This window comes from Sturnira hondurensis, unplaced genomic scaffold (genome assembly GCF_014824575.4).
Source record: "Sturnira hondurensis isolate 20B ecotype Veracruz unplaced genomic scaffold, ASM1482457v3 Scaffold0018728, whole genome shotgun sequence".
NCBI lineage: Eukaryota > Metazoa > Chordata > Mammalia > Chiroptera > Phyllostomidae > Sturnira > Sturnira hondurensis.
This window is the reverse complement of record NW_028091359.1, coordinates 9,574,950-9,719,128: the sequence shown is the minus strand read 5'-3', so window position 1 is coordinate 9,719,128 and position 144,179 is coordinate 9,574,950. Positions and strand designations below refer to the sequence as shown.

The window sequence follows — 144,179 nt, the reverse complement described above, 5'->3', positions numbered from 1 at the left end:
AGAAAAAAAAGATCAAAACTATGAACAATAAAATATCAATAAATACATATCTACCACCAATTTAATCTATAAAACAAACTAAGAAAACAAGAACTGGGATAGAATCATGGACATGGAGGGAGAGGGTTTTGATGATTGCCAGATGAGAGGGTGTATGGGGGAGAATGGATGAAGAGATAGGGGATTAAGAAGTACAAATAGGTAGTTCCAGAACAGCCATGGGGATGTAAAGTACAGTACAGGAAACGGAGCAGCCAAAGAACCTATGTGCATGACCCATGGACATGAACAATGGTGTGGGGCTTGCCTGAGGGAGTGGGGGTACTGGGTGGAGGGGCGGCCAAGGGGGGAAAATTGGGACAACCATAATATCACAATCAATAAAATATAATTTAAAATATAATAAAAAAACAAAATCAGGAATCACAAGAGGCTGATAGATACAGCTACTTTGTTTTTTTATTTAAATTACATTTTATTAGTTATACTATTATAGTTGTCCCAATTTTTGCCCCTTGCCCTTCTCCTCATAGCCACTGTCCCCACACACTTCCTCAGGCCACCACACATGTCCATGGGTCATGCACATATGTTCTTTGGTTAATCCCTTCACCTTCTTTCAACCAGTCCGCCCTACCCCCCACTTCTCTTACAGTTAGTTACCAGTCTGTTCCAGGTGTCCATGCCTCTGTCTCTACTTTTCTCATTAGTTTATGTTGTTCATTAGATTCTACACCTAAGTGAGATGATATATTTGTCTTTCATTGACTGGCTTACTTCACTTAGCATAGTGCTCTATTGGTCCATCCATGCTGTTGCAAAGGGTAAGAGTTCTTTCATTTTTATTGCTGTGTGGCATTTTGTTGTGTAAATGTACCACAGATTTTTTATAAACTCATCTGCCAATGGGCACTTAGACTGTTTCCAGATCTTGACGACTGTAAATAACACTGCAATGAAAATAGGGGTGCGTATGTTCTTTTGGGTTGGTGTTTCGAGATCACTAGTATATACTCCCAGAAGTGGAATCACTGGGTCAAAAGGCAGTTCCATTTTTAATTTTTTTGAGGAAACCCCGTATGTTTTCCACAGTGGCTGCACCAGTCTGCATTCCCACCTAACAGTGCATGAGGGTTCCCTTTTCTCTACATCCTCGCCAGCACTGTTATTCACTGATTTACTAATGATACACAGCCATTCTGACAGGTGTGAGATGATATCTCATTGGGGTTTTACTTTGCATCTCTCTGATGATCAGTGATGTTGAATATTTTTTCATCTCTCTGGGCCATCTGTATGTCCTCCTTGGAGAAGTGTCTATTCAGGTCCTTTGCCCATTTTTTAATTGGACTGTTTGTCTTCCCTGTGTTGAGTAGTATAAATTTTTATATATTTTGGAAAATTATAGAAAAGTTCACTGAAATAAAGGTACAAGCAAATAAATTACAGTAATATTGGTAAGAGCCCCCCCCCAAGAAAATTCATCAAAAAGCAACTGTTTGAATTAAAATAGTCCTCTAATAGATTCTAGTATCAAAAAAGATGGAGGCTCCTGCATTTTTCTCTCATTTTTATCTTTCCATTTTATTTAAATTATCTGTACACATATATTCACTTCAAAATCAGAGACAACAAACTATAAATTTCAAGCCCTTTAATATACCTCATACTCTACAATTTACAAAGCACCTTTCCATGCTTTATTCCATAAAAACAAGGTCTCCAGTCCAATAAACTAGTTTCACGTGGTTTCATTCTGAAAGCAGTCATTTTTCTCTTTGCCTATGAAATTCTACTCATTACTTCAAAAACAGTAGACAGGCCACTCAAATTTGCCCAGAGATCTGAGTTCAGTAACCAAGAACAAAAGGAGAGGAGAAGTGTGGTTTGCTCTTCTGTATTCCTCTTGAGCAACTTCAAGGCCACCTGAAAGGACAGCTGCCTATTGCAGGCAGCTGCTCTGCTGAGTGGGCAGGGGAGAGACGAGACGTGCCCCTGGAGCATGGGAGTTTTCTGGACCCAGGGCACTGACACGTTCAGCATCTTCCAGGCTCTGCTGGGCAGGCCTTTCATGTGTGCAGGAAGGAAATGGCTGACAACTTTCTCGTCCTTAAGGAAGGCGGGCTTTATTTCCAGCTCTCAGGTCAAAAGGTGGCGGAAAGAAAACAAAACCACAGAGAGATAAAGACTAAATATAACGTCCTGTGGGGTGAATCAACACAGTTTGGGACCCTAAAGACAGCAACAAGGCGAGGATGTGCGTAGGGCTAAATGTGCGTCATCCTTAACAGGTGGTCGTGACAGAACCAAAATGCCTGGACAAGAGAGGAAGGGGCTCGGCAAACAGGTGTGCTGGGGGGGAGGCGCAGGGAGGGGAGAGGAAAAGCCCTCTAAACCAGCCTGGGCGCAGAGCCCAGACACTTTCCCAGCAGTTTACCTCTGGGAGAGCCCGAGGGCTGGGCCTGGGCTAGGAAGGAGCTAAATTTGATTTGGGGTTTTGTGGTTTGGGTGATGCATTTTGAGTTTAAAATAGAAATAGATGTGTTTATGCAGTTGGGCTTTCTTTCTCTTTGTTTTCTAATTGTCACTTTAGAAGAAATAAATCTATGATTCACAGACTAATGACAAATAAAAGGAGTTCTCATTTGGTGATTTCCTATTTTATAGGAAGCAATGGGGGAGTGGGTTTAAAAATCACACTAAAGGCATCCATTATGGACTCCCAATGATGAGAACAAGGATGATTTATTTTATTCACATAGCACTTTGTGATTTTAGCAACATTCTAATTTGAACATAAAACCATCCTAGGAAATAGATAGCTGACTATTATTATCCATATTTTACAGGTTAGGAGGTCAGATGAATGAAAGGATGTATGTGTTCTGACAGACCAAATTATAATGACCACACACAGGCTGGTCAGGATCATTGTATCTCTAGCTGTAACACTGGACAGACCTCCAAATGGGAAAGCTGATGTGCGATATTAAGAAGCACAGTGCAAAAAGCAACACTGAATACAAGAAGCATGAGAAAAAAATCTAGCCTGCATAGATTTTGTAACAGACTAGATTCCACAGGGAAGGATCCAAGCAATTCTGCCTTACTAGGCTTTTCCAACTATGAGTTCGGCACCTCCACCAGGGTGTCCCCCTGGTACCATGCATCCTGCCTACACGTACAAAATGGGACTGGCCATTTTTTCTTTGTCCTTCATACTCCCTCCTCCTCCTTCCTTCCCTTTCTATGTTAACAACATCACCATTTTCCCAGATTCCCAGAAACAAATGAGTTTCCAATTTCTCCATCTTCCTTGTCTTCCACATTCAATCAGACCTCATGCTTCAACCACGGAAGGGCCTCCTGTATGTACTCTCCAGACAAATGCAGTAATTCCTTCCTTCTTCTCATTCCCTGCAAGTCTATTCCATCCACCTGTCTCATGCACTAGTCCAGACAACCTCCCCTTAAATGTGACTGGATTATGAACCACCCTGATCAATACCCTTCATTTGCCATAAAATAAAATTTAAACTTGTGACCCAGGACATTTGAGGACATCCACAGTCTCCAGCTATTTAAGAAAGATCCCAAAGTTACATAACAGACCACTTCCCCCCATATATCCATTCTTAACTCAGTGACTATACACAAATTCCTACAGTTCCCTTCATCCCCTACAGAAATACCAGCACCCTCCAATGTTCAGTTCAGACGCCTGTTCCTTAATGAAGCCTTCCCCAACACGCTGAGCCACCAAACATCCCACTGGTCTTCCTCTCCCCCACTGGATAGCAGCTCCTTTGCATCATTTGCCACGTTTGACCCTTTAAAAACACTGTTTTGTGTATTTCTTAATAGATCATAATAAACTCCTTCAGGAGAAATCATATCCTCTTCATCTTCATATCCTGGGGATCATTTAACATGACCCTTTGCTCAAAGAGGACAGCTAATTTTTGCTTGTTTGTTTGTTTTGTTGTTTAGGTTCCTCTTAAAAATGAGATCATATGGTATTTGTCTTTCACTGCCTGGCTTATTTCACTCAGCATAATGCTTTCCAGCTCCATCCATGCTGTCGCACAGGGTAGGAGCTCCTTCCTTTCTCTCTGCTGCATAGAATTCCTAAAAAAGCAAAATATAACCAAAGACACTGAAACAGAGAACAGACTGATAGTGACCAGAGAAGAGAGGGGAGGGAACTTCAGGGGAAAAGGGGAAGGGCTTGTAGGAACAAGTATAAAGGACACATGAAAAACAACAAGGTGGGGGGAAATGGGAGGGAGGTGAGGAGGGTGGGAGGTGGGCTGGGGTGGGAGTAAAAGGCAGAAAACTACACTTGAACAACAATTAAAATTTTAAAAAAGAGGGCAGCTAACAAATATCAGTTGTAAAGATTACGATTAACTGAAGCTTGTATGGTAATTTGTTAAAGCTTGCAATGATAAAACCCAGCCTTTCCTAACTTCCAAGGTGATGATGAAAGCGACAGCATTTACCCAGTGTTTACTGCTAAGGGAATTGTATACACTTGCTAGCTCACAACAATCCTGTGAGATTTATTTGTCACATTGACATTTTACATATAGGAAACAGGATTAATAACCTCCTGAAACCTAAACAGATGAGAAGCAAGAACAGATTGAGGGCTACCAATTTCCAGAGCATGGTCTTAACTACCATGGTATCATCACAACAGACATTACTGATGTGTTTTCACAGGTACCCTGGAGAGTACAACCAGGTTCCCTAAAGTGGTAGTAACTTTTCACCAAGACATGCGTGCCATCTTGCCCAGCCTCCCCTTGCAAACAGCCAGATTATGCCAGGACAGGTATAAACCATGGCTCAGGATCTGGCTCTAGGCTGAAAGGCAGGCAGAATTTAGGGCACAAAACCAGATGTGGAGTCACCAAGGTGAGGTCAACACAGGGGCAGATTCAGGAGCTGACGGGAGCTGAATCCAACAGACTGCAAAGCTGGGAGTCCAACTTGGAACCTGTACAACAGACACACGGATGAGCACAGCGTCTGGAGAGACCAGCAGCAGGCTCAGGGACAACACAAAACCTGGCCAGCAAGGGGTCTGGGACACAGACCAGAAGAGGGGCCAAGGAGTCCAGTCCAAGCAGCCCCAAGGCCGGAGCTCCAGAACATGCTAGCCTCTGTGCTCCCTCTCAATGTGGCCGAAGTTTCTGAAAAGGCAGGCTGCAACTCCCAGGGTTCTCTGACTCAGGATGTTAGGTAGAGGTAAGTGGAAGACCCTGCCTAAAGAAGAGGGCACTGAGGTGGGGAAGGGGGAGGGGCTCAGAAACTACTGCTAATTTATTTTCATACTGGCACTACTGAGAGTACACAGTAGGTATTCTGTGGCCACTTATTGGTTACCTGACAGATGACAGAGAATTGTTTGTTTTCCTCTTATGAACAAAAATAAATCAAGCCTATTTATACGCCCCTTGATCAAATTGGCACAACAAATCAAAAAGTCCTTGAAAGGAGATGAGTCCTTTGCCTAGTGTGGCAGCGTTGATCCCCAAGGGAGGAAGAGCACGCCGCTTCCCAAGCCTGGGTAACTGGAAACGCCATACCTCTCTGCCATGAGTAAGCAAAGATTCCTGCCTATTTTAAGAGCAACACAAGAATTCTCCAAGAAGTTATGATTTCAAGTAACAGTCAGGAAGCTAGCATGATTATAATCAAAACTAAATAGTTCCAGCCCTGGTTGGTGCGGCTTACTTCACTGGAGCATTGTTCTACAGCAAAAGGGTTGCAGGTTCAATTCCCAGTTAAGACATGTACCTGGATTGAGTTCAATCTCTGGTCCGGGAAAGTAAGGGAGGCAACCAATTGTTGCATCTCTTTTGCACAGATGTTTCTCTCTCTTTCTTTCTCTCTCCCTTCCTCTCTTTCTACAAGCAATTAAAAAAAAATGTCCTTGGGTGTGAATTTAAAAAAAAAACCTAGATACTTCCAGAAAGATTCACCCTATTCCATAACGACATTTCAAAAGCACACCTTCTTTGCTAGATAAGAAAAGTCATCATCAGATTCCCCCCAAAACACCAAGTTATCTCTGTTATGTCAAAATTGAAAGTCAGTTGCTTGCTCCAATCAGGGCCCTTTCAGATACCTGAAATTCCCAAATGCAGCAGGTCAGACAAGACACGCTGTGCTCCAGAGACCTCAGGAGGGCGGGGCTTCCCCTCCACTGGTGCCCTCACACGCCCACCCAGTACATCACACTCCTGTTTCCCATGGCAGCCAGGAACCAAAGTCATCAGGGCAAAGCTGATTTTTCATTGTGTTTGAAAACCCCTAATGTTTACTTTATGATACAGAAGTCTTAGAACCTTAAATGATACATCCCCCCGGCATGGGTCGCTCTAAAATAGCACTGCCTGCAATACCTTCCACTGGATGTTCGATGAATATCCCCTTTCTGCTAAACTAGAATGTCCATGGTTATTCCATGGTTGTATCCATGGTTCTGTTCATGTTTAAAAATCATGAACCAAATAAGTGCTTTTAAACTAGGTCATTTTAATTAGCCAGCTCTCTATTTTTCACAGATGTTGTAACCAAATCATTATTCTCTTAACAGAATTTATTTTAATGACTTTAAGGAGTAAAAGATAACCTTTTTATGCCCACTCAAATGATATACATGGATTGTAACCACATATCAGTCAAGTGTCAGCCACAGAATAAGAGGGCAACACAGTCACTAAAATCAGAAATTAATATCAGTATCTTTGGCCATAAAGAATGCAATCTAAGCTTTGCCATAAACTAATGCTTAAATGTTACATTTCCATAGTTGTTTCTATTAATCGACTGAAAACTTAAAATAATGAAAGGGTGTGTTTAGAAGTAGTTTCTAACTAAGGTCCAACAGGTAGCCAGCCTTTTTTGGGCCTCTCTGGGAGAGGAAGAAGAGATGTCTTAGGCCACACGTTAAATACACAAATGCTAACAAAAAGTGATGAGCAAAAATAAGTTCTGAGTGAGTTTAAAATTTTGTGCTGGGCTACATTCATAGCTCTCCTGGGCTGTAGGCTGGACACCCCTATTATTGGTATAAATACAACGGCCCCCTGATTGGTCACATGTATCCATCAATGACCAAGTGGACACACTGGCCTCTCGGGATAAGTAAAAGGAATAATGTGGGTCTATTAAAGCAATGCACATCCAAAAAATGCTTCTGGCAGCCCTCCATCTACTGGCTAGCCATCCAATCTTAGACATTCCTAGAAGACCTTCTTTCCCTTCCTAGGTGGAACATAACTGGCAAGAACACCTGAAATCTACACCATTGTTCTTGTCAGACAGGCAGCCTCACTATCCATTTACAGAGGGACTGTATATATGAGGGGGGACTGCATACAAACTGGAATTATCTTCAGGAGGGCAGGCCCAGAAGATAATTCCCCCACTAGGTGGAATTCCCCAACTAGGTAAGTGTTCTAGGAACCCATCTGCAGTAGTGTACCAGCTGGTGTTATTGTGAGAGGCTGTGTTCGGCCTCAGTGAATTTTTTTTAAGACTCTTTCAATGTGTTTGACCACTTCACAATGGGTGATTTATGACTGCACCTGCCTACACTGGGCTGAGTGTTCCACCATTTTTGACCGAAAATGACATGACCCCTATGCCCCACACTCCCTATTCACCTACTCTCACCCTGAATGACTTTTTTGTTGTTGCTGTTATATGGGATGAAAAAAATTCCTCAAAGGGAAACATTTTGCCAACATGGAAGAGGTGCAACAAAAAAATGGCAGAAGCACTAAAAGGCATCAAAATCATCAGTGAGTTCAAAAACTGTTTTGAGCAGTGGGAAAAAAAGTCTCAATAGAAATAGAGTATTCTGAAAGTGACTCGTTTAAACATGTAAGAATAAGTACACAGTTTTATAAATCAATTCTGGTTTTGGGGGTTTCCCCACTAGTTCCCACTTAATGTCATCAATAAGTTCTTGTTCTGTGAACTGAAGCAAAATAACATATAACAAACCAAGGCTAACAGATAAAAACAAGAGTTTACTTCCTGTTGCATATGTCTGGTCACAATAACATCATCAAACTTCTAAATAAAAACACCAAACACTTCTAATAGTAAAGACTGAAATAAATGTGAGCTACATGAACATTTAAGAAAGATTAATAAACAAATAAGATCATTATTCTCCAATCCACTTATTCCAGTTCAGGGTAGTGAGTGGCTGGGCCTCTATTAGCAGCTCAGGGGGCAAGACAGGACTTCCTCTGGACAGGACACCCTTCCACCGGAGGGCCACTCATACCCACTCCCTCCTAGACTGGGAGAGTGTAGACAGGCCATTAACACCTAACAGGCACACCGCTGGGGTGTGGGAGGTAACCAGAAGCCATGGAGAAAACTCCACACAGTGGCCCAAGCCAGGAATCAATATTTTTCTTTCATTAACATTGTAACAAAATGACTCTGAACAAAATGACATTATTCAAGGACCTGCTGTGTAGACTACTATGTCAGGAGATGCAAGCTGGCAGTTTAAAACGAAAAGTGTTTCTATGTATACCGACATGGGAGGAGCTTCAAAAGACAGTTGACAAGCTGCAAGCAAGTTCTGAGTCATCTGTACAATAGGGTAATACTCACAGAGAGCCAGAATCACAGAAGAGCATGCAGACCCCATGGAAGGAGCAGCAGATCAGGCAAGAATGCTGGGGCTTGGGGAAGCCATCAGCAGGGGCTTTGGGTTTGTTTAGTAAGTCTTTACAATGAGAAAGTACTGATGCTTATGTAAAGTGCCTTTGTTCCCTCCCCTTCCCCTAAAAGTGGTTTCTGCCCACCTCTCATCAGGAACAGAGCAACCTCTTGTGATGACACCCACCAAGAGCCCCCGATGGGCCAGGCAGCCCATGTGCAACATACCACATGTGTTTATCTTCTTGGGGGACTTCTCTTAGCTATGGCTTTTTAAAAGCTACAAGTAGCCACCCTGGCTGGTGTGGCTCCGTACATTGAGTGCAGGCTGCAAACCAAAGGTTCTCCAGTTTGATTCCCAGTCAGGACACATGCTTGGGTTGTGGGCCAGGTCCCCAGTGGAGGCCACATGAGAGGCAAGCACACATTGATGTTTCTCTCTCTATCTTTCTCCCTCCCTTCCCTTCTCTCTAAATAAATAAATATTTTTTTAAAAAGCTACTAGTGCCCTGGCTAGTGTAGCTTGAATGTGGGCTGTGAACCAAAGGGTCGCTGGTTTGATTCCCAGTCAGGGCACATATCTGGGTTGCAGGCCAGGTCCCCAGTGGGGAACACATAAGAAGCAACCACACACTGATGTTTCTCTCCCTTTCTTACTCCCTCCCTTCCTCTCTCTCTAAAAGTAAATAAATAAAAAAGGCTACTAGTAACCTGCAGAGTCTAATGGCTTTCAGTTTTACCTTTCTAACCCATTGCCCCCCCTTTTGTGAAAATCCTCCCTTTCAATCATTCTGGTGCCCATGTTACTATTTTGCTGCTCACAGATCCCCCAGGACTTTTCTGCTCCCTGAGGCTTCCTCTGCTAGTCCTCTGCGCCGACATCTCTTTTCGGGCGGAACAACTGTATTTGTAGATTGCCCACGCACTCAGAGCAGGGCTGCTCACAAACCAGGATTAAAAACAACACCACGTATGCCTTTCTATTTCCTCCAGTTTACCAGGCTTCCCTGGAGTGGAATGACACCATCAATAATTCATAATGAGCCTCCAAATAAACTAATAATGTAAACCACACTAATAAAACACTGTAAGTCTAGAACAGCGCTAATGACCGCAAAGTGGTTACAAAATTAATGATCTCCCTGAACTCTTCATCCAAAAACATCCCACAGCACTTTACGGTTTTAAGATAATCAAGAAGCCTTTGCCCTCTTCACAACCAATTTGCTGGCTGCTCCCAGAAAGCACAAGTGGCCAGAATAGGAAGTGTGTGTCTCAAACTGGAAAATTACAAATATGTGAACCAGCTCTTGAAATTCCCCTTTGCACTGGACGAGAGCCAGGACACCAAGTTTTATACTTCCAGCCGTGCATGAAAGATGTGTGGGGATTTTTCTAATCCAAGACCCACAGGCCTCTTTCACGTTGACTTCCAGGGGACAAGGCACTGAGTGAAAGCCCACTTGCCACAGTTTGACTTTTATATCTTCTTATTTATTTAAGGTTTCATAATAGCCACATTTGCTATTTGCCTGCACCCAGTTAAGAAACAGGATAAAAGATTTGAGCTCGTCATTGTTTTTTAAGTAGGGATTTAAATTGTAAACCTGACAAAAGGAATCTAGAGAAGGTCTGACATTGAATGCTAATCTAAGACAGGTAAAAGCATTAAGTCCCATCAGATCTGACATCTCACTACACATGAGCTTAATACAAAAAACTCCGTTAAGTCTAAAGAGCTTTGCAAATGTAAGACATTATTTTCAAGGCTATTATGAAAGGTGTAACAAGGACTTTGACCTAAGCACACTGTGGAGCAGTAAATGTAGTGTTGGCAAGCATGCACAATTTTTTAAAATTATTACTCATTGTTATCAATACAAACAATTCATGCAACAGCTGTTCATGAGTCAAACACTAATGTTTGATATGGCCTTACCAGGAAGAACCTCCAATTTTCTCAGCCTGTTTCCTCTCCCCCTCCCCTTAGGCCCCGAAGTGAAACAGGATGACTAAGTAGATCGTGAGTCTGTCACACCACGTGTGTGTGTGTGCACGCGCAAACCAGCATGTGCAGCCATCACCCGCTTCTTCAAGGAACCTGCACCAAAAACACCATACGGAAGGAGCAAAGCTGAGAGTCAGAGGTGACTTCCAATCAGGATATCCCACCTGGAAGCAAGCCAGCTTCCGCTCCTTTGAATTAAGCAAGAAAGACACGACCTTTCTTATAAATGAACATACAATACCGCTGGCACGACCACTGCTGTTGGCTTCTGCCTTCAACACGACTCCTAAGACACCTGGTAACAAGTGAGTTCCTGAAAAAGACCTTGGTTCCGCAGTAAAGTCTGACTATTCCAAACAGTGGAATTAAGCTGTGTAGCCATTCTCCTTTTTAAAAAATCAAGTTTTAAATATTTTTTAATGATCACGCTCAGAGAGCTTGGGCAGTCTAATGAGAAAACATGTCAGTAAGGCCTTCCTAAAAAGTAGCTTGGTGTTATCTAACAACAAATGCTAAATATTGAAATGCTATATAAAATGTCCTTACCCTTTAACACAGAAATCCTGCTTCCAAAACTTTATCCCAAGAAAGCATTTGTAAGGTCACAAAGATTTGGCTGCAAGAATAATTTGTATAAAATAATAAGAAGGGAAAAATTGAAAAGCACCTTACAGACCCAATAATGGCCAGTTACATTAAGTAGAATATATTCATACCATCTTAAATTTTGCAGTTATTAAAGGGTGGGTATGCGTATTAAGAGAAATAAAGCAAAAATGTTTCTAAATTTATAAATTTATATATTTTGTAAATTTTCTATATTAATGTAAGTTTGTATGTTGGGTGTATTGAGTATGTACAGGAGAGAAAGACAAACAATCACAAGCTGAAAGTATATACCTCAAAATGTTAACAATATATGTTATCTCTGAATGCTGGGATTGGAGGAGATTTCAATTTTCTTCTTCTTGTGTATCTGCATTTCCTACAGGAAAATGTCTTATTTTTATGAGACACTTTTTAAACTGTGTTAAAAATTAGCAAACCCAGAGAAGCAGAGAACAACTTTTGCTTTGGTTTGGTTATTGATATTACTCATTTTTTGTTTCTGGTTTTTGTTTATTGTTCATTTGCTGGTTGTTTTGCAGGTCAGGTTACTGAGACACATGTATCTTCACAGACAAAGGGATCTCTCCCCAGTCAGTTTGCAGGTTTACCCTTTTGCGTGTTCTTCTGCTGACCTGGTGAAGCAGTTCTCCCATGCATCGGGGAAGGGAAACACCAGGTCGGAAAAGCAAAATGGCGCAGCCGAGCTCTGCAGCCCGGGCAAGGACTAGGGTATGGGAAGGACCACCGTCACCTACTGTTTCAGACGGACTGGTGGTCACTGCGTATCTCTCAGGCTCCATATGTACACTTCCTTCTACCTCTGGGATGAGATCCTTACTCTGTCACTCCCGTGGGGTCGTGGGGGTAACTCTGTTCACACTACACACACTAACACATATGCACAACTAAATAATCTTTTCATTTTCCAAACGAGCACGAACACCCCCTGACAATGATCAGATTGTCTCCAGCTGCCACCCTATTATGGTACCTCAGACCAATCTTACTACTAGAAAAAATTCCTTCTCATGAAGAGAAGGATGAACTATTCTAACCTGTCGTTTTCTTCCTTTACATCATTTTTTCCTTTTAAGTCATTTCCAAAATAAGAAGGTAAATATATGTTTTCAATCACCTGTGGTGGCATCTCAAATTATGTCATTTCTTAAAGAAGAAGGAGGAGGAGGAGGAAGAAATGAAGGGCAAGGAGGGGTACCAGAGAGGAAAGAAAAGGAAAAGACAAAGAACCTCAGTGATTATCTTTCCGGCTTCTTTTCTACAGAAGCTCCACCTGTGAAGGCACCTCCCCAGTGCGGACAGACTGCAGACAGTCTGGCGGTTTGGGGAAGAGCTGCACGGACACATCTGCACCCCAATAAAATAACGTCCATTTTTGATTTACTCCTTTAGCAAGAGCATGCTCCCATGTTGAAGACTGACTGTGTTGAAAATCTCCTTTATAAAAACTTAGAAAGTATATTATTGCATGCTTAAAATTAAACCCCAATATGAGAAGTGGTATTCTACGGTTCATCAGGACGTGATGGAAAGGAAGGAGTAAAGCTGTCATTATTTGCAGGTGAAATGACACTGTACATAAAGAGCCCTAAAGATTTCACCAAAAACTACTAGTACTGATAAATGAACTCAGTAAAGTGTCAGCACTCAAAATAAATATCCAGAAGTCACTTGCATTTTTATACACCTATAAGGAACTATCACAAAGGGAAACTAAGAAAACAATCCCATTTACAATTGCATCAAAAAAATAAAATATCTAGGAATATATTTTCTTAATTGTATTTATTTATCTTTAGAAGGGAAGGGAAGGGAAGGAAAGGAGAGAGGGAGAGAAATATCAATGTATGATTGCTTCTCATGCATGCCCTGCTGGGAACTGGCCCCTGCTGGGAACTGGCCTGCAACCCAGGCATGTGCCCTGACTGGGAATCAAACCTCGATCTTTTGGTTCACTGGCCCATGCTCAATCCACTGAGCTATACCAGCCAGGGCTATCTAGGAATATTTTTAACCAAGAAAGTAAATACCTAGACTCAGTAAATTGTAAGAAGGAAAGAAATTCATGGACAGAAAAAATTGAGATCATTACAATGTCCACACTACCCAAAGCAATCTATAGATTCAATGCAATTCTATCAAGATACCAATGGCACATTTCACAGAACTAGAACAAATATTACAAATACTTATGTGGAACCAAAACAACCACAAATAGGAACAGCAATCTTGTTTTGTAAATTTATTTATTTTTCAAGTACAGTTTTCTGTCTATTACTCCCATCCAAACCCACCCTCCATGCTCCCCCCCTCCTTCCCATTTCCACCCTTCTTAGTTGTTGCCCATGTATCTTTTGTATTTGTTCCTCTAAATCCCTCCCCTAGTTCCCCTGAAATTCCCTCCCCTCTCCCCTCTGGTCGCTGTCCCCCATTCTCTATTTCAGTGTCTTTGGTTATATTTTGCTTGCTTGTTTGTTTTGTTGTTTAGCTTCCTATTAAAGGTGAGATCATATGGTATTTGTCCTTCAACACCTGGCTTATTTCATTCAGGCACAGCAATCTTAAGAGAGAAGAACAAGTTGGAGGAATCACAATACCTGCTGTCAAACTACACTACAAGGCCACAGTAATCAAAACAGCATGGTGCTGGCATAAAAAACAAACATATAGACCAATGGAACAGAATAGAGAGCCAGAAATAAACCCACACCTTTCTGGGCAATTAGTATTTGACAAAGGAGGCAAGAACATACGATGGTGTAAAGATACTCTATTCAATAAATGACGTTGTAAAAGTGGAACAGTTACATGCAAAGAAAGAAAAAAAGAAACTGGACTACCTTCTTAGAGCATATACAAGAATAAATTCAAAATGGATTAAAGACTTAAATGTAACACTAGAAACTATAAAAATCCTAGAAAAAATATAGGCAATAAAATCTCTGACATTTCTCTTAGCTATATTTTATTCTGAAATATATCCTCAAAGAGAAAAAAAATAAACAAATGGGACTACATCAAACTAGAAAGATTTTTCAAACCAAAGAAAACCATCAATGAAATGAAAAGGCAACCCACTGAATGGGAGAACCTTTTTGCCAATGATACATCTGATATCCAAAGAATAATATCCAAAATTTCTAAAGAACTCAAACACCACCAAAAAAACATCCAATTAAAAAATGGGCAAAGGACTTCAATACACACTTCTCCAAAGAGGACATACAGGTGGCCAACAGACATGTGAAAAGATGCTCAACATCACTAATCATCAGAGAAATGCAAGTTAAAACCGCAATGAGCTATCACCTCACACCCGTCAGAATGGCTATCATCAATAAATGAAAAGACAAGTGTTAGCCAAAGAGGTGGAGGAAAGGGAACTTTCATACACAGTTGGCGGGGAGGCAGACTGGTGCAGCCACTGTAGAAAACAGTATGGCGTTTCCTCAAGAAAATTAAAACTCTAACTGCCTTACGGCCTAGAAATACCACTTCTGGAAATATATCCAAAGAAACCCGAGACACTAATTCAAAAAAATATATACACTCCTAAGTAAAATGTAAATATAAAATAACATTTACAAATCAGCTCAAATGTCCATCAGTAGATAAGTGGGTAAAAAAGCGTAATACTACTCAGATGGAAATAACAAGGAAAGTTTACCCTTTGCAAAAGACAGCATGGATGGACCTGGAGTCTATTATGCTGAATGAAGTAAGCCAGTCAGTGAAAGACAAGTACCATATGATTTCACTTATATGTGGAATCTAATGAACAAAAATAAACTAACAAACAAAATAGAAACAGACTCATAGATGCAGAGAACAGACTGGCAGGTGTCAAAAGGAAGAGAGGGTGGGCAGCTGGATTATAAAGGTTAAGGGATTAATCAAAAAACAAACAACTCATAGACACAGGCAACAGTATGGCGATTACCAAAGGGAAAGAGGGGTTATGGGGAAGTTATTAAATGGGGCACAAATGCTAATGGAAGGAGACTTGACTTGGGGTGGTGAACAGACCATACAATACACAGAGGATGTGTTATAGAATTGTATGCCTGAAATCTCTGTAATTTTGAGAAAATTGCAGACACAATGTGAGGTATTTCCTTTAGTACATATTTATGTTCCAAGAAATGATTTGAGCAAAACTCTGTTGTTTCCCAAACAAATAAAAGCAGTCTGAGAACCAGATTTCTTCATGTTACCACAAGAGTATCTGCCAGATAAATGTATTGAATTGACAGTAACATTGATTACTGTCACCCCAATTTAATACAATTTTTAAAATACAGGAAATAATAAAGGAAGTCAAACTAAAAAGAACTGAGTAGAAAAACCTTTATCAAAGTGTAATTACGTATCTTCCCATTTGTGTACTGTGCAGAATTTCTTCCCATATGCTTCAATAATTACAAGTGATGTAAATCCTACCAAGCATATGATATCTCACAGTAGTTTCATTCGCAGGCATTTGAGATGAAAAGGAATACTTCAAAGCTATTTTTCATAGTGTACAGGTAATACTCATCGGAGGACATGCCTGGCTCTTGAATGAACTAAAGAAGGGAGGCCAGAGAAAGCAGAGGCCGATACCCCCGGACACACCCCCTACACATTCGGACACGGTCACCAGGAAACCCTCCCTCTGCAGACACACAAACGCGCAGGAAGCCGAGGTGCCTCTCAGGGTCCATGATCCCTACAAACCAATGGAGTCCACTGAGAATTCTCCCCAAACCACAGCAAGCCATGGTCAAGGGCCCTGAAGAGTAAAATAAGGTCATTTACATTTAGGATAGAAATAAGTACTAATTTTAAATACGATGGTTAAAGTCAAAGGCGTAAAACTTCCGAAGCTATTTAAACGGCATTGTTGAATGAGCCCTAAGCTTTTCTGACCAATGTCATGGTGGCCAAATGCCATCTGGACGCTCTGGCACTGGTGACGCTAACGGTTCTAAATCTAGGGGGGCGGGAAGGGGGCGGAGGGCTGCCCAGTGACATCAGAGACCGCAATCGGTGGGTGGCAGGTTTTAAGAGAACTTACGAGGCTTGTCTTGGACGCCATAAGCCGAGTAGACATCTGCACCTGCCTGGCAGACAATTAAATGTTTATAGTGAGGCCCTAACGGAGTTCAATCACAATACACGGTCCCAGCGGACGCCCACTGCTGTAGCGTTCTCGAAAACTCGGCGCCCACTGAAGGTACGACGGCCGGAAGGCACATTTCCGGGACCGGAAGGGGCGGGGACCCCAGTTGCAGGGCATTTGCTCGTGGGGCGGCCTGTATACGCATGCGCATGGTCTCGCGTGACCTCTTCCAGTGGATGTTCTTGCGAGGGTGTGAAGGATTCTGACTCTCGAGGCCGCTGTTAGTCGTTCGGGAAACGCCAGAGTTTTGATCAAATCATCTTTTTGGAACATAAATAGGCACTAAAGGAAATATCTCATATCGTGTCCATGATTTTCACAAAGAATAATTGTTTCGTAGGTTAGCGGCCTTTTGGTTTGTAGCTTTGTGCTGTTCATCTTTTTTATGGGAAGAAAGTTCCGGTCTAAAATAAAGAATTTGAGGGTTATCGAACTGCTTTAACCTGAGGATATTTGCCTTGTTTTTGTTGTTTGTGTAATTTTATTTCTTAATTCAAAACATACCCTCTGTGTGGTTGTCCACTGCATACAGTGAGGGACCTGCCTCTACGTGCAGGCGGCATCTCCAGTGAAAAACTGGAAAGTGGGCTCTTGCCTCTTTTAATGAGAAGAGAGGGACCAGATGGACCACATTTTATGAATGTACTTGTAATTTCCTGCAAAGACTTAGAGACCTCAGGCACCTCTGCTGATCCCAGGCATCTGGGTATCTTTTCACTGTAGGTGAGTCCACTCATTTCTACCTGTTCCTACAGACAAATTACACTGGATAAGGTGGGAGATGCCCACATGCGTGCCTATATGCACGGATTTGAGGAATGTGTCCTTAGACTGATTCCCTAGTTGAGGCTGCTCTGGCTTTGAGACCTTGGCAGAGCCATTCCATCCTCCCTGATTGCAAGGAAGCCCTCCCCAGCCCTCCTTCCCCGAATCAGTGGGTCCAGTCAGTGCTGGGAAGACGACGCCGCCAGTGCCCGAGCGCTGCGTCATCTCCAAGAGCTGCTGGGTGACCGACAGCAGGGGAATAACGTTGGGAGTCTTCCTACCCAAGTGTGGAGGAAAGCATGTGGGCTCGGAATCGGAAAGGCCAAGGTTCAAATTCCAGCTCTTCTGCGTAATTTATGATGGAACCTCAACGGTCTCCTCTATAAAAATGAAGACCAAAACCTTGTTCTCACACTAATGGCACACGTTATCAAGATATAATTACTGAGCTCTCCCACGTGTCACTGATCTATTGTAATTATTTTGTAACTGCTAACTTAATCGAATTCTTACCATATGCCAGGCACTGAGCTAGGGGGGTGGCATGCCTTTTTTTTTTTTTTTTTATTGGATCTTTGAAACAAGCTCTTGTATTACCCTCATTTCACTAATAAATCAAGACACCTAAAGGTTAAGAAATCTGCGCAGGGTAACAACACTCGGGAATTCTGACAACAATCAGGTTTTCCTGGCATTCTGAACTCAAACTGCATTTTATAAGGCTCCCTGCTCAATGGTGGCTGGCAGTTAGTGTGATTCGTAAGTACTTACCGCTTCTTCTGAAGAGAGCCTCTTTCCCAAGTTAAAAAAAAATTAAGTCTTACTAAAACTTTACCCTATTGTTATTCTCCCCTTAAATCCAGAAAAATCTTAATAGAGGAGGGGGGAGAAGAATTCACACTCTGCTCCACTAGGAAGTACCATGAGCAACGGCCAGGTGTTAGCCCTCCATGTGCCAATCACCAAGGACTCTTCATAAGAAACACTTAGAACGTCCATCTATTCAGGGATCCTAGGAACAACAGTTTCACGTACTCGTACTAGAAATGCTGTGCTTGAGGGTGGCTCAAATCCCTGCTACTTCCATCAGTATTTGCCTTCATCATCCTGCCCGAGGCCCTGAGCAGAAAGCCACTGCTTCACAGCTTAAGGAAATCCAGTGTATTTTGCTGCCCCCTTGTGGCCGTCCTAAATTTCTCGCTTCTGAGTGGATAAAAATTCTCCAATTAACACTACTCCCTTCAGAGGACTAAGTGTGTATTCTTTGTACCATTATATTCAATGTAAAACAAAAAAATGTGTATACACTAGCACGTTGAATTTGAATTGATCTATGACTGATACAGTGATGACAGTATTGGAGTATGGTCACTTACCAAAATTGACATAAATAAAACATCACATTGAAAGGGACAAAAGGAAAAATACAAATTTATCCTTGTGTTATCTGTTTTGTATAAAAATGTTAAACAATTTCAAGATTTTAAATTGAAAGACAGAAGGCACTACAGAGAAACTGTGACGGGTTTTAATATATTTCGTCCATCAATGCTGTAGAACCCTGTGGGGCTCGAGCATGGCTGAGAGACTGGGAGAGACAGAAAAATGGAACAATAAAATACTACTGAACAAGTGAACTGATCGAAATACTCCTGGAAATTCTCTGTGGATTAGTTTAAAATCAAGCTGGTTAATTTAAACATTTATCAACCTCTTCTCTACAACTTTTTAATGCTTATTCATATTCATACAATTCCTAAAACATGCCTTAACATTAAAAGGCTTTTTTTCCCAGGAACAGCAAATACATTAAAAACAAGTATTTTAAGTACTACAATTGTGCCCCCCAAGTGCTCACTTAATGTCGTCAGTCAGGTTCTGCAGTGTTAATTGAAACAGTGCATAACGAAACCAGCTTTACCATAGGCTAATCCGTATAAACTAAAGTCAAGTCCCCATGGCATCTCATCATTAGAACAGAACTAGGTCTCCAAGGACCAGCTGTACTATGAAATGTCCATAGTCAAACACTGAAGATTTTTCAGATAAATTATTTTTTTTTCTCTTTGGTTGATCTCTTTATGTCAAAATTCACTCTCTCGCAACCTTGCTTATATTAAAAGTTGGCAAACTCTTAAAGTTTGGGGATAAATTGCCTTTGGATCTGCAAAAATATCGTAAGGAATATTTACTATAAACCCTACGTGTAGCACACAGGGAGACCTTGTTTCGCTCTGTGGAAGCGTTGATGTGGGTATTTGGGTGTTGAAGGGTTAGAATCATTTAGTTACCCGGTCTGGATGTGAGACTGGTCAGATGACTAAAATTTATGATAAATATTGTACTTTCTATAAAAATAGAAGCAAGAAATTATATCTTCCCCTTTTTTTCATTGCAAAGGTTCACTGCTGTGGATTCTCTCAGAAAAATGCACACACACTCATGTGTACAATTTTGTGTTGAATTTTGTGACATTCACATCCTCTTTGCCAACACCTGTGAGTACCAAAGCACCCACAATGGCTTGATCCGACTGCACCCAGAGCTGTCCATTCAGCACCAGTGAGACCCCTCACATTGAGGGAAACACACAAGCCCACCCAAGCTGAAGAAACAACAGATTTCTGTTAAATGGAAATAGAGATGTACGCACAAAGCTGAGAAATGAGATTCGTTGGATGGCATATTTAAATTTCATTAAGCATTCTTTGGTGTTAAAACAGTCTTATTCTCCTATTCATAGGTCCACGAAAATGCTGCATAGAGATTTTGCTAAATGGATGTAATTGTTGGCAATGCTGCTGATACACCATTATGAACTCATTTTTTAAGAGAATGCCCTACACACACAATGGATTATTGAAATCAGATGCTTTCCAACGGTACCTTTACAATTTGAAATGGATGCAGTCCTCTGATTTAAAAAAACAAAATAACTGACATGACTATTCCATTTCCTGCTGGCTTGATCATTTTTTTGCCTCCAAAGATCAAATTCTTTAGAGGAAAAAAAGAAATGTGCTCCATTTGCTGAATTCTTGTCACAGGTTAGGATTATCGACTATCTGGCATAACGCTGCCCGTCGACCTTGGTCATGATCTGGGGGAAATCGAAACACTGCCTTTGTGCTGTTCGCTGCTGGTGAATATGACGGTTGTTTCTAAACCGCCTGGAAGCTATAGCCTCAAATAGTATTTCCCCTTTGCAATTTTGCTGACTTCCCAAGGGAGAATGGAAATTCATGTTACAGGTCCATGTGTCTTACACATCTCCACCTATTTCCATTTCTTTCTGCAGTTTCCATCAGACAATGCCAAAAAGTCTTTCACAGATTTACAAGAGGGTCAATGGAGAGTTTCGGCGGAGCTTTTCCCAACCACACCTTCCCACCGCTTCCTGCCGGCCACCCAGCACACACTTCGTAAATGCTTTGTACCCTTTAGCTCCCGGGGAGCTCTCCAGTCACGTGCAAAAGATATTAACTTTGCATTTTCCGTAACTTACTCCGACCACCAGAGACACTCATTCACTCAATGTCAGGCTGCACAGGACATGGAAGAGTTTTCATCGGGACAGGACTGTGGGTTGGGGGCAGCTGAAACCCCACCCACACACCCTCCCTTCTCACCTCTTCCAATCTGACTTTAGAAAACGTCACCATTTCATGGCCATCACTCCAACAGTTTAAAGGTGCAAACGGGGTGTGTGTTCGGTTGTGAAGCATGCCTGCATTTCTGAATGGTGGCGGAATCTGTCACGGACGTGGCTCTTAAAGACTGGCTGTCTTCCTCTTTCTCCTGTGAATCTGAGAATGAAAGCAAACAGTTCACAGTCTCGGTTGCCACTGGTTTCAACAAGCGGGCCTGGTTTTGTGACGGCCCCCCGCTGTGTGGCCTGGAGGGGGGTCATCTGCTAACAAACCCTAAGTTCTGAAAGCCACCTTTCAAGGTCCTGGCTCCCACCTTAGCCATTTCTTAAGGGCTCCCTGGAGGTGAAGAACAAATGATCTGAGGTTTGTCCTGCCAAGCACCTTAACCTACACATTGCATGTGATGGCTGTGGGGGTCACCAATCACCTCCGGCTGGAAAACAGAAATTTTGCTGTCGCTATTGCTGCAAGCCCGAGACTGTAAGTCTGGTTCTTAGCCCCTTACTCTCTTATTTTTTTCTTAGCTAAATCCACCAACCCCTGTCCCCTCAAGCCTGCCAATTATAGGAGCAGAATAACTATGCGGGTAGCTCCTGCTGTGTCTGGTCTCTTTGAGTCCCTTCATGCTGGGATGTGGGGTTGCAGCCCTGCTCCCAGACCTGGAGGCCCTGCCATCAAAGCTGCTGGGTGACTGGGTTGCCTCTCCCTGAGCCTGGGCCCCGTTGTCTCCTTCACTGCAATCCTCACCTGTGGTCAAGCATCCAGGGTCAAGTTCAGTTCACCTGAGCTGACTACTGCTCTCCTCTGTCTCTTTCTGATCAACTCACCAGTCTAGGTTCCTACTGACATTCCCTTGCCTCTGCCCTGACCAGAACTCCACTCCAACAAAACAAGGCACCACCTGAAAGCCAACCCCACTGCAAAGTCCTGGGGATCTGTCCTCATGCCCACTGGGGTAACATCTGCCCATCCCCTGGCTCCCATCATCCGCCCCCCACCCTTTGCAGAGACCCTGCAGTTTGATTGGCTAGGCAGGTCCTGGACCATCTGGAGTTTTTTCCACAACTATTTCTTCTCTCCTCTTGGTACCACACAGGTACCACCCAGCTCCCCAGATTGGCCCATTTAAAACATTGGTTTCCTTGGCCAAAGGGGAAGACTTCAAAATTATTCTCAGGGTCAAGAAAGTTAGAAAACAGTGTCTTTGTTTTCATGCAAATTTAAACGATACACAGTAGAGGCTGGCCCCTTTGTAAGGAGTCAGGTGGCTAGTACCTGCCCTTGGTTGTGTACACTTGGTTGCCTTACCGAACTTCCAGATCTCTGTTTGTTGGCTCCACACCTCCACAGCGTCCCAGGTGAAATCTGAAACTGACCTCCATCCACAGAGGGCAAGGAGAGACTAAAGGAAGATGGTCTAGTCCGGGGGGTCTGGTTTAATCAGCACAACAACTCAGGAGGCCCATCCTGCGCACCATAAAACACATAGATCTCCGCACCCACAGCCAGGACGTCAGTTTATATATAGTGGTCTCAATAGGGTTCAGCCTCATACCACCCAGATGGTCCCAGTGCCGCATTTGTCTCTCAAGGCCACGTCCTTGACAATAGCTCCCACTCGTGGGAAATGCAGGTGGAACCTACATTCCAAGGACACGGAGCGAGGAGGGGCCTCTGACTGCCTCGACCCAGCTCTTGGGTCAACCTGGGGTCACCCGGTGGTCACGGCCTCTTGGTGACCTCCTCCAACCACTTCCCCAACTATAAAATGGAAGCAACACCGGTGCGCACCTGCTTAGCCCTTCATAAGGACCAAACGAGAGATTTCCGACATCGTCAACATCACCGCTGTTTCAGATATCTCCTTTTAAAGAGAAATATGAAGGTTCCTTCCTGACATTTTTTATATAGTCAAAGTTACACAGAATGGTCATATTGAAAACTCACCACGGACAGTCCTCATGGGGCATGTTGCCGTGTTAGCTGACAGGCACGCCTGTGGGACTGTGTCCTCACTTGGCTCTGTTCCACGATTACTGAGGTCACCACATGCCAAGCAAGGCTGCCTGTGTGCCAGGCACGGTACTAGACTCTGTTTTTCTTAACCTTACAATTCCTGCTCACCGCCCCCGCCCCATACAGTTCTTGTTGTGTTCTCTTTTTAAAGTAGGAAACCAAGCTATAGAATGTTTAAGAGATTTTTCCCTAGACCCCCAAAGCTAGCAGTTAGCAGCGCTGAGATTCAGCCCCCGGTCTAGACCGCATCTGAAACCACTTACACTTTCGACGTATGCTCGGTGCCATCTTCAAAAATTAAGTAGAACAGCAAGGCATACATGTTCTTTTTTAAGTTCTCAACCTGCAAGAAATGCTTTCTCGGGTATTTCATAAATTGCAAAAAACCTTTTATTTAAAATTATTTTTGTGTTCAGTATTTAAAGTACATTCCAGGAGTCCATAGTATTTTATTATTTGTGAGCTAATCTTTGCACACACAAAAAATCCACTATGTATTGAGTCTGCCCTTTTCTTGACGTATCTTATTTCAGTCTTCATTGAATGCCCTGAAAATTTCTTCTGTGTTGGATATGCCACTTCAAAGGGGTTTATGTCACTGTTTTCATCGTATAAAGCGGGGTCTGTGGGAGTAAAAATGTTGGTTTTTATTGCTTAGGCGAGAAGGAAGTTTTTAATCTGCTATACCGGCTGAAATACATGAATACATGAATTCAGTCACCAAGGAATATTGGTGTATCCAGTGCATACACGCCTGCATTTTCAGACAAAAGCCAAGTATTAAATATTGTGATGTGTTGGGCTGTGATCTCAAATACCTTCATACTTGAAATTGCCTGCTGATCTTTCATTGACATGTTTTTTGTTTAATTGTGCTCTTTGAAAAAGGACTTGGCAGAGGACCATATTAAGGAAAACCTACTGAATGATAATAATGTGGCAGACACTGGGCTGAGTGCTTTACAAGCAACATTTAATTCTCACAAGTGCGCTCTAAAGTAGGTTCTATTACTCTTTCCATTTTAAGAAGGAGTAAATTGACAGACAGGGAGCTTGAGACATGCGTCCAAGGTCACATAGCTAGTAAGCAGTGGAGCCAGGATTTCAAACAGCCTACGTGGCTCTAGACCGGAGGCTTCCTCCTCGTTTCAATACCAACTCAAGTGCCGCCTCTTGCTCGGTTTCTTTAAAACCACTTTCACTATTTTTAAATAACTCTTCGCCCATTTTATTAGCATTACCAAATCATAGTTCAACTCATACTCTCCCTGCAACAGGATGTCATGAATCATGGTGCTGTTGCATACAAACACAATTTTCACAAAAACTCACTGGCTCCTTAATTTCGCAAAAAAAAAAAAATAATAAGTAAACAGAATTCATGTTCTTTGCTCTTGGCAAAGAGACGCCACCACTTGCCCTAGGTTTGTGGCTTGAAACAGATTAAATCTACTCTTCTTTATGAGCTACAGTTTAGGGAATTGGAGTCTCTGGCAAGTTGGTATTTATGTTTATCTCCAGCGGTGACTCATTTGATTCCAGCAAACTCGCCTCAAAAGCCGACCAGCCTGAAGAGAAAACGGCCCATCCAAAGATCACTATCGGACGAGTGAGACCAATTTAGACACTTAACGGTGGAAGCTGTGAATTGTTCGGGAGTTTTCGAAAGCACACAATGTCACTGGCTAGACTTTCCTGGCTGCCAAATTGGAGGAGCCAAGGGAGATGGCATGCTCTCCATAAACAGTTCTGCAGCTGTTGAAAATGTCGAGTGGTTTAGCAAGTTCTCGTCTAAAAACAACTCTTTGCCTCCCAGTCCACAGGGTCACGTAAGATCAGAGGAGAACTGACGGCTATGGGGTGAGCACCCTATTCTTAGGCAAGTCCCATGAAGTTCTGAGTCTGCCTCTCGCCCTTCTCTTGGGGACGGAGAACCACCATTTGCCCGGGGAATTTCTGGCTAGACTGGCAGGGCAGGGAAATCCAAGGTGAGGTGCGTGAAGGCCCGGATAATGACAGGAAGTCACTGGACATGGAAACAGTAGAAGCAGCATTCTTTTTTTTTTTTTTTACTGTTGATTTGAGAGACATTGATTTGTTGTTCCATGCATTTATGCATTCATTGGTTGCTTCTTGTAAGTGTCCTCACTGGGGATCGAACCTGCAAAGTTGGCACATCGGGAAGATGGTCCAACTGTGGCAGGGGCTCCGCTCCCAGAGCCCCCAAATAAGTCTATCAAGACAGGATCTGCTTGGGGAGGAAAGGTGGCCAGTCTCTCAAAGGAGAAGGGCCTTGAGCCCATTTCTCAGTGGGCTTTTATTGGGTTGATTTGTGTAAGTAAAGCTCATCAGTCATTGTCAGGCAGATCAAACAATAGATAACAGTCAAAGAACTATGAGGGCTTATTCTAAGTCAGGGTCAGATAACCAAACCACCATAAAACTTAGGGAACAAACTCATTTTATGCTTGGACCCTCAGCATTTAAATTGAGAGTATTCTTAGCAAAGCAGGTTTGACAGGATTTTTTGCATTCTTTCTTAGGCCTGATCGCCCTAAGGAATCTGCCCTTTCCAGCACAGGGCTGCACCCACCTCCAGCATTGTTTCAGGCTTAAGTCAGGTAGGGGGAGTAAAGCAGCCAAGAGATTAGGAGACTTTTTACAGATAGAATGAGGATTCAGGCTATGAGAAAGCTGAGGAGTGAGGGTCCATCACCCCTTTTCTCTAGTTCCCTAAGTCCTTCCCTGAGGGCCCCTTCATGACTGTGCCTGTCTCAGGTTGTCCCTCCCCAGAAGAATCTTACCCATCATCAGCTAACCAGTCATCTGCCCGGGGCAGGCTGGGTGAAATAGGCTGCACCCCTACCGGGAAGATAAGTTTTGTCTCCTTAGTGGCTTATGGTCCCAAAGTCATTTTCCTCAGCCTTAGCCATGGGCGGGGCAGGGGGGGCGGGGTTACAGCTTCTGAAAGGAAGCAGGGCAGTTCCCAACATTCAACCCCCTGAGCTACCCAGCTAGGGTGGGTAGCAGCGTTCTTTCAGGCCATTCTCCACACTTCCAGGTCCCCATCTCCTACACCTCTTTGACTGTGACGCTTACAGTGCTCTGCATTCCTGGAGCAGCATTGGAATCCAAAAACCACTTTTATCTATTACTGATATAAAGGTGTTCAAGCAAAAGGGCCATTTTTTTCCCTTTGTGATACTACTTTTCAATAATGCTGCAATTAGTAGCAAATAAAAAGGAAACTGCATTTAACCAAACATCAGTGCCAATATATTTAAATATTCTTCAATGCATGTATCGCTCCATCCAACGTAGGATACACTGCTTTGTACATCTGATTATCAGTGGCAGAGTCATCATTTATCAGTAACACGGGCTAAATGTTGAAAGATTTGCAACGGCATTTGAGATTTGAGAATTGAAACTTGAATGTCAGATGAGATGGATGGACCACTGCTTCTCAAGACTCTTGACAGGACTGCAATCCACCTGTGGATAGTGTTGCCCTCCAGCTTCTGGTCTGCACTGCTACTGAGCTCCCGACGGATGGAAGTGATACTATGGCTCTGGAGGGCAAGAGCACAGAAGGTGAATCCCAGGGCCGTGCACCAGCTCCTCCTGGTGTCGCTACAGCGTGTCTGAAAATGGTGGTCAGGGCCAATGCCCACCAGGTGAGTGACGATTAGTCACGTTCACAGAATCCAAGCTCTGGCTTCATGAAGACTTACCTGGTCTTAAATGGGCAGGGTGCCACCAGACCAACTGGGAATTCTGCTCTTGTCTATCATTGGTATTGCATAATCATGATACCAACTGGAAGAGGTTGAAAAGAAAAAAAAAATCTTTTGCTTCTTAGATGCACATTCTCTTTCCCTGTTCCTATGTTCCATACTTTTCCTTCATGGGCTTCCTCCAGATAATGCCTTCTTCTGTGGATCTTTCTGAAAGACATCCCTAGTGTTTCAATTTGCTCAAGAAATATACATTTACAATAATCAGGACAGCATTGTATGGGCCGGTCCCAGTGCCACAAATTCCTAATTGTGGTTGCCAGACAAATCTCATCGCTTAGTTTATGGCTGGCCTGGAGAGGGCAGGGCACCACGTGACGAAAGGAGAAAGCCACATTCAACTAGCAAGACCACTGCTGATGTCCAGGCCTGGGGGAAAATATGTGAGAATGGTCAGCTCTTTAATACTTCTCCAAGACAATAAGACTTGTCTAACTAACTCCAAATTTCAGATAAGGTTTATTTTCCTGCATGGAGGCTCTATATTTTCTCAAAATGTAATATCTTTTAAAATAATAACGATAGAAAAAGCTGTTTCCACTTGAAGGGAAAACACCTACTCAGCAAGAATTTACAAACCATGACCACCTCGGGTGGTGGGGAAGTAATAACAGGAGTTTTGTGAGTCGTTAGTGTCAATGTTTAGTTCGCTCCCGCGTCGTTTTCATTCCAACTCTGGCTCAAGACTTCCAGCCCAAGATGGCTAACTCACCTTCTGCATCATTTTGACCAAAGTGCTTTCTTTGACAAAACTGTGGGTGATAAAAAAATGGAAACTAATTTCATCACTAACTTGAGTGCATGTTTTGCCTACTGCCCCTTGATCACCAATTTAGGAAAGAAGGAACAAGACCCTTTTTTAAAATGACAAGTATGTTTTAAATGGCCTGGCTCCACCAAGCATAGTGGCTGGTCTTTAGCAAGGCCTCCCCACCTAGAAACACATGTGCTAAGACTCACAGTGGAGACGACCCTGTGTGATGTCCTTGCCACTTCGGCCTGGGGCTTTTGGAAAACTGCTTCTGGAAAAACCCAAGGGCCAGGGAGGAACTCCCACTGCTCTGAGACCATCAGGCTGTGAGGAACCCAAGCTAACCACTGAGAGCGGCCACCTGAAGAAAACAAATGCCTTATTTCTCTCAGATCCACCCCCACTCAGCCTCTGCAGCCCAGGCACCAGACCTGTGAGTGAAGCAGCTCTCGGTGACTTTTGTTCCAAGGACCAGACTGCCACTGTGTGACAAGGGACAAGCAGAAATGCCCCGCTGCTGAGTCCAGTCAGCTCCCAGGCCCCACAGAAATGGAAATGAGCTGTTGCTTTAAGCCACTAGGGCCTGGGGTTTGCTCTGCTACAGGAGATGACCTAGACAACAAGAAACCACCACAAAAAGCTTTTACGAGTCCAATTGCCTCTCTCCAGTTTCTACTTGCAAAGTTTCCTACAAAATCTTGAGTCAGCCAAGAATCATTGCGGTGGTGTACAAAGGAAGAAAGCATTATACCCATCAAAAGAAAAATACTTAAATTAACCGATATTATAAATATGGAAGTAAAGAATGGTGTTGGATTCCCTTCCTGTGGAAACTAAATGACTGTGAGGTGGATAAAATAACCTTCCAATGTGAGGCCTGAGAATCTTGTTTAATTATGTCTCCGCCCCCACATACCTCCACCTCTTACAGAAACTTGCAACAAAATTCGTAATGGCAAGGGAGACCTGTCACTTAAGAAAAGTGAAGGATTGCAGGAATCCCCTTACAGTGAAGGACAGATCTCCAAAATCAACATAACAAGGACCATTGCTGGAAAGTCACACAAGTGATGATGTGTGCGGAAGTAAGGGGAGCCCTCCTCTTTGTCGTCTGACCCCTGACTTAACGTCTATCTGAAGTAAAATACTAGAGCCTTTTCAAGGGGCTCCCGACTCAGCCACCTCAACCTGGTTAGGCAATAAACCAGACAGAGGTGAATGTATGCCTCTGGGTACAACTGGTGATCCACTCAAACTGTCAGGACTGAAGTCTGGTCATTCTTCTCTAAACCAGAGCAATGTGGATACACGTCAAAATGGTCTAGTCACTCCACTTACAGGAGAAATCAAAGACCTTAGCAGACCTAACCATACTTCCTTGTACTATGATTTTCTTCCTTTCTTTCCCAGACTATCGGCATCATGCCACTGCCTGATAATATAAAGCAAATTTCCTAATATTATGTGGGTTACCCACAGGATCAAAAGGAAAATCGAATGACTAGTTGACCTGGTAGTTCCGTGATGGGAACACAGGAAGGCCAAAAAGTCTTGGTCTTAATCTTTTCATTTAAGCTGTCTGGGCTATCCCCACCACCAGCCATCTGACGCCGATAATGAAGTATCAGCCTACACTTCTAGCCTAGAAACACTGACTCTAAGATTCGTCTGAAATCCACTGCACATGAAATGGCTTTCTAATGAGTCCTCAAGACCGCGACACTGTTGTTCTGTTCTGTTGTCTTCCATTATGTTTTGGAACTGCAGTAATAGAGATGGAGCAACAAAAGAATAAGCAGTTCAGGCAACACTTTTACCTGTAGGGCTGCACGGCTTACAAGCAGCATTTCTGAAACAAAGGGTTTCCACAAGCAACTCAATGAATAGACAGACTCACGGCACTTTTCGAATATCTTTTATTGGTTGTACATCTTTTAATGAGACGAACACCCCATTTCTTTGAAGGACACCTTGCTCCTGAATAATTCTGTTCCTTGTCCTAGCTCTGAAAGTCACCGTGAGCACTTGGACAGAAAGAGGTGGTTGGGTGTCTTTTGCCATGGTCACCATCTTCTCAATCTTTGAATTGTTTTGAGTCCATTTACAGACTGACACAACACTGAACACGACACACACAGTGCGAAGTTCTACACACACACACACACACACGCACGCACACCCGGAGACCCATTACAGTGTCTGGGGCTGTTCCTTCCTCCTCAGCAGCAGTGTGAAACTGAAGCACGTCCTGGGGTGGGAGATCCAAGTGTAAGCTCCTTCTCCACAGAGGAGCCTAAGTCTGACTCGATCTCTCAGTTTCATTTTCCCGGTGAGGTGGTGAGAGCAGAGCCAGAGCGGCCCCCGTAAGAGCTGGGCAACAATCACTCAGTTCCACAAACATCTCAGCCATTTCCTTTGTCAAAGACACAGATTCAAAGAACTATTTCGTAGCACATCCTCGATTCCTCCTATGCTCTTAGATCAGAAAAGAGGAAGGAAATGATAAAGTTATGCTTCGCACAAGATGCTCTGATTGGAAATCTCATCATAGAATATAAAAGGCAAAATTACCCCCACCTTTGGCAATTAGTATAATCCCTTGGTTATTGAGCGTTAATTCCTTGTTCATGAGCAGATGAATTTCTCAACAATAAGGATGCAGGACAGGTGGCCTCTCCCAAGGTTAAAAGCAAACCTGGTTCCTTTAAAGCCACATGATCCTTCAATTCAATATATTTCAGGTAACTCTATAAAAATTTAACCTACAACAATACAAACACTTGCATCTACCCCAAGTCCCGTGCATTAGCTACTTCATCGGTTTCAAATTTTTGAGATAACATCAACAATGATAATAAGCAGTGGTTCAAAAGAAAAACAACCCCCAAAAATGTACACAACCTTGATAACGGGAGAGCTAGGCTAACATGAAAATGCATGGAACCCCCAAAGCCAACACAGCGAGGACATAAAGGCACACCTGCCCACCAAAAAAAAAAAAAGGCATTTTTTAAATACAACCCTGCAGCTCGACTGAAGTTCTCAGTTGATATCCGTAAGTTCCCTTTCCCCATACAATGTTCAGAAATGTTCTCTCCTTAAGAAAGTTGTCCCACGCATTTCCATATAGGAAAGAACATAGTTGAGTAAATCCCACTCCCACCCCACGCCCCCTCCGCCACCAGTTCCTTCTTTGCTTCGGCAACTCCCAAGCAACAAGTTCCCAGGGCCAGCACGGAAATGTAACAGTCACCTCAAAGGCATGGACACATCCTACCCACATCCTTCAGAGGTCTCTACTTGATGAACCTCTAATGAATTCCAGACTCTACAGTTCACTCATAATGAAACAACACTGCAATCCACGAACAAGAGATGAATTCCCCCCGGGAAAGCGAGCGGCATGCTCCACCTGGCAGGAGAGATGAGGGTTGTGGGTCGAGGACGGAGTCCATGTGGTGGCCGTTCTTTCATTTCCAGACTCTCCAGAGACACAGTGTCGGAGCTGGGTTTCGAAGGACAGGGGTGCCCATCCCTCACATCCCCTTCCAGAATGTCTCAGGTACCAGGAAAAGATAGCAGAGCCTCCTAACCAGCATATGGAATGACTTCATTCTAGCATCCAGGGATTTAAACACCAGGCATGTTTCCACCCGCCCAACAGCTGTCTTTACAATCAACGTGACTTCAAAGCAAATTTGCGGTGCCATAGAGGAAAACAATCAGTCATATATACAGATACAAGAAATGTCTATCGTGAAATTCACACAGCGTAAGGGAAAAAGTAGGTTTTCTGTTTCCTTACAAAGACCCGAGTAATAAATGGAAGCAACATTTTCAGAGATAAACCTGAAACACAAGGGAAGCTAGGGAAACCCACCTAGTTCGCTACAATTCACGTAAAGTTCAATTCCATAAAGAAATTATACTGAGCATCTCATCGAGATTTTCACAAACAATATAGAAAAATGTCCATGTACTGAAATTAAAAGTGTGAACTACACCCTCAACACCTCTTTCAGCTGTGATTGGCCCGACGTGATTATTGTGTACACCAGGAAATACGCTCCAATTCATTGTGGGAGTTGATTACACACAGAAAATGTTTCTCCTCTCAAACTACCTGTTATTTTTATGTAACATCATTTCAGTTCATGTAGAAAATCACACCACTCAAAAAACACATTTGAGACTGAAGAGTGAGTCAAACACCAGAGTACTATGACGGATACATTGTCTGAATTTTCTTCGTCGAACGTTTTTGGGTGACTTACACCGAGATTGGCCGGGAACCCTACAGACTGTTGCCAAATGTGACTCTCTGACACATAGACTGTCCTGAGATGGCTGGCATGAACCCCCAGCTGTGAAATGTGGTCTGGTGGCAAGTGGGCCACTATCGGAATTCACCACAGACTCTAGACATGTGTGCAGAAGGCACTGGACATGCATCTGCTGAAGTCCAAAGACTCCCTTGTGCTCAGTTCACGACAGATATGCCCTTGCAGTTCTCCGCTTCCAAAGGCTGTTCCAGGTTCCCCTGACCTGTAAGCTTTGTAATGCCGGCGACAGAAATTCTGTTAGCTGGAGTCTCAGATCCCACCCTTCCATGTGCCACAACTGTCCAAAGTGTTTTACTTTTTCCTGCATGAAAGTGAACAAAATGACAATTCCTGACTCTGTAAACAAATTTAGAAATGAAGCCCAGTCACACCATCCTTGTCCCTAAAATTGGGTTATTCTCGCTCACTCTAGAAAAATAATCAATTTAAGGTTCTACAGGCATGGCTGTCCCATACTGATTTTTGCATTTTCTTTCAAGTGATGCGGGCTTAAAAACTGAAATCAATGGCTCCCTCTTCTTGCCCATCCTTCTCCCAACTCTCTCAGCATACTCCCGAGTCCAAAATTCAAGGACACACAGACATTGTTGGCCACAAAATTTCCCAGATGCCTGGGCTGTTTGGGGTGCTCAAATTGTCACCTAAAGTTCCCAAGCCTTGCCTAGCCACAGATTTCCAGGTAAAAGGAAAAATATTGGTAGCCACAAAGTCCTTGACCTTGCTTTGTGTTCCTACTTAGGATCTGCTGCTTGGAGGGGGATGGTTTCAGATGGGCAAGGCTGACCTTCATCACACTCTTTTCCCTTCCCTTTTCCACAAGGCAACCCCGGGGGGGCACCGCTGAACGGGGCCTGGAAACCACTTCCATGTTCTTGACTCTTAACTCCCCGAGTACTGAACATACACAAGGACAGACAACCTGAGATCAGAAGAAAAGAAGAAAACAATGACTTCCCCATGCAATTCACTGCTTCTGAAAGTCCCAGCTAGTTTGGGGTGTTGTTTCAAACGATACCTTCTAGCTCTTCTAGTGAAGACCTGTAGCGTGTTTCTGTGGACACTCCTAGCTGTCTGCATTGTGGGAAAAGCAGGTGCACAAGGCCACCTTGGGCGTCTGCCTTTCTTAAAGCCACCAGAAGTAAAGACTGAGCAGCTCACTTCTCGATTTGTCTTTCTTTAGCCAGAAGGTAGCTGACGAATGGGGTTGTATACTCTCAAATTACGCTATCACCCATGTAATTATTTATCATTTTTTGAGTGCTGTAGTTTAAAATGGTGACTCTGTAGAATCAATAACACCAGGGAAATACAAGGACATTTTCTGATATCCTAAGGCTACCCTCTGAATCTTCTTACAGTTCCTTATTTTTAGGGGAAATAATGAATAAAGGTTTGGCTTTCTGATGTTTTTTCTTTTTCCCCCAGAGGAGATTGTCTCTGGAGCCATACTGAAGTTAAGGAACATATACCTGTCTTCCAACTCCTTTTATCAATTTGCTCATTCATGGGTTTCCTTGTTTATCACTGTTCCCCACCTTCTTCTTGTCTCCTGACCCCAAAACATGACTTCACATCACAGTTCCACTGTAAAGTCCAAAACCCAATGATAATCCCTAAGGCAGTGGCCCGACTTTCTTTGTTGAAATAGCTTGCAGACTCCAATACAAACACTGGCAGTGTCCAAAATGATGTTAACTACCCATTTCTGGCCACAACAGAATATGACTTAAGAGAAAAAATACCCAACTCCGCTGCTCTTCTTCAAAGACCAAAGGGGAGTTTTATTACAAGGTCAATATTTTGAATGAGGGTTTGGCTAAAAGTTCTCTTAGATATCCTTTACATTTTCAAGACTTGGGGACAGTAGAACCCATGTAGGCACACCATGCAAAATTGTTGATTCTGAGTTTCGATAAATAAAAATAGTTGGGTCGGTTCCTTTCCACATAAGTGTTAAGTCAGCCCAGGCCATATGTGATGGGCAGAGGAATAACGAGAAAACGAAATCGGGGAAAACATAAAAGATCGAGATGGCCTGGCTAAAGCCACAGACTCTGGGGATAACTTAGGAAGTTCTGTTTCCTATATTAAGGCACAAGTAAGAGCTTAGACTTCCCCGTGCTTTCCCTGAAGCTGGTTTCCAAGTTATAAGAGCAATCAGCCTCCTTTGCTTGAAAAAGACCCTGAATCCCAGAAATGCAAATGTATAACCTGGGGAAAACCTGGGCATGCCAACATTCACTGCCCACTGTCCATCACTGCCCTCACTGACGGTAAGAGAGAAAGACAATGCAAATCTCCCCAAATCTGTTATCTTCCAAGAATAAAGGGTTCAGTGGCCTAGCTCAAGTGACATTACAAGTGATATCAAGTTGACAGTCCCAGGGACATAGGCCGAATGTTTTTAAATTCTATTAAGTTGTGTTACAAGGAGATAAGGGTTTCTTTTTAACAAAAAACATCCCTACCACAAAGTCCTTGACCTTGCTTTGTATTTCTACTTAGGCCCAAGGCCTCTCCACTTCAGACAGGAAAGAGGTTGTTGTTTTTTTTTAAAGAAAAATTGCTTATAAAAGGAGTTTGGGTCAGATACTGGAAAACTAAACCCCAGCGTAAGTCTTGATTCCAAATGTCCTTATCCGAAAACCTTCAATAGTAGATTACATTTGCGTAGCTGTAAACAGTGACTCTCTAAACCTCAGAAAAATGACATCTTTGCAGACCCCAGGAACAGGTGGGGAGTGATGTGTTTGGTGTCAGCGTGCTCCTCCCAGAGAATAACTTCAGGCTCTGGAATGCAGGTCTTGTTTCCCTAGGTGAGGAGACATTCTTTCAGGTAAAGCGCCAGACCAAATACTTCAATGTGCTTTCTTAAGGCGTTCCTGAGTGTAATTTCTGTTTGTCTGATGATGCAGCAGGGGGGAAATGTTTCTGAATACAAAAGAGACTCTAGCTGGAAGTGAGATGTGTTACACTGTTCTGGAAGAAAACAGATATAGCTTAGGTGCCTGGCTGGCTGTCATCTGCAGAGCATCCTGTACAGAGAGAAGTGGGGTGGACGGAACTGTAGACAGAAGGCAAAGCCAATCACACAGTGGTTGTGGTCCCACCGGGAAGACGGAGCTCTCATGGGAGGCTACAGAGCCCCGCAATTCAACCAGGGCTGGCAACCCAAGAAAATCCCACCACAAAGGAGGCATTTGGCATAGACCTCTTAAAATAGAAACTAACGATTTAAAAAAGGATTAAGGCAGAGCAGCCCCATCGTTCCAAGTCCAGAGACGACCCTCAAGGGTCAGGCCGAGGTCTGCTGTCAGAGTGAGAGCGTGGAGCTCTATGTCCACAGAGAACAAACCATTTTTGTTACTCCTTTCTTAAAAGATGGCAAAAGAGATGAGATGGATGGATTGGAAGAGTTTAAGAATTGTACCTGCCTTCTGCCTCTGACATAAGCCTGGCCTTCCAAAGTCTCCATCCTGATACAGTTCCGGGAAAGGAAAACCAAAGGAGCGCCATCCAGAGTCATGATTCTCCTTGCATGGGAACCACACCACGGAGAGAAACACAAGGCGAAGCCAAGTCACGGGAATGCAGGTTGGGTCTAAGGGAGGTGTGTCTTTCATTCCCCAGTTGAAATAAGTTATGCTGGGTATTTAGAAACAAAAAAATTAAAAAGTAGGTACTCAATTGCATCTAAATACAGTTGTCCTCTTGGCTTCCACAGCAAGGACTACTTACCTGAGGAAATCCAGAGGCAATTTTCATGGGACGGAACAGTTTCCATCCTTTCCGAATTTTTTCCTGTGTCCATTTTCCTAATCTGCCTCAGCAGCTGCTGCGCTACACACTACATGGAAGAACTCTACACACATCGATTAAGGGTTTTGTATTGGATGGTCTAGGATAGGCATTGGCGAACCTTGGCCTGGGGGTCAAATCTAGCCCATTGCCTGATTCTCTAAATAAAGTTTTATTGGAACACGGCCCTGAGCTCATTCACTGACATACTTATGTGTGCTTTCACACCTACTAGTTGCAACTGGAGACAGGATGGGGCATAAAGCTGAAAATATTGATCTGTCCCTTTCCAGAAAATGTTTGCCAACCCTTGGTCTAGGATGTCACCGTCCACATTCTACAGAGCAGAGGTTACTGATCTTATAGGGTCTTTACACAGTACTTCACTCCCCTCCCCCTCAACAAAAAATGGCTGCAAAAGTTTCATGTACGATGTGCATGTTCCCAGGGAAAACGTCCCAGCAATCACCAGATTGCCAAAGGAAACCAGAGCCCCCCAATTAAAGCCACAGTGAACTGAAAGGTGTCTTTAGCTCCTGGCACACTGGACAGGGCACACACACACACACACACACACCTTTCCAAATAAAGCGTCTTTTTCCCTCTCTTCTCAGGTTTGGTAGCTTCCTCTGTCTAGACTTACTCTGGCATTTTTCCATCTGAATATGTAAATGGTCAGGGGTCTAACTGAAAATTATACATTATACTTGTTAATTCAATAAAAATTGAAGATCCCTTTAAGCTGGCAAATCTCCCTTTCAGCTTTAAGCCACAGACAGACATTAAGAAGCCAACATCCCCAGCACAACGGAGCTTTAATCCATTTTACAACATCTGACCGCCAGCTCCAACAAATTTTATGACTATGCTATTCCCATCTTCAAGGCCGCCGAAAAAAAAATTGGATCGGAAATCAGAACTGGGAACCACTGTACTTTTTCATTCAGGAGATAAAGTGTTTTGTTAGACACTTTTGAGAGAAACTGAGCAGTTTCTGAGCAGAGCTGACGAAGCCCCTTGGTCAACAAAAGCATTTTTACTGTTCAACTCTGAACACGTCAGTCCCTCCTTGCCTCCTTTGTGATTCTACTCCAAACATACGAAATCAATTGCACTTGGAGACACCAGGGGCCCCTTTAGTCTCAGCGCCAGTCTCCTGGTGACGAATATTTCACTGTCTAGATTATGACACACCACGTGGCAGGAGTGATAAAAGGCAGAGGAGGGCAGGACCTCAATTATGAAGCTAATCAGCCAGAGGCAAGCAAGACAATAGCGATGGTGAAGCACAAAGAGTCAAGTGATACAGAAGGCTGAGAGGCCGGGAGTTCCATCTTGCCACCAACCATGGACAATGCAGACATCAGCAGGGCAGACATGCATGGTCCCCCAGCTGTGTGCTGAGACACACTGACGCAAGGCGCGAGCTCACGGGGGCACCCCCAAAGAGGGTACATTTTTAAAGGAAACACAGCAACATCTTTAGGACACTGTGCAAACTGCCACTTAAGTTGTCGGAACCTAGTTACCCAATAGGTGGAATTATTCAATATTTATTTTGGCCCAGGGCACCATGAGAACAATTCCTAAGACAACCATCCGGGTACCATGAAGAGAAAGTTTGGGAATCCCTGGCATATACTTTTTTATGGGGGGGTGCTTAGAGGACAGAGAAGAACAGTAAAATACAAACAGTATCGGGCTCTACCACACAGACTCATTTTCCATTTCAGACAGCTTAATGAAGATAGAGGCTGCTATTTAAACACTTCTTCCTGACGACAGCAGTGTGACTAAAGAGTCTTTAGAACAATGGACCTGCCCCTCCATGTCATGGCTAAGAGATGGGTATGAAATCAGGGACGACCTAACTGTATTTTATCACCAAATTTATACATTAGGTGAGTTCTTTTCCCTTCAAAGTCTGGAAAGCTCTACACTTATTTCAGGAAGGCTGACATTACTTAAAAGCAAATGTACACTTTGGGGGGAAACATACTTTTGAAGTTACCTTCAGGGCCCATGGCATGGTCTTTGAAAAAGATGCGGTAATGGCAAAACTTCAGCTGTGAGGGTGGATGTGCATTCTAGAAATTGCCAAACACAACTTGGCGCTAAGTCTGATAATAAACGTCAGGTAAAGCAAAGAAGAAAATGCCTGGTAAGGATTTTTGTAAAGCAAATGGACAGCCAAGGAGTAACTATAAAATGATTCTGCATGTTACACATGCGGGCAAGGAAATGAATTCCGAAGCCCTTCCTGAAGGAGAGGGAGGGGGCAAAAATGTTTTAGCAGCATTTTTTATATAAATAGACAGTCTTTACGGTGGCCGCCCTGAAGGACAATACTCAATGATGCAAACACATATAAGGCAATTGTCTTAAAGTCATTCACATTACCTCTTTGGCACACCTTGGCAATCAACAAGCTATATATAGATGGACAGTTTTATAAACATAAAGCCAATTCAGAATAGGAACAATTACATGATACCAAATCAGATACATTTGAAAAAAAGGGCGTAATCTCTTTCGTAGAGGTATTCTAACAGGTCCTCACTTCTCTCTCATCCTCTTTCTCTCTTTATATAGATATATATATACACACACACATATTTATGTATACACACATATATATTTACCTATATATGTATGTCTGTATACATTTATAAGTATGTATATGTGTGTATATATACAGCTGTACATATACATTTATACACATATACGCATATATGTATGTATAGGAGACTCCCAACTTATATCAACTTAGATATAGTTTATGCATCTCTATATTTATTTTAATATTAGTTGTTTATAACTCATAGTGCAGTTCTCAAGAAGCACATTCTAAACTTTAGACTTGTAAGGCTATCAAGTCATTCTACTCTGGGACATAAGATACTTAACCACCATGCAGTACATCATGTCCCCGGGGAAAAGACGTCCCAAACTCCAAATCAGTATTGCGGGAGCACGCCTTCTCTGACAGTGACAAAGATGTCCCCACTGGCGAGGACAGGGAAAGAAGTGGGGGCTCCTGTCCCTCTCTGCAGCCACTCATTACTCGCTGCAAATGTTCAAGACGAATTGGAAGTCAGCTCTTTCTTTACAAGGTGCTGCACCAGTGTTCTCAATCCTGGTGCACCTCAGAATCACATGAGCCGCTTATGAAAAATACCAACTCCCAGACCCCACCCGAGGCCCAGTGGAATCCAAATCTTGGGGGTCCTGACATTGATGATATTCCAGGCTCCCAGCTATTTCAATGCTCACTGAAACTGAGAACCACTGACTAACATCTCTCCCCAGCATGACTGTTCTGGAAGCTCAGGCCCTGGGCTTACCGAATGGAGATGTGCACACATGAGAAACACACTCGGTTGAGAATATTTCCAAGTAGAAACCACACTGAATAACAGTTAAGAGTAATCTGACCCAGACCAGAAAGATGTTTGGCTTTACATGTTTCACAAAGCTGTAATGGAATGACCTCAGATTTGTTTCTACTACTTTCTTTTTTCATAAGATGGATAAATAAAGCAGAAAACACAGTTGTGATTTGTTTTCTTCTCTGACTTGGAGGGAAACTTGTAGATGTAGGAAGATCGGTCAGAAAATGAATCGTCACGACCACTAGGATAACACCCCTTTTCTGGCCGGAAAAAGATGAGAACAGAGGTAGCTCCAGAGCAGATGAAACAGATGTTGAATCAAACAGGTATCTCTTGCAACTGAATATGAAGATGTGTATGGAAAATGCCATAGCCACTTTGGGCAACTGCTATCAGCTAGAGGTCAAGAACGAAGAAAAATGCAAACAGAGAAAAATATAATTGCACTTCAAAATCTAAAAGGGGAAGAATGGGAGGACTGGGGGAGCAATCATCTCTCCATATTTGCGAGCTTGAGGCAAGAAAAGAAACAGAGTGTGTCCTCTTCTTCCTCGTTTTATCAGAATCTTCTGCCCTTGTACTGCCAAGAGTAGTCTTGATGTTCCAAAAGCAATGTTTCTGGCTTAGAATCGGTAGTATGTTCCCTGTGGATCACTTCACCCCTTCACCTTCGGGAACCTAAAGCCCAGATCAGAGAACCCATTGGCCACGAGGAAGAGTTCTTGTTCGTTGTTTACTCAGTCTGCTTGGAATGCACAGCGGAGCTAGCCTCCTACTGTGGAGCAAGCCACCGCATGCTACTGAGGAAAGATGTGGCCTCAATTCAACTCGTGGAAATTTGGCAGTCTATTATTCCTAGGAAACGCTCACCCCTCCCCATTATCTCCTCATCTTATCGAGGGACAACTAACTGCCTTTAATTTTCTTCTGTGGCAGCCCTTCCATTAATAATAAGGCTTCGTCATTAAACAAGAAAACAAACAAACAAAGTAAAAGAGTATGTTAACTACAAGGCAGTCCTTGGGATTTGTACATTGTAGGAGGCGCAACAGCGGAAGGAACAGATTCTCTGTGTGGTTTGATGTGATACTCCCTCCTCGGGACTGACAAACATCCTCCTTACTAAATATGGATGTTCACAGAAGCCACTTGGCAGAATGTGTGGCTTATCAAATACACACACACACACACAGATGGAAAGATGGGTGATAGGAAAATTACATCACGAATCACATCCCATTAATACTATACCACAAATGTCAAGAGAACCAAGTTTGTGACTCTTTGAGCTATGATCAAAGTGATGTTTGTTTTTCAAAGCTAGGAAAAGAGTCTGACCAGGATACCTTGCCACTTCACCTAGAATATGTGGTTATTACCCAGGACTGGGCAGAAATTTGAGAACATGCGGCAGCCGCAACAGCTGAAACAGATATTTCACAAGGAGAGCTGCTTGTTGATACTTTTATAATACTCTTAAAGATGCATATTAAATAATTTCCTCTGGACCACAGACACAATTGAACTTAAAAAATAAAAGCCCTATAAATATTGCCAAACCAACCTTGTCTTTTGTATCTCCCTCCCTGCAGAAAATGAGATCTTTTCAACCAAGCGCTTCAACATAAATATTAAAATAATAAGTTGGACAGACTACGTATGTATCTACTTACAATGTCGTCACTACTGTAGCACCTTTTTTCCAGGGCCAATGCATTCATTTCGTAAAGAACAAGAAAGTCTGAGAAGCTTAAGGACTCATATGACACATCATTAAATATTTAATCACCTTTTTAAGTCCTAAGCCTTTCTATTTCATCCATCCAGAAGTTCATTCTATACTATAGATTTCAAGGCCCCTTTGGGAGGGGAAAAAAAAGAAAATGGGGAGAAAAAAAACCTTCTGGGAGGCAGGATTAAATTATCTCAACGATGAGTTTCTATTGGCGCTTTCGTGAACTTGCTTCACCCCGTAAACCCACCAATCCACAGGAGGGTCCACTGATTGAGTCCATTGCTTTTAGTCTCCAATAATCAGTTTTACAAAAGATGCCACATCTGTTGCTTTGGATTCGTGCAGGGTGAAAAATGGATGTTGCTGGGAAAGAAAAGAAAAATACATGGTATTAATATTTGCACTGACAACATAAGAGACTAGCTAATTAACAGATCTGTTTGGTGAACGCTGTAAGTACGCCTATCCGGGCTTCAGTGGACCCTTCCCACCCTGTCCCAAATCAAGTACACATTGGGTGATACAAACATTTGAAAGGCATCTCCTCTTGGTTGCCACTCTCCCATGCTGGTAGTTTGCACTACACGGTACCTATAGCTTACAAATATAGATGTAATTAGGCTACACAGATCTCATCTATAGTAAATATAAGGGCTAGCAAAGATAGTCCCAACTCTGATCTACAAATAACCCTGTTCCCTACAAAGTAATTTCAGACTGATATAGTAGTAAAAGAATTAGAAATGCCATGGGTTTATGCACAGCTGTTTCTCAGGCAACGGGTAATACAGTAAAAAACCAATTTGGTGGAAGAGTCAACAGGTAAGGCATCGCCCATTCTTGACATGGAAGGTGGATCTGGACTGAAAGACCAAACAAAGCCACTTTCTAAGCCACATCTACAGCCACGAGCTACACGCATGTCTCTCCTGAGGAAGAGTTGATGCTTCTGAAAAGTAGTGGAGACTGCCCAACTCTAGGTCGGAGTGGAGGAGATTCAACTGGGAGATTAAAGATTGAAAAGCAAAAGACACGGTCTGTATTCACACAGGTCAGATTAAGTAAAACTTCACAAAAAGGGCAAGTCCAGCACTGTGCTGGGAGAAAGGGCATGGTACGCCCCAAGAGGCCGCACATTCCAAAAACAGTTTCAAAGGAAGCAAAGCCATCTTCTCTGCACCAGAACCATCCTCCCTGAATGGCCTCACTTTCATTGCAGGAGGTGCCCAGCGGTCACACGGGGACCTTCCACCTCTAACTAGAAGGAGATACGTCAGCTCATGATCTGTGGTTCTCAGAGGGGAGACAGAACCAACCAGCCAAACGATCCCTTTGGGTAGACTCGGTGCCAGGCATCGCTCTCTACTGCCCCGGCCACCCCCCATGGCCACCTTCCTGATTATCTCGTGGCATCACTTTCAATGACTGGGAGAGCAGCTAAATATGAGCATTTCTGCATGCAGACCAGTATGGAGATGACTCACTCTGTTCCCCCGACTGGGGATTTTAGTTTATAACCTTCATGTTGCCTAGCTGTAGGTTTTCTAATTATATTTGTTTTAAACCTGACAGCGGAGGGCTGGATGAGTCAGCTCTGTGGGGAACTGAATGCCCACCCATGCAAGTTTTAGGAAACAATGCAAATGGGAAAGGAACAAAACAATAAAACCCCAAAGAAGGTAGAAGGTCACTTTTAAGTATCAGGACACAGAAAAGGGAAAGAGGTTTTCTGTTTTTGCCTATCTGAAGATAAAGGTTGGGCGCTGGCTCCATGCCTCACACCCACTCTATTAACTGAAGCTCTTGATGTTGGGTCCTTGGTCGTGAGCTCTCTGGATAAATAAATACAGCATTACTTTTGATTACTAACCACTTACACAGCACACTTACCAAGTGCTTTACCATCATGCTTATTAGCTTTCCCACATCCTCTTGACATTTTGGCGATCTTTTAATGTACTTAAAAGCCTTTGACTATCAAAACAGGACATGTTAAACCTCAGATTACCTCAAGGACTGCGTGCCAGGCCCGCCAGCCCCGTATTGCCTCTGGTTCTGCTGGTGGCTTTGAGCTCAGTGGATGTAGCCCAAGTCTGTGAATGAATTCAATAACCTGACCTGACATCTTAAAAAAACAATTCTCAGACGTCTTTCAGTTTATTCTCAGGCTGGGAAAATGCTGTGAGAGCCAGAGGGCAGAGAGAGGGGAAGCAGCAGGCATGTCAAAATGGAAAGTGACTCGCCTTCTTGTGTGGGTTTGGAGGCTGTAAAAGGTTAGGGGGAACCCAGTCCCTTCTATAAGCAGTGCACTAAGAATAGCAAGGACAGCAACCAAGAGATGAGCAAATTAGGCACCATGAAATCATCTCCAGGCTGGGTTTCTCAGAAAAAGGAGCCAGGTACAGGAAGGAAGGACTTTACCAGTGGCTGTGCCTGGAGAAAACATGGATATCCACGAACGGACTGCCGGGAGCAGGAGGGCACGATACAGTCACCAGTGCTCCTCATGTCCTACGTACAGCAGCTCGCCCCATAGGACAATGGGTTTCTACGGGTTCAGTCATCAGCTTTAACACTGCGATTCAATTGAGAATGTCCCAGGACATGTCGAGAACCTCACCAGGCAATCACTTGCGTTGCCTGGCTACCATTTCTGGTGATTATCATCTGGAATGGGGGTCCACTCTAGCCCACTTCCTATTTTCCAAATAAAGTTTTATTGGTACACGGCCACATCCATTTGTTTACATACTGAATAAGGCTACTCTCACGGTCAAACAACACAAGTGGGCAATAATAACAGCCCACAAGGCCTAAAACACTTACTCTCTAACCCTTTACAGAAAAAGCTGGCCTGTAGTCTAGAAGAACAAATCCTCCAAGGGGAGTGAGGGGAGAACAAGCAAATGAGATGATATGAAAGCAAATCCACCCACCTGATCCAAGTTAGAAAGAAAAACATTTGAGATTTCTATAAGAGGTCCATGTCTGGGTTGGGGCCTTAATTATAGTGTCCTTCACCTGGGGAAAAGGGTTGTTGTTTTCTTTTCTACCTCTTCACCAACTCCTACAATCTAAACAATGGCTTCTCAGCATGCATTTTCCCAGTGCTAAAGTCAAAGAGTTTGGACTCAGATTTTCCACTTAAAAACCTCAATTCCAAAGAGAAGCAGGGAGCAGTTATGGCCTTAAAAGGCAAGTCCAGTTCCAGAACCACAAAGACTAATGCCCTAAAAGGAAAAGGCTGCCCGCACGACCTTACCACATTGATGTGTCGGCCACCAAAGACCACAGCGTTAGAATACACCAGAAAGGGAGAACCCAACGTCCACTGCCGGTGTATATTAAGTTAGAACTTGGCATTTTTTTCTCAAGTGTGTTCCACTGAAACCTCTGATAAGAAGTCACTTGAAAGGAAAGCTAAAGGTTTGCATTTTGCAGTCAGAATTATATAGGAAATGTTCCACGGGACCCCACAGGGATTACTCACGTCTATTGTGCTTTATGTGAAATTAATGTTCAGATGCTCTGGGGGTTGCATATGCATCCTGCAAAGGGGACTGAAAGACCCCTCTCCGGCTGGCTATGACAAACCCAACGGGGGGGGGGGGGGATATTCAACCCAAACATGGGATGTGCTGAGATTTTCTCAAGCATTATCCACCTTTTCTCCCTCGACCGTGGGTCTTAGCTTAATAAACGTGGTAGAACGCTGAGTCACAGGGGAACCTTTTGAAAGGGGACAATGGAGGCCCACAGAGCCACCCACCTCTTTCCAAACGCTTCCCAGATTTCCTTTCCGGTCACCCAACTGGAGAACAGTCCAGACTTAAATCAAAGCTTAACCCACAGGACTGAAAATCCATGCGTTTGGCTGTGGCTATCACCTATTGCTGAATTGGCTCTGGATAACTCTTCTGGGCTTGACATCGCCAAACTATACTTTTTCTCTTTGTTTACAGCTTTACTGAGATAAAACTGACATACAACATTGCGTAAGTTTAAGGTGTGCATCGTGATGGTTTCATACATCTATGTTTGCAAAATAGTTAGCACAATAAGGTTAGGGAGCACACCCACCACCTCACATAGTCACCATTCTTTGTGTGTGGTGAAAACATTGAAAATTTATTCTTGATCAGCTTTCAAGTACACAGGGCAGTACTGTTAACTAGAGTCAGCACATTGTACATCACATTCCCAGAACTTCTTCACCTTATACCTGGAAGACGGTACCCCATGACTCCCCCACCCTCCACCCAGCAACCACCAATCTACTGTCTATTCCCATGAGTTCCAGTGTTTTAGATTCCACATAAGTGAGATCATACGGAATTTATTTTTGTTTTTTCCTGTCTATTTTACTTAACATAATGCCCCCAACACTTTCGCAAAGGGCAGAATTTCTTTCTTTTGGGGCTGAACAATATATTCCTTTGTGCATGTGTATATATATCACACTTTCTTCACCTATTTATCCACCAAAAGACACTTAGTTTATTTCCATGCCTTAGCTATTGCACATGATGCTGCAATAAACATGGGATTGAGGTTAGGGATTTCATTTCCTTCAAATATATACCCGGACATGGAATTGCTATATCATACAGGAGTTCTAATTTTAATTTTTTTGAAGAACATACATACTGTTTTCCATAGTGGCTGCACCAATTCACATTCTCACCAACAGAAGGGTTCCCTCTTCTCCACATGCCCACTCACACTTGCTATCTCTTGCCTTTTTGATAAAAGCCATTCTGACAGGTGTGAGGGAATATCTCATGGTGGTGTTCATTTGCATTTCACTGATGATTTCACTAATGTACTCACTGGCAAAAATCGACAAGCGGGACTACATCAAACTAAAATGCTTCTTCTGCACAGCACAAGCAACAATCAACCCAATGAAATGGCAATCTACACAATGGGAGAAAATATTTGCAAACCATGTATCTGCTAAGGGATTAATATCCAAATTATATAAAGAACATATACAACTAGATAGCAAAAAAAAAAAGTCTGATTTTAAAATAGGCAAAGGAACTGAAGAGACATTTTTTCCAAAGAAGATGTATAGATGGCCAACAAGCTATACCTTTTCCAAGTCAGAGCCGCCTCACCCAATCATTTGTTAAGAGATATCGGGACCTGGTATCGGTATCACCTGCCTGGAGTCAGTCTGCAGCCGAGCATGGCGTGTGTGTGAGGGGCGAGGAGCCAGCATTCAGTGCCCGACTGTGCTCCAGTAAGGAACGCTGTCACTGCTGTCTCTGGTCTCCTCTGAGGTTGCGCATGAACAGAACCCTTCCATCCCCTGCTAAAACTAAAACTTTGATAACTGTACCAGATGTAAGGAGTGGTTAACACAATTTAGTAAATAGTCTAAATTTTATAATATCTCAAAAAAAGGTGTTTCTCCCACATTCAACCATTCAACATATAATGAGATAAGAATGATCAATTTAGGTATCTGAAAGAATCATTTGGTCTTTGCCAGTGTGGCTTAGGTGGTTGGAGCATTGTCCCATAAGCCAAAAACACTGTGGGTTCAATTCCAGGTCAGGGCACAGACTCAGGGATGGAACTTGTGGGTTCCATCCCCAGTCGGGGCATGTACGAGAGGCAACCGATTGGTGTTTCTCTCTCACATTGATCTCTCTCTGTCTCTGTCTCTCTGTCTCTCTCTCTCAAATGCAATGAAAAAATGTCCTCAAGTGAGGATTTAAAAAAAATAGAATCACTTATCAATAACTAGCTTAGAAATGTAGGTAGCACAACTTAAAGCTATTTTCAAACAACAAACCTGATGTCTTATTTTCACTCTTTTTTCATAGGTCATTCAAATGGAAAACTGTGAATGCTGAAGCTGTATAATTCAAATTATTAAGGCTTTGTCTTTTCCACTAAAGTAAAAACCAGAAGGAAAAAACAAAGAGATTCTTTCCTCCCTAAACACCCACTGAAAAGAAGTTCTTCCAAGTAACTCTAAATATTTTATTCAAAATCCGTCACTCACATAGCCCTTAAATTTCTCTCATTATTAAAATCTGTTACATTGTGCTTCCCTCCATGGTATATTAGTAATTTGTGACTGTGTATCTTTGAAGTTTAATAATCTAAGTCTTATAGACATAATTTGGTCTATGACATTGTTTATCAGCCTGGAAAAATTGCTCAGGCTGGTAACCTGCCTCCGTGTACAGTAAGGAAGGATTTAGGACGAAGGACTCAACTCTTGTTTTCTTCAGTTCACTTCCAGTTATTGCCATCTCAGCGGGTCAGCACTTCAATATGGTAGTCCCATTCTAATGTAGGTCTTCGTCACTTAGTCACTTTATCTTTACTAGCTGTTAGCTTGGACACCTTTACACTGCTGACAAAACTCACCATAAGCTCTGGATATGTCGGCCGTTCTTTGGAATTCTTCTTCAAGCTTAAAGAAAAAAATAAGTCACATTAAATCTAGAAACCATCTGTATTATCACTAACTAGCATTTCAGAACTTGTCGAAAACTAAACTTAACCAGCCTCCAAAGGGGACCAAAACCATAGGTCTTCTATCCTGACTGTCTTCTGTCACGCTCAGAAATTGTGGTTTAAATCACTCTTGCTGCACCTTAAGGGAAAAAGTAGGTATGTGTGTGTGTGTGTGTGTGCGCATGCTCACTTTCCTTTGATACTTGACCAGTGCCATGTAAACCAGCTTTTCCAATCTACAGCTCTTATATTTCAAAATACATCTCTACTTTCCCTCAAAACAATTTTCACTCCACCCCCCTTGGTCCGCGTTTCTTACATTGTATTTGTTATCGCTTCACTATCTTTGATAGGTTCCTTCCCTTGCTTCTGACACCCCTGAATGCATAATTTGCTTTTGTACAGTCTTCACCGAACCTGCCTGAGATAGACGCAATACACACAATGCAGCGTCTAAGGCGGCGCTACTTGCTGCGGGCCTCTTTACGCTCTCAGGAAAAGAAAGCACACCCAGCCTCTGACTTGGCAAGTACGCTTCTCAGAAAGACTCTGTGGTCACGCACTCTCGTCAGGTGGCTCCCGTGGATTTGGCTGTCTACATACACAGACATTTGAATAACATTTGACATTGCGGACAACGGTAACAAAATGGAAATCGGAAGAAACCCATTCTTCCACCCACCCTGTATCCATCCCCAGCCTTCAAATGGAAAAAAAAAAAAACAAAAGAAGTGGTTTATTTGGAGTTGGAATCCCAGGTTACGGAATGGAGACAAGGATGATTTTCAAAACTATGATTTGCAAGGCATCCTACAGACTGCCCTGCCCACTGGGTCACAAGTCAGACATGAATGGAAAGGCACTTTGCCTGGTGTTGACGGAAGCACAATGGGACTGGTTATTAGGTTGCTGGGATCTGTGTGAATGGATCGTTTGGAGCGGATGAGACCTGGTCTGCAGGACACAGCCCAGCAACAAGGGCGGTGGGAGCCAGGTACAGAACCACAAAAGAGTGAAGTAGTCGAGACATTTGGAGAAACTGTGGTTTAAAATAAATTGAAATGAAGAAAAGAGGAAGCTCTGGAACCAAAACAACGGAAAGCAGCCTACCAGTTTACTGCAGGCAATTCTGTGGGTAGAAGCCAGGGGACCTGAGACAGGGTGCAGGTACATGTGAGAAGTTTCAGTCTGGAACTGAGGGCGGAGCTAGGACCTAGTGACCTCAGTGACCAGACAACCTATGAGAGAAAGTTTCATCTCAACCGAGGACAACAATAAGAGGGAATTAGAAAGAAGAATTATCAACTGTCAAAGCGGACTGACATGAGAAGGTGCACCTGAGTGAAATGAATGATACCTTGTCACTCCCCCTTACAACTCTGCATGTCCCTATACCCTGCGATTCTGTAGGGCACTCCTGCTGGTCCTCAGCTATAGGGGACTTTGCCCTTGAGGGAGGTATTTAGCAATGTCTGGAAGTGTTTTGGTTGGCACAGCTGGTGGGAGAGGAGGGTGGTCCTGGCATCTACAGGCAGTGGCCAGGGGTGTTGCTAACCATCCTATCACGCACAGGACAGTTTCTCATGACAAAGAATGACCCAGCCCCAGACGTCACTAGTGCCAAGGTTGAGGACTCCAGGGTCACGTGCACTGGGTGTCCTTCCTCTTTGCTACCTTCCATCCGCTTCTCTGGAATGAACTTCACTTAGAACAGCAATTCCAACCTTTCGCAACTCATGCCACATACAAACTAATTACTGAAGTTCTACAGCACACCCAAAAATTTATTTGTTGCCAATCTGAGAAAAAAATAGGTATAATTTTGATTCATTCACACCAGACTGCTATTGTTGTGTTGGCTACTGTCATTTTTTTATCTGACGATCTAGGAGAAAAGAAGTCAGCATCCCTGAAGACATAGTTAGGTGTTCAGTATTTTAAAACTTTTCGAGGCACCTGGGTTGAAAACTGCTGACTCAGATGCATCTCCAGCTGGTTTGCCTGTCATTTGGGCACATTCTCACCCCAACCGCCCCTCCTTGCCCCCACCCCTGAAAGCAAAAGTCCTTCCTTCTAAATTCAAGAGCCACTTGACCAAGAAAGAAACACAGAAGCAGACATGCGATTTTAGGGGTGTTGCTGACTTACACGCAGAGACCCTGGTGAAAAAACCAAACAGGCTAATATACAAAAGCCCTACATCTCCAGCTGTTCTTCCAGAGCAAATAAAAAACCGGAATGTCTTCTCTATAATCCAAACAATTTACCTTGCTAAAATCGAGAAGGAGAAACACAAATTCAACATTACATCCACACTCCATATGGAAGTGGTTCGGTGGATGGAACACGCAGTCAGGCAACAGCCCCTCACTCCACACAGTCTCTAAAACATTCCCCTTGGGGACCACGCCCCACGGGAATGAGAACTGGGGAGAAGGGCTTGTTTCTCAAATGTTAAAAACAATGGCCTCTTTTGTCCACCAGAAATCTTTGTGAGGCTGCTGAATTCTAACCTTCTATTTAGTAGATAGTGAAGTTATAGTCTTTTCTCCTCGGGTAGAAGAACTTGAAACTTCCATTTTTTAAAGAGAGGTCATTTTATGTCATGATGTCTTTTCACTTCCGGAAGAGTTTAAGAAAATTTCTCTAGTATTTTTTTTAATCTGTATAAAGTAAATGTGGGGAAGTACCCCAAGTTTATCTGGCATAATGTGATAAGAATTCCTGAAATCTCAGGGATTGCTAACCAGTAGGCTCATTCTTGACTTACAGTTCCCGATTAGAAAGTTCAAAATTTAACATGGCTGGGTGAATGAAAGAAATACTTACATAGAAAACCAAGGCTGTTTATTAAATTAACATAATAGATAGAACCCATTCCCTCTATATTTTACATTGAGAACACTTCAAAACACGGCCTAAGAATAGCAAAATACTCAGTATAGGGTTAGGGGAAAAGGCAAGCTTTCCACATTTAATAGGAAGGGCTTGAAATTCAGTATAAAATAACAACTATGGAGTCCAAAGCTACACTGATTTCTTTTTGGAGTGAAGTCAGACTTTTGAATTTTCAAGTGGCTTGTCATTTTCAAGCGTGCAATTAGCTAACAGCCCTAATTCCTCTTCCAAATGCCACAACACACGCTCCTGACCGTGGCCGATACTAAAATGCAGCTTCGTGCTGCCTTGAGAATTGCTAGCTTGAAGTTTGTGCTGACCGGCGGATTTCTGCCTATTTGAATTCCCCACCCCCTCCCATCGTTTCCAAGAAGGCTATGTGGTATATCCACAAAATCAAAACACACTCCGCTTCTCAAGCCATACCTATGTCATAAGCTAAATACATGTCCACTGCCTCTTTTTGCTATCTTTCCTGAACAAGTTGGGAACTATATTGGCCTGTGTCTGTTTTATACTAGTTCCCCTGAGTCAGATGGGATCAATGTCTGGGTGGGCCTCCAACATACACCGCCATGCCAGCAGGCTGGTCAGCTGGGCATTGAGCCTCTTCAATCAGCCTCAAGGGAAAGCGAAAAGGAAATCTAGCTATTCTGGTGTTCAGGAGCTGGTTTCCAGTGACTGCCTTCAGTCCCCAAGCCTGTGAACCTACAGGAAGAAGTTATGGCAAAAACTTTAGGCCTGCAAAGATAGTGTCTTGAGAAACTCATTTGTTAAGCCTTCTGCAGGACTAGAAGGGATAGCGTTTCTATCAGGCTTCTCTACGCTAAAACTCCAAACTCGGCATACCTGGTCAGCACAACGCATCCCAGGAGCTCCTTAAAACCTCTAGGATAAGAAGGCATTCGGTGAGGAAAAAAGAGGAAGACCATACCATTCCGTAGTCCCCATTTCAAAATAAGTACATGAAGGAAGGGTTTGGAAGCTCTCACTGTGTTTTTGTTCTTCAAGTTCATAAGGAATAAAGGCCTGAACGTTTTCTTTTCTCCACCCCTCTCCTCAAGATCATGTTTCTCTGATGTTATTACAAAAGAAATTGGTATCGGCTGGATCCTGGGCTCTCGCTCGAACTTAGGGTGTGACAGGGGTGGCCTGCGAGTGCTTCCTCCTCTAACCCACAAACCACCAGCAGCAATCACAGGGGAGTGGAGACCAAGCTGATTCCCTGGATAAAGGTGTAGAGCAGGGGTCCCCAACCTCGGGGCCCCACAGTTAGAAGTCATCCTGAAACCACCCCCCACCCCAGCCCATAAAAAAATTAGCTTCCCCCAAACCAGTCCCTGGTGCCAAAGAGGTTGGGGACCACTGGTGTAAAATATTTAGCACCATCATCATGTCAGCAGAAGCTTAGTGGGAACATCTCCCGTCAAAGACCACGAATATTCAGACGGATTCCCTAGGCTGTGACGGATGCACCCTTTCTCTTCTCATTCTGCGTGTAGCTCAGAGACAGACGTAGAAGTTAAAGACATAGATGTATTTATCTTGAAATTTGAAATTAAATGTTTTACTTTCTAAATCGGTATTTTCCTTCCCTGACTTATGACAAAGAGTTGGGGCTTTCTGAGATGTCTGGAAGGATTATAGCCTGGCTAGATCATAAACATACAAAAAATGCATAGAGATGACTCAGAAAAGGGGTTCTTTCATGAAAATATATCTCAGAAATACAGTTTTCACAGAAGAAAAATGGAGAAACAGCCATAAAAGGAAGTTCCACTCAGAGGCTCTGTCCTTCTCTTCATCATGGAATAGAAGAGGTTTTCTTAGGTTGTTATCATTTTTCCATTCTTCCACCCAGCTCCAGATCAAACTTTAAAACTAGCAGAAATAAAAACAAGTGGAATAATGAGACGGCCACTGGGAAAGGTACGCATCTATGTGCTAATACATATGGAAAATAAAAATGCTTCCGTAAAGATTTAAAAATTTACGTAAAATCATTTGCAAAATCTTTTTTAAAAAAATCAGCCCCATTTTTTGGAAGCGTCTGATCATGTTTCCAACTCAGCTTCAAAATAGTGGTCACACGAAGGACGTATCAAAGGCACTATATCGGTTTATGACAGGCCCAAAGCTCCTGACCTGGCACATGAAATAGGAGAGCCTGTACTCTTAAAATATCCAACCGAGCATAAGTAAGAACATGCGTAAAATTCCCCCTCTACTTTGCAATCCCCATACCAGCAAGATGAGTCCACTTTGACACAACCGACACTCTTAAGCACCAGATCCTACAGCACCAAAAGTCTGAAGAAGACTATTCTCTGACAACTTCAATGCTGGTGATTTCGCCTTCTTTCTCCCCCTCTCTTCCTCTCTCTCTCTCGGTAAATCCCATCAGCAACCCAGACGAGCTGCCTTGAGTGTGAATAAAATGAAACAGAATTAACAGTATTAACAGAATCAATGGTTCCAGGAAAGCTGGAAAATGTCTACGGCTCATAAGTTTTAAATTTACAAGCTATAGTAGCTGGGACGGAAATTGGGAGAAAAAGAAAGAAAAATGGAGCCCTTGGATAGGGCAGCCATGAAGACCATGAGTGTTCTGGGGGGTGGGGGTGGGGGGACGAAGTGGGCAGGCACAGGGTGACACTGTATAAAGAATAAAGAACAGTAATGCAAGTATCTGGGGTTTCCACATCCATGCGCATACATTAAAAACAGCGAGCACTGATTTTTCAAGGTTTTCATTTTTAAAATATCTATAAAAAGCTTTAACACTCTGATTCTTTAAGGGAAAGTCTAAGTAAGAGAAAGAAATACTTGCCTAAAAAAATGTAACTGAATGCTTTTTTAACAACACATTGAAGAGAAAAAGCAGCTCCTGGACATAAGCATTGGGGTCACAGGTCTAAGTTTGGGGCTCCTGACCCGGCTGTGTAGTAGAAGGACTGGAGGATACCTGGACAATACCACCGTTCAGACCAGTGAAACCAGCATCTCTGAGGGGGAGGTCCAGGGGGAGCAGACCACGCGCAGGAAAGCTCTCTCACAGTTCATACATGAGCAGCCAGAATTGAGAACTACTGAGTTCAACGGGTGGTTCACCAAAGGCAGGTCAGCTTTCCAAAACTTTTCACACCAGCCTTCTTCTTACCAAAGTGCTCTGAAGCACCCAAAATCTTGGAAGAGGGGGCAAGCAGGACAAGGGTTATAAGGATAGTTTGGAAAGACTTCTCTAGTTAAGACCCTTACCGCCCCTCTTGAGAACAGTTGGTCTGAACTCTCCAAAACGACTCATCCTTCTTCTTACATGACTTCTGGATAGGAAAAATTTTTGATTGCAGAAGGCGAAATCCTGAGTCCATCTCGCCCTCACGGGGGTACCCCCATATCTGGCACACACCCAAGAAAGTAGACAGGACACACGTTGGCAGTCCAGAGGGTCCACCATCGTAATATGGGGGTGGGGATCCTACAGCCTTTAGGACTCGAGTCCAGGGCTCCAGCCCTCTCTGGCATTCAGGCAAAACAAAAACGATGGCAGGCCTCCCTCATACCTCATTAGGGGCAAGTACCAGAGGTGACACAGGACTAGAGCTAACAAAAAGTCCAAGAGGCCTCAGTTTCACCAGCCAGAGACAGTTGCTTCATCTCAGCACATCTCCCAGTAAGAGCTGTGTTCAGAATGCTTCTTCCAAACAGCCTGGAGGCCGAGGAATGGTGATGCTGAGGGAGCTGGACTTTCGAACAGCCTTCAGAACGCCTGCCCCTTCCTCCGCAGCAAGTGGCCGGCACTGCTCCTGCCCGAGAGCCCCTGCTGGGCCCGTGACTGTCTCTGATTCCCCCTCCTCCCCACTCTCGCCCGTGTCTGCAGGAGGCTCCAATACACTAACTCAGCTCCATTCTGTGCCTCCCTTTGCCATCACTTCCCAGCACTACTCGCAATGGCCGTGAGCATCGAGTTACATTAGGCAACGTGGTCCTGAGGCACAAGCCACTAGATTTTCTGAAGAAAACTATCCCCTCTCAACATCAACGTCCTTGATTCCACTGGCAATTTTGATACAAGCAAAGGTCACAGCATTAGTATGGCTCCCGTTATCTTTCCACTCCAACTGTCTTTAGATTCTCTTCTCAGACCCCGGTTGCTGCCCATCAAATGGCCACGGGCATGGGGATCCACAGCCAGCAAGAACTCTGTCGGAGACAGCCTACTAACCACTGGCACTATTGCAAGACTTTGAGGTACATAGGGAACACTCTGAGATTAGCCACTGCCTTCTCAGCCAAGCTCATTCTTTGCATCTTCCCTACTTCCCACCTCAAGACCTTCAGTGGGTCCTACCGTCCTTCTATTTATGCTCCAACCAACATCCAATTGCTTCACGCTCTCCTAGTGGAGTCTCTCACTTTGGGACAAGATACAGGATATTTCTTCTGCTTGGAACACCCTTCCTTCCCCTACTTGCCTTTCACTTGGAGACCATCTCACACGGTCTCAGCTCCGGATACACCTCCTCCAGAAACTAATGCCTTTTCTTTGAGTTCCCCCCAATACCCTATGAGTATCTCGACCACTGAGCCTGCCGTATTGCATGATAGTTATTGGTGGATGAGACTCCCCTGCTTGACTCTGCGCCCAGTGAGGGCGGGCACTGAACAGAAGCATCTCTGTTGCTCCAGCATGGAGGGCGCACTCCGTAAATGCGTTTGGAATGAATGTATGCATAATGGCTTAAACCCGATGGAGGGTATTCATGAGAGCTCTTCTTCCTTGGACATAGCATCTGGGAGACGAGGCTCTCTTACCACTGTGAGGTAAAGTCCACAAACTCTTCGGAGAACTTGTCTGCTGGGAGCTGTGGCGACGGCTCCTCTACCACCTGTTTGAGCTGCTGGAAAGGAGTTCCCCACGAGTCATAGGGAAACCGAAGGATGGCCAACTCGATCTGGAGCGGAGAGGAAAACAGGGAGGCAGCAGCTCACAATGGGTCCTTTAAGGAGACCACTGGGTTTTCTCCCAGGAGGACCAGCGGAAAGAAACAATGGCGAAGTTCAAGGAAAACTTCAGAGGGAAATAAATGATGTTCTCTACAAATTTCCCCCAGTTCCTCGTGCTAGGGATCTTCAAATATTATCTTACGAAGCCTATTTAAAGCTGGGTCCTCACCAAAACCCACTGTGGCACTTTAAAATTACAAGCCAGCGGTCTTGAACTTGAGGATGGAAAGCAACCATGTTTTTTTTTCAGTTGCTGAGTCTGAAAAATGATCCTCTCCCTCAGCCTTTTTCAGAGCAGTGTACATCTACTGCCCCCTGCAGGCCTCCCGCTGGAATGAACTCAAAACCACCTAGCACCGAAGGCCTGATCTTTCTCTGGACTTGCCATAAAGGCCACATTCCTCTTACAAGATCCCATGTTTTCTGGACAGAAACATCAAGTTGCTCACGGGATTTAATCAGCTGCCAGGCCTGGGTAAGAGTCGGGACCGCAGTGGAAAGCTCCCGGCCTTGGTGACGCACTGAACAGCGATGATGGCCAAAGTTAGTAACTAAGCACCGCTCGTATAACCTGAGGGCTGTGCCTACGGAGATGATACTACTGAGTCATGTCTTTGAGTCCCACGTGACCCCCACAGCCAAGACTTCCATCATAACCGAATTCTGATAAGTACTGTCTGTGTCCTGGACAACACAGCCCTACCGGGGTCCTTGTGCCTTGATTAAAATAATTTAATTCTAAGAAAACTATGGCCTCTCATTTTACAGACGACACTAAGACAACCTATGTACATCCTCAAAGGCATACAACTCCTCGGGGGGGGGGGGGGAGAAAAACTGAGTTTGACCCATCCCAGTTCGGCACTTCTTCCACACCACCCTGCAGACGGCTGTCACTCAGAATCCCTGCTGGCTCATGCGGGAAGGATGCGTGAGACCAGCATTTGGGGCACTTGCCGCTCGGCCTCCAAGACCGCCCCACTCCCGCGCATGCCCAGAACCTCACGGTCCGTGATGGTTATCAAACCCTACCATTGTGATGCCCAGACTCCAGATGTCCGACTTCACGCTGTATCCCTTCTGGTTGAGCTCTGGGTTTATTCTTTCAGGCTGGAAAGGAGGCAGAAAAAGACCAGTGAGATGACGTTCTTAGCTCAGTAAAGTCTCGGGGGGTGAGGGGCGGCACCACCTACTAAGCGAGTTGTCCGAGGCCGTTAGCATTGCCTCCGAAGAGACCCTCTAACTACGATAAATATCAATGTCTCTACAGTTATTCCTCATTCTACATTAGCCTTCTTTCTTGAGGACAATAATAAATCAAAGCCCCCTCCCAATTCAAAACTAATTTCAATTGTCCTCCAGAAGAACCAGGACACGAAGTTACTTTGCCAATCTAGAATGTTCCTTGTTAAAAACACTAACAGCCCAGAACTCAGTTTAAAAAAAAATCAGCCCTGGCTGGTGTCACTTGGTTTGAGCGCGGGCCTGCAAACCAAATGATAGAGGTTCGATTCCCAGTCAGGGCACATAACTGGGTTGCAGGCCAGTTCCCAGCAGAAGACACAGGAGAGGCAAACATGCACATGGATATTTCTCTCCCTCTCTCCTTCTCTTCCCCTCTAAGGATAAATAAATAAAAAACCTAAAAAAAAAATAAAAGACTTAAAAAAATAATTTAAAAAAACTGACAAGAGGCACTGGGCTACCCTCTGGTGTTAATAGACTGAAATGCTTTTAGTGGGACAGGGACAAGACGTTTTTAAATTCCAGCACAAGTCCATTTCAACACAGAATATAGGAGTCCGTTAAGTGAAAAGGGGTCCCAAGGTCTCTGTTAATGGCAATGATTGCCCACAGCTATGAGTTTCTCTCAGGACTCACCTAGCCGACTTACGTGGGCAATTTAAATTCTATTCACTGTTCTGTCCTCAACAAACAAGGTAACACTCTCCTGCAACTCAGGGTGGAAAACTGTGTGGGCTGTGTGCATTAGTTACACGTTGTTTTTTCCAAACAACATAACTTTTGCTTATCTTTAAAAATAATATACCTTTTTCAAAAAATAATATAGATGAATCAAGTAACTAAAGACACCAGACAGGACATATTTAAGGGGAAAAAAAGGTAACACAGAATATCTCTTGCATCTCAGATACATTTCCATGGTCCCTCTACAGCCATCCAGTTCCTATCTCCTGGCCGGGTCTGCATTCTAAGGCACCACCCCTGGCCATGTACTTACAGCCATGTACGGCTTGCACCCTGCATCAATAGTTTTAGCAACCGAGTCTACAAGGTAGCCACTGATTCCAAAATCACACATCTTCACTTGGCCCAGGGTGTTGATCAGCACGTTGGAGGGCTTGACGTCTGAAAGCAAGAACAACCAGGAGCCCATCATCTCAGCCTGCTGGGACGATTCATCCCTCCACCACTAGAGGGCCCGAAATCTCCATTTCCCCTTCAGCTTTCTCCAAGCCCAACATAAAAGTAAATGCCATCCCTGACTCGGTTATGTAATTCTTATTCTTGAAAGAATGATACTGAGTCAAATGCCCATTTCCATGGGCCTAGTCTAAATCATGCAAGCTGGATAAGTTCTAAAGATCTGCTGTACACGGAGGGATCCAAAAAAAAAAACTTCGAATTATCTTCTGGAAGGTGGGCCCTTTGTACTACAGGTTTCCCCCACTAGGTGAGTGTTCTAGGAACCCATCTGTATCAGTGAACCAGCTGGCGTTGTTGTGAGAGGCTGCATTCAGTTTCAGGGTTTTTTTGAAGATTCCTTCAATGCGTTTGCCCATTTCATGATAGGTGATTTACAAGCACACCTGCCCATACTGTGTTGAGTGATCAGCAGTTTTGACCCAAAATAGCATGGCCTCCCCGTGCCCCACCCTCCCTATTGACCCAATCTCGCCCCAAGCAACTCTTTTTGTTTGTTTGTTTCCCAGGATGAAAACCCGTCCTCAAAGGGAAACATTCTGCCGAGGTGGAAGAGGTGAAACAAAACACGGCAGGAGCACTACTGAAAGGCATCAAGGTTGAGAAATTCAAAGACTGTCTTGAGCAGTGGAAAAAAAGTCTCAATAGGTTTTACTGCATCAAATAGAGCATATCTGAACGTGACTAAGGTTTAAACATGCAAGAATAAATGCAGTTTTTTATAAACAAACTCCAGGGGTTTGGGGTCCACCCTCATACAACATCGTCCCTACGGTGAACAACAGTATACACCACACTTCAAATCTTGTTATGACAATAATGTAGTTTTTAAAAGCCCCGTTTGGAATGATCTACTGCACATTTCGTGTAGGAATAATAGATCATGGAATGAAGAGGCCTACTGTGACGAAACCAAGCACAACCAAATCAACCGATTTTGATTAAAGACCCTCCCGAAGGTGTGGCAGAGGTCACAGAGGACAACTCAGCATAAACTCGGACATTCCAGACCACGAGGCAGGTCACAGGATATACGTGTGGATGAAGGGGTATCACTGACCCCATCAGCCTGGAAAGATCTGACACCTGCCCACCCCCAAGTAGACGACCTGGTGTCACCTCCGGGCGATGGAAATAGAAATTATAGTTACCTGGTTCCCTGTGACACTTTTCACAAAGTACATGGAATCAGGAAAAACCAGTTATTCTAAAAACATTTAAAGTGATGCCTTCTAGTTTTCCCTTTCAATAGAATGGCAGATAAACACATTTCATTTCATAATTTTTTTAAATGTTGAATGCATGCTCTCCCAGGAATGAAATATTTCATACGTTTGAAACAAGCCCCTAACAGTCAGTTCACTTTTGTTGGTAATCTACATTTTTCTTCCTATCCGGATTCTGTTTCACTTTCTACTCCTCCTCTTTCTCTCTCCTATTTTTTAAAATTTTTATTAGTTTAACAACAATAGACACACTTTTGAAGCATTTACATTGTTTTCAGGCTCAGAAACTTCAGAAATTCCCAAATTATAATGCCCTATTAGCTCTCGATATTTCCAATAATTTTTCCAAAAACCTGGTGGCACAGATCTCTTCCAAGAACCTTCCCTGGTGATCATCACCAGTGCCCATCATGTCCTTGCTTTATATTCTACCCCCACCACTTCCATAGTGGGTGCTTTTACCTTCCTATGTGTGTTCATGGGTCTATTGTATACCTGCTGTTGTCCCCATCAAGAATTCCTGTGCAGAAGTTTAATAACAACATGTTTTCTTCTCAGATACCTCTCAGAGCACCGATCACAGTGCTGTAAAAATATAGTGCTGTATGATGCTGGGAAGGTGGTTTTCAGAGATAAATGGACGGATACATGGACTGATGGAAGATGGAGGAATGGACATGCAGGCAGATAGATAACAGAGCCACGGGCAGGAAAAACAGAAGGAGGGAAAGAAAAACGGGACAAATCTACCAATTGTTTCATTTTATCTTGCCCCCTGCTATCTGAAAATATTGCATTTCATGCCAGAACTTCTCACACTTTAATGTGCCCAAGAATCACCTAGCCATCTTGTTAACGCTCAAAGCCCGTTGGTCTTGCGACCTGTGGTTCTGCTTTCTACAGGCTCCCAGGTGATGGGCAACACTAGATGAACTTTTGCCCTGTCCTCTGAAATTGTGCATGGTGGGGGAGGGGTAATCCCACAGCTCTGGTTGGTAACAGGTTTTTTATGTTCAGCTTAGGTATAACATAAAGCCCATGTCTTCTAATGTCCTTGGACAAGATCAAGAACAGCTAACGTCCTGATTTGCTATCCACTCACAAGGGAAAACCCTTTCGTTCTCTTGCTGACTCAATTCCATTTCCATCCATTGCGGGGGGAGAAATCAAGTAGAAGCAACAAACTCTACAACAGGAACAGCCAGGGAAGGCCCGTAAACGCTTACCTCGATGAATGACAGAGAGCTTACTGTGTAAATGTTCTAATGCTTTTACAATCTGCAAGAGAAACACAAGATAGATTTATGGCACTCATCACTGGCGAGAAGCTGAGTGATAAGTATATCCAGGTTTATCATCCCTGACTTAAGATCCCAGGTTGCATTATTTTCTCAAACAGTGGTGGCCCTTTCCAGGAAAATATCCAGGGAGTCGCAGAAATTGGACTCCACCCACCAGAGGAATGTCTCACTCACATATCTTGGTTTTCATTTGGCCTCTAGCATTTTTTTCTCCCACCTCCTGAACTTTAGTATATTTTAAGGGCAAACGCCTTCATTCATTTCGTTTTTTTCCTACTTCCTTCTATGCCTATTAGCCCTAAGAAAATGTGTAAAAAATCTACAAATGAAAATTAAACTAGTGTCAGAACTCAGACACCAGGAATGCAGTCATAGCAGATGAACGCACTGCCCAGAGGCACTTGAACTGAGAGTTTACCAAACTGATGAGCCAGGGGCAGACCCTTCCTTCCACGGTGCCCACAGAGAAAGGCATTCATTTCCCCACACTGCGTTCAACACGCTCTGGTGGTTTCCTCCCATGAGGCCTGGACATCTCTCACTTTCCCTGCAGGGTTCAGGAGGTACTCACAGAAACTGCTATTTTCCCTAAGATGTCCTCTGGAATCGTCTGGCCTTTATCAATCACTTGTTTGTAGAATTTATCTAGCGACGTATCCATGAGCTCCATGCAGATCCACACATCGCCCTGGAGAGCCAGTGGTTAAGAAATCGTCAAGGGAGATGAAAAAGGGGAAAAGAAAAAACAGTGAACACCCATCAGGAAGCACTACTTCTCGCTTGCATGTTTGGAGGACAGGTACAGTTGCTCCTCAAGACCTCAAAGCAATTCATAAATAAGCAAGATGATCTCCAAAGAGCTAACTAGCAGACGGCCAAGCAGAAGCAGCACGTGATCACATCAACACACTCATAGAGACAAGCCGCAGAGCCCCAGAAATCCAAGGCTCTACTGTGACGGCCCCTAGGAGCTAAGTGTCCGAGCCTACCCCATGCCTGACCTCCCACATGGCCAGGGCTCATCAAAAGGCGGCTTGGAAGAGTGAGGGGAAGCATCATAATCCCTAGCGTAGTGAAGTGAAAAGCAGGGGTAGGGCAAAGAGAGAAACATGAGCCAGTCTGGTACAAAAGCAGGCGACATAAAGGGTAGCGAGTAGCCAAAGGGCCAGAATATCTCAGACTTTAAGGGTTCTATGGCAATCCGTCCACAGACGATTGATATAGGCAGTTCTGCCGAAAGAGACAGCAAAACAGAAGAGAAAAAGAGAGCCACGGCGTCTTCAACAGGGCTCCACACCTTTGAAAACACCGTCCTTTCCAGCCAACTTGGCGCCAGGGCATCATGTTACCTGCACAGAGCATAAGACTCTCTATGGGAGGCACGTCAAACAAGAAAGAGCACCACAACCAGGCACAGCATGTATGTGATCAGAGGTGCTTTTTGTTCAGCTATTGTGCTCTGACTTTGAAGTGAAGGATCGCCTACCTCCCGGAAGAGTGCGCCATAAAAGGTGACGGTAAAAGGACAGTCCACTGTCCTCATGGAAATATCCAGGTCCATCAGTAGCCTTTTCTGCTCCTGGCTATTTACGGTGGCCCGGATCCGCTGAATGGGAATGCATGCAAAAGTGAACGGTTACTGCCCTGAGGATGGAGCACTGACTAATGCAGGCACCCATCCTGAAAATACTACCAAAATCCACGGTACAGCTCGTAGCAACAACCTCTCGAACAGCCACCTTAAGTAATTAACTATTTGTAACAAAAGAAAAATAAGAAAGACTGTTTATTCGTTCGATTTCCCCAATAATCCTTGGTTTAAAAAAAGCTGATGATATATTTTGGAAAATGTACAGGTGTTTGAGAATGTATTTCCAAGTTACAAAAACAGTCGGACTTATTGTATTACATCTGGTCAGTGCAAGAAGGCCACCGTTGTGAATTACTCCGTGGCTGATTGGGAGTCCTACAACGAAAGTCAAAAGCCCCCTCTTTGGGAACAAGTAAGAATATTTGGATTAAATAGCAACTGTGCGAGAATTGGTACAGCCATGGAAAAGAGAAGGCCTCGAACAGAAATGGAGACATCTTTCATCCTTATCCCAGGGATTCTGAGAGAAGAGAAACCTTTCACATCGGCAAATGTAGCCTGATAGAAATACGATTATGTCATTAAATTACAGGAGTGGTATATCCCAGGCTTTCACACTCTGCCTGCTAAGCAAACAGTCTGCAGGAGAACTGAAAGATCTACCAGCTACGGGTAAGGTATCTCCATTCTCTAGAAACACAGGGATCTATGTCATCGGCCCATCCTAACAACGGCCCAAATCTATTCGCTCACTTAGAGATGGGGAGTCTCCAAGGACCCTCCAGCATCTACTCGAGAAATATACAGTGATTACACATATCTTTTTATAGTGCAGAAACTATGCAAATTCACTCAAGATGTATTTTACCCTCCTTTGTTTCCACAAACGGAGGCAATTTTTTCCCCTCATTTCTGGTTTCCTGATTTTCAGGGACAATTCTTTACAAGAAATAGAATATTAAATAAAAGGGACTTTTCAGACATAATAACCAACGACAAAATGTGAACCTCTGTTTGGATTCTCATTTGAACGACCAATAGGAAAAACAACAATGACAACATTGAGACAATCGGGGTAATTTTAATTTGGACCCAGGATTAGACGACATTAAGGAAGTGCCTGTATGTTGCCATGTATAACGCACAGTTTTTTGCCCAAATTTTGGAGCTAAAAATAAGGATGCACATTATGTACATGGATAGTACTACTTCCATAGCTATATACCACAAAACAAAAGATTTTTTTCTGAAAGTTTGGGCCAAAAACATGAGTGCACATTCTACAGAGCAAAATACAGTATTTTCCACACATTCGGAGTGCAATCTGTTCCCTGCAAATACTCTCTTCCGCTTCACCCCATTGAAGATTATTTTGCTTCTATGAAGAGAGCTGATTTGTAACGGGGATGGACAAACGTAAGCACGACAGACACAGAAGGTTCGGGGAATGTCAACTCTACCTTCACCGCCATGATCTGCCCGCTGGGCACGTGCCGCATCTTCTCCACCACCCCATACGCACCTCGGCCCAGTTCCACTATAGGCTCCAGGTCATCTGCTTTTACCTCGAAGTTCTGCAGGAGAGAAAAACAGCGCAATGGGAAAGAGAGAAATAAACGCGACCCGGACCGCATTGTCCTCTCTCCGGTTTCTCCCAGCATTCCAAGGGTGACTACGTGGGTGCTACTGGTCGCGAAGCTTCTCCAAAGGAGCCACTGAAGGCAACAAGTGTCAGGAGATGTTCAGATTCCCACAAAACGCCACCTACTTGTCACAGGCAATACAGACATCCAACTCCAATTGAGCTTCCAGAGTGCTCAGTTTAAGCTGTCTGCACTGCAGTCTCCTCCAATATGTACTGTTTTTGGACTATAAGATGCACTTCCCCCCACCACGCCCCCCAATCTGGGAGGAACCATGGTTGTTAATGCTGCTGTTGAGTTCTGTTTACATTTACATTGGTGAAATATTGTGTTCTTTATGTTATTAAATATTTTACCACATTTTTCCTTCAAATTTGTTTTTCTTATTTTCCTCTAAAACCTAGGTGCGTCTTACGGTCTAAAGATGCTGTCCGTGTAGCTGTGTACTGAATGGTGGTAACTAGATCCATGCTTAGACTTTGAGAAGTACTCTCTGCTCCCAAAGAGAAGTGTCCACTCTCTTCAAATACCTTCCCTCAGGACCGCAACAGCCTGATTTCAATTCACACTCAAAAATATCAAGAGATCCACGTACCACTTCTACTTAAATGCTAACATTCTGACCTACCGGCCTCACGGCACATTACAGGAAATACATTTTTCAGTGGGCAGTCAGAAAGCATACACATGAAATGGCCAAGTTGTGAACTGGCCAATGTGATTTTCCTCACCTGATTTCCAATAGATATGCATGCTTTGGAGTCTAAATCTCGAGGTGGCCTACGGAAAAAAGGGGGGGAAACAAAACACATGAGATTTTAGACAAAGATGTCCTTTCCAAATTATATGCAATTGGATTTTTCCCTGGAAATGAAAAGGAGGTTTATAAATAAAATAAAGCCTAAACTAAAGCATAAAAGTGTTAACAGTGAAAGATTTGGGATTAAATTAATCTCTTTGAGCTCCTGTTTCTTTTCCTTCATCTTCTTTTTCTTTCTTTTTTTTTTTTTTTACTTGAGAGAGAGACAGAGAGAGACACAAACATCTAGTTGTTATCTCATGTATTTGTGCACTCACTGGTTCATCCTTCTATGTGCCCTGACGCAGGGATTGAACGCACAATCTTGGTACATTAGGACAATGGTGTAACCCACTGAGCTATACACCAGCCAGAGCTCGCTCTCTTCTTTACCATAAGGATACTAGCATGCCACCCTCATGGAACAGGAGTATCAAATGAAATATTCCAAGTAAAGTGCTTAGTGGAATGCCTGACATAGAGTAAATATCCAATAAATATAAGCCGTATGCATGTAGTTACATAGATATGTGTTATTCCAGTAAGCCTCAAACTTTTCTCAGCCAAGAACACCAATGTGCCCAATTAACCTCCCAATTTTCCCACAACTGTTTAAAAAAACATTAAGGTTGACAAACGGTTATCTTCCTGCACAAAATGCATGGACTAAAAGAATTAGAAATTTATCTAGTCCCCGCCTTTATAGATGGAAGAAAAAGATGGTCTAGAAAGGCGAACTGACTCGTCCAAGATCACCCCTAACCCAGGACCCCAGGTCAGAATACTTTCTATTCTCCCAGGCTGTCTCATTCAGTTGTGACATTTCTTCTCCACACCGTACGCACACTCTCCAAAGGTCATCTCGGCAGCCAGAGGCCTGCTGACTCTGTGCCTCCGTAAGAAAGCACAGTCACCTCCTGCGTATTTATTTCTCCCACTGCAGCGCTGCCTGGGTTGATACTAAGCCACTCCAGAGAAAAATGTTTGGTTTTGGCTGTGCACCTAATGAGGAGGCTAGAAAAAGCATTTTTCCTGAAATAAATGCACCAAAAGCATCATGACACAAGGAGGGTATGCCAAGAAACATACTGTTAATACAGCCAAATAATAAAGCAACTGGGGGACATTCCGTGCCAGAACTGTCTCTAGAAAAATACAAGGGGAAATGGAAGGGAAGGAAGATGAAAGGAAGAGAGAAACGAATCCCTTGCCAACAACAACTTTTCCCAATCCTAATGTATTAAAATTCTACCCCTCCTGCTGAAACTAAATCAACAAAGAAAACAACGAGGGAAACACAGAAATATAAACACAGATATAAACACGAATCTCAAGCTTTAATGGTGAGCCTTCTCTCACCTCAAAATCCTCCTGCAATACACGGAATACATAAAATAAGTTTCTCTATACAAACTTAAAACCAGGGGAGGGAGGGGAGAGCAAAACACACACACACAACATACACACACGTGCGACAGTGATGCGTTTGCATATCCCGTGTTTCTGAGCAGGGACTGTTTCTTCCGAAACACTTTCCAGATGAATTATATCAGTAAAAATCTGATTTCTCATTCCTAGAATCTTCAAAGCTATTCTTTCTTTAGTTGTCACTATTTGTTTATACTATTGCAGTGGAACTTTGAAATAAAGGCAAATATTACTTGATACGTGTGATTAACATAAACAATAAAAAATCCTTTGCAATTGTTCAGCATTCTTCCTTTTAAAAGCAACAGAAGGGACAGAAAGGTCACTAGTATTGGGGGCCACTTCTATTTTCTTGTCACCCAATAAGGGTGCCGGGTAAGACTTCTCCCAGGTCTGACCGTCCAGTATTCGTACTGGGGCTCTGCAAAGGACAGCCTGTGGCCCAGCTGAGAAAGACTTTCACAAGTTTAAAGGGTTATGAAAAACCAAACCACAAAGGATAGCTGACAGAGGCCACTGTGGCCCAGGTAGCCTAAAGTCTACTCTCCGGTCTTTTGCAGAAAAGTTTGCTAACTCCAGCTTTATACTAACTTTGTATTATACCTCTACTTAATAGGAGAGTTTTGTGCCACTTTTCAGGCTGAGCAAAACGAAGCACCAAAAAATGCAGTGATCTGCTGAAGCCACAGTCCTCAACGGAGCTGAAAATAAAACTCACGTCACCTGACTCTCAGTCCTGACCTAAGGAGAAAAGGATATACACTGAAAACAGGGTTAAATGCTTTACCTGCACCTCATGAACTATTTAATACCCCCCCAGACACACACACACCCTTACCTATGCGTACCATCCTTCCCACGTTCCAAATGAGTTTGGCTAATCTGCTCCCGAGTGATAGACCCATAATTCTAATCCCAGTCTGACTAAACCCAAGGAACCTGCTCTCAACACCGAGTCTTCCTCTGGTGAAGGATCAATTCACCCAGGCTTCAGGCCGCAGGGCTGACCCGGTCTGCCAAAAGCATCAATTGATGGGGCCAAGACCGAGAGGTCATATTGGATCAGTTGACTCTGTGTTCTCTCCAAGATGGACACAGGAGTTTGCCTGGGGCACTGAGTCTCTGTAAGAGGTTTATACTAGGGATACATGTTCTCTGTCACTTATTCAACAGTTTAGTCCACTGGGGTAAGACCCAAACTTATTACAAAATTTCTTCCCTGGGAGGTATTCCAAAGGGCACTAAGTATTGTTGTTTCATAGGAACAACCAGCTTTGGTGTAATAGAATGATTTATTTTTAGTACTGCATGAGCAATCAGTTCACTGGTTATTGTTACAATTCTTCTTCTATTCAACACTATTTATGAAGCATCTACCGGGGCCAGAGACTGGGCTATAGATCCTTTATATAAAATATCATCTTTCAGCCCTGGCTGGTGTAGCTCAGTGGGTTGAGCGCGGGCCTGCAAACCACACGATGGCGGTTTGATTCCCAGTCAGGGCACATGCCTGGGTTGCAGGCCAGTTCCCAGCAGGGGACACATGAGAGGCAACCATACATTGATATTTCTCTCCCTCTATCCTTCCCTTCCCCTCTAAAGATAAATAAATAAAATATTTTTTTAAAAAAATAAAAAGTATATCATCTTTCATTTCCACATTTATTATTATTATTTCTATTTGAATGTGAAGAATTGACATTGAAGCAGACAAAGTAATTTAAGGTCATTCAAAGGGAGATGGGTGAGATTAGAACCCAGAGCTGTGCCATTATTCTTCTCAACCGCAGAAGTGGAATATCCTGCCACTCATTTTCACAGCCAGGGACTGTCTGGCCAAAGTCTCTACCCATCTAACATGTGGCTAGAAGGACATACTTGAGAGTTAGAGAGCCCTGGATTTGTATGCCGGTTCTTCCACTTAATAATAGTGGATTAACAATAATACCAGCAATATCTGGCACTATCTTCATTAAGACCTTATAATGGAACAGACTCTAGGAGACATATTATGAATTATGACATCTAATCTTCACAACAGGCACATCATTGTTTATTCCTGTGTTTCTGAAGGGGAAAATAAGTCTTAGCAGGGTGAATAACTAAACTATTCAACTAGGGAAGTCTAAATCCCAAATACTAACCCTGGCATGCTCATGCTAGCGCCGGAGCCTGAAGTCTGACCCGCAAGGCCATGCTCAACTGCTTTGAGCGAGATACATGGCCCTTTCACAGGTCTGTTTTCGGACTTATGAGGTGAGAGTAACAGTAACTGCCCCTGAGTTTCCTGTGAGGGTTCAATGAAAGAAGATGGACTGGCACGAAATCGATTTAGAATCAGTTACTGCCAGTCAAGTGAGGGGACAGCTCAGAAATCTGAGTCAAAGGCACACTGGCATCAGTTACTTGGAGAAAAAGCCCAAGCAGAGGGACCACACACGTGGAACTAAAGAGAATGGAGCTCTGTCCCCAGCTGTTTATTTTTGTGTAGCGCAGCAGAAGGAGGGAGGGTATAAAAGCTACGAGTCACCAAGACAACCTCAAATAATTGCCAAGAAAAAAATCACAATGTGGGAGCTATTTCTTTAGGAGTCAAATTTTATGCCTAAGTATTAAGAGAACAATTAGAACATCAAGGATCTCCGTGAGCTAAAGTGGTTTAGTCTGCAGTAACAGAGTGATGCTCTTGGCTTTATAGAGTGAAATAGAAAAATATCTCTAAAGTTTATTCTACAATGAGGGAAAGGCAACATAGGAAGAAAGCACTTTTATCCTTGCACATGGTTTTATTCATTTGTTTATACAAAGGAAGGATTTATGGTGGTTTTCAAATTCTACAAAATACAGATTATTAATATACATTAGGAGGTGAAGAATAAAAATTGTAAATATAAGACAGTTGAAAGGTTGATATAAAAATATATCCCAAAGAAAAACATACAGAGGAGAAATGTATAAAAAAGAAAATAGGAAGGTAAAGAAAACAAAGTTGCTTCTTTCTCTATCCTCACCTGAGGGCATTTTTTCTTTGCTTCTAGAAAGAGAGGAAGGGAGAGAGAGCAACATTGGGGAGCCATAGAAGCACTGACTGGTGGCCTCCCACACGCACCTGGACGGGGAATCAAACCCACAACCTAGGCATGTGCCCTGACCCGGAATCAAATCTGCAACCTTTTGGTTACAGGACAACATTCCAACCAACTAAGCCACACTGGCCAGGGCTAACTAAAGTGGGTTGTTTAAAAAAATCAACAAAATTAATAAGCCTCTAGCAAGACTGACAAAGAAAAAAGCAAGAAAACACAAATGACCAATATTGGGGTAAAAATGGGATAGGACAATACATCTCGCAGCCATTAAAAGGATATTTCAGGAAATACTATGAGTAGCTTTATTCTTATTAATTCAACAACTTAGAAGAAATAGACAAATTCCTTGAAAACTTCAAACGACCAAAACGTATCCATGATGAAAAAGATCAGGGGACTATTCCTAGAACTATTAAAGAAATTAAATTTGTAGCTATAAAACTCCAGAAAAAGAAATGTATAAGCCTGTTTTGTTTCACTGGAGAATTTTAGAAAACATGGGGAAAAAAGAACTGCATATACTAAAATATTATGTTGTATACCTGAAACTAAGATAATGTTATATGTCAATTTTATCTCAAAATATTTTCAAAGATATTAACACCTATTTTACATAGTATCTGCCAAAAATAGATAGAACTCTCATCAACTCATTTTATTAGGCCAATATTACCTTAATACCAAAACCAGAAAATAATGGCATACACCAAAAAGCAAAACTCACGACAGACCAATATCTCTCATAAACTTAGACAAAATTCCTCAACAAAAGTTTAGCAGATCAAATACAACAATATATAAAAAAAGTAATACACTACACCCAAGTGAGGATTGTTCTGGGCATACAAGTCTAGTTCGATATTTTACAAATCAATCAATTCAATCCATATCAAAGGATAAAGAAAAAATCTATGGTAGCCCTGGCTGGCGTAGCTCAGTGGATTGAGCGTGGGCCTGCGAACCACACGATCGCGGTTCGATTCCCAGTCAGGGCACATGCCTGGGTTGCAGGCCAGTTCCTGGCGGGGACACACCAGAGGCAACCACACATTGATATTTCTCTCTCTCTCTCTGTCCTTCCTTTCCCCTCTAAAGATAAATAAATAAAATCTAGAAAAAAATTAAAAAAAAATCTATGGTTGTATCAGCGGATGCACAAAAAAAGCAATCAATAAAATTCAACAAACATTCATGATAAAAACTCTCAGTACACTTCAACCTCATAAACAGCATCTACAGAAACCAAATATCATGCTTTATCATTAACTGCCTTCCCTCTAAGATAAAGAACAAAGCAAGGTTACCTGCTCCCACTAATCTTATTTAACACAGTACAGGACATTCTTGCACTAAAATAAGGTAAGAAAATTAAGGTTCAAAAAATATTGTTTGGAAAGGAAGAAACAGAACTCTCTCTTTTTGCAGAAGGCATGGCTCTCTATAAAATTCTAAGAAATCTACAAAAAGCTGTTGGAATTAATAAGTGATTCTAATAAGATCACAGGACAAGTTCAACCAGAAACATCAATTGCATTTCTCTACACTGACAATGAACAAGTGGAAATCCAAATCAAAATAAAAAATAGAATACCATTTATAATTGCTCCCCCAATAAAATCCTTAGGTATAAAAATTTAATGTAGAGAATCTTCATGGTGGAAACTATAAAATAATTAAGAAATTCAAAGACAATCTAAATACTTGGAGAAATTTACCATGTTCGGGGGCTGGGAGACTCAATGTAATAGAAGAGATCATTCTCCCTAAACTGACCTATAGGTTAAACACAATTCCTATCAAAATCTCAGCAAAGTTTATTTGGAGACACAGACAGGCTTAGTCTACAACTTACAGGAAAAGAGAAAGGCCCTAAATAGCCAAAGCAATTTCTTGAAAGACAAACCAAGGGGAAGGAATCACTTTTTTCAATGTTAAGGGGACCATTTCGCTGCAGTCACCAATACAGAGTGATATTCACAGACACACAGGCACACAGATCAGTGGAACAGAACAGAGAACCCAGCATGCACAACTAATATTCGACAAAGGGAGCAAAAGCAAGTAAACGGAGAAGGGATAGCCGTTCCAACAAAAGGTGCCAGAGCAACTGAAAATCCATTGGAGAAAAAGCAGAGGACAACCTAAAACCTCAGGGAGAGGGTGTCCTGCTTCACCAGAACTTTGGCTCACTTGGGGATTTGGGCCAAAGCCTCAGCTAATTAAAAAGCGTTCCTTTACCTCATTTTGCCTTCTGTTTATGTGGGATGGGACCTAGGTGTCAGGATGCTTGCTGAGTCTCCACCAAATACCATTTTCCATCTCAAACTACGTTTTATAGTGGTGGCTCTCACAAGGATTTACTTGTTTGCTCAAATCCACATGGCAAAAGGTAAAAAGTGCACATCCACGGACCTTTCTGGACTTACAGAGGACCCCATCTGCCGAGTGCATTTGTGACGACCAATTTGCAGCCAACCAGTAACAGGAGACACTGAGTTCAAAGCTACCTATTCAGTACAGACTGACTGACCAAGTCTGATTATTTTAGCTCCCAGAACAGTAAGCACAGAACAGCTTCCCCTTTAAAGGGCTCTTCCTTTTAACAGCTATTTCCACAGCTATTTCCACAGCCAAGGCGTTGCTCACCAGCCCCCAGATGAAGCCCCACTGCCCAGGCACCTGCGAAGTATGAGTGTTTGGATGAAGAAGATGATCTCGCCAACTTACGTGGAACTGGTCTGAGGTTGTTCAAATGCTTCTTTTGGGATTTTAAGGCCGGGGTTTCGCTTCTTGCCTATAAGGAAAGACGTAAGGATAAAGTTAAGGTCTGTATCATGTCTCTAGTGAAGGGACTAGAGACGGCAGCAGAAGGAAAGGGCTGACCTGGGAACAGCACTCTCCTCTCCCCGTCCGAACTGCACTCCTACCCACGACACCTGTGAGAGACGAGCACCCGAGCGCCAGGCTGAGCAGAGCTTCCCAAAGGCAAGCCATGGTCACGGGTGAGGCTCTTCACCAGCCACAGGTGAAAATGTCAGTACAAGAATTCCAACTCTCTTTACCTCAGAAGACCTGGCCTTTCTCCCTGATGAGGTTTTGTCACTTCATCTTCTGTGTCCCCTCTTGTACACAACGGTGGTGATGGTAGGTGGTGTTGGTTATAGTTTTTTTTTTAATCTTCTTAATGTCAGTTAAATGTAGTCACCCCGATCCCAGCACCCCACAATTTTCTAAACTGATCTGTGAACCACTGACAGTTAACCATGGAGGTAAAATTAAAAATACTTTCCCGCCATCTGCCCAGCCCATCCTCAACCACCTGCCAGGAGCTGAGACACCTAAGGGAGGAACACAGTACTATTTATTTACATGTGCCCTGTTCCAAAAAGGATTAAGGTAACAGATGGGTTCATGCAAGGAGGTTATCGCTGCTCTGGGAGCCAGATGGGCACGTAACTGATGTGTTCATCCCTGGGCTGAAACCACAAGACAGCTTGGCTCAGATACTTTTGTTGATGAGTGAAAAAGAACAGACTGAGAAATGCCAGCTCAGGAAGCAGATGAGAAAAAAGTTGTGTAAGGACCCAGGGTTTTCCTCATCTAAAGAGATCCTGTGTGTCTCTTCATGCCAAAGCCGGCTGGGTAGAATGGCCAGGCTCGCACTTTGCTCCTCGCCTCCCCTGAATGATGCAGGCACGCGCACAGTGCTGACACAGGCCCCAGACAAAATCCTGGGCAGAGATTTCCGAAGCTGCAGAGGAACTTTAAAAAATCAAATATTATAACCTGCTGCCTGGAAAACAACTTCCAAAGACTTCAGTGACCATTCGCCATCACAGAGCCAGCTACAACGGAGTCAGAATTGGAATTGGGGTCTTTGGATCTGGGGTCAAAACTCTTTCCACTGCTTCACAATGGAAGGAGCTTAGAGGTGACCAGAGAGAGAGAAGAGGGAGTGGAGGGAGTACGGGATTTCTGAGTTGAAAAGAAAAGCTTGCATTGGGTTCTTCCACTCACCCAGTGACCTCAGAGCCCCTTGGACTCCCCACATCCTCAGTTGTAAAATGAGGAAGTCACATCAGTATCTACCTTATTAGACTAACATGAAAATCAAATGAGAGAACATACGAAAAACACTGGGATACCTTAAGTAGCTAGTAACGATAGTCATTCAGAGGAAGACTCTGTATAGTCACATTAACAAGTCATCTAAGAAACTTGTGAACAAAGTTGGCCATATTATCAAATCTCAATATAATGCACAATTGAATCTCCTTCTCCCCCCACACATTCAAAATCCAAAATCTAGTTCAGTTCTGTCAAGTTATATAAAGCCAGAGGCAAAAAAAAAAAAAGCCTTTTAGGACTGCCTTCGTAATAACAGGTTTCCTCAGTTCCCTCCAGATTTGGGCTTATCTATACATTTCATAAGATTCGAAACTCACCATTTGCTTTTTTACTCCTGGAGCTCAAGTGGCCATTTAGCACATGTCACCAAGTTAGTGTCAGCTGTTGACAATACACCGCGCTGTACTGTGTACCAGGAAAAATACTAAGTGTGAGATCTGATTGTGAGAATCCAAATACTAGATATATGATCTAATTCCCATCTCTCAGTCACATGGGGGGGGGGGGGAATGCTACTTTAAATGAGATACTCTAGTCGGCAATGAGCAACAAATTCAACTTCTCCAGATAGCTAGGCACATATGCCAATACCGGAGACAGGTAATTCAGATAATCCCAACAGATACAAACCCATAAATCCCTTGACATTCTAAAGATGAAACTAAACCGGACTAAAGTAAAAACTGTTTTACCTGTGATAAAGGCTCTCCCATTGCCATTTCAGTGAACCAGAAGCAGGAGTTACTCTTCAATTCCTACACCTCTCTCTACTTCATTTCTAACTCAGCTCTTACAAGCTACATGTCAAAAGGAATAGCTAAAGCTACATGTCAAAAGGAATAGCTATTTATGGAGAAAAGCTCCTTCGCAAAACTTTAATGTAACAATGAGTTAATATACCATAGCAGTGACTTATTACCTATTCATTAATAGCAATCAATTATTACACTATAACTCAACAAACCATCATCACATCTATATGAAGAAATACCAAATGAGAGGAAGAGGGAGAAACCTTTTGGTACAAAGACTCATGGAACAAATGACCAAAACAACAATAATGTTTTCAAGGTGTGAGAAAAGAAGGCCCCTAGTCCTCTTCTGACGGCAACAAGAAAAGTTCCAGGAGACACAGAAACTAGTTGAATTACTCAGTTAGAAAATACCCTGCCTTCATTTTTAAAAGTGGATCACATGAAACAAAAATCACAAGCACACATACCAACATTCCATCATTCACTTACGTGCCCACCGCTGAAAACATAGCCCAGTGAGGAGCCCGCAGGAGCGGCTCTGATGAGCTTTTCAAAGCTGCAAGAGGGGCTAAGCAGGAGGAGAAAACCCCACGGAAGGCATTCTTTCCTTGCCCAGGGAAGCAGCGCAGAGCAGGCTCCGCCCCCTCCTCCAGTGAGGATCACAGCAAACCTCCGGGAGTTTATTGTTCCCGGGAAGCTGCCACTTCAGGAAGAGAGAAGGGAAGTGGGCCCATTTGGACAGCAAGGCGTGACATTAATCATTAACCAGACTTGGCGGAGTAAATCTATAAAGTAATTCTGCACAGTACAGCATTCTCCGGCCCTTCTATAAATGCCTCTTTCATTTCTTAAAAGAAAGAAAAACAATATGTGGTCAGTTTCCAGCTGTGTTGATTTCAAAGCAATGTGTTCCCCCAGCAAGGCCGCCAACCCCTGACGCTAACATTTAATACTAGGTTATAAAAAATTAATGAAGGAACAATATGAATAATAAGGCTAAGTGGCTGATGCGGTTAAACGGCCTTTTCTCTTGATAGTCTAGAGCAAAAATGAAAACACATATCTGAACACAGGCTCTATATCATTTTTGCGAAACAGCCCCAACACATTTTTGCTAAATTCATCTTAAACCAAAGCTGGGTCACCATGATCTTGGCCTGGAGCAAAATGGCACTGGGAAAAACAAAACAAAACAAAACAAAACAAAAACAAAAACAAACCTTGCCCATCGTTAGAAAACATTTACCAGGCCACAGAAATGTTCACTAGCTTTGCTGGTACCAAAAATGACGGGGTACACAAGACCTCTTGCTCAGCACCCACTCAGAGAGGCCGAGCACAAAGGGCTTCTCTCATGTGCCTTATTACATAAAACAGCAGATCGTGCTCCTGTGCCAACCCAAACAGCAAAAGAATCCCACAGGGTCAACAGAAGGTGGCATCGTGAGGATATGTTGACACCCAAGTATTTGTCAGCTTGACCAACGGTTGGGGGGGGTCACAATTATGAGGGTTTATGATTATTGACACAGTCTTACAAAAGGATGGCATCACTTCCAGTACCAAATTTATCTTAAAAATCTGTTTCCCAATGTGAATGGGGTTGCTAGTCAAGTAACTGGCAACCTGGACGCCTTGGCTGCCCTCTCCTTAGTCCTTGCTTTTAGGCTTAAGTTCCAAGGGATTCTGGCATGAACATCGGGAGGGAAGTGTCATTCTGTGGTATTCGATGGCAATGGTCAGATGCAAAGCCACTAAGGAAGCAGAGCAGAGGGAGGGGCGTGCAGGGAGAATGAAGGCTCTGCCACCAAGACATGAATGTGGGCACACACACACCCAGGCCCCAGACCCTGGACTCACCCATCACTGAGCCTTCAACCAACCAGCGTGCCAGATGTCTTTGGGGTTATATAACATTTAGAGGAGGAAAGCGGCAGAGCTCACTTTCGAATGTGCAATCATTTTGATTTCAGGGAGGCAGATGAGTCTTGACTTGCCCTTTGGGTTCCCTGTGGACGGGAACTCGGCTTTCCCAATTCGCCTCACTTGCTGCTCACCCCACAGAACCTTCCCAGGTCTTCCTGAACACTCTTTGAGGGTCTCTGTCTGCAAGTGCCAGCTTTCACATTCTGGCATCTATCACACAAAACGAACTCAGTGCAACTTTACTGACTCTCCAACGTTGTATCTCATTTATTTGTTCTTTTCGATCCTCACCCAAGGATATGTTCATTGATTTTTGAGAGGAAGGGGCTGGGGAGATGGGCAGGGTTGGGGGAGAGAAACATCGATCGTTTGCCTCCTGTTCACACTCCAACTAGGGACTGAACCACAACCTTTTGGTGTGTGGGATGATGCTCCAACCATCTGAACCACCCAGCCAGGGCTGAATCTCTACCATTTTAGTGTAAAATGTCCAGTGCGTCTAAAAGAGATCTCCATGACCATCTTCCATTTATATCCCTCTTACCTTCTCTCCCAGTCTCAAATTACTTTATTTTTGCATTTATTTATTACTTATTTATTATCTAACTTCTCCACAAAATTTCATCACGACAGCAATTTTGCCCAGAGACTGAAAGGTTGCAACTAATAATTTTAAATTTTAGGTCTAAGAAGTGATCTATATTTTTCAAGTACAAGAGTATCATGTCATGTCATGTATGTTTAGAAAATAATATAACAAGATTCATCTAATATCTGCAGGGTGTTTTGAAACTATGTACACACACACACACACACACAAATTACACATATACACACCTTAGTGTTTTAAGCTTCCATGTCTTTGTTAATATTTTCCCTGGAATGCTCTTATCACCTTTCTCCACTGGTTGACTCCAACACTCAGCTCAAATGTGTTCTCAGGAGGTATTGTGCAAAAAAAAATATGCAATAAACATCCCTCATCTATGTGGTCACATTTCATGCGATATACCTTTAAGTCTCCCTTCCTGCTGGATGAACCTATACGGTCACCCATCTCCTCCACTAGAATGCAAGCTTCTCAAAGCTACATTCCATGCTTTGCCTACGTACAGAGTAAGCATTAGAAATGAGAGAGCACAGCAAATGACTCATAAAGAAGCCACTTAAACTTTTTCGAGGCAAAATCTATAGGCTCTAGTAATTGACTGGATAAGACCTCTTACAAATATAAATGTAAATATAATCAGAAGCATATACTTATATTAAATATAAGTATATTTATATTAAATGCAAATACTTAAATATAAATATAAGTATTTCTATTTAATAGAAGTATATAAGATCAGAAGTATAGTAGTAGTAGGTAATAGTAGTTACTGGTAGTCGTAGTAGATGTTGTGGTTAGTAGTAATAGTTAGTATTAGTAATTTGTGGTCATAGTAGGTGATGGTGGTGTAGTAATTGTAGTCAGCAGTCATAGGGATCTGGTTTTACCACACCTAGATAGAGTTAAGTGAAAAAGGTCAGGCAGGCCAGTTGGGGTGGTGATAGGAGAAGGCAGATGAGGAATTGCAATTTCAATGCGTTAAATATAAGATGCTGGAGGGACCCGGCAGGTTTCAAGCAGATAAATGGAGCCTGAGAGGTGGGGTGGGTGGCGTGTGTAGGTCTGGGAATGAGGGAGAAGTAGGAAATAAATAAGAGAGGCAGGGAAACAAGAAGAACACACGCAAATAGGGCCGGGACATAAGACCCATCCAGGGTCTTCCTGCGGTTCCACGAAGCTCTTTTTTTAGACCAGGAAGAGCCGAAGTTTGTCTTGTCATGTTGACAAACTGATGCTCTGTGCTCCTGAAAGCACCTAAAAGCAAATCACTGCCAGTGCCCTTGCGTTGTGGTCCGAGCCCGGAGCAAAGGTAGGAGGCAGGCAGCGGTTAGCCGGGAAATCCCCTCCTTGGCGCTCCTCTCCTTCCTCATTTACGTGCTGCTTCATTCATGAGTCTTTATCAAAAGGAAATGTAGTCATAAGAGCGTAAAAAAAAATGCCAGTTTCAAATACAAACATGTGACAGTTTGCAAAAAAAAAAAAAAGGTAGTGATGCGTTTGATCTTTTCAAAATGCAACACTTGAGTTTTGGTTAGGTTTAAAAACAGCATTCCTGTTTTAGAGATAAATATGGAAATGTCTTCACATGAAATAGCATGATTCTAGCATTTGAATCCAAATAGCATGGTGGGGCTGGGAGCAATGGAGAGACGATGAAGCAGGGTTTGCCGTGAGCCGGGAACTGCCAGTGCTGAGCCATGGCCACAGGGCAGTTCGCTTACACTGTCTTCCTTTGAGCCTGCCTGGAATTTCCCAACATAAAGATTTTTTAAATAGCTACTGAACCACATGAAACTCTCTTCTAAAGTAAAAAAAAGAGGGATAGTGAGTCAACGGTTGAATTTTTTTTCTTGGAAAACATGGACTCTTTCTTCTCCCTTTGGTCCCAGGTCCCAATTTCAATTGTACTGTAATCTCCTCTCTGCTAACGAAAGGAAAAACTACAGGGTCGTAACTATGTTACGATTCAACCAGCTGATTGAAGAGTAAACGATTATAAGAAAATACACAGAAAAGGGGTTCATTTCTGTCCTTTCTTCGAGTGTTAACGGGATAGGCACTACCGTTCCTCTCTCCCAGCTTCGTCCAGTGTATTTCATTGTGCTGCGTTCTCTAATCACACTGCTGTCCCGTGTGGAAGAATGCCTTAAAAACAGGCTCTGAAACTCACCTCTGAAAGGATGCTTTTCATTACCTTTGATAGCACCTTTCAGTACCTTTTATAAAGAAAAAAAAGTGTGTTATCCATAACAAGAAGGGTTGGCTTTGCCTGCATAGTTTGGTCAACCTTTTTCTATGGATAATGTGAATGTTTCTTTACGTTTCCTCCTTCCGTGGGTGGTTGGCTAGAAGCTAAGGCCCAAAATGGGACTCATATTCATCCGCATTTGGGAGCCAGTAATTTTTTGTTTCTTTTTACCTACCCTTTTAAGAACATTTTATTAAATATTTGAAAAACTAAACAAAACAGTTATAATCAACTCCTACATACCCATCCCTCAGCTTCAACATACCCATCCCCCAGCCACTTTTGCTTCATCTATACCCCACCCACTTCCAACAGCGACTTTCAAACCAGTGTGCCACTGGAACTTTTTAAACAAGCAACACTTGACTATTTTGTCAGCGGCACTGACCTCTTTTCCCTTAGGCAGTCAAATAAAAAAAATGACAACAGCCAACACAACAACAGCCATTTGATGTGGACACCCTGTCTTGAACCATAAATATATAGGTCATATTACAGAGTTGCATCCAATTTGTCATGTCACATAATAAGGTTGCATCTGGTTGGTTAATTCTTGGTACCAGAAATCCTTACATACAAATAGAGGCGCCTGATTTTTTTAAAAAGTCATTATGAAGCAAAAAGGTAGGTAATTACTATTACTATTTTTTGTAAATCAAATAAAAAATTACACCTCTTTTTGTCAGACCAGCAAAAAATGTATTTTTTTGGTGCGTTTCAGAGTTTTAGTAATTAGTTTAAGTATGCCATGAGATGAAGAAGGTTGAAAAATTGCTGTTCTAGGACACCAAGTCATTTCATTCATAAATATTGTGCCAGGTATCTCTAAAAGAAATGGACTATTTTTAAAAAACAACCACAATACCAGTATCATACATAAAAAATAATTTCTTAATTAAACCCAGTGTTCAAAATTCTAATTGTCTCAAATACCTCCAACATTTTTAACTTACAGTGTGTATGAGTCAAGATCAAAATTAGCTCCATGTTTCACAATTGGTTGATAAATTTTCTTGGGTCTCTTTTATTCTACAAACTCTCCTTCCATTTCTTTGTCTACCCCTCCCCTCCCTGCAATTGTTTCGTGAAGAAATCAGGCCATTTGCCCCAGAAATCTTCCCGGTGCACGCCGCTGATCCTCTCTCTCCCCTGTCGCTGGTTCACCCGTTCCTGTTAGAGTTTCATGAGGTTCAAACTCGACTTCTTTGTTTAGCACAACTATTTCACAGGTGGTCTCACTGGGTTCATTTTCATGTTCAAGTGCTGAATCGCATGCAGCCTAGTAAACTGTCTGAAACTTTTAATGAAACAATGTTTAAAAAGAATAAATAAGTGAATAATAAGTGAATAAAGTTTGGTATTCAACACGCTTTTTAATCTTAGGCAGTTTGATAAAATAAATATGGGTAACTCATTGTTTTGAACCACATTTTAAAATATTTAATAAAGCTGAGTATTTTTGTATGTCTACTGACATCTGTATCTGTTTTTCTGTAAATGGAAGCCACTTCCCTCATTTTTACATTAGGTCATTGTTATTGTTATTTCACTCTTAAGGGAAGACACTACCCCTTTTGTAGTTTGTGTTGCAACACCCACACGTGTGCACAAGTGTGTTCACACACTTGGGGCTTTTCCCCCTTTTGATTATACAAATTTAAAATTTTTTGCATTCCTTTATTGCTGCTGCGTGTTTTAAAAATCCTCCTCCAAGAACACGTTTATTGGTTTGAGAGAGAGAAGAATGGAGGACATCAATTGGTTCCCTCCCAGACACACACAGAACCGGGGTCAAACCGGCAACCTAGGTATGTGCCCTGCCCAGGTGCTCCCTCCACTGGACCACCTACCTGGTCAGGGCTAGAGTCACTGCATTTTTATAAGACAGGAATATTCTTTCCTCTTCTCCAAACGTTGTCTCCATATTGCCTGTTAATCTGTCCATTGGTTTGGGCATTCAAATTTTTAATATTTATTTCTCCTATGTAGTGCTCCTGTATGAGTTCATTGGCTGCCATGTCCAAAAACGATGAAATATTCAAGGTCATTGCGGACGTCTTCACTTGACCCTGACTTTGAGAGAAATCGTGGTAGCTCTTCACCTTAGGAAACGATGCTGGTTTGGGATTTAGTTTGGTAGAAGTGCACAGCTATTCCTATTTCAGTAAGTAGACTGATAGTGGCTCTCAAAAGCACGCCCATACCCTCATTCTGGGAACCTGTGAATGTTACCACGGCAAAGTTTTTGCCAACGTGCTTAAATAAAGGATATAAAGGGTTCTGAGATGAGGAGATTATTCCGCAGTGTCCAGTTGGGCCCCGAAGGCCATCACAGAGTCCTTATACCAGAGGCAGAGAGGGATTAGGCTCACAGAAAAAATCATAGGAAGACGGAGGCAGAGACTGGAGGGATGCAGTCACCATTCCAGAAATGCCGAGGAAAGCCAGCAGCTCCCAGAGGCTATGAGTGGAAAGGGACAGATCCTCCCCCACAGCCTCTGGAAGGAGACTTACCTCAACACCTTGATTTCAGACAACGACCTCCAAAAATGTGAGAGAATAAATGTCTGTTGTTTTAAGTGACCAACTTGTGGGTATTTGTTACAGCAGCAACAAAAAACTAATACCCTGAGCTGTTAAAAGTGGACACTGAATTTTACCCATTTACCCCTTTTAACATTTATTGAAATAATCCAAGCTCCTTCCTACCATACCCAAGCTGCCACACTCTCCAACCAATGTATTTCTCACTTTTCCCTTTCTCTTTGCTTTCCCTCACCACCTAATTTTCCTTCTATTTCCCGTCTCACCTGCTTCTGCCACTGGCCTTCCAGAGCCTCCTGTGGCCCCGCATTACCACTGGTCACTCAAACGTAAAGAGTCTGCTAGTTTCTGGATTCTGGAAACATCTAGAAAGTTTTCAACCTGACCATGAAGGGGCAAAGAAAGCAGCGTTGAGCCATTAACTAGGAGGATTAGGTATTGGTAGATGGGTTCATCCTGCTCCTCAGTGGATGCCCTTTGCGGGAACAAGGAGAAGCTCATGGCCTCCTTCTAACTCCTTCTAACTTCATACCTTCTTGGAGGAAAAATCATATGGAAGAAACGTAGCCCTTTCCCCAGGCCTGTGGCACATTCTGATGCTCCTCCTGTGCTTTGCCAACAGAACACAAGAAGAGAAACCATGGCCAACGCAATATCAAAAAGGGTTCTTCACCTGAAAACCCAAACCCTCCAGCTTGGGGAAAAAAAAGGACTAATATCCTTTGCACTGGGGTTATTCCTGCCGTAGTTCATCACCTTTCTCTCCATGGAGGCTGGACATTTTTGAGAGTTGTATTCTGCCACCCACAGCCTGGCAAAAATGTAGTGGCCTTTGCCTTCTGTTCTGCCTCCTGGCTTGGTGCCTCTCCCTGGCCAACACTGCTGGTCAGGGGCTCCTGAAGGCTGATCAAAAATCAAAGACGAAGGAATGGCTTTGGGAAAGCCACAAAATTTAAGTGTGAGATTTTCCAGAAACAGAACAGTCACTCACAAAAGCAAACAATCTATGTTCAAAATGGTTCTATTTATGCACATTTGCTCATATTTCAATACGATTTCAGGTCCTCACAGAACCCTTAGGGAAAAATTGAAAGGCCCTGCCTAACCAACCAAAGTCATCGTGATTAGCAGACACTGCTTCAGGAGGCGTCATAACTCAGGGTCTCTAAAGAAATGAGGTTCACCAGTCTTACGTAATAAGTCTAAAATGTGTTCCAGGCAGTCATCTTGAAACATGTAAATCAGTTACTCTCCAAGACGGGGCACAAATAAAAGAACATAAATTCCCTCCTGCACCAGGAGATTGCCCCACCTACCTCTCTGATCGGACACGTGAACAAAAGGTACAAATTTCAGTGGGCTCCGTGATGTCTCATACACAGTTATGTACAATCTCCCAAAACTGGTTTGAATGGCTAACCAAAAAATTCAAAGAGTTAATACATACACTGATCTCTGGATATACTGATTTTATAAGACTTTAAGTGGCAAGTTTTTATGAGATGGATTTTAATTGAATACCATTGATAGCAATTCTCACAAGTCTTTCTCCTTGGAATACCACCGGAAGGGCCAAGGGAAGTGCCCACTCACCCGTAGGTACAATCCGACCGTTTGAAAGTATCCATCCAAGTTATACTACAGTTAAGTTGGAAAATGGAAACAAGGCCCAGTGGAAAGGGAGGCAAACTGCAGCACTCCTTAGCTGTGAAAGCTTGGAAAGCTACTCATCCGAGCCTCGTCCTTACAATGGGAGCACTACCATTGACCTTGGTGGAATTGAAGGAGCTAAGCAATGTATGTGATCCACTGGATAAATGTGTGCTGGATAAGTGAAAGTTGCCGAGTCGGCTACACCGCTATTTTGGGCAACTGCTTTCTTACCAACAAGTAGCTGCTCATGAAAATAATCAAAGTAACGAATATTTATTGAGAATTTATTAGATGCAAGGCACAGTGCTCAGCTTTTTGCATTAGTCCTTCATGTGATGGTCACTATCACTGCCTGGGGGAAATCTCTCTTCCTCCACTGAAAGGGCCTTGTCCGATGCACAGCTCGTACAGATGTGGGCAGGCAGCTTTCCCATGTAATTGTATTTACTTCTACCACTGCAATTACTCTTCATCACAAGCCTATCTCCACTAGCTTGTACAAAGATCAAAAGTCCTGACTGAATCCCCAGTACAGGCTTTCTACTCTGATGTCCAGACTTCTCTGATAATAAATGCATGTTAGAAAGATGTTTACCAGGAACCACGATGACGTGAGCTAGGTCGATCGGGAGATCCAGGCTCCATTGTAAAGCTATATTGTCATAAACTTTGCCCAAGATGCTTCAACACTGCTGGACTTTAGCACTGCTCGGGCTAATAAAATGGAAAACATTCCTTCAATAAACCAGCTAATTTTCACATTAAACGGTGCTCTGGTGTTTGAGAAGAGCACCATACCAGCTTCCTAGATAATGTGACAGTGTTTTCCACTGTGAGGTGTTTATAAATGAACACCCCTGCCCCGAGGGGGTTCTAATGAAATTGATAAGCCTATGCCCTACCTGACATAAACTGTTTTAGCAGGCTCGTGGCCCAGTGACTGAAAGAAGGGACTGTGGCTCCTGTTTGCAGAATGCTTTGCTGTGTCTGGGTGACACAAGTGCTGTGTGTGTGTTGAGACCCCCCTCACAGCATCAAAGAAAGGGGCTCTTGGTCCATTAGCGGATTCCTTGGTCACCTCGCCCTGATGGTAATCTCTACCTGGTGCTTTTTCCCTTCCGACTAAAGGATTAACCAGTCCCAGACTAGACTAAACACTCAAGGTCACTGAGACTCTCAAATCTGGCTAAGTACCAGAAACCTTAACACTCAAAATAAAATAAAGGCACAAAACCAAATGCATCTCAGCAACCATGGGGGTGGAGGGGCCTTTTCTGGGAAGGAAGAACCCCTGTCTCTAAGGATGATACTTTCTCTCCGGGAAACCGCTTCATTTTCCAATGCCTAAAAAGTAAATAAAATGAGGCTTTATACCAAATAGCACTCTCACTGCATCTGGCTGCATAACCAGGACACAAGTCCGCTTGTGGTTGCTGGGCTTCGAGCATAATGCCCGGGAAAACATTTTTCAAAACTTTGCTCGACTCCTATCGCAACCTCATTTCACTTTCACATCCAGGATTTTTCTAGGTATAATATGTTCAAGACTTAATTTTAGCACAGGGCTCTTAACTTCCCAACCTCAGCCTGGTCATCAGATGTACACACCAATGAAAACAGGAAAACACACAAACTTTTCCCGAAAGGTAACTAACTGTGAGAAGACATACAGAACACAGGATATTGAGAAAGAAAGAAAAATCTAAGGAAACTTTTGGTGTTTGGGTTTGGCTTTGTTTTGTTTTGTACATTTGTAACTGCTTTCTAAAAAATGATGGGAAATTTGAGCAACCATCTAGCCAAGAAAAGAAACAAAGAGACCAGAGAAGTGAACAGAAATGATGGGCAAGGCCCCTGTGGACGTCACAAGATGTCCAACACAGAGGGGAGAGGTTAAACTCAGGGAAACGAGAGAAGGATCTCTCTTAGGACAAGAAGAAAAAAGTACTTGAAGGGTGACAACCAAGAGAAAATTCAACGTGAAGGGAAGTTGAGAGAGGCACTCATATTGACATATAACAGGGTGTTCTGCCAAGATTTCCCCTGGGCCCAAGGAAACATGAAGCCAAGACACAGTAGAAACAGCCAGAATAGGTCAGCAAAGGAGTTCCTGTAGTTTCAGATGAAATTTTACCATGTACTCTTGCAGAGTGCAAGCTCCTGAGGAAGTAGCTAGTGTTCTGTAAGAAATTTAACAGAAAATTCCAATAGGCGACTCAACTATGTCAGCCTAGAAAGTAGGTGGGATCTCCAACTTCCTGATTTCTTCTAAGAACCTCCTCCATTCCAAGGCTGCTCATTGTAAAATACGGAAACAAATGAGTCACAAGTGGTTACCAGCTCAAGACTGACTCGTGTGAGTATGTGATACATTTCGCTCTGAGAAATATTAGAAAGTCTGCTACTAAAGAGTTTGAATACTTCCTTTCCAAGGTGGTAAACCCCAAGGTCTACAATTGATCCTTAACGTTAACTTTGTCCTCCAATTGCTACTATGATAGCTTTACTGAGATATAATTCACATAACATACAAGTCACCTATTTACATTGTGTAATTCAATGATTTTTTGCACATTTACAGCGTTGTGTGACCATCACCGCAATCCATTTTATAACATTTTTATTACCCACCAAAGAGACATCATACCCGTTAGTCACCCTCCATTTTCCACCAACACTACCCTTCGCTCTGGTCCTAGGCAACAACTAGACTACATCCTGTCTCTAAGGTAGATCTCTTACTCATAGGGGATGACTAAACGCAGTGTAGGGCATTCAAACAATAAAATTCTATGCCGCTGAAAAGAGTGGAAGTTTTCTCTACATCAATATAGAAATATCTCCCATGCACATGAAGTGAAAGACATCAAGATGCAGAAAACTATACGCTACACTGAATTTTAAAAAATGACATTCAGAAATGGATTTGTTGGTACATGCATAAAATCTTTGTAAGAATATATTAGAAAGGAACGACATTGGTTGTCCGTGGGGAAGACAGTCAGGATACCAAGGGACAAAATTAGGAAAAAAGATATTCTAGAGGGAATATTTATATAATTTTTCAGTGTAAACACATTACCTATTCAGAAAATGAAGTCTAAAACCAGAAGAATAGAGTCAAATGCCACGGAAGTCAGCAAGCGCTTAGTGGCAAATCACATGGCAGTCGACGTGCAGGACTGCGACGAGGTGGCTCATGGTGACACAAGAGCCCTGACGTTGCCAGAACCGGGTTCTTTTCCTGAATCTAGGAACTAGATTTCCGCTAACTAGGAACGTGGAGCCATCAACTGCTTATCTTTTCTGGCCTCAATTTCTTTGCCTGAAAACTCTGGAAACAGCCCATAGTCTATACAACCAATTAGAGTCACAGTTTTCTGGGGCCCACCAACTACGCGCTAAGTTCTTCATGTGCATTTGAATCTCATCACCACTCTATAAAAAGAAACGACTTTCTCAAAAAAATCAAAAATACAATTACCATGCGATGCAGCAATTCGGCTTCTGGGTGTATACCCAAAACAACAGAAAGCAGGGCATTGCAGACTGAATGGAATCCCCACCGAAATCATACGTTGAAGCCCTCACCCCCTCAGACGGGTTTGGAGGCAGAGTCTTTGAAGAGGTGGTTAAATTAAAATACAGTCATTATGGTCAGTCCTAATCCAACACAACAAGTGTCCTTATAAAAAGGGAAAATTTGGACACTTTCAATTTGAACCCTGTACATATGTTACCTATTCAGAGGAAATACATGAAGACAGGAGCAGACGGCCATCTACACAACAGGGAGAGAGGCTTCAGAAGAAACCAAGACCTTGATTTCAGACTTCGAGCCTCCAGAATTTCGAGGAAATAATGTTCTGTCATTTAAACTACTCAGCCTAGAGTACTTGGTTATAGTGGCCCTAACAAACGAACACGCAGGTCTCAGAGAGACATTTGCGCACCCACGTTCATAGCAGCTTTATTCCCAAGTCAAAAGGTGAAATCAACCCAAATGTCCATTGATAGATAAATTAATAAATAAAATGTGATCAATGTATACAATGGAATATTATGGAGCCTTAAAAAGGAAGGAACTTCTGACCCATCTACAATATGAATGAACCTTGAAGACACTGTGCTAAGTGAAATGATCCAGTCACAAAAAAAACCCCAAATATTGCATGATTTCACTTACATGAAATACCAAGAAGAGCTGAATTCATGGAGAGATAAAGGAGAATCATAACTAGAGGTGGGGCCCAAGGGCAAGAAATGGGAGCTATTGTCTAGTGCAAGATGTCCTGGAGATAAGCAATGGTGATGTTAGCAAACAATGTGAATGTCCTTAATACCACACAACGGTACACTTGAAAATGGCTAAGACAGTAAATTCTGTGTTATATAATTTTACCACAATCAAAAACACAGTAAAAAATGTTTAAGTAAAAAGTGAAATATTATTCTGCACTTTACAGTGCAGAAACGAATGTGTTTTCTGCATGAAACGAACATGCAGAAACTAACAAGTTCCAACAGTCAGTATTCCCATCCAGGTCTGAATCCAAACACCAAGTGCAATATACAACTTTTCCTAGAACTACACTGGTGTTTTTTAAAATTATTTTAAATCAAGAAGAAATACTATTTAGTATTCTTGTTTTTATCCTATTACTTCCAAACTCAGATTGTTTTCAGACAATTTTGCTTTCCCAACCAGCATGCTGTTTATTTAGCTGCTTTGGAGGTAACCATTTTCTTTGGAAGGCTCCTTTAGTTGGTCCCTTACCTAGTCTCACCTACTAATCTCTATATTCCTGACACTAGTACTATGGCCTTTTATTTCAAGCTCCCAACCAAGAGAAAGAATGAAGCGAAATTTTTCCAAAACACCCAGGGGCTATAGTGATGGGTGCCAAGATATCTTCCTCCTTCTACGCCAAGACTATGTTCTCTAAAGTAAAACATATTACTACCTCTCCCAATTGTCTCAGTACTCTGAAGCTGCTGGGCCAGAAGCTTTGGTCTCTGTAAAGCTGAAACTATTATTGTCCCAGGGGTAAGACCGTGCAGAGTCCTGCTCACCCTGTGTGCCGAGTTGCAAACAGGTTGGGGCTGGTGGGAAGAACGGAATGTCCTATGACAAAGAGGAGGGGCCCCGAGGTAGCCACAAGCAACCAGAGTTGCTGCCACAGTGCTTCACCGTGCTATGGACCGAAAGTGAAAGAACACAAAGGGGCTAAGGGGGAGAGATGCAGCATTCCAGGAAATGATGCTACATTCTTCAGAGGACTTGGCTCTCAAGAATATAAGCCCCACAAAGGGCTGAAAACTATTTTTTATAATACTATTTTGAAAAATGATTCCTTTTTTTCTTACATTGTGTACACAAACAAGAAAACATTCAACCCAGAAATATCAGGTTAACTCTCCAAATCCTTCTGTACTGGAGAAAAGCAAACAGCCAAGTAATCATGCAGCCAAAAGAGACATTATAGAAAATAAAAGCACATTTCCTAGGCTTAACTCCCCAGACATTCTCACGGTAAGTCAAAAATACGTTACATACTTAAAACTACTTTGAATAAATAGGCAATTAACTGGGGCTAAGACCTTTTTTTTAATAGAAAATAAATGGCTACACCTATGGCTATTGTAGTGTCTCTTTTGCAGAACGCAACCTGTTCTAGATATGCTGGCAGCGGCTGTAATCACCGGCCGGCCACACCACGCTTCCTTCTGAGTATTTACATGACCACGTTATTTTCCAGTGAACTGAATGCTTGTGCAAGCAACAAGCTGAAACACAGCCTGCTCTGACCTCGGAAGAAAAACGGAGACATACGTTTACCGTGTACCTAAGCTCGAAACCCCTCCAAGAGTCTTTGTCCTCGGGGCCTGAGTGAACTCGCCTCCATGGTAGCTAGGAAGCAGGCTGACTGATCCCTCAGAGCAGGTCCTGGCAAAAGGAGAGCAAATGCCTTACGCAAGAGGTCATATAGCTAAGAGTGCCACCAAGAAAGGGACTGAAGAAAGACACAGTGTTTTCGTTTTGTGCCTACCGTGCATGAGCACTCCGTTATGCCCTGAAGGTCAGAAATAAATTAGACCTAGCCCTATCCCTCCTCATTTCCCACCCATTACACCCCTCAGAACATTGCTCCGGGAATGATTAAGTTACACTGACTGGGCTATTCCCAGAGTCTCCAGGAAGGGCAAGGGCACTGGTTATTTAAATGCACTAGGGGTGGACAAAGCAAGGTAGCCCCTTTCACTGAATTCCCAGTCTTTGAAGAAGTGTGTCTAGGCCTTCTTCCTGTCAGCCAGGTATAGTTTAAACTACGTATGTAAACTGGCATTCAAGAGCCTACCACGGTCACACAGTCCTCTACGTCCCCCTCTGAGAAGTAACTAAGAGAAGGCCAAAGGAAAGTCCTTTCCATTTCCTTGAATTCATCTAACCTAGGCTTTCACTCATTCCTCTGGCCACGCTGTTCCCGCCACCTGCCCTGTGCAATCACACACACGGTCCTCTGCCTAAGAGCTCATCCTCCTGCATTTTGGCCCAAAGTTTTTTGTTGTTTGTTTGTTTTTTAACGAACTCACCTCTTACCTCCTATCTCCTGCCCTTCCCCTCCTCCACCTACAAGACTAGAAAGTTAACTGTGCATCTATCAACTGCTTTGCATGGCCAGGAGGTGGGTCAGTAATATTTGTTCCAGGCGCAACACAAGGAATTTAACAGATGTCACCTTTGCTAACCCTCCCAAGTGCATAGAGTTCTTATCTGCATTATGCAGATGAGAAACTGAACTTCAGAAAACTCAGGTAAACACATTAAGCTATCACAGTAGATAAGAGTGGAGACAGACAGTCTTGCTTAAATCCCCTATTTTCTCTCATTCGCCCGCCCATTTGGAGTGTGGTGTGTGCGCAGGACAGCGCTCATGCACCACTCCCAATGTCTCCCCACCCACTTCCAACCGGAGACCCTGATGTGGCTTTCCAGTTCAGCACAGGCTCTGACCAGCTTCCAAACAGATGCGGCATAACAGTGCCTTATCTCTGTATGCGCCAGAGGGATGCCTTCTTCTACCTCTGGATTACTGCTCTGAGACTCCTCTGGCACCTGACGGAACATGCTGGGCCGGCTGACATGCAGAATCTAAGGAGTTAAAGCATGGGGGCCACCTGTGATCCATGAACAATGATAAACAGGAGGCGATGATTAGACCACTGGACACACAGATCTGAACACATGTCATAAGGCTCTTAAAAGACCCCATACATCAGTTGTCCCTAGTGGTGACTGCTGCACTGGCCGTCCCTCCTTCTCTAGTCCACCCTCCTTGTCTCTCCTACTTACTGAGACCCCATTGACAGATAAGACTCTTGCTCATAACCCTCTCCTTCACGTTCTGCATTCAGTCAGTAGGTAGCAGAAATATGGGTCACACAGACGGGGGTGGGGCAGGCTACAGTGTGGTCTGCCCTGCCCCTCAAGCTGTAAGAACGAATCAGCACATTCAATGGTGCTTGAGGAATTCTTAGAAGAATTTATGACCCACCTGTAGATGTCAGCAAGCCTCCTCTCCTCAGCCACTCCAGGGTTGGCACAATGGACCCATGAATGGAATGGCTCAGGTGGCAGGAATGGAGGCTCTGCATGTGTCCAGCAGTATGGGCTCCCTCTTACAACTCTACTGCCACTGATGAGTGTCCAATCAATCAGTAGCAGAGACATACGCCAATCCCTATAGCACCTTCAAGGGCATTGGCCAGCCCCTCGGTAGAAGGTTGATTACAGCAACTACTTCCATCATGGAAGGGAGGAGGAGATTGCAATCCATCCTTACCACAATTCATGCTTACCTGCTCCAAATGTAAGGTAAGAAGGCTTGCCTTCTCTGCAGGCAAGCCCTCTGCAAGCACGCTATCCGAGGACATACGAATGCCTGACCTACCAGCATGGTATTCCCCAGAACACGGTTGCAGACCAAGGAGCTGATTAATATCAAAAGACGTGCAACAATGAGTATAAGCCCAAGGAATCCAATAGTCTGATCACACACTTAATTGTTTTAAAACTGCCAGTTTAACTGAATGACAGACTGACCTGTGAAAGGATCAGTTAGAATGCTAGCCTGAGAACAACCTTTGTCTTCCAGTCTCACCTTGATTCATGTCCCACCCCTGACATTTCTACAAGGAAATTGGTTTCCTTTCAGTAGCCAGTGGTATCAAGATCTGGTTATAAGGTAGGCTCATTGTTACTAGCGTATCACTTTTTCTTGGCCCTTTCACCAATTAGAGGTAGAAAATACATGAATGTGCATATAATATACCTGTATATACACATAAATATACATACACTCACAAAGAAATACACATAGGTATATATCTGCACATGAACATACATACATCCGTATGCCTATCTTAGAAGTCATTAATTCACACCAAGACCACCACTACCAATCCGTTCCCTCAAGGTTCTTTTTGCCTTCTCTCATGTGTTCAATCGTATAATACAAAATTGTTTGCTCCCTACTACTGTATGTCTCTTTTTTAAGAGGGATGAAATTTTGTCCCAAAGCTGCCCCCCGTGGAATTACACTCCTGTGTTATCGGCCAACGAAGTATCACATACGTATGCCAGAACCGATCTCTGGCAAGGGGCCATCGTAATTGGTTTAGACCACTCATCCATCCACCACCTCCATCTCTGGGGTGGGGTCAGAGCCTCCCCTCAAATGCCCAGTCACACCAGGAGGGTGAGCTACAGGAAGAGAACAGGGTTTCTAATAGGGAGAAGGAGGGGAGTGCAGAGTACTCATGTCAGGGAGTCGACTGCCTGCATCTGCTACCTTAATCTAAAACCCGCAGAGTAGACTGGGCAACATAAATCTTCTGAAATTACATGCAAAGTTTTCTTTGTGTGTGCGCATGCATCACTTTCTGGGAAGAGGATCCTCAGTCATCATCATTCCTCAGAGGGCTCAAAGACGCAGGAAAAGTTTAGAACCATTTTCTTCATTTTAGATTAGCAAAGCCCTTAATCTTAATTTACAGGACATGAGAGTTTTCTAGGAACTTAAACCCCCGTTTAGAAAATGCAAGCATCGCCCCGATTTCATTTAACGCACATTCAGTGCACATCCGCTCCCCGGGGAGGAACCAGAAACCCACATAGCCTTCGTCAGGATATCAAACGTGGGTCTCAATTTGAGTCCCTCTTGAGCTTATTCCTAGAGACCGACTTTTCAGGCTTCTAGGGCAATTAAGGAGCGCTAAATCCTCTGCGAATTAGACATGCCGCCTTTAAACTCTTACTCTTCTACAGAAAGAGGGGATTGAGTGGGAGTCCCAAAGGAATGAAGGAAACAGAAGGGCAAGCTGTCATAAAGAAGAAGAAAATCCCTGGCTTAGGAGCCAAAGAGCAAATGTCAAGGCAGCTTGTCAGTTTCAATGTGTTCTCAGCATTTTATCCCATTGGCCCCAAATGCAGACTTCAGACTCCCAGAAATATTACCACCATCTGGGACAGCTGTGGTAATAGAAAGAGATCAACATGTCCAGGGCTTTCATCTGCTAGGGCTCCTTCAACAGTGCTGTTTAGCTATCTGAGAAGGCTGAGTACAAAGGCAGCTACTGCAGGCATTATTTATGCCGGGGAGGGTGGGGGTGGGGCATTCAAAAGCCTGTGCGCTTGGGCGTGGCTCTCAAATTTTTGCCAGGCAGACAACTGCTGTGCAGAGAGAGATAAAATCATGGAACCTAGATTGTTCTTAGCCAGCTCGGTTACAGGGTGACTCTATAACGTGAGCATCCCAAATGGGACCCGCTTTTGAGAGTGTGTCCCTTCGGTCTGCCTACCAAGACAAGAGCTGCGACGGGGTGCCGTCTCAGCAAACCCAGACGGCTGGCACCCTACCCAGTCAGTACTTCATTAACACTCTCCTCTCCTCTGGTCCCTGTCATTTGTCCAGCCCTTGGCACGTGCCTTACACTGGGTTAGGCACCACAGAGAACATGAAAGAAACGATGGAAGTGCAATGGTATATATACCACACCCCCCGTACCACGGAGTCCTTGCCCATAAGGAGCCCTCTCTCTCCGCTCTTACCATTACTGTGGCTGCCTAGAGCAACGCCCCTTTTGGTGGCCTTGAAATCAAAAGGAACTGACGTCTACTTCGAGCTAAGGCATTAGGACCTTTTGCATGCTTTGGTTTTTAAATCTTTGATTCAGAATATATCCAAGTGACTCACTGGACTATTTTGGTCTTGGGAATTAAGCTGCATGCAGAAAGTCTCGCTGCCATCTCATGTACCAGGGTAGGCAGAAGCCTTCTTAAGAAACCTCTGGAACATCTACCTGAGTGAGACTAGGGAGTCAAACACATCTGATCAGGGACACTGTTGAAAAGCTCTTGAACTCAGGCAATATTTCCACATTTTAAGTCATCTCCAAATCCTCTCCTAGGTGGACAACCATTTAGGAACACTAACCTCCACGCTTTCCGAGTCCTCTGGGGTAAACAAAGCATTTCAAATCTAGGACCCCTGGTTTCTCGCTCTCTTTATTACTAGCCAAAATTTTAAAAAAAAAAAACAAAATTTAAAAATGATCTTACCACGGATGCTCTACAAATGCAAAGGCATCTACCGCAGTCACTATGCTGGTTTGGGAGGGGGAGGGGCATTAAAAAGTACGTGCCTTTGGGTGTGGCTCTTAAATTTTTGCCAATATTAATAATAATTTTTGCCAGTAATAATAAATTACTCTTGGAAACAAAATCATGGAAATTTTTTCCTGAAAATCCTACAGATTTCCTGAATTCAAAAGTAGAAAATATTTATTATAAAATCTAGAAAAAAAAAAACAGTATAAAAAAGAACATTGAAATTACCCAAATTCCCACCACTAGGCAAAACCATCTGTTACTATTTTGGTGCACTGCTTCGCCATCATTGTGCACATGTATCTGTAACTATACTTACATAGATACAGAAAAATTCTCATAAAATTAAGACAATCTTTTATGCATAATTTTTCAAATGCTTTCATCATTTTATTGCGAATATATTCTGCAGGCACCAGTCATCCTTTTGTAAACATTTTCAGGTGCAACACTCCCCAATCAAAGCACTACAAATACTGGTTGTAAAGATGTTGACTGCAAAGTGACCACTTGCATAGCTAGCATGCTTGTTAGCAGCATGTGTGAAATCTGGCTGCCTTCTTAAAAAGAACAAGTTGAAGAACAATATGCTAAGTCCCTCAGCTGTACAGAACTTGGAATCAATCCACTTAGAACAATCCAAGACCTCTGCGATGGGTGGAGATCAAAAGCAGGGTTGTATCAGACTAAAGGCTGATCAGAGACACGGGGACAAGAGGGGAAGATTTGCTACATACCACAGCTTCTAGAGAAAGCATTTCAAACTCCCATAAAACAATTTAAACATTTCTTATGCTTTCTACAGGCTTTTCACTGTGCTAAGTAATGGTGATACGAAGATGACCAAGCTCTAATCTCTTTGAAGGATTTTAGAGCCTGCAGGGCGATGCAAATTCAAAGCTGACACTTGGAATGCTCGAGTCTGCTGAGATTCAACCGTGGAGAGTGGGTAAAGTGAAGTTATAACAAGTCAGTGAAAAGTATAACAACAGCTCATATAGACTAAATAGATTTTTTCCTACCCTACTTTGATATTGTTTGATACATAGGTTCAATCAATTTACCTACTATACTATTAAATTCAACAAACACTTATTGAGCTTTTATGATGTGCAGGCCCTGTGCTAGGTGCTGTGGCTACAAAGATGAGCCGTGCCTCTATTCTCAATGAGGTCACATTTTAGTAAAGATGACAGATACTATACAACAAATAATTATATCAGGACTCACAGAAGGGTAAACGGGGAGTTCTGAGAGAACTTGAGCTGCTAACCAAGCTGGGTGAGGCTGTATCTCAAGGCTAGTTCCAGGAAAGGTGCACACTGGAGGTGGGTGTGTGGGAGGGGTAAGAGACAAAGTTAGAAGAGGCCAGGCACTCCGGTAAAGGCAAGGAGCAAACACAAAGCCAAAAGCAGAGAGGTGCGGTATCTCCAAAAGCTTCTTAGGAACACGTGAGGGTACAGTGCAAAATCTTAGGCAGACATTGCCAGAAAAGGAAAACAGAGGTAAGCAGGTAGAGCCATTGAAGAGTAAGAAGCAACAAATTGGTATGGCCACGGTTCTGTTTTAGACGATGTCTCTGCCTCACACTCCACTGAAGAATGGAAGGCATGAGATAGAATCTTATTAGTCTTCCAACACAGGTCACAAGCATCCATCTTCTTCTCTTCTCTGCAAAGGTAGGCATGCCCCTCCCATCTGGATCCAGCTGCTCTTGTCTTGGTAAGGACCCCAAGGCTCCCAAGTATCCCCTCCCTACTGATACTCCCCACAGCATGTTACTCTTGTGTGATTTATTCCTATCATTAACCTACTAGGCTCTTGTATCTGCCATAACATACACTTCACTTCACTTGATAGCTCCCTTCAGTCTTAACAGTTGTTTAAAGAGCTGTCCACGCTCGATGTTGTACCTACATCCTGACTTCTCCTTTCATTGCCCAACCCACCAAAAGATAGCTCTCCTTCGCCCTCACACCCCTGAAAAGAGCTTTTACCAAGTCACCAACCACCTCTGTGAATACTTTTCTCATATAACTCTGTGGCAGGCAGAGTAAGGTCCACCCTCCAAAGACGTCCATATCCTAATCCACAGAACCCGTGATATGTTACCTTACATGGCCAAAGGAACTTTGCAGATATGTTTAAGGTTAAAACCTCGAGATGAAGAGACTGCTTGGATTGTTTCGGTGGGCTCAGTCTAATCATGAGTCCTTAAAAGTGGAAGAGGAAAAGAAGGTCAAAATCTTCTTCCTCTCAACAGATGGCCCCCTCCATCCAGCTGTTCAAAACAACCATTCTTAATTTCTCCCCGTTCTTTTGTTCCCATGTCCTATCTGATAGGAGTTCCCATTGATTTTTATCTCCAAAAGTTATACCAAATGTGCCCAACTCTCTCCATCTCTCTTGCTAACATCTAAGTCTACACCTTCATCACCTCTTACTTGGACTTCCACCACAACCTCTTCCCTGGTCTCCACACTTGCTCTTTCATCCTCCTCTGACACGTGCTCCACAAAGCAACTGCGACCGTGAAATGTAAATTGGATAAAACTGCTCCTGCTCTTAGGATTCCTAATGGCTTCCCATTGAACTCAGAGTAAAATGTACTTCTTACTATATAGCCTTGCAAGGTCCTGCCTGGGTGATATGATCCTGCCCATTTCTCAGATCCTATCTTCAATCTCTCTCCTCTGATGGCTCTGTGCATGAACCGTTCTCTCCTAGTTTTCAGAGAGCCCTGCCAAGCTTTTCTACAACTCAGAGTCTGCACAAACTGTCTTTTCTGTCTGGAACATTTATGTCCCCACTTCTTTCCCTTCTGGTTCCTTCTCATCCTTTGGATCTGAACCTTAAATGTGATCATCAAGGAGAACTTGCTCATCTACCATATGCAAAGTTGTCTACCCCTTCATCCTCCACCTCCAATTCTTTCCTCTTGATATAGTTTATAAACGTGTTAGTTATTTGCCTGTGTACCTGGCTTTGTTGGTTTTCAGCACTAGAAAATAAGTGAGAGCAGAAACAGTGATTTGTTCACTGTGTCACACCCGGCCCTGAAAAGAGAGTGGACCGATTCGTAGATAGTTGCAAAATTACTTCTTTAGTCATTCCAAGGGCAGACAGAGAGGGGATCAAGATGAGGGACAAGCCTGGAGGCAGGGAAATTGAGTGAAAGATGACTGCAAAGTTTCAAATGCGAGAAGAGAGGAAACTGGGCTTCATTGGTAACAGTCAACATGGAGAGGAGGAAAACTGAATTATAACCTAGGAGAAAAGGCAGGTTCCAACTGAGGAGGAAAACACAAGAGAAGCAGATAGGGAAGATGGGGAGGGATTCATTTGGGTTGCGTAGAATGATGTTGAGGGATCATCCAGGTTAAGAAACAGGACTAGACTGTCAATCATGACTTGAGAGTTATGGTTACCTACAGTCCAAATTTGTGCACACGAACATTTTATAGTATAGTATTTTCAGGATGTTCCCTGTTGTCTCATCAAAAAGCATCTAAGTCTAAAACCACTGTTTAAACATCAACCTAGCAGCAGTAAAAATGCAAAGGGACTCAGGCCAGAACCTTCCTCTAGAAGAATCGATCAATACACAATGAAAGGAAGCTCACCGCAATAGCATTTCAGAACTAGATGCAACCCCCTTTCCTCCCACCTCTTTCCCCCCGTCATCTTAAACCGTCCTGGCTGCAGATGGACCAGTCCATGAGCACCAAGTGGCTACGATGCTTACAGAGCAGGTCAAACAGATATTCTTATCAGGATACCTCCCTGAGAAGTACTAAAACACAAATTCTAACCTTTTCTTGTCCCTTCCTATATATATGTTTATCATACATGGCAACTCTTCCTTTACTTAATCCCTTATTACTTGCCTTATCAAGACCTCTTTATCCCTGCTTGTATCCCTAGCTGATATTCAGGTAGAAAGAAATAATTGGCTGAGTAATAGCCAGCTTCAAGTAAAGCACTGACCAGAAGGATGGAAAGGGATCCAGTAAGACAACCAGTTCATGAGCCATCACTGACTCATATTCTAATCCATGTAAATACTAGGAAATACTTTTCTGCTTTGTTAGTATTACTTTTAATAGATTCTACCGCAGATGGAACTCCACAAAGGGTGTATCAAAAGTTCACTTGTTAATCTGATGATTTAAAACTCTGAATATAGTTTTATAGATACACAATATTCCAATAGGGAGTCTCCTATACCTGCCCACCAAACACTAATGTAACTCATAACATAAGCAAATCATACATCTTCGCAGCTGGAACAAGGCGTTCAGTAGATGGAAGTCATCTTATCCTTTGCAGATGAGGAAACTGAGACTGTTGCAGGTCCTGTTGGTCCTGTGAGTAATCCTTTAAATCCATGCACCGAGTATTACCTGTTTCTATGAGCAAATGCAGGGCAAAACATTCCTGGCATACAGACAGAAAGAAGGCCAAGTTCGTTCAGGGTGATTACAAACTTTGCATAGACAAGCACTTTACCCAAGGCCATCAGACTAATGATGTGTAGAACTGGGACTTGAACCTGAAGTTCCTTTGACTGCTGCTCTAGGATTCGCTCGAAGAAGCCACTTTGCCGTAACCCTCGAGGGAGGGTTCTCTTGAGGGAGAAAAGTAGAGGGCACCACATCCGTGCAGCAGCCCTTAACAGCACACGCTGTTCGCTGGTTGTTTTACAGAAGGGCTGCATGTTCTGGAACCCACTGAGACCAGCCAAGCATTTCTTCCTTTTTGGAATGTACCTGCCACAGAAGCCATCTGACCAGAGTTCTTATCCAGGTTAGAGAAGACTCTAACCTGCTCCACGCTGCCTGAGGCTGAGGCCCTCAGGTCCTCTCTTGCTGGGGTCCCCTGGCTGTAACCAGAGCCTGCCTGGAAAGGATTCTACATCCCAGGGGTATGAGAGAAAGCAGGAAGGGCCTGAGAGGAAAAATTCAGCATTATGTTTGCCCATTACAATCCCAAATGTGTGTGATTCATTCCAAATGCAAACTGAAAACCTCCCTAATTTCACTTTCCTTTCCAAATTGCCTCCTTTCAACTTTTTACACATAAATTCTGACTAAAACTGACATCGTGTTTTCTGCAAAAGAAAGCAATCTGACTGCCAACCATGGAGGAAAAGTTATGAAAAGTTGATACACAGCTGTCGTTGGATTTTTTTGGTTTTTTTTTTTTGTAACATGATTGATGATTAAAATGGAATCTCGCTGCCTGGGGCTCCTTCCTGGCTACTGCTAAGCTGGTGAAGTTGGCGACTTCACAGTTTCTCCTCCCCTCTCTATCAGTTTTAGACTGGGGATGAGGATGCAGAGGCCTCAGATGACCTCCAGGGGCAAGGGGCACCTTTGGGATGCTAAATGGCAGCTCTCTGGGAGGGCCTTGGAGGTCACCCCAGAGCGAAGCGGAGCCCTACAGCTTTCTCAGCAGCCTGCATTCTCAAACCAGCTCTCCCCAGAACAAAAACGAGCCTGTCAGGCACCATAAACAGTCAGAAAAACATGCCTCTAGACAAAGCGAGGCTATTCAGCCGTCTCCGGGCTGTCTCTTCCACCCCTTGGGTTCACTGACCCAACCACTCATGCAGAGTCAGGCTATAAAATTTGGAAGAAAGAAACGTCTGCGGAAGGAGGAAGGAATGGAGACAATGGGAGGACGTTTCCCTTATTCTTTCCATTCCGTGGCAACCACATGCTCCCGGCCAGGCCAGCAGTGCAGGTAAGGGATCGGAAACCATGCCCCACACAGACCGGGGAGACCGCAGGGAGTGTGTGCCCCAGAGGGGAAAAGGTCAAGGGAAACCGCGGCAGCTATCTTGCCATCACTTCGAGAGCTGTTGCAGGGCAAGGGAAGGAGATTTGCTCTGAGTTACTTCCAGAGATGAAGGAATAAGGGGACATGAGCTGTTTCAGCATAAAAAGGACTTTCTCACAAGTAGTTGGAAAGGGCAGTGAGCATTTTAAAGCTGCACCACACACATTTTCTTTCTCCTTCTCTAAGCAACTCTTTCTTCACCCTCCCTCCCCATCAGGAGTCAACATGACCTACGTAAGATTCTGTCTTGTAGCTCTTTCTCTCCCTGTGCCTCTCACCTGTGTGTTGCCAAGGTCGCTATGACCCCGAGCAACCTCTCCATACCAAACCTTGGTCTATCCAGTCTCAGCTAGACTTGGCACTGGTCTTCTTGCTGGTCTCCCATCTTTCAGGAATGCATACTTCTCCAAGCCACGGTCCTCTGAGCTGTCACGGATGCATGGTCACACTGCTCTCTACATTGAAGTCCAGACTTGTGCCCCCTCCCTCCCCAGCCTCCTCAGTCAATACCCACTCAGGACACCACAGCCGTACCAGGTAAACTCTTACCTCCCTGTCCTGGATCTGCTCAGGGCACTGCAAAAGGCCTCCGCCTCCGCCCTCCTAGCGCTACAACAGGACACATGCTCACCTTTCAAGACTGAGTCTCCACCTGCTTTCCACTCACCTCATCGCTCCCTCTCAGGCCCACTGGACCCTCACCTCCCCTGTATGTTTAGCAAATTGTTTTATTTGGTGACAGTACCATCCAGTGCTAAACCCTTAGCATCTTAAAGGCAAGGGACCAAGGTCGTGTCACTGCTCTGTCCCCAGAGCCTAATGTACTATCTGGAGTGTGTTTGCTGAGTATGCAAAAAAAGAAAAAAAAGAAGAAAAGGAAAGAAAGGCAGGAGGAATGATAGGTGGGAGGGAGGGAGGGAGGGAGGGAAGAAGGAAGGAAGGAAGGAAAGGGAGAGAAGAGAGGGAGGTTTGGGGGGGCAAGGATGCCCTGAATTCGGTGCATTCTTATTCTATTTCCATTCAATTTGAGTACTTCTCCTTCCACTGGGTTTTAAAGACTTAGTTTCCAGGTTCTCAAAGGGGAGATAATGACTTAGCTACTTTGAATATGGTACATTCTGTAAAACAAGGGAAGAGTCCAGTCAGAATCAACTACAAAACAACAGACATCACAAGAGTCATACAGGCAATTATTCATCAGAAGAGATTTGTTAATGAAATGAATTCAGAATGAAAATAACTACGTTAATGTAGAAAAAAACTGCAGTAAACCTAAATTTGTAAAATAGGTTTTTAAGTGTAAAAACCTCCAGTGACTGACTACTTCCCTACCCTGGGGGTGGGCAAGGAAAGGGAGAGTGCGGTCCGGTGTCTCCTGGCTTTGATGCTGACGGTCATGTTCAACTGTGCACACCAGCAAAGCAGGTTAGAATGGTAACACACGATTTTTTATAAGGTTGCCAACCTCTAAGAGGTTTGCTTTAAAATACTCAAAAAAGTCACTGGAAATGAAAATAAAGAAGTCCCTGGCGACTTTTGCAAGAAGAGAGTTGGTGGCAAACCGATGAGAGAAGCCAGACAGTTGACGCCAAGAGACAGTGGGCATGGAGAAGGCACAGAATGCAGACACAGTGGCAACTCTGGGGACCAAGGGGCACATGAGGAGAATGTGGGGCTGTTACTAGAAAGGCACGCGATGTAAACAAGACACTCTTTTTCTTTTCCTGAATCTTGGTGACACTGTGCCCTTGTCAATGCCTTGTAAAAATGTATTCTAATGACAGGGTGGAAGCCAGGTGGAGATCTGGGGAGAGCAAGAGAAGGGCATACTATCAACTCAACAAAAAACTCAATAGAGTTAACACTAATTGTGGGGGTGAGCTTCCAAAGTCCAAAGTTTCAGTGGAAACCAACTTTAAAGATTTGCCCTGGGGTATGGTTCTTAAACTTCTGGGTCATAGAAATGCCCTGGGGTATTCGTTTAACAGGCTGTGGCCCTCCCCTGCGCCCCCATTAGGGCAGGTCTTGTGCATATGCATTTTTTGAAAGAAGGAAAAAGGTGGGGGGCGGGGGGGGTGGGAGGGAAGGAAGGAAGGAGGGAAGGAAGGAAGGAAGGAAGGAAGGGAGTTGTAACTTTTTTAGAAAGAGCCCTGGTTGTCCAGGGGAAATGTGCTATCTGTAGTCATGGGGCCGTAACTGAGACCAGCCTTGAGCAGAACTTTTCACACTTTAATTTGCATATGATTCTTCAGTGGCTTGATCATTTTCCGTAGTCTGTGGCTGTCCTATGCACTGCATAATGTTTAGGAGACCTCTCCCCACTACATGCTGGTAGCAACCCCCACCCCTTTGTGACAAACAATGTCCTTAGATGTCACTTGATATACTTACTCCAGGGAGTAACAACTGAGATATGGTTCTTAAACTTCAGGGAGTTTCTCAGCTGAAACTCACTGAGTTAGAGCAGAATTCAAAGAGTAAAAGAAAGTGTTTTGGACATTGCAATCTCCAATCCTACTGAATTTTCGTATTGCAGTGACCCAAGGATGACCTACCTCTCACATCTATCATTTCTTCTGTTCGGAAGAATACGAATAAAGCCGTGGGACAGTGGAGGTGGTAGTAATACCCAGTGTCCCCTTTGTCACCCACATTTCCTAGCCCTCCTCGCAGCTGGACTAACCCACGCGATCAGTGCCGGACAGTGAAACACGTCACTTGCAGGCTGAGGCTGAGGGAAGCTCACAAGCTGCTCTCCAATCTCTCTCTTTCCTAGGTCACGCGATCCCAAAGCTGCAACTCTGGGGCAGTGGAGTCTCCATCAGGCTGGGTCACTGAGTCACTCAGCGGGGTAGGGTTCCCTGCTGAGTCATCTGGGACACGTAGCATAAGCAAGAAATGCCATTTTCCTGTGTTAAGCCACTGAGATTTGAGGGGCGGGGTGTTGCACAGTCTGACCGAACACACTGAGAATAACAACCCCACTGTGGTGAAAGGACCACTAAAGTCCTCAGAATTCATAACCCAATTTTTCTCCATCAAATTGCCCACGGCCAAATCACTTTAAAGTGGTCTAAATGGACAAGATATGGAATTTAGAAGCCATACTCCCCCACAAGAGAGGAAAATGGAACCAACTAAAAGTCATGAAATAATGTTTTATTGTGATCTAATCAGAATTCCAGGCATACCCAAAATGCGAGTTCAGATGATGGAATTCCCCAGTGATGACACAGGCATACTGAGAAAGAACAAAATAACAATAATAACATAAGTAACTCCTATGTGTTGAGGGCCTTTGATGTGCCCAGAACTAGATGATTTGCTTTACTCAGTTGTCTCATTTAATAATCATCACAATTTTACAAGTTAGATCCTGGGGCAAACACAGGTGGCTGCCCACTCAATGGGCCAACGGAATCACAGTATTGTTCGCAAAACAGGTGGCAACGGTGGACCACCCCCGCCAACCTCAGGAAATGAAACATAACTGGTTAGCTAATGCCTGGAACACACCCCCTTGATCTTATAGTGGTTTTCACATTTTCATGGGGTTAAGAAGAGAAAGGGAAGAATATGGACCAGAGAACACATGTGGCCCACAAAGCCCAAAATATTCGCAGATATTTACAGAAGTTTCCTAACCCCTAGTTTATATCAACTATAGTAACCCCTTTAATGGGCTCAAAGGTGAATAAGCTGCACAGCGTTTGGCTCCAGGTTTGAAACCTGAGAGGAAGTCCCCTGGGAGCCCCTGGGAGCTTTCGCTTCCTGATTAAAATAATAAGACCCCGAGGAGAAATGCCCCTTGTCTTGCTGCCATTGGATGTTGTCATGTGGCCAGGGAGAAAAAAGTCAAGGGAAACAGAAACCCAATCAGATGCCATCCAAAGCCAGGTCGTGCCTCAATTACTGAGTTAGCCAGCCCTGCAGCACTGAGGCATCTCCAGGTGTCTTCACAGAGTGGGTAACAAACCCCTGTTGTTGCAACCGCTTTGGCTGGGTCTTCAGTTACCAACCGTGGACAAAATCCTGCTGACTTTCCATCACCTCTCAGTAAACAAAACAACTCTCACATCTCTAGGAGAAGGGAACCTGAGAAGCTGCAGTAGTCATCACACCATTTGCTCCTGGCCAGAAAACGCTTCCCCAAAAGCCCGGATTCTCCTAGCGCTTGCTTAGGAAAGAAAGCACTAAATCTTCCAGATTCAGCCTTGAACGTGACATGCTTGAGCAACTCCAGTGTCACAAGGTTAGAATCTTTCATTCGTAAAACGACCAAAACTTTGTGAACAAAACGCTATTAGATCCCTTAAAAATGTCCCTAACCAAAAAAACATGACTATCCCTCTATCGACTGTTTCAAAATATTTCAACATACCTTTAGAAAAGTTCCTTGAATTTTTCCTTTTGAATAGCCCTACATCTCTCTACATTAAGCAAACAAACGAGAAAATCATCCGGAGTTCGGTCAATTAAGTTCTCTTTAAGAAATATCATCAAATATGTGCACGCCCATGACAATGTTTGAAGGTTATTCCCTCTGGACGCAGTCAGAGCATCTGTCCTGATCACTTACTCTGGAGAGACGGGCTTCTGTGGATAATGACTTAATCGCTGGAACCTGGAAGCTTTCACCGTGCTCAAAGGCTGTCACTGAACTCGCTGATGGAAAAAGCCCTTCTGGCTAGAAATACAGACATCAGCCAAGTCACAATAGCTTCCTGATAGTTCTTTTATTGCCTCTATCAAACCACAACAAAGAGTTGCAAATGTGTCACTGGGAAGTGTTGTCTGCCTACAGCCCTTAAAACCTGAAGAATCTTCTTTTCATAGTCATAAGCTGCAAGCCATAAACAGTTACCTACACAGGTTAAATTTCCCTCTTTATTTCAGGACACCTTTTTTATCCTTTAAATCCAAGGTAGTGGTTCTTAACCTTGGCTGCACAGTGGAGTCCCCAGGGAGCTTTGAAACAGAATGATGCCTGGTCCTACCCCTAGAGTTCAGATTCATTGCTCCAAATGCAGCCTGGGCACTGGGATGTCCAAAAGTTCCCTCCCCCAGGTGATTCTAACAGACACTCAGGGTGAGTACCACTGACCCAAGGTGGTTCTCAACCCTACATATTCAACACTTGTAAAAATAACAGGAAATCAATTATTATTAATCAAATGTGTGTGTGTGTGTGTACAAAGGAGAGAGATGACCAGGATAAAGACACCAAAATGAAGGAAAGGAAATGAATGTATTTTACCTCCTTAGTCATACATCTTAGTCATACCCATGTCTCCGTGAGCAACACTTCCTTAAACAGCACATCAAAATAATTTTTCAGCGCACTCAGCTTTTCAAGACCCTAGTCCAGGGGTCAGCAAACTGCTGCCTGTGGGCCAGATCAGGCCTGCCGCCTGTTTGGTTAAGTCCTGTTCCGCTGGAAGGCAGCACACTCATTCACCTGCGTGGTATCTGCCTGCTTCCACACTGTACCTGCAGAGGTGCAAATGAGACCGCATGGCCCACAGAAGCTAAAATGTTTACTAGCTGGGCCTTTATACAAAGTTCCAGACTACTGCTCTGGTCTATAATCCAGTATTCTAGTCCCAGGAATTAATACGCCTCCCTGTACTCTTCCCCCACCAGTGCCCCTCCTGGTCATCAGTCTTGACCTTGTGCTCCTGACAACCCACGGTGTCTCGGGGACTCACTCTGCTCCAACCCACTGGGTGTCATTCCCCGGCTCTGACTGGCACACTCAGAGCACGGCACTGAGGCCATCACTCTGTGCAGTAACCAGCTTTCAGCAAAAAAATTTAAAAATTAAATAAAAACCCAGACCTCACCCACTTGCTATAATTGAATACGCTCGTGTTAAGAAGCAAACCAAGATATTTTATATAAGGCTTGTCCACAGCCTAAGTTCAAACTGCCCTAATCAACTTCTGGTTTTGCTGAATTAAATTTAATTTTCTTTATTTAATCTTCTTTGCTTTACTGCTTGGCTAAAACCAGTGCATTTTAAAACTATCCCCGAAGTTCATTTCTCTGCAAAACTTTAACTATGTCAGCAAAAAACAAAGACTATTCTAAGAGCCCCCTTATTATTTTTTTGCTCTCACCTCTGTGGTTTGAAATACAGGATGACGGTCTCATTTAGGTCTAATTTACTTTAATCCGTCGGAAGGGAGACAGAAGGGAAAGGTATGAGACTCTATGGCTACGTAGAATTAAGATGTTCATAGGAGCCAGGCCGGGTGTGAGAGACAACCGGGTATGTATCTGCTTCCGGGCGTTCTTCTCTGCCCACCAGTCAAGCACTGTGTCCACCCTAACCACCTGGCACTGAATCGTGGACTCAATGCCCAGAGTCCCAGGGTAGGAACAGAGGAAGAAGGCCTCGCATATTTCCTTTACTGCTAATATCAGATCAACTTTGACACTCCTGACATTTGGGGCCTAAAACTTCTTTATCTGTGGGGGTGGGGACGGGGTCCCATGCATCATGAGACGCTTGGCAGCATCTCCGACATGTACCCATGAGATGCCGGTAGAACACACACAGGCACATGACCCCCCCACCCCAGTTATGATGATCAAACATGTTTCCGGACCTTCGAGGGCAGCCCCCACCCTGAGTTAAGAAGCACTGCGTTAGAAGAACCTGCCCCGTAGCTGCTACCTTCCCACTTGCCCGCCCCTGCATCCTCCAACCCTGTGGCTGCTGCTTCACCTTAGGCCCTCATCATCTGAATCTGGACTCTCTAACACTCTCCCCACCATTCCCCTGGCCTCCCATCTCCCGTGAAGGTCATACATCCCCAGAATGCCACCAGAGTGGTATGAATGATGGGGTGCAACGCCCAGAATGGCCTCTAGGCCTGAGGCGCTCCCTCCCCTACTTGCTGAGCCTTCTCCAGGGAGTGCCCTCAGTTGAAGTGAGCCACTTCATCATGGGTAGGTACCCCTCCACAGGGGCAGCCTTCCCCTCCTCTCCCTCCCCCTGCAAACCTTCCCCCACTCCCCCCCCTCGCCCCCCATCCCCCAGTGACTGCAGGTGTACAAAGGCCTGACCCCTGTGCCTCTGGATGGGAACCATTCAGCTCCAAAGCATCCCTGTGGGACCAGTGGGACCGCAGCTTCATCATTCAACCGTTCCCTCCAGCCCTGTTTCACTTGGTCCCCCTCAAATGCTAGTCCCAAAACTCTCCCCGGTATCTCCATTTCTGGGTCTGTTTCCTCAGGGCCAGGACCAACGACACAGAGTCGTCTCTCTACACGACAAACTTGATCCTATTGCTTCCCTGCCAATCAGCCTGCACTGGTTCTGCCAGGCCTACAGGGAGGGACCCTACAGAGTAATTACCAGAGAGGCATACAAGGGCGTCACAACCTGTAGACTGCTGGTAAAGCGACTCTGGGGAGGGGAAAACAAAGCCCTGATGCGTGTATTTGCTGATCCTGTGGTGTAAATATTCTCACCACGGTCAATTTCAAGCAATCAACAGTTTAACAACGAGCTTGCAAAACTACTGGCTATTTAATAAATGGCTCTCTCTCTCTCTCTCTCTCATGAGCCAGACACAAGCCAGCTCCAGCATGCCCCTGATAACCCCTGACCATGTGCTATTGTGAATTCTCATTGTTCTCCTTCATGCTTACTTCATTTCAGCCGCGGAGGATTCTTGTAATTCTCATACCACCGGGATGCTTTGAGGTCCTGCGACCTTACTCATGTTGTTTTCTGTCTCGAATATGCTTCCTTTCCCGTCTGACTCATGCAAACCTACTCGACATTCTGGATTAGCTCAAATAAAACCTCTTCCATAAACATTTTCAAGATTCACCCCTGCCCATCCCATTTCACATAAAGGTTAAATAGAATCCCCCTGGTTTGTGTCTACAAGTACCAAAAATACTTCCCTACCCTACAGTTCCTAGTCTGCTTTAATGTATATGTGTGTGTTTACAAAACTGTATTTCTAGACTGTAATAACTACATGAGGATAGGGTCTTACTTAGGTTTTTCTGGCACAGAAGATGATTGCAAAAATGTGTTTTTTTTTAATTAAAAAAACTAGCCTTACTTCCTAGCTCAACTTTATCATGACATGCAGCTCTTAAAAAGAAAAATGTTTCAAGGAAAAAAACACTCTTGTTACCCCAAATGTGAAACAGGGTTTGAGCCCTCACCGCCAACTCCAGAATGTTGCAGAGAGACAAAGCATGGATGGAGGTTGGACCAGAGCCTGGCCTCTGAATGTGCATCCCAAACCCAGGGGTCTTGAGACAGAGCAGAAAAGCTGGGGGAACAAGCGTGCCATCTTCAGGTCCGAGGATTCGGGCAGGTGGACCACCAGCTTACCTCCTGGGCAGGTGGACCACCTGCTTACCTCCTGGCCAGGCAAGCTGGAGACCAACCTTTCCGAATGCTACTACGGCTTCTGACTCAGAGTCAACCAGGTGCGTCTAATGTGCTTCGGATTTAAATCAAGCCACACGTACTCAGTGCCCACTACTTGCAAACTACTGTATCTTTAACATGAAGATAGAAATGACAACAAACCACTTTCCTCAGTCAAGTCTGAGGAAAAATAATCAGCCTTGCTTATGAGTCAAAAACAAAAATGTACTCCCCCCTCCCAAAAGAAAAAACCCTCCACAAAACCAAAAAATAATAGTAGTAAACTCATACATATATTACCTGCTTGCTGTATACCAGCTTTGTCCTAAGAGCTTTACATATATTACCTATATATGTGAGTTCATACACCATATCTTACGTATAATGTTATTATATGATAGCTTATGTTATGTATCATAATAATATATAGTAAAATATAATGCAATTTAATATAAATACATATACTATAGTGTTATTTCGTATTTGATGTTTTCATTATAAATAAAATAGACACCAGAATCTTCACATCAGCCTTATGTCCTGGGTGTCAATATTATCCCTCTTTTACAGATTAAGAAACAAAGACGTTAAGGAATGTACCAATGCTAATTAAGGGAAGAGCCGGGATTTGAACTCGGGCAACCAGGCTCCAAAATGCATGCTCTTAAACTACGAGAGAAACTGGCTCCCTTATAACTCGTGACAGTGTCATCAAAGGATGGGTGAAGTCCCTTTCAAAGCCTGTAAGCTGGGAGTGCCGACCTTTGCCCTAGGCCTTGGCACCGCATGCCTGGCTGATGGCCTGCAGCAGCTACAGGCAGCCAGCCTGCAGCGCCTACTGGCACCTCAGTTGTTGAGGGAGCCTTTCTTGTACCAAACTGTGTGAACCCCCAGGAGAAAAGAAATGGGAAGAAAAAAAGAAAGGGGAGGGGAGACAAGCAGGGCTGGCGAGGAAGAAAGCACCCCACATCCCCTGCACCCCACCCCCAACAATGAAAACAAATGCTCTGAGCAAGGCTGCGAAGTGCCAGGATGGGACCGAACACCAAGAGGACATCTGCCCTGCACACAGTCCGTTCACTGGCTGGAAGGAAGGAGCCTCTGCTTCCATGGGCATGGCTGACGGAGGAAGCCACGGGGCCCAAGGTGGACACGTGGCGGGAGAAAGAGCCAAAGAAAAATGCAATGGAGAATGGAGAGGGCCTTCACTAGCAGGGGCTGCCGCCGCGAGTGGGCCCAGGACGGTGACGCCAACGGCCACAAAGCTGAGGGACGGCGATAGGAGGCCCCAGAGGCACCCTGGGCGGCTGGCACAGGAAAGCATGCACCTTAGCAACCTCTCACGAGCTCTCTGTGCACCGCAGACCGTCACGATGGTCACGTTTCTTCAATAAAAAGTTAAATTGCCTTTAAGTGGCAAGAAAAAAAAAAAGAGAGTGCCTTTTCGAGTCTCGAGAAAAACAAGGTTGAATGAGGCCTCAGTGCTTAGAGGACTACATTGTGAGTTTAGAAAAAAAAAAAAATGCCCCGAGAATATTTCCCTACAGGGCCACATAACTGAGCCAACTGCTTGATTTTATGGTGGGGCAGGCAGTCCCAGGCATATGGACGCGGAACGGCAAGACAAACCCGAGGTTTGCTGCAAGATCCTTGAGGTGAGTTTGTCTCCCTATTTTAGTCCTAGGCTGACTGACTGCCTTCCTTCATCCTCCCCCCCGAGTCCCAGGGTCCTGGTTCCACCGCGTGCCAGAGGCAGTCTCTCAATTTCGGCTTGAAAGGGCCCTGTCTGCCAACTGACCTCAATCGTCTGGCAGGTCTGCATTTCCCTGGACGCAGCAGCCCTGTTTCTTCCTCAGCTAGTCTCCCTAGCCTGCCTCCCTGCCCGGGATCCCTGTCCCTCGCTCACTGCTCTCTGCTGTTAGATCTTTCTTAACTGCCTTCTCTCTGGTCCGCCAATGCTCACCCCGCAGAGGCCCAAGAGAATAATTCTTTCTCTCCAGTGCCTCCCTCTTCCAGTCCCTGTCTCCTACACTGCCTCCTGGCAATCGTCACATTCCATTTCCCAAACTTACTTTTACCTACAACTCCTCGTAGGTAGGAGCCAAAGATGACAAGAAAACACGAAGTCACGGAAATCACACACACCCGCCAACCTGCTAAAAGTATCAAATGTAACCACTTCACAGAATTGCATAATGCAGTATCTTTTTCCCACACACACACAAATCATTATGAAGTCCAGTCATTGTGTTTTCAAGCACCCGTTGCCCAATAAACTCAAAACACGGCCGTTGGACAATAAAAGTGGTGGTTGAGGAGGAGACCTGACCACTTGTGTTTCAGGGTCTGTGGGGAGAAGTGAAAGTGCCCTTGGGGCAGAGGATAAGAAGAGGCAAGCAGGCTGAGTGGCTCTGGGGAGCCCCTAATCTAAGTCTGTATTCCCCACCCTGCTATTAACAAGCTCCATGACCTCAAAGAAAATCACTCAGCCTCCCCGAGCTTTGGCTTCCTCACCTGCAGAAGGCAGAAAAACAACACCCACCTAGTAGGTGAGTAGTGAAGTAATGAGCTAACACGCATACGGACACCTGGCCCACAGCCGATTAAACACCGGTGGAGAAACTGAGGTACAGAAAGTAACTCGGCTCAGCCTGTCCTGCTACTACTGATTTCGCCCTTGTAACACGATTCTTAATCCAGCAATTCAATCTCTAAGCACTTAGTGTAGTTTAGGCTTCCTGCGCGTCACTCAAAACACTTGTTGACGAACATAAATCTAAGCTGTCTCTACCCTGCTACTCTGTTCTCATTCCCTGGGAGAATGCGGAGTTCTGTCGCTTAACTACGTAAACTGTCAATTAGTGGCTCGATTATATAAACTTGGTATTAATGGAAACACCCCAGTTTCCATTAATCATCAGAAGAGACTAAGGCAATGAAAGCTAATCTCACACTAAAGGAGGCAGCAGCTGGTAAGACAACATGCTGTATACCCAAAATACCTCTGTGGCAGGGTAAAAAATACACATTTTTTCCCTGCTCAAACTCTTTAACTCCTTTAGGTATGTGTGTACCCATTTGATGTCTTGTGCAATGTGACATATGTATTGTAATGAACCGAAACACATTTGAACTAAAGTTGAGATTGATACGTTTGAAACTGAACCTGACAGTATAAATATCTCAAAAATAAGGAAGAGAGACCTTCGCGGGGTTTACTTGTTCAAGCCAGAGTATAGAAAGGCAACGTATCCCTCACCCAAATAACCCATAAGTACTAAAGCTATTGTTTATTTCCTTCTGACACAATTGTTATGCACCGAATCAAGACTTCTTTTAATACCCCTGATGGTAGTCAGGCATTTACAGGCAATTCATTTGTTAACCAAAGAAAAGGGAATTCTTATGGGGAAATACCCATGGCATGAGTGAAAATAGTGAGAGAAATTGAAAACCCAGATCTTAAGCTCAGGCCTGCCACCTGGCATTTACAGAACCCCAAACAAGCCATTTCATTTTTGTCTTGTTTACTTTATTGATTTGTAGAGAGCGAGAAAGGAGGGGAGAGTGAGAGAGACAAACATCAATTTATTGGTTCCATTTATGTATGCATTCATTGGTCGATTCTTGTATGTGCCCTGATCTAGGGTGGAACCCGCAACCTTGGCGTGTTGGGACAACACTCCAATCCACTGAGCTACCCCGCCAGGGCCAAGGTACTTCATTTAAACATGCAGCAATTTCCCCTTCTGTGAAAAAAAAAAAAAAACTGGTCTACTGTATCAAGTTCTTTACAAGGATAAAACAAACGTTTACCTATGATTTTACCCATGATTTCTGAAAACTGTTCACAAATCAAGGCAATGCATCCCCATTTTAAATCTTACTTTCGTTCCGTGAACTAGAATCAGCTCCTGACAAACCTAGCGAAGGCTGAGACAGCCCTTTTGCTTTTGAGGTCAGTACGTAATCTAAGACTTGAGAGTTTTCTCTCCACTGCTTAACTTCCCCGAGTCGAGTTTCCTTCCTCTATCTCATAGAGTTCGTAAAATCTTTTCTTGACATAAATGCACTTCGGATTTCCTATGTCTCCAGCTAAAGAAAGCTGGTGGCAAGCATACGATGGCCAGCTCAGAGGTGGCAGTGGACATCTGTCATGCATTTGGCCTGAGTCGCTTTCCTATGTTTGGAGAGTCCTCTATCTACCTCATGAGGCAGCGTCAGCCTCCCATTATTAGAAGCTGAAAGTGCTGAGTACTCACTTTGCCAGCATCCTCTGCACTGGAGTAACGGACCCAGGACAACCACTGCAGACTTGGGATCAGTCCCCAGCCATGTAAACAGGCAAGGACAGCACAGGAGCCATATCGGCACTTGACGGTGACAGTGGCAGCCCCATCCAGTATGGGGCGCTTTACTGGCAGCACTCACGCCAGTGTTGGCGGGAGCAGCGGCATCTGCACGAGCCCCCTTTTTCGGTGTGTTTGGGGTCTTTGTTCCAGCTCCGTTGTCTCTGATTCTAGTTCCCTGGCCCTCTGGCTGCTGTTCGGAGCTACCCCAAATTCTTTCAACTGGGTTCCTTCCCTGCCAAGATCAACATGAATCAATCTGACAACAAATGCTCACTGATGTAGAAATCATCCTCAAGGCTAGGAAACCAATCAAGACGAGCAGGGCACTCTGCTCCACCCAGAAACTTCCAAACGAGGAGTCACTAAGCCTCATGACCCTATTCACCCTCTCCAATCGGACTGCACACCACATGGCAAGCACAGTTCAATGGTATAGAGAGGCAAATCAGACTTGGGTAATCTGAGGTTAGGCTATCTAAAAATGTTTTAGAGCCAAGTCTATTCAGACCTTTCACATGCCATGGAATAAGGTACTAAAAGAGGAGCAGGGATTTTAGTCCAAAAGAAAATTTAACTTTTGGCCCTGGCTGGTGTAGCTCAGTGGATTGAGCATGGGCCTGTGAAGCAACAGGTCACTGGTTCGATTCCCAGTCAGGGCACATGCCTGGGTTGGAGGCCAGGTCCCCAGTGGGGGACACATGAGAGGCAACCACACATTGATGTTCCTCTCCCACTCTTTCTCCTTCCCATCCCCTCTCTAAAAATAAATTAATTAATTAAATATTCATTTTAAAAAAGCAAATTTAACTTTTGGTTACTCCATCACCTCCTCTCCTCCGATGCCTTAAGGACAAGGTACCCCAGACACACCCTGGTTGTACCAAAAGCTTACACACTGCACAGGACGTGCATGTTCACGCCTCCTGTGCTTGTCCTATCCTCTCCACGGATTGAAATGTGTTCTCCTTGCTGGTGAACTTTTCTCCATCCTGCAAAACCCAGCTCAAATGTCCTTTCTATTGTGAAGCTTTCCTAAAACTCCCTAAATTAATCATTGCCACCTCTGTATTGTTAGAGTCCCTACTGTAGCCATTATACCACCCCTTTTTTGGAGTGTCTGTCATTTTCCCTAACCCCCAACCCCACCAGTGAGCAGGTAAGACAAGTGGAGGTCCTTACCACGGCTGGGATTAGGTTAAAGCAAAGAAAGTACTTCAAGAGGCCCTCACTCTCAAGTACAAGTGCATAAAACTGGTCCTTACTATCTTTGTTTCTTAATTCAGAGCCTATCATAGAATAAGCATTCAGACTCTTAACCACTGAAGGGGGAAAACTACAAGAAAAGTGTATATGATTCGGAGAATAAGTACATGACACAGAGACGGCAGGGTCAGACAAACACCTTGAATAGCCTTCCTGAAGACACTTAACCTGGCCAAGCGGAAGGACAACATGGAGCCTTTCACTGCCACGGTATATGGCTCTGTGACTCCAAGTTCAAAGGACATTCATAGAGGAAGCGATCAGGACAGGAGGGATAGGTCACAGGAGACGCTAGCACTTGCACCAGGGCCTGACACATGTGCAGGACTTGAAGGGAAGGAGGGGAGAATAGTCAGCCTAAGGGCAGGCACCAAGTATGGGAGGGGTGAACTCTGTGCAAGAGAAAGAAAGTAAGAGGCTGACCAGAGGGGAGAGTGCATGTTAGGGGGCAAAGCTAAGCTGAATATAATTAAACAGTGTGGGTGGAAAGAGGCAACACAACACCCTAGAAAACGAAGCGGGGTAATTTTAGGGCTTGGGATTAAGCAATAGGATAGAAAATACAGTTTCACAATAATAGAAGAACAAGGGCTACAATTCTTAGTGTCTATTACATGCCAGGCACATTTGGGTACTGTCAAGTCAAGCCTCTGTGACTGCTATGATCATCGCCCTGTTTACGGGTGTGGACACTCAGATTTAGTGCAGTTAGATATTCAAGGTCACACAGCTGCAAGGGCAAGAACCAGATTCAATTCATGCTTTGTTGCCCTAAACAGGTCTAAGAGGAAAGGGATCCTATTCATCCAGGATGCAGACTGGGGTAGGGTTGGCCGTAGGGTCAGAAGAAGTGGCCCAAGGGAGTGTTGTTCTTAGGGTGCAAGCTTAATACAACAAAGAAAAGACCATTAAAAGCAGGGGCAGAAAGCAAGAGGGTATGCTTGGAGGAATGAGGAGGGGAGTGGGGATGGGGGGACAACTAGGAATTCAGAAAGCAGAGATAACGTCACTCAAGAGAAGTAAAGGCCCTGGGATCAGAGAGACTGGGGTTCAGGCTCCGGCACCATGGCTTCTTAACTGACATATCCTGGAGAAGAAATCTGGCCTCCCCAAGCTTCCCTTCTCACATCCCTAAAATAGACATAACAAACCTGACTTTGTATAGATCACCTCTGAACCTTCTTCACAATCCCATGAAGTGCTTGAGACTCACAGGCTTCTGAGAAATGACAGCTTTGTTATGAATCAGATTAGACGAATCAATAAAAAGATGCATAGAGAGAGATGTGAGGTCAGGCCGTGGATGTCTGGTGGGGCATGGGGAGATTTCTATTCTAAATGGTCTCTCTTTTCTCTCCAAGAGGCACACTCAACTGTTGAAAGGAAGAGAACGTGGAGACGTCACAAAGCAGGAGATTAGATGACTTTCTCTACAATTCTCAGAACACTTAAGCTGAAAGGGACCTGAAGAATAATTGACAGTCACACCCTGGTTCTCGAACGTCTCCCATCTTGAAGAATCTGGTTCTCAACCAAGGTGTTCATGGGTACAAAGAATGTCTCAGTTGCTGAACAGAACTTCTGCTCTTGACCTGACAACCTTTCGTATGGACACGTGTTTCTAATGGGAAGAATAATTCAGCTTTTGAACAAATTGCTTCTCGAACAGCCTTCCGGAATGAATGAAGTCCAAGAACAGAGATTCCACTATAATTGAATCCTTGTCCTGCCTCCATTTTACAGGTGTGGAAACGAGCAAATTTGTTCCACAAAAGGCCGGATAGGACACACTGCAGGGTTTGTGGCCCACAGTTTCTGTGGGCCACAAATGTGTGGTTATGTTCCAATAAAACTTTATTCACAGACACAGGAACTTGAACTCCACATAATTTTCATGTCTCATAAAGTATTTTTCTTTAGATTTTTTTTAACCACGTAAAAGTGTACACACCATTTTAGCTCACAGGCTGTACAAAACCACACCATGGGCCACTGGTTTGCCAACCCCTGCTGTGTAGTGGTTATGGGTTCAAGCGAAAGAGAGGCAGACATGAGTTTGAGTTTTGACCCAACAATTTATTTGGTGTCAAACTTCAGTCATGACACTGAGCCTTCCAACATCTCAAGTATGGACTCCTCATTTATAAAATGTGGATAAAAATTAAACCTCTTCCATACAATTTTGTGAGGATTAAATGAGATAACACATACGAGAAAGGTCAGCAGAGGCTGCTGTTCAAAATCAAACCAAAACAATAAACAAAACAGTAGGCTCAGGAAAACACAGTTGACGCAGTTCACTAAAAACTACCGTTGTGCTCACACACTCAATCCAATACCTTTTCCAGTCCCAAAGCCATAGTACACTTGGATTTACAAGAAGTCAAATATTCATTCATTTGCACTAAAAAAGTTCCCTGTCCCCTTGGAAATATTTCCCCATCCTTGAGATTTCACCCTTAGAAATGTAGGAAACTATAAGGAGGGAAAAAGGTGGTCTACCCATACAACAGGGTGCTGTTCAGCCATAAAACAGGGCGAAGCACTGACACCTGCTGTGTATAGCCCGGCCCTTGAAAACATTATGCTCAGTGAAAGAAGCCAGGCACGAACAGCCCCACACCGCCTGCTTCATTCACAGGAGATAGCCAGAACAAGCAAATCCACAGACAGAAAGGAAATTAGCGGTTCCCGAGGGCTGGTAGGCGGGGCCATGGGGAGCGGCTCCTTTCCACTCGGGGAGAGAAAAATGTCCTGGAGCTGGAGCGGTGATCGTTGTACAACCTCGCGAACACACTAAAAACCACAGAATTGTGTGTTTTAAAATTATTTAAATCGTGAATTTTACATGGATCTCACCCCGATAAAAAATACGGAAGCCGCATGAGCATTCCGTAGGTGTGGTAAGAAGTTCTCATCTGAGAAGTGCGAAGAAAGCCACAGAAGCCATCGTGGCCTACTTGACAAGTTCACGTAAGGCTAATCCTGTGTACTTTAAACAAATCATTTATTCCAACAGCGCTTGTTGAGTACCTACTATGTGCCAGGCTCNTGGTAAGAAGTTCTCATCTGAGAAGTGAGAAGAGCCCTGGCTGGTGTAGCTCAGTGGATTGAGTGCGGGCCTGCGAACCAGAGGATCGCGGTTCGATTCCCAGTCAGGGCACATGCCTGGGTTGCAGGCCAGTTCCCAGCAGGGGACTCACAAGAGGCAACCATACATTGATATTTCTCTCCTTCTCTCCTTCCCTTCCCCTCTAAAGATAAATAAATAAAATTTAAAAAAAAAAGAAGTGCGAAGAAAGCCTTAGAAGCCATCGTAGCCTACTTGACAAATTCGAGTAAGGCTAATCCTGTGTACTTTTAACAAATCATTTATTCCAACAGCGCTTGTTGAGTACCTACTTATGTGCCAGGCACCGAACCTGGCTCTTGAGAATAAAAGAGTAAACAAGATTGAAAAGTATTTCCTAAAATTCTCTCTCATCTATAATTAAGCAAAGCAAAAGCCTCCATCTAGTCATTTCTACATAAGTACATACAGAATATTTACTGTAGAGTCATTATTATACGACTGAGAAAAATGGCATCATTTCTTCACTGCCTCTCATTTCCAGACTGCCAGATAACTAGCACACTCAACAGTGAGAAAAAGGAAGCAAGTGCTGTCTGGATGGAGAACCTCGGAGGACTGAACCGGGTGAGGGTGGGGTGGCCAAAGCTCCAGGGGGAAAGGGCGGAATTCAGATGAGATCTGCTAATTAGCGAACCTGCTGTCTCTCCAAAGCTAACCCTCTCCGGGGGACACAGGAGGGTGACGACAGCTGCTCACTTCTCTGAGAGCCTTGTCTGCGGCCTGACGGTCTAGCGTGGCTGGCAGGGCGGTCACTTGTTTTCTTTTAAATCAATTCCAAATAATCGGAATGTATTTTAAATTTGGGGGGTTTTGTTTGAAATATTTTTAGAGAGAGGGGACGGGAAGGAGAAAGAGTGGGAAACATCAGTGTGTGGTTGCACTGGGGACCTGGCCTGCAACCCAGGCAGGTGCCCTGACTGGGAATCGAACCACGATTGTGTACTTGGCAGGCTCACACTCAATCCACTGAGCTACACCAGCCAGGGCATTGGAATGTATTTTAGATTTTTTTTAAAAAGTTTTAGGACCACCAGATCTAAACTAAGCCACAAAAGCTGATTTCTGTCCTTTTCTTGTAGACTTCATAACCCTTCTTAGTCCTACATCCTGGCATCTGCAACACACCTGCAAAGGACTAAGCTCTTCTTCAGGCTCCACTGTTTACCTTTTATTCTTAGGAGAGTGAAACACTAAAAACATGGATGATTTTCTGGAGTCCAACTGGTGTTGAGGAAAGGTGAGAGGTTTGAGATACTATGCCTGCTAGCATTCACCCTTCTTAATTTTACGCTTTTTCATTCACGCCACATATATCTCTGCATTCCCCATATGTTTAAGCCTTAATGTATCTTCCCCCCCAAATTAGGCATTTCTTTAAAACGATGTAGTGACCATCCAGTTACAAGAAGTGGAAACTGAGGCCCAAGGAGGTTAGATGAAGGAGATGAGATCACAAATCCAGTTTTTAAAGTGTAGGTAAGAGATGAATCTTTTCTATCCGACTGGTCACTAAGTTTGCTACTAGGAACGATACCTATACAAGACTGTGAATATAGACTTTGGAAATTATTAGTTAAAAAAAAGAAAGTTGAAAAATAACGTTAGTGACTTTAAAATTTGAGAGAAACCACCTTAGGTTTGGGTTTGCATTTCATCATCACCTAGGCACTCCCTCCTGCATTCCTGGAAGACCCTAGAACCATGGAATAGTCTCCTCTTCCAGAGAACAGGACTGACTTCCAAAGGTCCAGACGGTGAGGCTCTCTGGCTCTAGAACACAGAGGCTGGGGTTTCTGCTCTGTTAAACCTCCAGAATGGCAGGCACTCCCATGTGACCTCATTGAGGAAGCAAGTGAGGTGAGCAGACAAGCTCCCCGCTCTTGGCAGGCAGGAATGTCAAGGGAGTTAACCAACACACACACACACAACAACAACAACAACAACAAAGCAGGGTGGGAGACAGGCCCATAGGAATGAAAACTGTATAATCAGACCTCACGGTATGCCCGGTAGAACAGTAGCAAGTGCACGTTGGTGAAGGGCCAACACAATGCCATGAGTTGAGTCATCACATGGTAAGTTAAAGAAAACTGCATTCAATGCTAATCACCGTGGGCAAACTGTTCCCTGTAAAGGCTGACAGCTTTTGCCCCCTAACCGATAAAGAGAGGTAGTCGTAGACTTGCCAAAGGAAAGCTCTTCAGTGCCGATTTGGCTCTCCATTATCAGACTGAGCTCAGAATATTAACAAAACCTGTTGCTAAGGGACACAGATGCATGGTTGAGGCTAAAATGCAAAATTATATTAAATATAGCTGCTGGAAGGAACCCTCCCTCAGTAAGTACTTCATACTGTGTATTAGAGTCAAGCAACAGGTGCCTTGGGAAGGCGTAGGCCTTCCATACCTTGGCCTGTTTTTCCTACCTTATCTCTCACCACTCTAGCAGATGACCTCTACATTCCAACCGGTTGTAGAATGTTATGGGTACTCATGCCATTTCACTGTGCTCCGTAGACCAGCGCTGGGGCTGCTCTGACTCCCTGCCTCCAATCTCTGACGCTCCCATTCCTTTTCCACGATACAAGCGATTGATCATTTTTCCTCCGGGCTCTCACTAAATCATACATGTTGATACACCCACCTGTCCCCATTAGACGTGAGCTTCTCGCGAGTAGGAATTGTCTCTCTGTGCACTCCCCAGTGCCTCACGGGGAGCCACACTGAGAAGAATCTGATCAATGTACAGGGAATGAATAAATGGATGAATGGCTGCCTGCATGATGGAACAGACCCATTCGATCATCTGATGGCAGATGAAGTGAAAAGAGGCCCTGATTTCCACTGTGCCTGGTGCCCTGGTGTATTTTGTATCTTTAAGCCTCAGGAGCTAGTTTCCGTCATGATAGGAAGAATATAAGGGCTCCCCAGAAAGTCAAAGGCTGACTTAGCATCAAGATGCCCCTGGGACGCTCACAATTGCCCAGGTGTGAGTGTTAGGAGATCTGCCTTCCAGATCTAGCTCACCATCACCTTGGTTTTGTTACTTAATTTCTCTGGATCACAACGGCTTCATCTATAAAGTGAGGTGTTCAGCCAAGATGATCTCCAAGGTCCCTGCTAGCTGGAACATATCATGGTTCTAAACTCTTTACGTCTTGCCATTTATCTATTGACCAGATTCTTTGTACCACATACACTTGGGCAAATGTCACAGCATCAAAAAACTAATCTTGCATTCATCAACCATTAGAGACCACCAGGGTGCCTTTTCTGTGTTCTCCTCTTCTTGCTTTTTCTACTGCTCAAATGGCCTCCTTTCTTACAAAGGCAATGAGCAAGAGAAAAAAATGAGAACATATTTGGTCGGGGCCTCTCCCACCCATAGAGAAAATGAGAGAAGCTGAGGAGATGCATTGACTTCTTTAGTAAGGAAGTTCTTTATTATTAACATTATGTAAACTTAAATATAATATGAAACACCACAGGTCGCAATACTGTCAAAGGTCCATTCAAGATGAAGCAGCCATATTTGTTTTCCCTTTTTTAATGTATTTCCTTCCTGCTCGCTTTACTACGTCAGCCTAACCCATCTGTTGCAATCGTGCCCCCTACTCAGATCACCTGTTTCTACAGGACATCTAAGCGGGCTGTGGGCCATGCGTTTGCTTGCCCCTTGTGCGCACAGGGATGAACACCTGACACAGGTCTAGCCAATCCTGCAGCCACTCATAACCAGAGATAGAGAATTTGATCTCAGACCAGAAATACAACCAGTCAAAGAACGGTGGGTACTAAAACTACAAAGTCATACAGACGCAGAGCTTAGAGCTCTTTTTAAGCCATGTGCGTATTGATGAGTTAGCAAAAGCCTGATCTGCAGGGGAAAGCAGAAAAGACCCGGAAAAGCAGAAAGAGGGCTCCCGTGAAGGGAGAGAGGGAAAAAGAGGGAGTGAGAAAATGCAGGCTCAGCTGCCATTGGATTCAATGAAATTCTCCCTAATAAAGACTCCGAACTGAGGTAAAACAAAATACACACAAACACGTACACATAAACTCTTATGTAGGTATATATTTCTCCATTCTTCCTGGGCCATAAGCATCACTCCATCAATGTGACTGCCCTCTCTCCATAACCTATTGCATCAGGTAGGTATCTGGCACTTAAGCAATCCCCTTATTATTATGCAATAGGGTGTTTTTATTTTTTGCTATTTTGACATGGCGGTTACATAGTTAAAAAACATGAACTTTGGAACTTCAGTGAACTAGATTCAGATCCCAGCTCTGCAACCACGGTCTGTATGACCCGGGGCAAGTTACTGATCTGAGTTCCAGTTTCCTCCTTTTAAAACGGGGGTAATTTTACTTTCCTTGTAGGTTTTTATGAGAGTTAGAGCTAATCAGTAAAGTCTTTATCATAAAGCCTTGCACTCAGTAGGCCCTCAGAAAAATCACCACCTATCACAGGATAGATTCTCCTAAATAAAAATGTTGGATCAAGCAGAATGAAAACCGTACAGTCTTGCTACTTCCCAGCTGCTGTGGCAAAGACTCAGTCTGCATCCCCTGATACACTTTAAAAACAATTTCTTCCTCCCAGTTTTGACTTGGAATTTGGATGCCTAGGAGCCAGGGCTGCTTCTTTACCCCCTAACCTGAGAGAACAAAGCCAGAAGCTGGTTTCTGTCTGAAACAAGCAATCGCCATTTCCTGCTTTCCTCCAGCTCCACTGGGCCCACTCGGAGAGCTGTGCACAGGTTCTCCGTGTGAAGATAGGCCTGGGCTTGTTATAAACAAGCCCCAAACTAGTTTCTGTTGCTTCTTTTCTGCGTATTCTTCTACACCCAACCTCCCCAGGGCTTCCTCTGATGCATCATGACACAACAGCTGGAGGAACAAAGCTTGCTTCTGAAGCTGAAAGAAACAGGTGAGGCGGATACTCATTTCGTACACACAAGGGCTCATGGGGAATAAAAAGCGTATATTCACACCTGTATTCCGCACACTGGTATCTCGTGCTCCTTCACTCTCTGACCCCTGCTTTCCCACAGACCTCCCTGATTATAATTTCTTTCTTTCCCCATCATGTTGGCTCGTCTAATACTTGACCTTCTGCCTCACGGCTGGATGACCACTCCCAGAAGTACCTATTGCTGAGCTTGGAAGGATTCCTGACTTTCTTGTGGCTTTTTCTGGGCTGCCCACCTGGCCCTTGCACTTGAAGCAGGCCACTGTCAGCACCCTGGCAGGACAATCGGACTGGTGATGGACGTCCGCCCTAAGCTGGGAAAATTGCTTCCCTCTCACTGTCCCCCCCACCCCCATCTACCTCACACAACATGTCCTAACACTGTCACCCTTTACTGTCTCCTCTTACCGAAGCTGATCCTGGTGTTTTTATTCCTACTTTTATGTCAGACATACTCAGACCACATTAAAAACATTAAGCCACATATTAACTGTATTGAGCAGGCATACAGTTAAAAAGACCTTTGTTAATCATCAATATTGTAAGAGCTTGGTAACACTTGTGTAGTGTTTTGTTTTGTTTTTGTTTATGGTTTGTTTGGGGTTTTTTTTTTCTTTTAGGCCTACAGGCCTTTTCTAAAAATAAGCTCTCCCTGGCTACAGGTCCTTGGTTCTCACTCTCATTCCCTCTTAAGCTTTGTTCCATTAGGACTGGAACCATGTGATACGAAGAGGAGGATGTGCCTTTTCCCCACTTCAAGTGCCACCTCTGTGTAACATGAAAGCTGCTTGTGACAACTGAATGAGTCGCATGTGGCATTACCACCGAACACTCAGAAGCTTCAGGAATCAATTCAGCAACAGCACGTGTGTGGATGTGCAAGTACTTTCTGATTTGACACCCCCATTTCAAAGCACCCAGTCTGTCATTACGATGGAAAATCATAAGAAAGGGCAAGTAGGTAGTCTGTTCAAGGATCATGGCAAGTCTCCCATTTTACTTAAGTTCCGTTATACCAAGTTAATATCCTCCATCTACTGACAGGCTTTCCTGATCTTCTCAAGCTGTTACCTCCTTCATCTTCCTTAGTACCCCACCTGCATCTTGTACCAAAACTTGCATGCACAGCGCACAGAAGAGCATTACTTTGTTGACATGCTTGTTTTTACAGGGGATGGGCTGACTGTGTACCCACCCCAAATTCCCATGTTAAAGTCTTTTTTTCATAATTTAAATTTTATTTTTCAATTACAGTTCAAATTCAGCATTACTTTGCATTAGTTTTAAATGTATATCATACTAGTTAGACAATCATATGCTTTACAAAGTGTTCCCTGCAATCCTATGTCCAAGCGATAGCTCTTAGTCCCTCAGAATATGACCTTACTTGGAAATAGGGTTGTTGCATATATCATTAGTTAAGATGAGATCATACAGGATGAGGGTCAGTCAGCTTTTAATGCTGACTGGTGTCCTCATAAGCAGAGGAAATTTGACACAGGACACATACAGGGGGAACTCCACGTGAAACGTGAAGACAGAGATCTCGACGACACATCTACATGGTAAGCAATGCCAAAGATTGCCAGCAAACCATCAAAATCGTGGGACAGATTTTTCCTTCACAGCTCTCAGAAGCAACCAGCCCCGTCGCCATATGGCTCTCAGACTTCTAGTCTCCAGAACTGCGAGACAACACACTTCTGTTGTGTGAGCCACCCACTTCGTGATGGTGGCCCTCGCAAAGGAATACGTCCTACCTGACTAGGAGCTTCTTGAGGGTAGAGATAGAATTCTGTTCATCTTCGTATTCACCAAATAAATGATCTGTGTTAGGTGCAGATTATTTGTTTACTTTTGTTAATAATGTTTGTTAAAGTCAACTAAGAAATATGAATGCCTGGCCCTCTGCACCCCCCATCCGCCCATCCACTCCACCCCCTACCTGGCTAACATTCACTCTCTTGTACTTAGATAGGTCACATCAGAAAAAGTAAATTAAATCTGGAAAGTCTTTCTAGCCATAATGTATCAAAATTTCTCAATCTCACTTTTAAGTCAATTCCAGGACTAAATCTGCATTTCCACCCCTGCCCCGCCACCACTTTACCTGTAAAAATAGAAGCTCATTCAGGAGCAAAGTCCCAAGCGAGAAGACTTGGCAAGCCTCTCGAATGGGATGGTACAGTTGGCAGGTCCTATCTACCTGGCTGGGTCATATGGTCTCTTTAACTGTACGGCAAAGGTGAAGCAAACACTGCCCTGTGCCTTGCTGGACTCTGACCAGGTGATTCAGCCCACCCACCGCATCCTCGCTGCTGACCCTGCGTGGAATAAAGTCACTGAGGAGAAACAAGGTGTTTCTCAGCCACAGTTACACTGAGAAACAACCCCCTGTAAGCTCCAGAGCTTAGGTGGCTGTTTTTGAAATGAAGATAACGTAGGAAAAATTAATTCGACCTATCAATTGTATTAGATATACTGATCTTTTCAACAAATTTTTTTGGAAATTAAAAATGCATACAAAAAATTTATCAACTCCCTTGTCCGTATCCAATATCCTGCTTGAGAAAATAGGTTTGGCAAAATGAAGAGCCATCTGGAGCTCCTCAGGTAAAACGAGATTTTAGAAGTACATTAAACAGTTCTCCTCCTCCTTAACTGACTTCAGATGATTCTAGAAAAGGGAAAAGCACTAAGAAATGGAAAAGGCAAGTTGGCAGGTTATGAAAAATGAAAATTACAGTTATGGTTGTGCTCCGGAAAATATTCCCCGACCCAGCCAGACATTGATTATTGAACCAACAGCTTGCTTTTATAATTACAGTGTGCCTATAAACCCAGCTGATATGATGATACACTTGTTTAACTATTAACTGCCAGGTTGCCTGGAGTTTCCACAATCTAAAAACACCTAAAAGGACGCGATATGATAGACTGCATTTATTGACCTATCTTGATTATAAGCAATAACAACTTCCAAAGTAAAGGGTGTTCTTAGGAAACACGAGTAAGGTCTTTTCAGCTGCAGGTATTTGCTAGGGCATCTTCTGTTTTTTATTTTTTGAAGAATTGCTCTGCCTACATTAACATTTTATTGGTGCCCTTAGATACCTGAGGTCAAGATTCCTTCTCCATACCTACTTTGGACCTAGGACCTAATTTCTTTATAAATTCTGAAAATGACGTTAATACTCCACACTCATTGTAAGAACGTTCCTGATCCACAGGACCTCCCGACTCACTACCTCTTCTAGGCTGTGGCTTATATTCTGTCCATTTCTGTGCTTTTCTTACCTCCTACTAGACTTATAAGCTCCTCAAAGGGTAGAGAAACAGAAGAATGAAGCAAATCTATATTTATGGCAAATTTAAGACAGCACAATGCCTCCAACCCAGAAGTGCATTCAATAAATAATTACTGAATAAATAAATGAATGCCAAGCACTGGCCAAAGCACACGACATGCATGACTTTCCTTAAGTTTCATAACAATCCAGTAAATGAGGTTCACTCCCTCCATTTAGCAGGTGAGGAAGCTGAAGCTGAGGTTAAGTAGATGTTTTAAGGCTCACAGCTAGTTAAGGGGAGGAGTAGAGTAGAATGCATTTCTGTATAGCTCTACCTAGCACATCTTAAATGTTTTAACAATAGAACAGAAAGGCATTTGTTAAATAGATCTCAACAAATAAATCCCTTATCCAAGTTCTCACTTTAGGTATATTCAGAGTCTTTGGGATTATTTTTTTCAAAGGACAAAGGAGTTTGGCATGCAGGAAGGAGTAAATAAAGTGGGGAGAATATGCTTCTGAAGTTTTCAAAATCACAGGAAGGCTGTCTCTGAACATTCACTGCAAAGGGATTCCCCTATTCCTCGCCACTTAATCCCCACTAGTGCTTCGGTTGCAGCCTTACCCTTTTCTCTAATTCATCCTCCCCATGGGCTACTGGAGAAGGGAGAAGTAGGAGAGGGAGTAAATAATGTGTCATTCAACATCCAGACCATGGATTTCCATGGCTTCAGCATGGATCACGGGAAACAACTCAAGCATAGGCATGACTGTTCTGCGTTGGACAGAGAGACAGCTAAGAGGAAATCCATTAATTTAAAAGAAAATTCATTCCCAAGCCCCCCTACCACACAAAGAAGTAACTCTAGTTCCTTGCAGAAGAAAGAACACAGTGGAAATGTAGGTTCATTCACAATTTCAAGGAAACTGCACTTACTACATTTACATAGAAATAACCAAGAAGAAAAAAATCTCTAAGCCAAAATGGGGGTCACAGAATCCCTCTCATTAGGTATGGTATCAAACTGGCCATGTTCTCGTTGCTGCATTAAACCAATTTAACTTAGATGTGCAGGAAAACACAAAGTTTAGATCTCTTTAGTCACAGCCTATAAAACAGCTAATGGAATCGATATTCATTGCTGATATTTAACATAAACTTCCCATCTGTATAGACCAGTAGCTATTGGTAAACCCACTGTAACCAGCTTCCTTCATCCAGTGGGCAATTTACACTTGGAATTCAACCTCCACAGTCAAGCAGTCAGACTCCGCATTCTACGATCAACGGAGACTTAAAGGAATTTGTCAGAGGGGACACAGACGCAGGCCAGCCCCTCTTGCTTACCATACCGTCCCCACTTTGCCCAAATTCCCATGGAACCCATTCAGGTGATCTGGCTCTGACCATGTCTTTTGGGTAACAGGTTGATCAGTCTACTAGGGAGCAACAAAATAAGTGGAGTAGCCGGGAGCTCGGGTTCTGGGGTCAGACAGGCATTGATGAAAGTCTCTGCTCGGCCACTATTGGCCTTGACATCAAAGGCAGGTTCCTTGACCTTCTGGTCTCAGGTGGCTCAGGTACAAAATGCAGCATCACCCAGTCAGGCCCGAGTGAGGGGAGAATGAGATCCTCCGTGTGCATCACTAAGCACAGTAACAGGAATACAGGGAGAATCTGTCATGGTGTTGCCATCTGACAGGGCACAAGTTAGGACTTCCTTGCATGTGACTTAAACACACCTCACTCTGGACACAGTGAACAAATCCAGGCTCATCCACCAAAGCTACTTTGTCTTTACGGAGCTTCCACCCGCCCCTCCTTCCTTCCCTTCTTTTTAAGAACCTTTACCATGACCTTCTCTCCTAAATGTACACAATTCCCACAAATCAAGTGACTCTGTAAGTAAAAGGATAATCATGTTTCCTCAAAAATAGTGTCCACCCAGGGCTGGGAGGTGGGGGATTATGAACGTGAGAAAATGGCTCTAACTCGTATAGGAGGTTATAACCGGAAACAGCTCTGGGTAGGTTGGAGGCTGTCAGGCCGTGGAAGGTGGTTTCCATCTTTACGCCACACAAAAGAGAGGATGGAACCTCTGACCTGGGTCACGATAATATTCAACAAAGCCAGGCAACGGTGGGAGCATGAGAGTTGCTTTTATTGATTTGCTGTTTAAACAAAGTGTGGGATCAAGAGGAGAATGAAGGGACAAAGGAAAGAACTAATGAGCAGCTTCTCAAGGGGAAGGGGGGAGAAAAGAAATATAAAGTGAACAGGAAGGGTGCATCTGAGGGGAAAGGACCCCAGGATGGGCTAAAGGGGACCAGTAGCTCTGTTCAGCAGAAATGAGCAATAGCCTACAAATCTCATAACCAGGAGAAACATCTCTCAGACATTTCCAGTGGGTGGCCCCAGAGGTCGCTGGCTGAGTAGTGAGTGAGTAGTTATCCAGGTTAACAACTTCCAGTCAAAGCCAAAGAGGAATGTAATGCAGGGGCCCCATCATGAAAAGACTCCAGATGGTGACAAAATTAAATCATGATGGCCAAGCTCATCAAACTTTGAAAAGGGCTGGACAATAAATATTTTTGCTTTGTGGGATGCTTCCCATCACAACTATTCAACTCTACCATTGTGGGGCAAAAAGCAGCCGTGAACAACACAGAAATGAATGAGAAGAGCTGTGTTCCAATAAGACTTTATTTGTAGACACCAACTTTGAATTTTGTGTAATTGTCAGGTGTCATAAAATACTACTCTTCTGGTTTCTTCCCCCTGTCTTACTTAGCTCAAAAGCTGAAATTAGAAATAGGTAGTGGGGCTGGATTTGGCTCTGGATTTGCTGACTCCGGTTCTGAGCAGGGACCCTGGGGTCAGACTGGCCTGGCTCGGCACCATGCCTCTGCTGCTTATGGCTGCCCAGCCGCAAGCAGGTTAGTTCACTCACTGGAGCCTCAGCTTCTTCAGCTGTAAACTAATGATAACAGCATCGGTCCCCATAGGGTCTATGTGAAGTTCAAAATTGTAATATGGAAATTGACTCACATGAAATAAGTTTTGACGATGATGATGACGATGACAATGATGATGATAGCATTGGGTGTGGGGGTGTGGGTTAGGATTAGCATCTAGATCTGCAGATAATAGTCTTTTTTAAAAGGCTGATCCTAACCCAAAGTAAGGAGGGATGTGTAGAAGAGCAAATAAAACAGATCAAGAGAGTTCCAGTAAGTGCCTACTGAATGCTTCAACTCAGAAGTGACTTGACTGCATTACGATGATTTGTCGTAGATTTCCTGTGTGCGGGTAAGTCTATCACAAACCCTCTGAACATCCTGAACATCCTCTCGCTGTAGAAAGAGGGGGTTTCAAGGACTGCATAGCAAACAGTACAGAGCAGCTCAGGGAAAGAAGACCCTCTAAGGAGACAGAGTCAGGAAAAACACCCAGGGTGGACGCGGGCAGCAGTGAGAGAGGCAGCGGTCAAGGAGGAAGTGGGAATCATTTCACTTGGGGTTTGCCAAGCAAAGTCCCCTCTTTGGCCAGAGGGCAGCCAGATGCAAAAACACTTTCAGATTATTTGGGAGAACCCTTCAAAGGCCCAAGTTCAGAGGTAATTTGCTCCTGAGACCAGCAGAGAGGCTGGATGGATTCACGTCAATCCTATCCCTTCAAATCCTTTGGACAACTCATCTTAGTTCTGAAAATTTTTTAAAAGGAAACTTACTTAGCCAAGGACCCTGCCACCTTTAAATCTAGAGGAGAAACAACACATTTTGGCCATCGGAAGTTGCTTTTTATGCAATCCCCAAATAATCAAGCAAAGACATAATGGGAACACGGATGCCGACACGGAAGCACAGGAAGAAAACTACACTATAATCTAGTTAACCCAAATGTTTTATGAAACATGGAGGAAAATGATGGAGAGTCCTATGAATGAAAAAATTCTTTCATTGTTGGACATTGATTGAGCATCTATTATTTACAAGCATAGTGCTAAAAGAGAAGGAGAGATTTATGCTTACAAAGATGTGTAAGAATAAATGTTAGCTACCCAGCAAGGGCTTTCAGAGATTGTCCCAAAAAGACAAACAACGATCACAGTGGTTAAAACTTGCAGCAGTATAATGTAGGTAATGGGAATTACAATGAGAGCATTTGCAAAATATCTTCCGGCCCAGAGAGGAGCTGGTAAGAAACTCCATCACCATGATTCATATATGACCATTTCTTGGGCTCAGAAAAAGAACCCCCCACTGATCGTACCATCGGCCCCCTTGCCAATCTGCTCCCCACAAAAGCAAACAGGAGGAAAAAGAGTGAAATACACTAAAGATTATGAAGAAAAAAAAGTTTTGCAAATGTGGATTAACAGTGCTTGCCTGTGGTTCAGTGAAATGGATTTCAGGACAGAGAACTAAGAGGCCTAAGTTCTGCCTCTGGCAAAGCACTTCTTGCCAAGGCATCAGTTTGCTCATTTGTTCAAGGATACGGTTAGAGGGTGACACTCCTTTCATAGCTCTGAATTCTATCACTTATATCAGGATGCTTAAGTAGGCACATTTACTAAGGAAGGCTATGTGAAGAATTTGTTAGTGTGACTGACTTACTTAACTTGTGAGGCCGTCAAAGCTGAGAGAGCCTTAATTCTTCTAAAAAAATCTAGTCAAGTCAAGCACCCTTTGTGATTAGACAATGCACATGAAGCTAAAAAAAAAAAAAGGAAAAGAATTATTCTGCAACAATGCATGCAACACCAGCATGTGCTATGTAACAATTATTTACAAAACTAAGGAAAAACTACTTTTGCCTGTACAGATATCTGAAAAATGCAGAAATGTCCAGGAGTGAGTTATTTTCCAGACTGGAATCTTAATAACATCATTACATTTTTCTTTAATTTTTTCATACAGGTCTTGATAGCTATAGAGAGTATAATAAAATGAGTTTATAAAATGTAATGTTTGCCCTGGCTGGTGTAGCTCAGTGGATTGAGAGCAGGCTGCAAACCAAAGGGTCACCAGTTCGATTCCCAGGCAGGGCACATGCCTGGGTTGCAGGCCAAGTCCCCCAGTGGGGGCCACGTGAGAGGCAACCATACATTGATGTTTCTCTCCCTTTCTTTCTCCCTCCCTTCCTCTCCCTCTAAAAATATATAAATAAAATAAAAATAAAATATAATTTTAAAATGTGATGTTTATACAAGGTATCTGTTAAAATTAAAATTAGAATTCACCAAGGACTTAAATTGTTTAATGCATAGTACCCGTCTTTCAACCCATGATTACTTAAGCTTTACAATCTTGGAATGTTCTGGCCTAAGTCTGAAAATCATTTGATCCCCTTTTTAAAGTTTTAGAGATACATTTTATAAGAAAAAAACCTTCAAGTATATGAAACACAAATGTCAAGAAGGGGTAAATTCAACTTATTTATTACTAAGAAAGGCAAATGAGAGTAAGGTGTTAATACCTGTTACTGAATTGGTAGTTGTTGTTTTTTTAACCTCACCGGAAGACATGTTTATTGATTCTGGAGAAAGGGGATGGGACGGAGAAAGAAAAGGAGAGAAACATCGATGGGAGAGAAACATCAATCCATTTCTTCTCAGATGCACCCCAACCAGGAACCTTGTACAAGCCCTGATGGGGAAGCGAACCAGCAACAGCAACGTAGGCATGATGTGCCCTGACCAGGAACCGAACCAGCAAACTTTCAGTGTACAGGATGACACTCCAACCAATTGATGCCACACCGGCCAGGGCGGTAGGGATGTTGTTTTAAATTATTCTACCCAGGATGAAGAAAAGCAGGCATAACATTTCTGGAGAGCAAGTTATTTGGCAATATTTACTAAAATGTTTAAAAGGACAAAACGGGCACTTCCAAATATTACTGGGGAGAATAAGAATTAGTATTATTAGCTCTCTGGAGGGCTGTGCATGCCCTTCGACCTTCCACTTCCATTTCTTTAACATCCTACAGAAAGGATAAGGCAAATGTGCAAAAAAGTATGTTCAAGGTATTCTTTGCAACTCTGTTTACGGCTGTAAAAAAAATGAAACTATGTTAAAGTCCAATTGGAGATTGATTAAATGGCTACATTTTTACAAATTAAAACAAGCAACTGTTTAAAAAAATGAGGTAACTAGATGTGTACAAATCTGGAAAGATGTCCAAGATAGGTGGTAGAGTATAAGGCAATTTGCAAAGTGTCATATGCAGTATGGAAAGTAGCCCACGTGCATATATGGGTGTGCAAATGCCGAGACCCCCACAGTCACCAAAATGTGAACAGGAATTAGCTCTGGGCAGGGGGACTGAGTGGTTCTTATTTTCCTATTACAGATTGCTTTTTGGTTTGAATTTATTGTCAGCAGGTTTATTTCATTTTACAATAACTTGAAGAGCTATTTTTAAAAGGTGAAGAAGAAAATGGGGACTTGGGGAAGAACTGGATGGCCGTGGCAGTTTAATATAAAGCCACGGTATGCATAATAACACACAAACTGCAATGGTCATCAAGGTAACACTCATAACACTGACAGTTAATAGAACCTCCATGTTCATGGCAGCGTTATTTACAAAAGCCAAGGCATGGAAACAACCAAAGTGTCCTTCAACGAGTGAATGGATAAAAAATGTAATATGTATATTATACTTTATATATATATATATGTATTGTATTTTTGCATATGTAATATATATATAAATATAGTATATCTATATATACATGGAATATTGGTCAGCCATAAAAATGAATGAAATCTTGCCATTTGCAACAACAACGGATAGAACTTGAGGATAGTAGGTTAAGTGAAGTAAGTCAAAAGACAGAGAAAGACAAAATCCCATATGACCTCCTATGTGAAATCTAAAAAAAAAACAAAAAGAAAAACAAGCTCATAGATACACAGAACAGATTGGCAGTTGCCATAGGCAGGGGTGGGCAAAATGGGTGAAAGTGGCCAAAAGTTACAAACTTTCAGTTATCACATAAATAAGGCCTGGGGATGTGATGTGCAGTGTGGTGATTACAGTTAACAATACTGTACTGCACATCGGGAAGTACCTAAAAGACTAGGCCTTGAAAGTTCTCATCACACAAAGTCTGCACCTAACATATAGTGCTGGATGTCGGCCAAACGTACGACCATTTCACAACATGCACAACTACTGAACCTGCTGTGCATCCCGAACCTAACAGAATTGTGCATGTTAATTATAACTTAAGTGTTAAAAAGTTAATAAGTATTAAGGTTTCATTTAAATAACTACAACAGAAATGGGTCGTATGTCAAAAGAGATTAACCTGGAAATATTTCACAGTATATTTGTAAGTAAAACAAAAGCTAACTAAATATACTAAATATACACTAGTTTTATACATATTTTGGATATATATATATATCTCCATATTTTGGATACATGTATGGATATCTATATGGATATATGGATAAATATATGTATGAAAAAAAGCCCACAAAGGTATATGCCAAAATGTACATTGCAATAACTGGTGATTCTTATTTTCCTTTCCTATATTCTTTAATATTTCTACACTGAACAAGTATTATTTATGTATTCTTTAAGTTTTGAAAATATTCCTTATAGATCTTTCAGATTTGAAAACACTGAAAATGCTTACAACAACACTAATCTGAGAAAAACAAAGGGGTGAGAATCTTGACCATTTCCTCCAGCATTGAATTTCCCACCAGAGACCCCCCTGCCGGCCTCTGCAGCCAGGGCAGCCTGCTGTGCACGGCTGGATGCCACACCAGCACAAAACAGGCTCAGGAAACTCAAGGTGCCTATTCTGATTTTGTGTCCTGAGATGGACGAGGTTAGAAAACATACTGGCTCAGGTTACAGGCTAAGCATGACAAGTCCGTCTGGTACAACCTCACAAAGGAATTTACGCAGAATGAGAAGTTAACACATCTCATTTCCCAGGGTGGACTTGATTACAAAAGCAAAGAGCCACGTAGGGTTAAGTCCTTGCCTATCACTGCCCCGCATGCTTCTGAATTATGCCTCACATGCACTGCTCACGTCAGGATTGACCTATAACCATATTTTTTAAAGGTGAATTTTTTTTATTTTAAAATCATTTTAAAAGGTGAGTATCTACTATGTCCTATCTTAAACTAAGATAAACTATTATGTTTAAAAGGTAAATGGAGAGGGAAGTGAGGAACAGTGCCTTTTAACAGAGTCAAACTTTTTGTGTATTTTCAGGTGAAACTGGGAGAGGCCAGACCACCCCACCTCCCTCCCCTCCCCTCCCCTCTCCCTCCCTCCTCTGATCATTGTGGCTGATAACAATAGTTTTTCTCTCCCTGGTAATGTAGATGACACATTTTTCCTGTAGCCTGTCTTCCTGTAAAGTGCAGGAATTCCTGCACTTTCTGGGTGCCCTTCCTGTTAACTTACATTTCAGATTTCCTCAAAAGGCATTCTACCACTTTAATATTTGAAAAATGTCAGCTCAACCCCAGACAGCTAATATCAACAAGCTGAAAAGCATACCACCTAAAGTTACAACAGTGGAAAACAAAATTTCTTTTTAAGAAATTCTTTCTCGGAATCTTAGTGTCGGAAAGGCTGGAAAGAAGCAACCCAGTCCTTCCAGCTCCCAGGAAGTCTGTAATTCTTTTGCCTGAGCTGTGCCTTAAATTAGAGGTCTGCAAAACGGAATTATAGTGATCTAGAAAGTTCGTAAAGGTCCTTGAATTGAACATGTTGTTAAATTCTTCAGTGCTAAGAGGTTGCATTCACCTTTCACTTTTCCTCCCATTTCGGTTGGTTCTAGCATGACAAAGAAGTTATGGTACTGCAAAAAATGTCTTGGCCATTTGAGAATACGTAGCTGAATTAGGCCAATTCCACATTTAAAGTCCAGGCCAAGGCTTCTTTGCCATTTCTGAAATGATCACCTACTTCTTTCTGTCCATAATTTTCCTTTTGGCCAGGAACCCCATGTTCACACCAGACGCACCTTCCAAATGGGACCCAATTAAGAAAACTTGCTGATTTATTATGGGAATGCCCCTAATGGAAGCATACCACCCTAATAATACCTTTGTTAACTTCCGACTCAAAAACTTGCTCTACTAGGAGGGAGCTACCTTAGGAGTATATCCAAAAAAATGCAAATAGGAACCTGATTTAATTTAGACCCTAAGGTCCAAAGATAAGACCTCTATAACACCACCTTTCTCATGCAACTTTCCTGACTATCTACCAGAGAGAAAATCACTTTTATCTTTAAACTCCAACTTTGCCTTTTCTCTTTATTATCTATGCATTATAATGACTTGCTTTCTTTCACCAACCACATGGTAAGTTCCCTGATGCAAACGACTACATTTTAAATATTTTTGTATGCAGCAAAATCCTGTGCAGTATGGGAATATATATATGTGCGTGTATATATATGCATACACACATACACATCCATATATGCCATAATATGTATATACAATATATTAAACTGAACTGAACGAGTGAATATATACCAAATACAAACTAATTAGATGCCATCTCTTTAATACATCAAAGCACGGAATGCCCCTTGTAAGCTGTTACTTCTCTGCTCAATTAGACTGTAGATTTCCCCTCTATTAAGGAACCTCTGTACCTCGTGATGCCAATTCCTGGGTTCTTCAGCACTCAGATTTTTAGATTTTCATGCTTCCCTAACACTCAAAGAAAAGCTGAGCCCTTCCTCCAACTATATGTATCACTTTCTTTAGAATATACATCACTTTCTTTTGGGGCTGAGATGTATTATTTCCAGCTAGTAGAATTAAAAAATGGTGCGACTCTCAAAAAAGTGGCAGAAAGCTTATGAGAAACTTAAATTTCACCAGGTCTTCACCTACATCCTTACAATGGGTATACTTACTTATGTAGTGTCCCAGGTAAGCCTAACTCACCTAGTGGTTAACTCACCTCTTCAATGCATACATGCTCCTTTGGCAAACGCCTTCTCTATGGTGAAGGATTTGTTCTGAAACAAGTGAGTGACTTAAGGTCCTACAGGACCTGACAGCAAGCACTACCTCAGCTCTCTGATGCCATGTCAGAAATTTTATTTTTTTTAGTCCCCTTCCCAGCACCGTATTAGGCTTCCAAAATACAACTGTGTACAAAAAAATTCAAAAACAAAAAAAAGTAAAGAAAATCATAATCTTGAACTTCTGACCTATTATAGCTAACTAAATATACGCAATTGCATGTAAAAAGATTTCATTATGGTTGCTAATGAAACTGGACAGTCCCTGGATGTTGGTGTAATGTTTCAAAGAACAGTTTTTCCCCCAATATTCCTGCGCCCCCGCCCCAGATGCGACGCATCTCCCAAATGGGAAAACATACAACACCAACGTCCTCACTGCTGCTTCTAAATACCGTGAGCCAATAAGCAATTGGTGTAGAGTGCAAAATCTCGGAAGAGAAAGACTTCTTGTCTGCTTTTTTTGGTAATATGCTATTATGCATACTTCACCTTTACTTCCTTTAAAAATCAAAAGTTGCTTAATGTTCAAAGCGTATCAATGGAAATTTAGCTAAATACTGGCACAGCAACGGCTCATTCCCAAAGGAATATAAGATTACATTAATTTCCTACTAGTTCAACTCAAGTTTTACCTTTCATCTTCACCCACGGACTTTTTGAAAGTTTGTATTTCTGTTGCACAGAAAATTACTTACAATATGCGTGCATACTAAAGAATTTTACAATTATATAAAGCATTGCACATTTAGACGCTACCAACCTGCTCTATCTCTCCTGACTGTGCAAAAGGCAAAAAGAGCTCAGTAATCCTAGCAGAAGAATGCAAATAACGTCAATGCACAGCTGAACTGCAAGCCCTGCCTTACAGGAACTCTCTGTGTCTGCAAAACACACACACACACACACACACACACACACACACTAAACAGGAAATGCAACTGAGCTGTGGAAAACCTCAAACTTAAACATGCAATCGCTAGGCGAAAATTGCATCCATGCATTCATAAATGCATGCACAGCCCTTTGCATTTTTGCAATTAATGCAAATAGGCTCTTACCTTTCGACTGAGACATTTTCCCCTTTCCTTTGATGGGGGAGGGGAGCACAAAAGACTTTGCCTTGCTTCTCTTCTGTAGCTAGTTTTGCAACAAAGATGCAAGCTGCAGGCGTGCAATCTTCATGCAAGTGGAGTTTCTCTTGACCGATGCAGCAGATGGACTTTCAGGGAATCCAGATGGAAATGCACACCTTGCAAAACAGACTGGAAAGTGATTTTTCCCCCAGTTGCAACGTTAGGGAAGGCTGTGCTGCAGCTACATGATGGGCCAGGGCTGGCAGCTAAAAGCTCCAAACTTGGAACTGAGTATCTTGTGCGCAGACGTTCTTCCTGCGAAGGGCGCGGGGGCCGCTGGGTAATGTAGTTCGCAAGCAGAGTCCACGGGGCTCTGATTTAAGGAAACGTGGTTGCGCCAGTCGCTGAGCGAGGTGACTGGGTGCGACAAAGATTGCGCCCAGATAAGTCTGACATGCGCTCGGTAGTAAGTGGTGGACGAGAAACGGACAAGGCCGAGGGGAGGGGGCATTTTTGTTATCGAAAAGCCCCTGAAACAACAGCTGAAGAACCTTACGCAGGCTAAACGTTTTGGGCTCGCTCAGAGGGTCCGTTTGCGTGTTTAATGTTTGCAGAGAGCACCTGTTGTTCTCTTCCCGCCTGTAGGTGCTTTATGCTCACATCTCCATTTTAAAAAAAACATTTTTCTCGCGTGGAGAATTTGTTGATGACTTGGCTGGCTAGAGGTAAGGTTCCTTTTGCAAATGCAGAGAATATGCAACGTTTTATTTAGTAAGAAATGATCCGGATCTGTTATTTTAAAGTAAACTGAAATTCAGTAGTGGGGGCATTGCGGGGTGAATTAGAGAGTTCTCATTTCTTGAAGGACTAAAGAGGAAGTTCTGCGTTTTGTATATCATGGCTACCTTGCTCAAAGTTAAAAGATTTAGATGCTTTTTCTTACCTGGGGGGAGGAAAGTCCCTGGCCTAAGGGAAAAAGTGGGTGGTAATCTGAAATTAACAATGTCAAATGTTTGGTTTGTTGGATTTCTTCAACAAAATTAACAGATATTTGTTGAGCTCCTAAGATGTGCCGGGCACCTTTCTAGGGCCTGGGGTCATTCATCCATTTGTCGCTATTGGTCATGGGTGGGGTATAGGTAGCCACACGGTGGAGGACAGAGTTGGAATGGAGAGGAGTGAGGAGGAGGCCCAGGCTGAAATGAGCTCAGACTACTACTTCATGGAGTAGGACCAGACTCAGAAATGTGCTTTTAAGGTAGAGAGAGAAGAATGGAGGATTTCAGGGTTCTTCAGATTGAGCCAAGCGCAGTGGAGGAATGAGGACGGCCTATTCCAAGAACACTGAGGATAGCGTATTGCCTGGTATACAGAAGTGGTGGGGGTGAGTGGAATTCACAGGCGCGGACTCTACTAGGCTGTAAAGGCAGGCAAGAGGTTTGGACTTTATTCTGCAAGTATCTGAGAGGTGGTGAGAGGGTTTTTGAAAAGAGGCATAGCTTAATCAAAGCATTGTTTTAAGAAGGTAGATTTGCCCTCTTCGATCAAGGTGGGTTGAAACCCGGAGAGGCAAGAGATAGGTCAGGGCAGTAGTGAAATGCAAAATGAGGCCCTTTTAAAGAAGGTTCCACTAGATTTGATGATGGCTAACGAAAAACCATTAGAATTTTATGAAGAATTTTAGGAAGCTAGGGCCTTCTGAGTGATGGAATAATCAGAGGAAGAAGGCCACCATGTTTCAGCTTCAAATCAGCTCTTAAAACAGATATGGGACAGGGCATGGAACTAACATTAATTTACGTGCATTGGTTCCCTCTGTTGACATAATTATGAATGAATGGACATGATTGTGAGTTAATCAAGGGCACCTCACGTTCCTAGTTACTGCTTCTGCTAACAGGGAGAGGTTTCTGTCCCACAAACACAGATGCAGGGACTTACTAGCTCACTTCATTGCCCCGGACAAATGCATGCTGCCTGTCTCTTCCTTGTTTTCTTGCAAGCCCTTTCTCAGCTCCTCAGTGACCCAGCAATTTTTTTCTGTCTCATTTATTACCAGGAGGCATGTGTGTATGGAGACCCATTGCAATGCATCTGCTTCTCTTTTCCACGCATTGATGGAGCAGCTACTCTGTGGCCAGCCCTAGGAGAGCAAGTAGAATTGCTTAGCCCAGGCAGGGCCTGAACAGCCTCCGAGAGCTCACTTCAATTTGCATTTTTACATGGTCAGCAGCATTGCTCTTAAAATGCCCCAGATTTCCCTTCTTTATGGGAGAATTGTAATCACAATGTGTCTGGTGCGTTTTACTACTGTCATTCGCACTTGTGCATTCTCTGCATAGGCGTGCACAGATCATAGCCGGCAAATGGATTGTGTTCTGAAAGTCAATCAGGAATTTGTGTTCCCACAGAAACAATGATATGTTCAACAGCCAAGGCACAAATACACCCATGCATGCAAAACACCTTTGCCCCATACATTACCGGAACCATATATTTAAAAATAGCAAGATTTATCGTTTTTCTTTCTGGGAAACATACAAGGGTAGGCCAAAGTAGGTTTACAGTTATTCCTCTGGAAATTATTGTATTATGGAAAATAATACAATGGTTAAGACGTAATACTACTAGAATAAACTCGGTTTTGCATACACGCAACTGTGAACCTACTTTGGCCCACCCCTGTATTTTGAATTCCTTCTGGAAATCATCCTGTCTGTGAAGTCTCAGATTCCAGAGGAAAAGGTCTTCCCTGCCCACGTTCCTGGCTGGAGGAAAGGGCTGTCCCACTGTACGGTTGTGGCTGTGTGGGTCTTTCCTCTTTTCGCCAGTTTGTGGCAATGCTCCTAGGACAGAATCCCTCCCAGGCTGGGATTCACAAGAGTGAAATCTGAAGTGATTATTCTTTTGCTGGACAGTACGTCAGATGCTTCTCTTGAGGTGCCTTGTGCTCCTACTTCACATCCTCCATATTTGTAGTTTTCTGCATTTCAGATCTTTCTAAAATTCAAGTTGCGTGCACTCTGCCCTGGCTTCTGGCTACCTTCAAGATCAGTTCCAAACTCCCCGGCGTGGTATAATTGGCTCCTCGAGACCTGGCCCCTGCTTACTCTCCAGCTTCACTTCTCACCCTGTGTTGACACAGGACCCCCTCTGCCTGACAAGCCTTTTCCTTTCTCTACCCAGCTCCTCCTCATGTGTCCCTGAAGACACGGCTTAGCTGGCACTTTCTTTCGGACACCTTCTGTGATGCATTACCCCATGACCACCTTCAGTGTGAATGAAATAAATACATTCCCTAATAGTGTAGTACTCTGCACACACCTTTCTCCTAACACTCATCATAAGGCTAATAGGTGTTCATTGACATAGTTGTCTCCCACAGAAGACTGGGCTAATATAATAAAGATCAGAGACTTGTGTGCCCACTGCCCAGTATCTAGCATTTAATAGGCACTCAAATGCATGCTGCAGTCATGAATAGAGTAGATGAGGGCAGGACCTATGACCACAGCTAACCCAGAAAAACTAGATTCCAGCTGCAAGAGAAACTCGAACACTTGGGGAAGGCCCTCTGCTGTCAGATTAGAGGTATTCGATTCTTGGAAGGAGGCCCTTGGGTTAGGTCAGACTGGCTATGAAGGAATTATTGTAGAGGTACATGTGGAGCAGGGAAGGTATGGCAGCTAGGGCATCGCGACCAGGGATGATTCTGTACTCCCCTCCCCCAGGGTTCATTTGGCAATGTCTGGAGACTCTGGTTGTCACAACCAAGGGGGCGGGGTGTTGATGCTGACATCTAGTGGGTGGAGATCAGCGACGCCGGCAATCATGCTACAATGCACACGAAGCCCCCACAACAAAGAATTACCTGGTCCGAAGTCAGTAGTGCTGACCTTGAGAAAGCCTTCTGGGTAGTGATACCATGAGAAATGACGGGCATTCTATTTTTACATTAATTTAAAGCTAATGGGATTTGGTAAAATGTAACTTTTGATGTGAGAAAAACACTGGAATCTAGGAAATGTGTTTTCTAGTCCTGCCTATAGGAAAAGTTAGCCAAGTCTCCCTGGGCAAGTCACTTCACCTTTCAGGACCTGTTTTTGATCCACTAAAATGAAGAGGGTTGGACGAAGGCCTCTTCCAGTTCTAACATTCCGCAGCTCGAAGCACAGATCTGTCTGGTTAAAAACCACCAATGATTTAAAGAGGGGCAAAGAGTTGTGATCACACATTCTGTATTTTGCACTGCCTAAATATCCTTCTGTTTAGGAATTAGAAAGGTTCCCGATGCCAGGTTCTGGTAAAACAACCCGTGATCACCATGCTGATATCACTTAAGAAATGAAACAAGAAATATTCATGTTACAGTGTGCAGTATTGCCTTCCAGGTAGCAGCATTCACCTGCACATGACATTGATGTTTTACAGCCGTGTCTACTAGGTGTCAAGAACATGGGAGAAGAAGGCGCCAAAGTTAAAAGTAAGAATGCAAGTCTGAATATCTACTTTGTTCCATTCTAGAAAATTATGGTATGCATAGGCATGTTATAGTAGTGAAGTATGCCAGGAGAGGCATGCGGGAGACTGGTTTAAGGGACTGAAGGGTGAGTTGGAGTTGTCCAATATCTTTAAATACAGATTTTCTTTTTTAAAAAATAAATAATTTTTAAAAGGTTTTATTTATTTATCTTTACAGGGAAAGGGACGGAGAGAAAGAGAAATATCAATGTACGGTTGCCTCTCGTGAGTCCCCTGCTGAGAACCAGCCTGCAACCCAGGCATGTGCCCTGACTGGGAATTGAACCACAATCCTGTGGTTCGCAGGCCTGTGCTCAATCCACTGAGCTACACCAGCCAGGGTCATATTTTCTTTTAACTGCATTAAAATACATCACAATGAATCACCATTGTTGGCAGGAATTTTTTAAATCCCAAAATATTAGATTCAGCTCAGCTTCCAGGACCCTCCCCAATATGCTACAACTGTACCTCTTCAGCCGTATCTCGCACTCACCTGCTCCGAGTCTCCTTTGTTTAAGCAATCTGCTCAGAACAGGATTGCTTATCTTACCTGAGGAATGAATTGGCAAGTCAGGACTCTGCAGGTTAACTGACGCTACTCTGTCTTCGCCTCCTCTGGCCCCCACCTCGGTCTTCGTTTTTCTAATCTCTTCCATGAAGTAGCCCTTGATCATATCCCTCTCTTTTGGAAAAGAGCCTCCTTCCCTTTAAATGCTGATGGCATTTGTCAGCTATCATGGCCCACGTGTCTAATAGTACCTGGTGGTAACATTATTTGAGTTCAAATGGAACATCTGATTTCTCTCCTATTCCTAACCTACTGCCTTGGGCAGACCTGCTTGCTTGTCTGGATTTGTCCCTTGAGTCTAAACTTGGGCAGAGGCGATTTCATCTTTATCACGTAGCCCAGGCCTAGCATATATCATACAAATATGTGCTCAGTTGATACTTCCTGATTTGATGGATGGATATTTTACACACTGAATAAATTCACCTAAAACAAGTTGGTTAGCGTATCTTAGTGTTCTTTGTTCAAAGTTAAAGAAATGGCAGCACGTACATTGGCTAGGGAGAATAATTTGTTTAATTATGATATCCGATGATCTAAAACATATTTGGCTAATACTTGATTAAGATTCTAGATTTTCGAATTACATTCAGACTAACCTTTCAAATGAACAGTGTCCAATGTATCTAATGGAAATGCCAGCCACCCCTTCAGAGTCCTCATCAGGTTACATTTTCACTGAATAAAAAAAGCGTAATATGAAGGTTCGGTGCTTCTTAGTAATCAAGGAGCCACGTAGAGCTCCAGTGTGAGGCTGTTTCAACTTTGCCCCCAAACCACATTGAATCTCCGCCAGATACATTAGCATGAGCGGACTGACAAAAGATATAGGTTCTAGGAAGGTAAGAACAAAAATGATTCCAGCCTCGCGTTAACCCCGCAAAGGTGTCAGTGTACCATCCGTGTTGTGTGTTAAGGCACTGGCAAGTGGTGAACTACTCTGAGTCGGTGTGTACCTGCTCTTCCTCCTCCAGCGAATCAATCCATCTCTTTCTCAGATATATGCGTATAACAGGTACACACATGTATATGCATGTGTATGTTGGGCAGGTATTTCTCTCTCTCATACAACACTCACTCATTTTCTTCTCTGGTCCCGCCCTATTTGGCTTTTGAAAGTCTGAAGAAATCAGAGCTCTACAGAAAGCCAAAATAAAAGGCTGTGTCCTATATGTGAAGTTCAAGTCACACTGAAATTTGGAACTCCTTTGTCATATTCCTAAATCCTTGTTTAATGAATTGCTGATTTCCATTTTATGGGGTGGTTCAAGAAGAATTGCACCTTGGCACCCAGATTCCCAGACATCTCACTTTGCAGCTTCTTCCAGAGAGAACACCTCCAGAACCTCACGTTGGTACAGCATCTTCATTTTCAGCCTTACCGTGCACAAGCTCTTTCCACATACACCATATTATTGTATCCTTCCAACGACACTGTGAAACGGTCTGTCCCAACATCCCATTCATCATCACCACCTCCTGTTGTTGCTTTGCTTGGACAAGATGGGAAACAGGAGGTTGAAACCTGTCTTGACTGCAGTTGTAGAAACTTGTCTTCTAATTCCTTGTTTCTAACTTTGAGCTGTCCAATCTAGTCTTGAGATGGGTGACTTTTAATAAATGCCCCTACGTGGGCCTGCGAACCAGAGGATCGCGGTTCGATTCCCAGTCAGGGCACATGCCTGGGTTGTAGTCCAGTTCCCTGCAGGCCAACTCCCAGCAGGGGACACACAAAAGGCAACCCTACATTGATGTTTCTCCCCCTCCTTCCCCTCTAAAGATAAATAAATTTAAAAAAAAAGTCTTCTAAAATAAATGCCCCTAGAATTGGGCCTTTTCCAGGCAAAAAGTAACCTGGTAACATTTTTGCTTCATTGTATATTAGTTATTGATGGGACAGTCTCAATTCAAGACTTATAAAGACCAAAATAAATCTGTGTATCTCTTTTACGCTCTGCGCTTCAGCCCACACAAATTTGATAAGGGCTGTACTGTTTGAGGATGGGTTAGAAACACTGATATAAGACAAAGCGCTGTGCCCTTCAAGGCTCCCTGATCTGTTTACATTGATATTAATAGATGGCGCTGGGCTTCAGTCATAGACCTGAATAATTCAGGTCACACTGACCTGCTACACTTTTTCAAAAAACCGTAAGATATTCTGGGACATATTTTAGATAGGTGATATATGCACATGCAGTTTATATAAAGCGTTCAAAAGTCCACAGAAAATTAAGAAACTGAACTATAGTACTATAGAGATCATTATAGATCACATAATAAATTAACTTTTTCTTAAATGTTCCATTAGGATTTGTTTCCAGAAGGAATTTCTATTATTAACTGCATATGACAGATAAGTAAAAAATACTACTGATTTTCTATATTTACTCTGTTTTGAGATAGGTAGAATAATAATTTGATTTGTGGGCCAAACTCATAAAAACAATGGGATTCTATGTATGTTTAAATGAATGTATTGCATAACCAAATAATATTATGTAATTGTATAGTTTTGGAAAGTAGCGATTTGAGAAGGTAATGAACATGTGACGGTATTTTATCAATTGGGCCTCCTACCAGATAGAGGTTAAGGTTAAGGTTAGCCTCTTTATGGCCTAAGTATGTATGATTTACAAGCTCCATTCCTGCTCATGATTCTGCTCACTGTGTTGTAAGCAGTGTGACAGAGATCTGTGAGACTGTACTCCACAGCCTCTGGGTTTCTCTTTTAGAGACCATTTCTGGTAGCCTTACCTTACTGACGTGTAGATGGGGAATGAGGATAATCTCAAAACTTGCAAGTTTGCTGAAGACAACTGGAGATTTCCATTTTATAGGGCCCCATTTATCCTTTTGTTTCTGACTTTTCAAATCCAAATTAATATCAAACTGCATTTATTAAGTGGTTTGGGGGCATGTTGCCAAATTGGGTGCTATGCATATAAAGAAACAGGAGTACGGTAACACCATCTGGCGCTGTGAATAAATTTTGGGATTCTTGTGGAAATTTCAAAGAAATTTTTCAAAGAAAAATATAGGAAATGTCATATAACTTTCTTAAACTTATTCCCATGAGATCCATGGTTTAGGGAGCTTTTTCTACAGGTTTTCAATAGACACTGAATTTTTTTTAATAGTGCTTTATGTAAAAATACAATTCTTGGCTCTGAACTTTTAGTCACTCGTTGATTCTGGTAAACTAGAGCTTCTAATCGAAGTTATTTAAAATATGCTATGTAAAAAATCTTTAAAGGTGTTAGAAACCTCATAATATTAGTTCTTATTGCATCTTAACCAGGTAGCAAGCCAAAGTTCATCCTGGTTTACAGTTAGGAAAACTAGTACATCCACAATATACGTCTGCAACTTTGTAGATAGAATCAAGAAAGGAAGCAGAGTATGACTGTGACATCCAAGTATCTACCAAGCTAGGATAAAAAAACTATTGTAACACAGGATATGAGTAAAAAGTCACCTTCAATGTAAATAAGGTGTTCTATTTATTCTTGTATCTAAAATACCTGTCTCTCTGTTCATCAACATTGGAGGAGT

At 43.3% G+C, this 144,179-nt stretch overlaps 1 protein-coding gene across 2 annotated transcripts; it reads right to left on the bottom strand.

Moving 5' to 3' along the window:
• Positions 1 to 40,715: 40,715 nt before the first annotated feature.
• MAP2K6 (mitogen-activated protein kinase kinase 6) lies at positions 40,716 to 135,826 on the bottom strand. Of its 2 annotated transcripts, none has more exons than XM_037070031.1 (12): positions 135,518 to 135,826; positions 71,372 to 71,438; positions 64,060 to 64,108; positions 63,146 to 63,259; positions 61,581 to 61,700; positions 60,666 to 60,782; positions 60,020 to 60,071; positions 57,365 to 57,492; positions 56,155 to 56,232; positions 54,931 to 55,070; positions 47,128 to 47,173; positions 40,716 to 41,103 (listed from the first exon to the last, which is right to left on the bottom strand). In XM_037070031.1, the coding sequence occupies exons 1-12, from the start codon at positions 135,531 to 135,533 to the stop codon at positions 41,026 to 41,028; spliced, it is 1,005 nt and encodes a 334-aa protein (XP_036925926.1). In that variant the 5' UTR covers positions 135,534 to 135,826; the 3' UTR covers positions 40,716 to 41,025. The 2 variants fall into 2 exon arrangements, with proteins under 2 accessions (XP_036925926.1, XP_036925927.1); XM_037070032.1 differs by lacking the exon at positions 135,518 to 135,826 and adding an exon at positions 74,017 to 74,230.
• Positions 135,827 to 144,179: the final 8,353 nt, after the last annotated feature.

What these genes read in the sequence shown, in the direction of transcription:
- MAP2K6 (XM_037070031.1), bottom strand. An exon ending in GGCAGATCATGGCGGTGAAG is followed by an intron (nt 61,701 to 63,145) that starts GTAGAGTTGACA and finishes ATTCCCATTCAG; the next exon opens with CGGATCCGGGCCACCGTAAA. An exon ending in GGAGTCTGGGCATCACAATG is followed by an intron (nt 55,071 to 56,154) that starts GTAGGGTTTGAT and finishes TCTCCGCTCCAG; the next exon opens with ATCGAGTTGGCCATCCTTCG.